Below are 144,179 nucleotides of genomic sequence, written 5' to 3'. Positions count from 1 at the left end.
GCGACCTGTCGGGAACATCCGCCAGTCTGTGGATAAATGCTATTTAGGTTTGTTTTCACCGAGTTACAAAATCAAAACTACTTTCTACTGGTAGTAAAATATTTATTTTATTGATAGCCAATAGGATTTTGCATGACATAGTATAACATAACAATTTCTCTCCTGGCAGCGAGGTGGGTGTCAATATAATACTACTTACAATATTATTGTTACTTCGACCACAACCTCACTTCCGAGGAAGAAATCGTTATGTTACAAGTTGTGTCATGGAAAATCTTTATGGTCATCAATCATATACATATTTTACTACAACTAGTAAGTAGTTTTGATTCTTTAACTTCCGTGAAGCGATCTGAACACAAGTAAGATATCGTTTCAGGCTTCCACAACGCTCGCTTCGCACTCACAAACATAACCCATTTAGCACGAACTGCGGGGTCCTGCGGAAATCTGTGCATGGTGACACCATCGCCCGACCCCTAGGAGCAATTGACGACAAAGCAACGATTCGGCATGTCGTCGTTGATGTCGAGAGATCATCAAAATGATGAGCGTGCTACACATTTTCTATACAACTAACTGAAAATCGTTCCTCATATGACGTCACTGCAGTGCTCTGGCGACAGAGTTACGTAACCTGTCTGTGGTTTCGTTGGCGGGCGAGAGGGAAGCAGGCGACTTTTTGGCCACTTTTAATCGCTCGGTATTAATTAACCACAAGTTTTTAAAGAATAAATTTGGTGTTCCGCATAAGACTAACCACAAATCTTTCATATGTAATGGTTAAAAGAGTAACAAAAAACAAAGTTTAGTGGTTCTTTAAGGACTGTGACCAGTATGGGGAGACAATAAGGACTGTGTCCAGTATGGGGAGACAATAAGGACTGTGACCAGTATGGGGAGACAATAAGTAGAAAGGCGCAATTAAGGACGAAAACTTTTGGCATTAGAGATTTAATTGTTATGATATCGTTCGTTTTTAACTGAAGTTTTACTTACTGTATCTGGAGAGGTGACACTATTGATACAGGCTCAGGTCTTGAGTTGCCCCAAGGACAATAAATGATGAGACTGGGTACATCGCTTAAGATGAAAACCAGTTTATGCCTGTGAAATAAGGATATGACAACATAAGGAACAAGTTGTGTACCTCCCACAATATATGTTATTATATGAATACATAGATATGTATAGATATAAGCCTTGTATAAAATAGTTATGTTATAGTGAGTGAGTGGGTATGGTTTTACGCCATGTGGGGATTCGAACCCGGGTCTTTGGCGTGACGAGCCAACGCTTTAACCACTAGGCTACCCCACCGCCCCTATGAGGAGACATGTAGCTTGTGTACATTATAAATCTAAGGAATTCTTTAATACGACTTTTTAAAATTTGTTTGCACGTCTGGGCACATTCTCTTTACCACAAAAATAAGGTATGTTCCTACATTAAGCTAGTCAATATACAGTAAGACCGCAATTATTGCAACAGAAACAAATACAACTGATTCATAAACGTTATACGTCTATAAACCATCCACAAAATATCGGACAGCCAAAAAATTCGAGAACCTTTTTTAGATTTGTGATTAAAAATAGAAAATTCTATCGTAGATCCAGGAGCAAATACGGCGCACCGTGGACCGGAAACATTAGAAAGGGAGATGATGCGTTTGAAGCAGACGACAAAAACACAAACTATTTCTGGTGCAATTAGTTTGAGGTTGGAGCATTTTCATGTAGATTGAAAAGCCTACATTTAGTGTTTGCTGTGTCGAATATAATCAAATATTGTCGAAATCCAGAGATCAACCGGACTCGGTAGCATATGTCGTCAACATATGATGAAATTAGCATCGCTCTGCTTAATGAGTTTGCCTTTAGCAACATTAGAGCAACATCACGACAGGGGACACACAGTGCACCTATGTAGGGAATCGAACACGAGTCTTTACCATGATGTGCGAAAACTTTAACCACAAGGCTACCTAACTGCCCCGAACAAGAACACAGTGACATAAAATAACACTTTGCCGTCATCTTTCTCGTCACTCCTCCACCGAGCGCCTTCTGCACACGACCCGCAGGTCTGCGGATACGACCTGCAATCTGCAATACAGGCACAGACATTGTCAGTTACAGTCCGTTTGATTTCATTTGAGACGATGAATTACTCACTAACACAAAATCTAATAACTACAATAAAACTAAATATTTTGCACAGTCACCTGAAATGGCAGGCCAAGTCTAATGATTTATATACAAATATACTACTCACACTTTGCTAAGGATCACAAAACTTCGCAACTTTACTTAAAAGTAGATCTGTAATTTGAAATTGTATTCATTTAAAACTGGATAAATAATGACATGGTAACAGATCTTTAGGAAAACAGCCACTTTAAGCTAACCGTATGCACATGATACGTGGTTTTCATGGCACCAACCAACCATTTTTCAAATCATGGCACGGGTCATTGACAAGTACATAACACCTGTCAATAGCAGGTATGGGATCCACAAGATGCAGTGACATTCTGAAAACTTGGATCCATGCTTACAATAGGCTTAGATATTTAAACCAAATTTGACCCACATAATTATTTCCTGTTGAATCCATGATTCGATCCTTAGCAAAGTGTGATTAGTATGTTATACACCCGAACACATGTGTTGTTCCTCAAACTATCATTATTTCTCTGTCACTTCTCATAAACTTCACCACGGGCCATAAATTCACCATGTGTATCCAGTGCTATTCGTATTATGATCCGAGCTGAGAATGACGTGTGTGTGGTTTGGAGGTCGCCTTCTGAGAATGGCGTAACAGCATGTCAATTGATACATATCAGATTTTATTGTTATCAGGTGAAGGTGTTTTATGTATTTATAAAATTATGCCAAAAAATATAAACTGCTAAACTCCAAAAATATGTTTATCCTTTATTGGTGAAGGGTTATTCAATAAACGTTATGGTTGTCTGCAATTAGATTTACAACGTTGATAAAAGGTTTTGTTGAGGTGTCATGGTAAGATTCTGTGGTTGAGGTGCATCTGAATTATGTCCCTTTATGGAACATTGTCATCACTAGGAAGTGAGATGGTTCAGTCTGGCCTCAGTTTCACATTTGTGTGTAATGTGATCAGAGATCTCGTTTCTGATTGGCTACAGGTTTTTAGGCATGTTTAATAACCCAAGTGTCCAAGCACATGCCACATAGCATCCGGCCTTTGACAGCACAGCACAGCACAGCACAGCACAGCACAGCACAGCACAGCACAGCAGCAGCAGCAGCACTGTTACTTGCCACAATAAGGTTAGTTTTAATTGGTATTCTTAGTGTTTGAAGTTGTCATTTATAATGTATGACTAAAGTTTATGAGGTGAGGTGAGGTGAGGTGAGGTGAATAACGTCGTGCTTGAAAATATTTCGCTCATATGACGACGTGCATTCGTGTGTATGTGTATGTGGAGCTGCTTGTACTAGCCCAGACTGAAGCTGGTTTTATAGTGCTAGCCCACTGAGATACCATGCCGCAGTGAAGCATGAATACCCCACTCAGACACATTATACTGACTCCGAGCCGACCAGTCCTTGATGTACCCATTAATGCCGAGCGCCAGTCAGGGACCAACAAGTACCATGTTTTAATGTATTTTGGTATGACGCGGTCGGGGATCGAACCCGCGACCCTCTGCTCTCCGGGCGGACGCTCTAACCACTACACCACGAAGGCGGTCACTAAAGCTTATGAAATATTACAAATAAATAAGTAGTAAATTAAGTATTTCTAGCATAACGTGTAACTGTAGTGTATGCACTTGTGTATGCCTTTGCAATTGTGTAAAAGTGACAAATGATTTTAGCAGGTGCAAAACAGTAGAAATATACACCTGGAACTTAATTAAGCACCCCCTGATATATTTCATGATAGTAGAGCAACTGTTAACCATCGTTAAACATGAATGATATCTCTGTATTACAACACATCTCTAGTAGTCTAAAAAGGTGTTTCAGTTCCTTTGCACTCGTCACAACGCATCCCTTGTGCACGTGAAGCATACAACCCACACTTTTCCCCAAATTCAGTTTCTCTGATATGCAATTTATGGGTGTAAAAGCAGACAAATTTGTAACTGTCTCCATTAATAAATACTGAAATGGCGAGGAGATGACTTTCTGAAGCACTCAGGTGGCAAATTGTAGGCATACATGCAACAGACATGTCCTTCAAAGCTATTGGACGACAACTGGGCTTCAGTCACTCGGTCATCAGCCGACTTGTCCGAAACATCAGATGACAGGAGATGTGAGAGATCGTTCAAGGCCTGGACAATCCAGGAAGACAACGGCCCGTGATGATCGCAGCCTGGCACGTCTGGTAAGGCGAGAACCCTTTGCCACAAATTCGGGTTTGAAGCGCCTGTGGTTACCCTACAGACAATTATCCACCAGAACCGTCAGAAATCGCCTTAGGGCACTTGGTATGAGGTTCAGAAGAGTCATCAAACGTCCTTCTCTGTCTGATCTCCTTAAGAGACGACGTCTGGAGTGGTGTATGGCCCGTCGGCAGTGGAACCTGAGGACATGTAGGAGGGTCCACTGGTCAGATGAGAGCAGGTTCCTTCTCCATGTTACAGATGGTCGAATGGGAGTGTGGGGGCATAAAAACACTGCTTACGTGCCCAGGAATATCCACCCTACTGTTCCTCATGGTGGAGGATCGGTTATGATCTGGGTTTGTCTTTCACACTACTGTAAACTTCAAATGGTGACTGTCCGAGGACATCTTAATGGTCAGCAGTACATCCGGGATATTCTCCATCCAGTTGTCATGCCTCACTTTGACAACCATCCGTTGGCTACTCACCCGATATTCATGGACGACAACGCCAGGCCGCATCGTTCACGTGCTGTGACTGCACATCTCCAGAATGAGGCTATCATGGCATTACCTTGGCCAGCAATGAGCCTCGATTTGAATCCTTTGGAGCACATCTGGGACTTTCTTGGACGCCGTGTGAGGTTGAGAGAACCCCCTCTCCAGAATCTTGCACAGCTGGAAGCTGCTTTGCATGAAGAATGGCGGCAATTGCCACTTGATCGTATCAGAAGGTTTACCAGTAGCATGAGGAGAAGGATTCAAACTGTCATCCAAGCACGTGGGGGATACACCCGATACTGATGCCAGACGCATCAGATGTTAGCATGTGACATTCCTTGTGCATCATTTCTTGTAATAGTCAGCCATTGACAATGCTACGACCATACTTGTTCAGTGACTATTTTCATCAAAAATCAATAGTGACCAAATCACATTGGTTACGCTATTAAAACAACACGAATTAGAATCATTGTCTTGTTTTTCATTTGCCAATAGATCGTATGTTTCACAATAGCTAAGGTTCCACTATCTTTGCAATAGTGAGAAAGTTACAGCAAGTTTTGTTTCTCATCATCCAGAAAATAGGGGTGTGCTTAATTAAGTTCCAGGTGTATATAAACTCCATTCCATAAATGGGTATGGTTTATCATTTTCCATTAAGTACATTTTACCTTCAGTACATTGTGTGAATGTTTAGACTGTGGTATATATTTGTGTACAATAAATATTTTAATGAATGCAACCTGGCAATGAGTATCAGTCCTATCTGTTAGTACAATGTATACAGAACCATTCTATTAGGATGGATTATTTTGTGGCTTTTGCTGTCCATTTATGATATGTCAAATGTTTCAGGGTAATCTTTGTGGATTCTATGAATCAGTATGACTGCCCTACGGAATAAAATGTCTTCATCACCCCTACCAGCACCGTTGTTGTGAAGAGCTGGTTACAAAGGCGCGAAGATGTCGACAGTCCAGGGGCAGAAGAAGATGTCGACAGTCCAGGGGCGGATGATGTCGACAGTCCAGGGACGGAAGAAGATGTCGACAGTCCAGGGGCGGATGAAGATGTCGACAGTCCAGTGGCAGATGATGTCGACAGTCCAGGGGCGGAAGAAGATGTCGACAGTCCAGGGCCGGAAGAAGATGTCAACAGTCCAGGGGCGGATGAAGATGTCGACAGTCCAGGGCGGATGATGTCGACAGTCCAGGGCGGAAGAAGATGTCGACAGTCCAGGGGCGGATGAAGATGTCGACAGTCCAGGGCGGATGAAGATGTCGACAGTCCAGGGGCAGATGATGTCGACAGTCCAGGGGCGGAAGAAGATGTCGACAGTCCAGGGGCGGAAGAAGATGTCGACAGTCCAGGGGCGGAAGAAGATGTCAACAGTCCAGGGGCGGAAGAACATGTCGACCGTCCAGGCGCCGAGGTCGATGTTGCACGCAGAGGGAAATCCTGAAGGAATACAACATTGGACATATCTTCGAGTGTAGTCGTGCAAATATACACGAGTGTGCTCATTCGTTTTACATATCTAATTATGACTGAAAGTGTAAGCGGCCCATACGGTAAAAGACTACTTATGTATAATCATGAGAATAAGACTTGATCATACTCCAGTTGGCATCGTCTGAGTGGCGACGGAGGCAGACGTCACTGCCGCAGATGCGGACGTCGCTGCAACTGACGTTGATGCTGTTGCCTTTACAGACTGGTAAAATAATGACACATAACAGATTTGGTTTGTACTCGTGTGCATACACACACGGACACGTGGCGCTTGTATGTGTGTATTGGTTGGCAGAAGTCCTGGGTGCTTCAGTTAGTGCGTACACAAATTAAAGATCAAAAGGCCAATCAGTATGAACTTCCAAGAACTGATTACAATTCATTCTGAAGGTACATTAATAGTCAAAGAGTATTCGCATGTGGCGGATGCGCGATTACCTTCTAAAGACAGAAGACTTATCACCAACGCCGTGTGTAAGACTTGGTCTAACATTTAGGCGACACGCCATCAGAAAACTTATCCTGTTTAGTGATTTGTTTGGTACGTTTGTTTTCAGGTGAAAGATTTCCAGTTTTAGTTGTCCGTGCTCCACCTGCAGTCTTTGGAGATGGTCACCTAACGGTAAGACTTCCGCCGTACACACCCCATCCACCACCCCGAATTTTAACCATGAGGATAAACTTTTATGTATATTCAGGTAATTTGATTTGAACAGAAGATTTGTGCGTGCGTGCGTGCGTGCGTGCGTGCAACGGTTACGGACGGAGGTCTTTCCCATAATATTTATATTCAATGTGGATAGACAAGGTTACTGTTTGGTTATTTGCGAACCGCCATCATACAGCTGGAATATCGAGCGCGGCTGTAAACACAACAAACTTGTCTTCGGCAGCCAAACATCTATCACATAATCCGTGCATGTTGATGACAATGATTTCAACCCACCTGTCTGCTTTACCTTTGTAAAGCTGTGTCCAACAATCAAGTGTTCGAATAATACGCTGATGGAGTTTAGGTTTCATACGTTCATATGTTTGTCTGATGGTGCTTCTCACTCTTCTACTCAGTTGTTTAGACATGTCACAGAGCAATAACACAAGTAGCCGTGTAAAGCACCAGTAGGCATGTGTAGAACTGACGTCGCAACCCCGCGTGTAACTGGCTGCGAGTGCGGTCGTCATTGGTGTTGCAAATGGTGTGGATGACGTCGATGACGATGCCCGGTTCACGGCTTGGGAAGTTGGTGTAGCCTGTTGCATCTGGGGTCCCTAAGGTCTGACCTACGGGGCCTACTGCGTCAGGCCTAATGATCTTAAAAGGGAAACATGGCTGATCATGATATTTGGCATATGGCGAATATGGTAATGCAATGCGATAAACGACATGCGCGACAGATCTGTTAAAGTATCCGTGTGGTAAAGGAAGCCAAAAGGGAAAGAGGGGGGCTTGATTGCGGTTTGATTTAGCATTTCTTACATGTTTAAAAAGCTTAATTATATTTTCTATGATAATAAACAAAATAATTGTAAAAAAGGTAAAAATACATACCTAACTATTAGAGAATTACTTCAGATTCCGACCGCCTCCGTGGTGTAGTGGTTAGAGCGTCCGCCCGGAGAGCGGAAGGTCGCGGGTTCGATCCCCGACCGCGTCATACCAAAAGACGTTAAAATAGGGTACTTGTTGGTCCCTGCCTGGCGCTCGGCATTAATGGGTACAAGGACTGGTCAGCTCGGAGTCAGTATAATGTGTCTGAGTGGGGTATTCATGCTTCACTGCGGCATGGTATCTCAGTGGGCTAGCACGATAAACACAGCTTCAGTCTGGGCTAGTACAAGCAGCCCCACATACACATACACATACACACGCATGCACGTCGTCATATGAGCGAAATATTCTCAAGCACGACGTTAAACCCAATTTCACCTCACCTCGCTTCAGATTCCGTATATATATACTGAACAAAAATTGTTAGGATATATGTAAATTTTGAATTTATGAATAATGATCTATTTATTCATTGACACTGATAAAATATCAATTATAAAATTCCAATACCCCCAACTTATTGTCCAGTAAAGATTTGCAGTTTTGCTCCTGAGTGATAACGGTAAGGCAGGGTGTGGAGACAAAGTCTAGATGGCGTAAGTTAGGAATACTGTTATAAGGTAAAAATGCATCCCCCAAACCATGAGAGAATTACATCAGATTCGTATTTAGATTTGCAGTTTTGCTCATGAGTCAAAACGGTTAGGCACGGTATGGAGACGGAAAGTTTCCATAGAATGGCGTTTAGCCGTAGGCTATGGAAAGAGAGACAAACACATTCTGTTGAAAGACATAACAGATTAATCTTATATTGAAACAAACAACAAAGGGTGGTGTGACCGAACGATTCTTACCGGTACTTTTCCAATCGTAATATTCATGAGTGCAAGGTCGGATACAGGCTTAACTAATCAAAACGATTAGTTGAAAAATGTGATCAAGATCAGGCCAGGCTCGAACCATATAAAAAGACAGGTTGGGCACTGAGCGAGTGGTGCGCGCTTTTAAGTGACGGAAGAGAGTCCACGCCACGCCACGCCACTCAGTTGCCCCGTGTGGTACGAACCTGCCCTGTCTGATGTTGAAGTTGTAGTTAGAGAGATGGACTGAGACAGAGTAAAAAACTATGTGAGTATAAACTTGGTGTTGCGTTTATCTTTGAATGTATGTGTGCCAGTACATGAATGTTATGTGGTTAATTAGGAGTCACGGTCGTCCGAACCCTCACTCCTTTGACTTAGCATCCTGCAACGGACCAAGCGAGTGGAGCGCCAGAGCTACCATCTCCCCGAACAATGTGGAACGACCATAATTAATAGGTAACTGTGGTAGGGTTTACTAACACCCAAACGCCAGTTACGACATGGTGGAGATTGCGGGTTCTTCTTGAACAAAATGTTTAAGACGATCCCTTTCGTTGTTTTTCTTATGGTCATTCCTACCCTTTTATTCCTTTGCGTTGACGTTTGACGGTAGGTTCCCTTTTCGTGGCTGGGACATGTTATCTCCAGTTTTCCCTCAGGATATTTGGAATTTTTGTAATGCCTCGTGGAAATGATTCAGATTCATCTACGTCCTATGACAGTCTGGTCCAATCTCGTCCCATCACTTCTAACATTTTTACTAATCCAGTCCGACTTGGCATAACACAACCACCGTTTCACCCTCTATCTGCTCCTCGAGACATCTCTCTATCTCTTTCTCTGGAGGATTTAGATTTGTCACTTTTCAGTAACGAACTTCAGCACCAGGCCGGTCTCCCTGATCTGTCGTCTTTAGATTTGTCATCATCTGTCAATAGTTCTTATTCTGCCCCTGACTTCAATATGGGTGACTCCACTTTAATGCCAGAACATTTCACAGGTAGGGACACGTCTCATGCTGCCGAGTGGCTTGACCGTTTCACTCATTTTAGTAACTTCAAAAGGTGGACTAATGCGCAGAAAATTGAGGTTTTTCCCCTGTTTTTAAAGGACGCGGCATATCTATGGTACAGAGATCTGATAGCATCGGCAGAGGAAGAAATTCCCCATTTTGATGAGATTGCGCAATTGTTCAAGGACAAGTATGTCCATCCGACTGACCGTTGGGCCCTTTTGGAAACTTTTGTGAGTCGAAAGCTTTCCCCTAAGGAAGCTATAGATACTTATTTGGCAGACTTGACCGAAACGGCTAGCTTGTTAGGAAAATCAGACACAGATTTAATGGACGCTTTTGTTCGGGGATTAGATGACAATACCAGGCGACATGTGTTAATGAAACAACCAACTGTGCTAAACGAGGCAGTCTCATTTGCGCGACTGGCTAGATCGGTCATTCCCCAGACTGAAGACAATACGGACGTTATGCTTGCAATAGATACGCTGAGAGGACAGATTGCAGAACTTTCAGCACAACTCGTTCCTGTATCGTCACAGATCAATACTTATGAGTCCCGACAGAATCAAAGTCCCCACTTCCCCAGACAATCCAGGTATACAGATCGACCCTGGCAGCCCACTCCTCAATGGACAGACCCCATTCAAGGACACAACATGGCCCGTGGAAGGCAGTGTTACAGATGCGGTGCTGAGTATGATTTTTCTCATTCTGATTTCTGTCCCGCACGGAATATTCAGTGCCATTTTTGTCACAAGATAGGACATTTTCAACGAGTATGCAGGGCTAGGTACCAGTCAGGTAACCCAACTAGCAGATAGCAATTACAGTCAAGACCACGCAGGAAATTTTCCCATTGTGCTGAACAAACGTTCGACCATACATATTTAAAATCACAAGTTTGTAATTCTCCTCGTTACAAACAGCCGAAATCTAAAGTTTCGCAGACTACAATTCATACAATTCATGTTGTTTTGGGAGAAAAGTTAGTTTCATCAATTGTAGATTCAGGCGCTGGTTCTAGTGTTTTAAGCCTAGAAGTTTTCAATGATTCAGGCCTATGGTGAAAAAAAAAAAAATTCAAAAGTCAGATGTGCCATCTATTCAAGGGATAAGTCAAAATATAATGCCAGTATTAGGACAATGTTTTCTAGTTGTTGCAAATTTTGAGTCTCCCATGATTTTAGGATTAGATTTCTTGATAAGTCAAAAGACTATCATGAATTTTCAATCTTATACTTTGGCTATTCAAAATGGTTCAACAGTTGTTCCAATGAGGGCGAATGGTACTTTATTACCACCTGTTGCTGGTAAACAATTAATCCCCACGAAGTCAGAACACATTCCTGCTTGCTCGCGGCAAAATGTCACAATTGCTCCCCCATCAAATAAGGTACACTGCCTAGGTTTTACAGTTCAGTATCGACCGGGCAAACACTGGCATCCCATAGAGATTCTGTCAAGCTTTCCGTATTCAGAATGTTCACCAAATTCAGACAGTGGTCTTCCCCAGTCGGATAACTACAACCAAATATCGATTCCAATCGCAACAGATTTGTCATCAGACTTGTATGATGACAGCTCACTTAGAGTAACCGCTGTCCCGACAGCAGATTACTCCACATCACACAGACAATATGACGAGTCCAATCAATAGACCGATCCAGTCTCGGCCGATAAGCCCCGCCCACTTCGTTTTTGACGTTAGGGGGGACAACCACTGGCAAATCACAATGGCGGTCACCGCCGGCGAAACGTTACGTGATTGCGAACGTTGTTGATGAATTCTGCTTGTGATACTTTGGTATCCGTCGTTTGTGAATGTTATTTAAAGAGGCAAGTTATACGTATGTGATCTTTAATATATTTTAGCTGGCAGATTACAACTGGCGAGTGAAAATGAGTTACATGCCCGCTGAAAAAGCGTCTCGACTAGCTGCTGAGACTGTAGGAAGCGTAATTTCTTTCGACTCAATTAATCTATCTGGCAATTCACCTCCGTCACAGATATTAGCAGGGAAAGGATAACTGAATTTTGTTGTTTGGGTTTATAATTTTTTAAAACTCGTGAACACAACCACATGGTCATGTTGCACATCGTTTCGGTATCTATAAATAGATTATCAACACTGCGCGTGGCGCCTTTACTTATCCGTTTGCGTTGTTCAAATTTAGTTCAATAATCTATAAACATGGGTTTCTATCTTTTAATGAATTAAGAGAATGGTAAATAAAAAAGCAGAAAATATTTCCCGTCTACTACTTCATGCACCTTATTTGTCTGTACAATTAATGTTAACAAATCAATCACAGCATAACCTATTTGATCTTATTTGGAAATCTGGAAAAGGTAATTGGGCTTGTAAACAATATGTTTCCATGGACGTATCTGGACATACCCAGAAGCAACTATTCAACAGCTGATCTGCAGCAACTCTCAGTAGAGTTTCTCTCTGTACACCATGATAAAATGACACTGAATATAAGGAAATCATTTTTTTAATCATCATTTCCATTTAATTTTTCTATATGTACTTTGTTGTGGAATTCTAATTTACATACAAACTTCCACAATACTGGACTTCATGAACTGCCAGCGTTTATGTACAGGTATGTCACAGCACCAGAACACAAAGAAGATCCAAGATACAGTCTGCACCTGTACACTAGCTGACCCATCTTCCAGAAATAGGAAACATGTGATGCAAAATTTTGGAACAGAGAATCCACAGTTATTCGAACAATTAACTAGCATTGAAATAGAATGTTACACAAAATACAAATGTAGATCTATTGTTTTTTCATCAGAGATGTTTAACTGCTAACTACTAGTGTAAATAAGGTGCAAAGAATATATCCTATGTTCAAAGCCTTCTGTCAATACAATTATTGCTTCTTAATTAAACAATGATAATCTTTGTTTTATTAGATCTGAGACCATATCCCTAGAGGACATAACACTGATTTTGATCTATTTCCTTTTCTGAGATACTTACTGGTGTCATAAAAATTATAGTAAAGTTGATTCAAAATTTGGTAAAAGTCATAACAAAGGTTTAGGAAAACAGACATGAAAATGTCCTGAAGCGTTCACCTCCTACAAACCTGTGTGCAATTTAATATGAAGCTCATTTTGCAAATAACCATCAACAAACCTTGAACAATTTGTCCAAATCCACCATCTTAATAAACACTAGCTTTGGCTCAGTCTTCAAATAGTAGTAACCTCCTAAAAAACTTATGATTAATCAGAAGAATTACATCAAATGTGGGTTTAATATATGTTTCAATCTTTATTCCATTACATGAAAAGTCACCTGAGATTTTTGAAAGTTATTCTGTTCCAGGACTAGATAATGCCTGTCCAGGGTTTGACCAAAATGTAGCCTTTGCTTTTCAAATATTCTGGATGTTGAAATAACTTTAATGAGTTATGATACTAGCAATCACTTTCAGAATTATCTTATTAGTAAATGTAGTATTTAAAAACATCTAAAAGCAGGAGCCAAGAAACTAAGTTAATACCAAGTGATTGTCCTGCCTTGATATGTATGGTGTTTGTTTGCCTAGTTCTGCCTTAAAATCTAAAAATCTGATATGTCAATCAATTAAATAATTATTTATTATTGATTAGATTATTATTAATTTTATTTCCCTTCCACGTTTACTAAAAAAAGCAAGATTCTGAAAACATGCACCTTGATATCATTTCCAGTGAATTAATCAAAATTACAGTTGTAATATTACTCCTAAAATGTACCATTATATGTGAATAATTTATGTGGTAACAAAACTTCAAATAATGTTCTCATAATTAAGGTATACACTTTATTTCACTCTGTCCAATACTCCAGAAAGTCACTATTCTTCTCACATAGTTTTCGTATTCGATCAACCTGGAGGATGGTAATTCAGGTCAAAGTCCCATGCAATTCTTTATAAAAAATCTGAAATATTTAAAGCATGGTTTTATAGGCACTCATATGAACTAATTTTGATACTTGGATATTGCATGATAGGCAACTGCTGACACTGACAATATTTCCGTTTGAATAAAAATATTACTCATCGAATATTTTGCTCTGTTAACAAGATACTGTAGGCCTTCAGATTGTGCTTATGAAACTTAAAACATCCTAAAATGTGTGACAAATTGAAGAATATCTAAGAGCGAAGGGGACAATATCCGCCACATTGTTCTTTCATGTAACATGTTTTGCTATTTCGGTTGAACCTAACCGAAATGAAAATTTGTTTACATTGTGTCACGGCTTTCTCGCCTGTCTCTTTTGAGCTTTGTGGCGTACCAACTCAATGCCTAGTAGTGACTAAAAACGTGAAGCAAAAACAATTTTGTAGTTACAAGAATTGTCCGTGTTTATAACACTTGCAAAGTCTTAAACTGCTATTTGTTGTCATCAATTGGTAATGATTTTGCACATGTGCAAAAGTGTGCAAATTCGTGCAAATTCTCATCAGCAGGCAGACGTAGGTTTCCTGAACGATGGTGCAGACATTTAACTGATCGTCAGGCCTATCGCGTTTCTTGATCCGCCTCCATTTTTGTTGTCTTGACCGTAATGGTTTTGTTAAGGTACACATCAAATCGCAGCAATATGTAATAAATATAGCGAGTGTAAATGGCATAATTTGAAGCACATCGCTTCGGATGCATCGTTTGACCCCGGAAATAAGTCTGACAAATCCACACAACGGGCCCGGCCTGCTGATTGGCCAAAATTGACGCATGCGCCAGTTTTGATTGACAGACTGGATCGGTCTATTGCCACCGTGTACGTGCAAACGACCACGTTATGACAATCGTAAACGACTGAAAGTTCCTGGTCATGGTTAACGGCTTAGGCGGTTTGTCAACCACAGACACAGGCCAACTAACCCATTTCCAGTTGTCGGTCATTACAATGAAATGAATAAAATTGCATAAATCTGGTACGGATACAGACATCATAACCCCCATTTCTCAGCCTTTAACATCGGACAGGCATAAAAAGTCACCTTGGATATACAGGAATACTTTGTATAGCAAAATGGATGCGAGCGCGTAGAATACTCAGTGGAAAGAAATACTACAGGATTTACTAGAACTGCACTTTAGATGAGGTAACTGCATTTTACATGTGGTTACAGATAATCACGAATCCAAAATCCCTGAAGGAGACCTATGATTATATGATAATGAAGTCGTTAAATGAAAAACGAAAGCGTTAGAATCTTTAACAAAATATTTGAAATATTGTTTCTGACAAATTGTTATAATTCGTTACCTTTTTTAGTTACGACACTGCAAATATCATGCTGAGGACTGATCACCCACACATTGATTTTTGCATGTGTTTTATTTCAGGATTATCACTATATGATGCTATATGCATGGAGCACAGCTCATACCGATACATGCTATAGGTCATTCTTTATGATGTTACTTGATTCAATTGTCACAAGGTTACAAGGATGTACAATCGTGCATATATGTTGAACTGTGTATTGTCATATATCTTCTTGTGCATATTCAGAATACTTTGAGTGCATACAGTCACGTGTTGGTTGATATTGAAGAATACATTCATATTCACGGGTTAGTGACCAAACACTGCGAAGGTTTGGGTCACGTTGCGTACTACTACTTGAAGAATACATTCCCGGGTTACTGACCAAAATGTTTGGGTCAGGTTATACATATTCATACTACTTCTACGGGAAGGTTACAGGTCGCGCTGTCCAAAGGGACGTTGTACATATTTCGCGGACTACTACAAAGCGTTTCGCTATGCGTGTATATACGAGAAAAAAACCCCATGAAGTACGATTTAAGAGATCTGACAATACGTCACATGGTGATACGCGATACTTACAAATACAATTGTGTTCATTGAAATACAGTGAAAGGCGATGATGTTCGATAAGATACTATGATGTGCAATGGACTACAAGTACATGACTCGAAAGGCAGTCAAGAGAATTCAGTGTTCAATGGTTATACCGTACCGATACAAATATGTTCCGTGATGAGAAATCTTCTGATGAAACAGGTTGATCAGAATTTACTACTATTGTTGAATGTTGTTTATTCGCACGAATACTAGTGTGAAACTACCATTACCTTCATGTGACAATTGTTATCATATTTAATACAGTCAGTTTCAACTTACAGAAGAAGACGCCATATGAATACAGTTTTACAGTGATGGAAACTTTTCATAAGAATATTGATGATGTATATGATTTCATTTCAAGTTTCTATTTTATGTTCATAATCGCGTTCTTTGAATTTTAGAATCCAGGAGTTTCCTTCGACCAGTTTGGGTCTTGTTCACGCTGATGGCGCTTGTCAGTATCCAGAGTCAAGTTAATTCTGTCCATACAGAATTACGACTTCCATGGGGAGTTGTATTTATCCATACGTCACGTATCGACATTTCACAAAATAAATGGATCCATGTATTCCAGTATAAATTACCAGATTTGTCTTAAATGGGTAATAAACCAGACAGATTTGTCTGAAATGGGTAATAGACCAGATTACCAACAGTTTTGTAAAACGCACGCGCTACATTGTTATTCTGTGAATGCTATAGATGGATACATAAAGAAAGCGAAACAAGAAATGCTCGTGCATTGAACGAATGTCAGAAAGGACATAATAATTAATAAAATAAAATATTAATTCCGCATATTCACACTTTTCAAAAGGATTCACGCACGAGACGGGCAATTCTTCCATTTATCGGATCCATTAGTCGTTCACTTTTTGGTACTGCTACAGTCGAAGATGTAGAACGACCGGCGCAGTATGTCAAACAATTATCAATGCATGTAACTAATACTTCTCGCGTTGTACAAGTGCAAGTTCGTCAAATGTCGTCATTTATAGCTAAAACCAGTGACCGTATTTCTTCCGCTCTTACAGCTATTGAAACGAATCATAGGGACATTTCTCAGGTCGCCGAACAGGTACAAGATGTAGAAAAAAGTATTTTCATTTCTATGAAAATTTTGCTAGATCGTCTGACATTTTTGACGACTATTCGACAGGAAATTGATGAAATGTATCTTGGAATACAGCAATTAGTTAACCAACGTTTGAGTCCATCTTTGCTCCCAGTTACGGAAGTAAAGAAGGCCCTAAATATGATTCAAAAACGTCTCAATGCAGAATATCCGTTGTTTCACGTTGCTCACAAGGATCCAGGCTATTATTATCGGGAGCGCACTGTTCATTGTTCTAGAACTGGAGATTCAATTTTAATTTCGCTCATTGTTCCTATCCAGACTCATTCAACTCTCCTCGATGTATATCGAATTAATTCATTTGGCCTACCAATTAATCAATCAAGTTCACACGTGACTCAGGTTATGAATTTACCTGATTATTTGGCAGTTTCGGAAGCGAAAGATCAGTATATTGAATTTTCTACCAGGGATTTTCAAACATGTTTTGGTGAACACGAAAAACATTGCCCAATGTTTCTTAGCCCCAAACCAAACACTGTTCTCACCTGCGCACTTGCTCTGTTTAATCAGGACGCACCAGGAATTAAATCCTTGTGTGATGTTAAATTTAGATTAAACGGGCTTCGTTCGATGGCTCTCGAAATCGAACCAGGCCTTGTTTTGCTCAGTGGCATAAAAACTATTATATTAACTTGCAAGGGTCGCATTGAGAAGCGTCAAGCTTGTCAGATTTTTATATTTAAAATTCCTTGCCACTGTACGTTGAAACTGGATGAATTCGACATAGACATGAGAATTCATAACTGTGAAAAAAAGTCAACAACTTCAAAATTGTATCCACCCAGTCTTCTACTCTTATCGGAATTTTTCAATTCATCCGCACTTAAACCTTTCGAAACTTTACAGCCTCTGTTAGAAGATTCTGCGTTCAAAATTCCACATTTATTAATCGATGATAAAGTTTTCGATGACATTCGGAAAAAGGAAAAGAAATTTCAAGTTGATTTACGCCTTATTTCCAAGCGTATGAAAAAGGCACAAGTGATTTCGGATAATTTAATTGAAGATAATTGGATGGATTCCCTTCCATCGTCTGCTTTCGATGGGTCCTTAACCAACCCTTATCATTTAACGGCTAGTCTTGCCGCAGGCTTATCACTCTTTTTATTAATAATGGTTATGTATTTATGGTTAAAAGTAAGACGCCTATTTTTGCTTTAACCTTGCTTACAGCAGGTTCCCCGACTAATGGTTTGACAGATTGGAAAGCATACCACCCCCTCGAACTATCCCCAGCCATCTTTTATGTCTTTGATTAAATCAACTATTTCAATGGATGTTTTCCTCATATCGACAGTATTTCTGGTGTTTATTTTACTTCTTCGCAGAGTAAAAAAAAGTTCAATCGACCGGTTACGTCCTTAGTTTTACATCTAACGAATTCTTTTGCTTGCCATGAGATTATTCGGTCACAATTTTATCTCTGAACCCGTGACCTCACGTTGTCAGCTGCAAAGGCTTTGACTAACTTTCGTATTCAACGAGTTTTCATTACATATTATTTACTGTTCGATAGCCCAAATTTGGTAATTCAAACCCCATCTATATATATACATGTATATGTCTGGAACAAGTGTTATCAGTTGGTGAAAAGCGTTTCAATTCAAACAATTCCTTCCAACTATAGAAAGTGTTTTTATGGTTTTACAACATTATGGCATTACAACCGGCCCCTTTAATCAGACGGCAGACCCCGGTTTTCCTATTAGCAATAGAAAGCTTTTGTTTCTCCGCCATATGCCAGAGATAACGGTCGCAGCAAAGTGTATTTGTGCAGATGACGAATTCAACCGTTGTCTTATAATGGTGGACTGTCACCGTGGAAATGCATTGTGCAGAAGACGAAATCAGCACGTAATCTTGATAATGGAGTTCAACAAACTATTAACGACCAGTCATTTTTCAGTGTTAGAACACTTGTCATTTGGGTACATTGACCATTTGAGTCTACACAATGGTTTAGAATTGGAAAAGCGATAGTTTTCGATAAATACTCCATGTTTTAAAGTTATAGTAATATTTTGTTAAATGTTTTAACAGTAGAGATCATCGTGCTCTTCCCTCCTATATAATTACCAAGTCATAAAGTGAATGTTCAGTCACATATTAATGTTCATTCTTACGACAATATTGTATAACTTTTCTATAGAGACAATACCTGTATTCGGAATTGATGTCTCATACATTACGGATAGATGGAAGTTATTTAAATTACATAATTCTACGGTGGATTCTCTTCAATGTTACTTGTTAGGAAATATTCTTATCCGTGTTTCAATGTATACTTTCAGTCCATCCCATATTTATCGGTGTTGTTCGTTCTTGTTGTTTTAAACTGCAAAGCATTTACTGAATGTTGTGAGTAACTTGCTCCTATTTAACCTATTACAGGTATTACAGATGGTTAAAATAACATTTGATTCCTATTTATTGATGCCATGTTACATAGGTATCAGAGAATATTCATGCAACATTATGGACTCAAATTGTTATTCGGCACGCAGTCGGCAGTCAAGAATGCTGTTATTGTCTACTGTGATCTGTACACAGGTTGCCATTCATTTGAGGGTGTCATGTTTTAACATGTATTGATGTCGTATCCAATGTATATTATAATACTAATTATATTCGCCGTGGTTTAACACTTGTTTCAAGTGTTGTAGATTAATGGCCGGACCCCATTCAGACGGAGAACAGATACGCTCCTCCCTCGCTGTCGTCTGGTCCACGCCACATCGATTATCTGGCTCCACACTTGCTGTTACCGGCGAACGCTATCCCAAGGGTTGCGACGCTGAACACCGCCCACGTAGGCGCAGTATTGACGATCGACACTGCAAGACCTCTACGATGTTCCCCCCCTACAAGTTGCGAAGGCAACAGGGTACATCTTCGGTGAAAATACAGAGCTCACTCTCGCAGTGTGCAGAACATTTCGTCTCCTCACCTTGATGACCAAGCCAAGGACTATGCTGTGTGATACACGGCCCTGTGTTCAGACATTAATTTTGTTGTGGCCTCGCACAGAGTGAACAGCTTTGTTTTTGATTACCGTCCGTTTGAGTCAGAAACGGACCGATGAATTGCAAATGTTATCATTGTACAAAATTGCCACATAAATATAAATAGTACACATGTTTATCATTTACTAATACCCAACAGCTTTCTTATATTTGACGGACTCCACCAAAAAAGTGAAACTATCATTAAAATATTGACACAGTTCACTATTTGTTACGAGGGAGGAGTGCAGAGAAAGGGACAGCCAGGTGTGCGCGAAAGGATGGAGACGGCACAGCACAGGCTAATGAATCAATAACTTTGTGGGCACTTGTGCACGTGCTTCTCTAACACCTGGCTGTCCCTTTCACTGCACTCCTCCCTCGTAACAAATAGTGAACTGTGTCAATATTTTAATGCTAGTTTGTTGAACAACTCTTTTAATTTTAGGACATAAATTCTGTAAACAAATTCTGTAAATATCTGTGATATTGCTGGATATTGCTAAAAATGGAGTAAAACCATCCTCACTCACTCATAAGTTAGGGTTGCGCCATGAGCGAGTCAGATTGCGACAAATTATTAAGACGACCCCTTTTGCTGGCATTCCCTATACCGTTGTGTAGCACGTGCAGCACGTGTTTGCACTATTCTTCCTATCCCTGTACGTGTCCCTCTCAGTTAAGGATGTTGGTTGGTTGGTTTACTGTTAAACGCCGCTGTATGGCGGCGATCTGTAAATAATCGAGTCTGGATCAGATATCCCAGTGATCAATAGCATGAGCATCGATCTACGCAATTGGGGTGCGATGACATGTCAACCAAGTTAGGAAACCTGATCAACCGGGTGCCGTTGCACAAAACAACCTTTGCGCTAAGACTACTTAAGTCTATGTTAAGGTATGGGAGTTACGGTCAACTTAGCGCTAAGATCGCTTTGTACAACGACAGCCAGATCCCGTTAGTCGCCTCTGCCAACAAGCATGGGTAACTGAAGATCCATTCTAACCCGGATCTTTATGGGTCGTAAAAGTTGTCATTTGTACAGATGACATGATAGTTTCTTGCTCATCGTTTGCAAGTTATGGGTTGAAAACTAACAAACAGCAAGACAGTGTTGCCTGGTACAATGTGTTTACTGCTATTGTAACGTATTGGTATCTAATATAAGGGTAACGCTATTTTTCAGGGCATTATCATTTGCAGAAGTTTTTATAAAATAAAAAGTAACAACGTTGACGGTTTTGAAGCATTTACTGCTAACATCAAACGACGGAAGTAATAAGCGGGTCCCGTCTCGCATATCGCAACATCTCGACAACGGCTAATAATATTTGACGTATTTTTTAAGTCTTGTGCCGCTGTTCAACACGCAAACTGTAGAGCGCATCATGGACAGTAACTGGTCTATGGAAAAAGTAAAACCCAAATAAAATTATCTTTCTGCACCCCCGATTTCACGTCAAGCCCAATTATCAGAATGGAACTGTTATATTTTGTGGCGATATTTAAAGATTTGAATTATCAACTTAGAAAATTAGTGAAATTATCACAGGTTCCGAAATACAAATGTGAATATAATATTTGGCTGACCTTACTACTAAATTTTCGTTTCACTTTCTTTCTTTTTTTAAATAATCGTATCGTATCTGAAAATGGCCACTGAAAAGTTACAGTAACGCTTGACTGGTTCCCAGATTTTTCTGCTCGACGTCGCTATCCAGACGGGGTCCAGCTTGAAGAATGACGACAATCTTTATGGATATACAACTTCTTTTATTCTGTGAAGGGCGACGTTTCGACATAGATTCTAATGTGGTGGTCAAGCAAGTGATACATGAGAAACAAATAGAGGGAATATATACATGACTTTTTATTACAGTAGTATATACTAATCAACATACCACTCGAGGGAATGTCGCCTTTTTCCGACGTCGAAAAATGCAGAAAACAAGCAATGACGTCAACTATGTTGTATTATTTTCAGTAATTTCATTACCTTTGAAGATATGGATCTAGCTAGTACTCTGTTAACAATGGTGCAAAAGATCTAGCTTATATATCGCATAGGGCCATCCAAATCGCTATCGCGTACTTTCTCAAGTAGGACATTGTTATCTTTTCTTATAAATTGTGAAACCACCAAAACGTATCCGCCCACATTGGTGAAAAAATCGGCATCCAGGGAGTTAAAAAAAGAGAAACCGGTAAATTTACTTCAAACTGCTCAATGGGCTGTTGACCCAACACTGCTAGTTCATGGAACAAGATTTGTGACGTCATTGTGGATCGTGACGTCACCCGCTGCACCAGCACCTGACGTCATTTGACAACAGAACTGGCCCGCGTTTCACAAAAGCCTCCTAAATTTAGGAGGTCGTAGCCCATACGACCTTGTTTACGACCCTCTTCCAACCTCCTTTACGACCGTTTCACAAAGACGTCATATCCATGTCGTACGACGCGGTCCTAAATCCATGTCGTACATTGTATAAGAGGTACTTTGTTGCATAGCAACGCATAAAGCGAGACCGAACGGGCACCTGCTTATCTTGTTATTCCCAAAGTATTTCAAAATAGAAATACAGTTTGAATAACAATACAAATGTTATGTTTTTAATTCAATGTATAGGTGATCCTATCGTAAAAAAATATCAATAAATGAATTATTTTGGATTTTCCATTGAAAATTACAAGATAATATGTATAAATCAGTTCCATTAATATTATCAGTTTTACTTATAAGGTTTGAATTAAGTCGATGTCCATTAACTTGTTCATATGAAACTGCAATATTAGTCCCAATGTATTGAATATTGCACACTACAGGAACTAAGGTACATGTTACAGTTATGGCTACGCTTGATCTACTAACACTTGTGTAAAGGTTTAAAATATGGTGTGATACTCTAAATGTGTCAATTTCTTTTGTAAATTTTATTCAAACCATCAAAAACTTTCAAAGAATATAAACGTAAACCCTATATCCATGTATGATATGATTTTGAACAAGGCTAAATGAAGGTACTGAAATTGGTTTCATGAAAAAAAATATCTGAATGATACGCAAAATATACATCATAGTACTGAAAGTGTAATCAGAAGGATAGGACGATTATGTTTACTTTTTTTTTCATCCGACCTTCACCTCAAAGATATTGCCTAATATGTAGTACTACCACAATGTTGACGTGTGACACCACAACGGATGACCGATTTCTTACCAAATGGCGGCTCCGCTGACAAGGGTACACAGGATTTTGCGAGGACGCTTATTCCCTTGATTCAGGGATCGTTTGTACATAAATATGAAATGTAAGTAATCAGAGTGACTCTGACTATCTGTGTATTGTTATAAGTTTTCTTTGTAAGTAAGAGAAGAAGCCAGAAATGCTGATAATTACCGTTGTCATTCTGCGTGATTTTGCGTCTGTTATGGCGTCACGCTGCACGGAAACTTTGACAATTTCTTATGAAGTATCAAATCATTGCATTGTATCTATTTTTAATTTCCTCTTTCTTGCTATTATCGATACTGTTTCCATACATATTCTATAGGTATTGAGCCATCGCAAGCAATGAATAGCCGGCTGCTACGCAGTATTAATCGGAATTTTTCTTTGTTTACATTTCAAACTACAGTAGCGCAGTCTTCCGAGCACAGCATTTGTTTTCACACCCAATATCCAGTTGGTATTGGTAACAAAGACCAACTGTGATTTGATTTTAAAATGTATGTGAATTCAGTGATGCATTTGTCGCAGCTGACTATGAAATATACTCAATACCGGCCTTTGCGAGACCTGATTTTGTAAACACTATCCCATACGGCGGAAAGCTCACTTCGGCGTTCGTGTAAATATATTTTCGAAAACATCCAAACCGATTCTAGGTTCATCGGCAGCGTTTCAGATTATCATTAGTGATATCATGAAAAACTGATTTCAGTTATCATTAATATGTTATTTTTGAAATTCAGTACTCCCAGTAATTATCCGATTTTCACATTTGAAAACATACTGTCTACACTGTACAGCAAATAATGCTGTGAATCGTGATTTCGTATTGTGTATAAAATGGCGACATTTTAATACGATGAAGCCTATTTTGAAAGGTTATTTAAGCACTTTAAGCTTTGTCTGAGATTTTAGTGGATGGTATCAAGAAACAGGGAATTTCCCGCAGAATACAAAACTTTGAAGTATATTTGTGTGCGTGACATATTAAAGAATTTTATTGGACTTCAAAGTGGGGGTTGAAGAGGAAGGACATATGTCCCTGTGGCACCCAGGGTTTTTTAATCAAGTCTTGATACACGGCCAGAGCACTAGCGGTGTTGCGGAGTATTCTTGACACACTAGCTCGGGATACTCCATGGAGATCCCTGATTTCACTGAGGAAAACCCCTTTTCCAAATACCTCTGTGTACACAACACTTGCAGGGAGGTCGGAATAGCATGTGAACGCCTTGTAGGTTTGTTCAGTTGGAGCTCTAGAAAACAACATGAGTGTCGAGCACGTTCGACCTGTCTCAAAATTTCTCAGGTCTTCTTTGTTAGCGCGTTCTAATCACTTGCAGTGCCATAATCGTTCACGCCATCTTTGGTGTGTTTACGACCTCCTAAAGCATTTACGACAGGTCAATCGGGGTCCTAAGTTTTGGGCTGTTTACGGCACAGTGTAAATATACGAGGTCTTTGTGAAACAGGGTAAAAAAGTAAGAGATGGTCTACGACCTGCTTTACGAGGTCGTACCGGTAAGAGGGCTTTGTGAAACGGGCCCCTGGTAATGACGGGAAGCAGCGGGCCATTATCATTTGCAGCGGCTCGTTCATTTCTGATAACTAGAGGCCGGTTTTATATGATAATTCCGTCCAATTTAGCTGTAAAATAAGGGTAACGCTATTTTTCAGGGCATTGTCTAGCTTTTTCATTGACTGTCTGACGAAGGCAATAATATTGTCGGCAAACTGATCGACACTGATTCTGAAAAACTGTATAAAGAGGACATTAATCATTTTACGACTTGGTGTGCAGAAAACCACTTAATCTTAAATGTCACAAAAACAAAGGAACTGATAATTGACTTTCGGAGTAAACCCACAGAAATGCTTCCAGTGATAATCAACAGTGAATGTGTTGAGACAGTGTCGGAGTATAAGTATCTGGGAACCTTCATTGACTCTAAGCTAAACTGGAACTCTAACACTGAAGCCCTATACAAAAAGTGTCAACAACGTCTTCATCTCATGCGTAAACTGAGATCTTTTAATGTTAACCCATCTGTGTGATGTCATCTTTTATGTAGCATTTATTCAGAGTATTTTAACATTTTCCTTCCATTGTTGGCACGGGTCTCTCTCAGTTCATCTCAAATCTAAAATAGACAAAATTGTTAACACTGCAAGTAAAATCGCTGGAGTCAGATTTGAATGTTTATCATCAATATATGAGCGGCAAATCGTGAATCAAGCTGTCAAAATCATATCTGACCGTACTCACTACTTAAATTCGGAATACAACCTCCTCCCTTCAGGCCGCCGCTACAAAGTTCCAATTGTGAAAACTAAGAGAGCCCGTACATCCTTTATTCCAAGCATCATATCTCTCTAAACAAATTTGAAGATACCTAAATCAAAGAATTTATGTAAATATGTTTGGTATCTCTCTAATGTGTCAGTAGCTCTGCTGATGTAAAACAAATTCCTGAAAGGCATAAACCCATATATGTCCCTACACAAAACGCAGTTGCTGTGCCAGAGGGACATATGTCCTTTTGTAACAACATGGTAAGGGAATTGAAATTATTAGAAATAAAGACAACCCCAAGTCCAAAACAATGCAACATTTAAAAGTATAGTAAATTTCCAACAAGTGTGCGTTATTTTTATAAGTGTACCATAAATACAAATTGTATATGGAGGTAGTCAAAATCACCTTGTCTCACTAACGATCAAACTTGACGCCATTGGAATATTTTAAGACTTGGAGCACACTGCACCATCTGATTGGAAAAAACCTTGTAATTCAGTTACAGATCTGACAGAAATTATTGCTTAAAAGTTGGAAACGGATCAAATGTCTACAGTTCTATATAAGAATAAGCTTCTGGAACCAACAAATACCTTGTATATCGATGGTGTAATGTGTGTAATCTTTCTCCTCAATGTTTTTATGCTATGCATCGTTTTGCACTTCGCGCCTCAACGTATATTTAAAATCATTCAGACAGCAATACATACCCATTGACATCTGTTAAAAACATTCCTTGGACTCATTCTCATAGATTCTTACATCTGAGCAATCCTGATGGGAACTGTTACCACCCTGCCATTCATTTTGTCTTCTCGGCAGATGCAAAGGTAAGATAGTTTTTTTTACTGTAATCAGATTGTAGTTGAAGTGTAGTTTTAGCAAATTTTCTCCATCCCTTGCTATCATCACTCAAGACTGACTGACATCACGGCGGGGGACACCAGAAATGGGCTTCACACATTGTACCCATGTGGCATCACTCAAGAGCTAGGCCCTGAGCTCCTTATAACGTCACCTCACAGCGGGCGTGATAATGACCCGGCGTCAAGCAAATTAATATATAATTAATATTTGGGGGCATTATCAAGTTAACAGTGGCCCGCTCATTTCGGATAATTTAATGATAATTCTATCCATTTTAGCTATATAATAGACTAAACTTTGAAAACCATTTTTTTCGTAATATTTTTAACAGAACTGGAGATTAACATTTGAAAGAAGTTCACGATATAGTGTATATAGAGAAATTCAAAATAACAGGGTTATTAGAACAGAAATATAGTCACCCATTCTAAATAACTGGGCGCATTTGACCATATCACTGACTGAGTTTGGTTTTACGCCGCTTTTAGCAATATTCCAGTAACATCACGGCGGGGGACACCAGAAATGGGCTACCCAACCGCCCCTATGACCATATCAAAAGCCTAAAAATAAAGTTAATATATACTCATTAACCATAAGATTTTTTCACAGTAGAGTATTAGGTACATAATATACAACAAGAGTTGTCGAGTAATCTTTGTTATAAACATACTATTTTTCGACTCAAAGTAATGCTTCGACTTTCCATTAATGTAGCTAAGTAATGTACGGTACGGTGAAAGCGATACTCAAAGACGTTGATTAGTATTAAACGGAGATATTAAAGATATATTTTCTTCTTCCTTACCGTAATGGAGAATATTCTAGTGTTAAAAAACCCAATAACTGTCATGAATATCAAAGAAGAGTTCTAGTCGAGATGTTCAAAAGTGACATACCTTTTCGGCCCAAAACTATACCAGTGTAATTTCAAACTACATCTTTTGGTTTATGTGATGTCCACAAAATACACATGTTTAGAGACAAGAACATTTCAAGTCGACAATAAAACGATAATCTACGCAATAATTTCAAAAGAAGTATTTGAATGTGTTCGTTTGTAAAAGGATTCCATTGTAGCACAGTGCTGAAATTATGAATTTTCAGATAAACACTGCAGATTTCACTTCAACAGACAGAACAAATTAAGATGAGGTGAAAACAAGATAAATCGTTTCAAGCAACCTTTATTTTCAAATCGGTAAAATCATCTCTCACATGCAAGTTTGACACTAAATCATACTGCCGTGACTCTCATTCGTAGCGCACATTTTACTATCGGACTATGGCTCTATGAATTGTAATACTCCATACAATCAGTAAGGTTTGACTGAGAAACAAGCAAACACACTTTCGATTAAAGGAAACCTCTAACAGCAAATACATCTACACTCTATGCTTCTCAACAGCATCCAATTTCAGCATTCTTCAAGATTTGCCTACAGGAACAGGTTCACCTATCTTACACAACACATCAGAAGCTGGAAACCATATCTCATTATCACATTTAGAGTACTAAAAAACTGCTCTTTCTTCTCCAAAATTAGGCGGTTGGGTAGCCGAGTTGTTAAAGCGTTCCCTCGCTACGCCGAACGCCATGGTTCGATTCCCCACGTGGGTACAATGTGTGAATCCCATTTCTGGTGTCCCTCAAAGTGATAATGCTGGAATATTACTAAAAGCGGGGTAAAACCCGACTCACTCACTAACTCATTTCTCCAAAAAGGATATTTCCGCTTCATTATCCTCTCCATCTACTTGAAGCGCATTTGAAATGTACGTTACCATCTTACGTATTCTCATGTTTTACCCCAAATACTCTCTGGGTATCGGGAGTTACATTTATATGCTACATACAAACAATTACCCCAACATGTATAATTATGCAAGTATCATTAACTACTGAAAGCGGTTTCCAAAACTTAAATAGCCTAAAATCAATAGCTTTTATCAAATTTGTTTTATATTTGAATTCAAGGTGTAAAATAATAAACGCATCGATATATCTGCTTAATCCATTCTTCATACTAGTTAAATGTCATAATAATTTAATAATATTAATGGTTATAAAATTAATTGATGTTTACTTTAAATGTCCATGAATAACTTGATACTCTGGTGAAATGTACGTTACCCAGTGTTCTGCTCTACGCACATAATTTCAGTTCAATTTTCCGCCCATTATTTAACTAATGACATCACATTTATCAACTTACGTATGGTTCCACAATGCCCAATCCCGTAGGTCGCCATGTTCAAGGCGTTCACGGCACTGTACAAATGTTGATTAACTTGTTGCCATTCGATAAATCAGGGAGACTCTATAAGGGGGAGTGGTCACTCCTCGGAAAACCCCTAAGCTAGGCCTCGGCTTGTCACGTGACCAGTGTAGCCAATATGGCGGCAGCGTAGTTTTTATAAGATTGACCCGGTTTATTTTCAATAGCTGATTACATACGCTGAGTGTTGTGACAATTGAAAACCTACATGTAGAAGATAAGTTACCTATTCTGTCACTTCATTTTAAGTCAAATAATTGTTATTAGTGTCAGTATTAGTACAGTAGATTTGTAGTAAAGTTTCAAGTGGGCATGTTGTAGCTCACTGGCTTCAATTCTCAGTACACAGCGAAGAAAGACTAAATTCGATCGCTAAAGACTTCTTTCACATATTCGTTTAATTTTTAGAAGGGAAATATACCTTTAGTTCAAAGGTGTTTGCAAGTAATAGTGATAGTTAAATAACTAAAATTTTTTGGTTAGGGTGTATTTGAGATGTGTGAAATATATGACATATGGCCGATCTGCCATTGAAATACTACAGGGCGTTGTTTGAGTGTTTCTAGTTATTGTTCTAAAACATCTTTCACATACACCGTTAATTTTTATGAGGGAAATATACCATCATGTGAAAGGTGTTTGCAAGTAAAAGTGATAGTTTTATAATTTAATTTTTTTTGTTAGGGTGTATTTGAGGTGTGTGAAAAATATGACATACGCCATTGATGCTTGTGATGCTTGAGTGTTATATTTCTAAGACTTCTTTCTTTCTTGTTGATCATAGTATAAGATACATGTATCTGAATTAGTTACTAATGTAAAGAAATGTCTCAAAGTAGATTTTTTTTTAAAAGGACAGCTGATGTTAACACATGTGTTCTACCGATAGTTTTGCGTTCTTTAACATGTTTGGGGAGGGATGGCCGTGGTGTATCATTTATTCTTTCATTCATTCACATATGTTCTTTTTATTTTGTTCTTTATTTCTTTCATTCATTCACATATAATTCTTGCTCTTAATTCATTCATTCATTGTAAAATTCCGACTGATACAATACACTGGCTGAAGTACTGTTAAACGCAGCCGAAGTTGCGCTGGGAACGAACCAAGTCACTGTGTGCGCTGGAGCATGACGAGGCACACCCTAATTAATGGTAAAGAAAGCCAGCGAGTGACCTATCCCTGTCGTAGAGGTTCATTCTCACTTATCCACCACCCTTTAGTTTTGACAAGGGATTAGATGGGATTAGTTGACACGGGTTAGTGATTACACTGCTCACTCTGAAATTTGGTCCTGGTGGGTGACACTAATTAGCTGATTTGCCCTGTTACAGTGAACAGTGTTCGTGAACTTTAATTAAATTGTGTCGATTATGCTATTTGTGGTTTTTTTAATTCAGTGAACACTTTTCACTATTACACGATTATAAAATGGTACATGAGGTTCTTTAAGGTCAGTCACGATGGCTAACCAACAGGTTAATGTCCAGTTTATTCCTAATGGTAGAGGTGGTCAGTACTTAGTGTTCCAAAATCACAAGTTTGTAGTTAAAAGAAGACGAGGAACATCTGTCCATTGGAACTGCGCCCAGAAGAACTGCCATGCCACGGTTAACACCAAAGATAATATTCTCACGTCCTACAGAGACCAGCATAACCATGCATCTGTGGAGAATAGAATCGCTGTAGATTCTTTCTTGGCCAATCTTAAGGACCTTGTCCGAAAGATTCCAAACCAATTCCATCTCTTTATCAGGAGGAGTTATCAGGTAAATATTAACATAAATGCTTGGCAACTTTTAATTACTATTAAATACTAAAATACTACAACAGTTTTCTTTGAATTTAACATTGTGTTTCTCTGTTCTAGGTCTGAGTGATGAATCCTGACATCATTGCAGAAGTGCCCATCTTTGACAGTGTACGTCCTGCTCTATACCGCTCCCGAGCCAAAGACATCCCCCATCTGCCAGCAACTAGATCAGCAATACATCTTCCCGATGCATATACTAAGACGCATGCCAATGACAACTTCCTGCTGTTTTCTCACGGCGACCATGACAAGATCCTGACCTTCGCGACTGACGAGAACCTGCGACTTCTCTCCGAAGCAGATGTGTACTACTGTGACGGAACATTTGACAAGTGCCCCGGTGTGTTCACCCAGCTTTACACCATTCATGCATTTGTGCAAAATAAGATGTGCCCTTTGGTGTATGGTCTGCTCCCAGATAAAAAGCAGTCGACATATGAACGTTTCTTTGAAAATGTGAAGAATGTAGCGGCCTCTAAGAACATTGTATTGGATCCAGTGAGTGTGTTCACTGATTTTGAGTCAGCTGCTCAAAACGCCATCAAGATGACTTTTCAAAATGCCATATTAAAGGGTTGCTACTTTCACTTTAGCCAGAGTGTTTGGAGAAAAGTTCAGAAGCTTGGAATGGTAACTGAATATAAGGACAACCCGGACATAGGTCGTCTTGTAAGACGAGCGATTGCTTTGCCCCTGGTACCAGTGGACTGTGTGAGTGATGTGTGGTGGCAGGCCCTGGAAGATGCACCTCCTGGGGTGGAACAGTTTACAGACTATATGACATCGTACTGGGTGGAGGGTGACCATGGCAGGACCATGTGGAACCACTTCACCACCGAGGGCCCCCGCACTACTAATCATGTTGAGGGCTGGCACAGGAAGCTTTCCTGTTTAGAAAACCATCCCAATATCTTCAAGATTATTGAATTCTTGAAAAAAGAACAATCTTACGTAGAGGCATCATGTATGCAATTAAGAGGAGGTGCCAAACCTCCTCGCAAGAAAGTTAAATATGTCAATTTAACAAACAGATTATGTAACATCAAACAGCAATTCTTGGCTGGCCATATGGATGTATATGCATATTGGGATGCAGTATCCCATTTAACAGGCTATTGAGGATTGTCATAGATATTGAATGTATTGTTGAAATAAAAAAAAATGTAGAAAGACTTACTTTTTTACTACTACATTCAAGGGGGGATCTTATTTCACAAAATTTCAGGGACATCTATTGTCTTGAGGATTATTCCGCTTCAGTGACTTGTCCACCTAGAACAATAGGTGGTGGATAAACGAGATTATTCCGCTTCAGTGACTTGTCCACCTAGAACAATAGGTGGTGGATAAACGAGAAGACCCCGTTGTAGAGTATCCCTGGATAAATAAGTAACGGAAAATTGAACAGAAATTATTCAATTGTAGGTAAGATGATTCTTCACAAATGTGCAAAATTTGACGTGGATCTTACGAAAATTTAATTCATGAAAATTATTGATGCTACACTAAATTAACATGTTAGTCTATGGAAATTACGTCAAGTGTCCGAATACTTTTTGCACGACTCTAAGCTTCGAAAAAAAATTCCCGGTATATTCATTTCTTTAATGTTGCCATATATCTGGAATACTGCTGAGTGCGGCGATAAATAACAACCAATCATTTCCTTAATGATGTGAACGGAATATTGTGTACAGTGGTCATTGAAGATATATTGGGGCGATTTGACACCGATCTGTTTTGTCTGGGGCCAAAGCGAACAAAGGGAGGTAAGTACAGTGGTAATGCATACACCAACATCCGGCGGGAAACAGCTGAGTCGAACAGAAGATAGAAAGTGAGCCATTCTCATTGATGCCATCAAACTGAGGGATTGACAGGTGCTTTTAGTTACTCACATAAGTGTATAGGTGTATACTGTGTAGAATGCCACTGGTTGAAACTGCACGTGGTGTGTGACATTGTCTAACTAAGGCAAGAAATGTGTAGGGTTAGCCCAGTCACCAACCCATGCTTGTCGTACGAGGCGACTAACGGGATTGCTGTGGCTGCCGAACAAGTTATCGCCAATACATCAGTATCACGCTTCCAGTTCCAGTCCAATTACACATTCCGGTATTTTTTCCCACGGTATTTGACAGCAAAAGAACATTCTTCGCGGTAGGTAACATAAGCGAAAAAATAAAGCCATTTAGAATTTCTCATGCCATTCGTGAAATAATAGATCTATATCCCAACACGAGCTGAATTCGACGTTCTGGTGTTTTCGATGATTGCGTTGCTGGCGCTATATCGAAGGAGTACGTGCGCGATCGGTGAGCACAAGCAATTTCATCGGCAGGGCGGATGCCCAGTCACTGTCGTGAGAAGTTGTATTGACAATTGAAAACCGGAAGTTAAGTTGTTTAAAAAGCAAACAAGCATCAATATTATTTACCCGAGATCGTTAATACCACTTCAGATGTAAAATCCATTGCCTTTAGAACAAAAAATAGCAAGCAAAAATTCAGTAAGATCATTCGTCTGCTGGTGACAGGCAATATTTAAGTAGAAAGCCACGTTATCACAACACTCCCTCGCAGTGCGGAGCGAAAAGTATGGCTCATCGTCGAAAACACATACAAAATCCACGGATGTGGTGAACGGCAACAGTTTCGCCGATACGATGTCATGAACCATATTTTTGTAGGAAATACTTGATATTTTTGTGTGAAATAGATGAATATATCCTTTATCACCCAAGGTTAGTAAAACTTCAAATGATATTACAGATAAAAATTACGTTTTTGTCTTACATCGTCGAAAACTCCTGATACTGGGTTATATTTATGTCATACAGTAACCTCGAATAATTGATTGTGTGACTATTTGTCTGTTTCTTTTACAGTAGATTGATAGGGAATGAAACAGTTAATGACTTGTGAACTTGAACTTGCTATTACATAGGTCGTAGGACACCCCCCCCCCCCTGACTATGTTAATTTTTTTAATAGGGTTCATAACTTTATCTGTAATTTTCCTCTAATGTTACTTACCGTATTTTCTTTTGCTGTCCTTTATTGTTGTTATATACCGTGGGGAAAAGTACCGGAATTGTAATTGACCGGAACTGGCGATAACTATTACGCGGCGATTACTGTTTGCTAGCCAGTATAATTTTTGTTAACTTAGTCAAGGAGATGTCATGCGATCTATTTCCCGGTGTCAGGGGTTTTCGACGATGTAAGACAAAAACATAATTTTTAGCTGTAATATCATTTAAAGTTTATATTTAACTAACCTTGAGTGATAAAGGATATATTCATCTATTCCACACAAAAATATCAAGTGTTTCCTACAAAAATAGTGTTGATGACATCGTATCGGCGAAATAGTGGCCTCTCGTAACATCCAGGTAGTTTGTATGGGTTTTCAACGATGAGCAATACTTTTTGCTCCGCACTGCGAGGGAGTGTTGTGATCACGTGGCTTCCTATTTATATATTGCCTGTCATTAGCAGATGACTGATCTTACTGAATTTTCGCTTGCTAATTTTTGTAATAAAGGCAACTGATTTTGTATCTGAAGTAGTATTAACGATCTCGGGTAAATAATATTGATGTTTGTTTGATTTTTATATAACTTTAGTTCCCGATTTCCATTGTCAATAAAACTTCTCACGACAGCGACTGGGCACCCGCTCTACCAGTGAAACTGTTTGTGCACTCCGATCACACACGTACTCACCCGATATAGCACGAGCAATGCAATCGTCGAAATCACCAGAACGTCGAATTCAGCTTGTGTTGGGTTATAATAGCAAGTTCAAGTTCACGAAAGTCATTAATTGTTTAATCCTCTATCAATCTACTGTAAAAATCAACTAGTCACACAATCAATTATTCGAGGTTACTTTATTATTTCACGAATGACATTTACAGTTAGTTGTGAGAAAACACCTATTTGTATTGCCATGATTCCCTTCCGATGCGTTACACAAAAACACAATTGGCGGCATCGAACGGGCTGGACACACCGGTCAATAGCTAATTGAGTATCATAATTAATTCTGTTTCATTAACTTAACGAACAGAGTAATTTTGTGAATACTGCTAAAATATGGTGGTAACCGTTTGGCATCCAGTAGTGATTCAGGCACACTGAGTTGGTCGACAAATGTCATGGTATCCCAATGCTCATGTTGCTGATCACTGGAATGTGTGGTCAAGACTCGATTATTTACACTCCAAAGCAATATTGCTAGAATATTGCCGACTGTGATGTGAAAGTACTGAAGTAACTTGTCAACAAAGAATAGCTCAACAAACTCACAACAGGCCAAGATATAATACAGTGAGTCCTGCAAAATTGTTCTTAATTTATCATTAAGCTTGCTTTATGACCCGGATTCGGGGCGGATTAGGGACCTAAATAACAGTCCCCACAATTAAGTTACTATGAGAACAATGCTTTGTAATCCGGACTTGGCTGACAAAAATAACAGTCTGTTGAATAAACATCTCCATTACTACTTCTGTTCTCAGTGGTTAATTAATTCTATAAGCACACATTATTGAATGTTGTAAGATTAACTCAGTGTCAGTTTGAAGTCCTGTAAATGACAGATTACTTGCTTGTTTTACATTCACATTATAGGTAGGGCAGACAGCGAAACGTAGGAGGTCTGATTTGTCACTTGGTGACAAAGTGAAACGTTTTGATGTACCGGACAAAAGTTGACTAATCCAGACTGCTTTATAATCCAGACAAATGAGTCGGTCCCTGTCCAGCTTTAGTCGGCCTCTTATGACAAGCATGGGTTACTGAAGATCAATTCTAACCCAGATCTTCACTGGTTTCTAATTATCAAAAGTGACAGAAACTTGTTTGTAAGTATGAAAATACCCAACATATCTGGGTTTCTTCTTAAGACATACATTCTTCAAAGCAAGAAACTTATAGGTGATAGTGGTGGCCCGATTAATTGAAATAATCGAAGATTGGTCGCAGTGGCCAACGACCAAGCAATCGATCACATTTTCTCTTAATCGAACACGAACGATTTTGGAACCGCTGTAATAGAGTTTGAAATACTTGATGATAGAACATATCTAGGACGTTGTCAGGGCCTGAAAACATGTTGATTTCTAAGAAAACTCACTTCACTTTCTGAAAAGTCATGACTGAATCTGGGAAGTTTATGTTACACTGGAACTGAATCATTTTACACTGGATGTGAAATTTGCAAATGTAATTTGTGCAGTTTCAAAAAACAACAACAGAGAACCAAATGTTTTTTCTTTATACTTATCTGCAACTACAACCTGAATAGGAAAATCTAAACAATGGCGCGAACCAATTTTTTTTCGATGATTGGTCGTTGGTATTGAACCAATCATCAATTGTGAGATTTCAACCAATTCCCAACACTAGTACTGATTAAAGTGGTTAATGTGGTAACAAGAGGATATATATTGTTTAAGGCAAAAGAGCAACTTTAGAATTCAGCTCCACAACATCTCATGCTGCCTGTTTCTCCTCTGTGTCAGGCGTCGCTAAGACTAGCAATCAGTTTTGTGAGAATCTTTTGGACATTAACCCTCGACCTTCGGATTGTTAGCCCTACAGCTAACCAACTGAGCTACGTCCATATTGATTTTGTGTAAATTTATCTAGTCAGTCCACAGGTGTATGCAAATAAACAGAGAGGGTCGAATAGGTGACGGCCAGCTCATTCCAATGCCATTTGAAACACTCGTTAGTGTTCGCGGTTGGAAGAAAAACGCATAGCCCCCAAAATCTTGCATGTGCATGCACTGCGGGTGTATGCGAAGCCAGAAAGCAGCGAAGTCTCTCTGGAGGCCGGGCACCCTGTACAATTTTGAAATTTAGACGTCATTTCGTTGCATTTCAGAGCATGTTGTCATCATTCACAAGTCAAATTAGCAAAAAAATCTATTTTAATTTCCTTAGGGAAAATACGTTTTTCGGTTACTTGTTTCCCAGAACATAAAATGCTTGGCATGCGGAACACGCAGGTAGAAAATATCGGGCGTGAAATGTAGAAACATGCAGGTTTTTGCGTTACTGTGAGCACTGATGCGTCCCATTCTGTAATCTTCAAGATGTACTGAGTGGGTGTAGAATGGGCCGATATGAACTCAAAAGGGCTGTAGATGTTGAATTCATTGTATGATTGGAGTGATTTTGTGACAGAAAAGTGTTCTAGCAGGGATTTACATGGAGTCCTGTATTTGAGGGTCCCTGGGACTCATGCTCTTAATTTTCAGGGGTCCTGGACAACAAAATGGGGGTCACAGACTCTTAAATATTATTATTAATACTGGTTGTGGAGTGTGTATTGTGATCATCACATTGTTACAGTAATTAAATTGCAAATAATACCATAACCCATCAAGTAGCAAACTTAGTGATAACCTATTGTCACTTGATGGGAATTTGTACAAAAAGTATTTGGACTTTTTCTGAGTCCCTGTGGACTAGGGCTGCAACGAATACACTATGTGGCGAATATGATACGTATCATGAATATTTGGTAACGAATACAAATAATTATTCACGAATACTTTATTGTAGTTAAGTGATTGATGTACAAAATGGAACGCCCATGTTGACAGTGTTAATTTGTCACAGCAATAACCAGTGATTTCATGACACTCAAATTTGGTATGTAATAGTTATAATCGACAGTACCATGTGCAGTCTAGGCGAACTAACATGACTTGCACTACTGCAATGCTAGTACATGTTCCATTCTTGCATATCTCACTTTGGAAAAGGACATAAGGTTTCACGTAAAACATGCTCCCTTAAAAAAATCGTAAATATTCGTTAATATTTGGTTCTGGTGACCACAAATAACGAATTGAATTCATGAAGGGCTACGGTTCGATTCACCAAATATGCGAGTGAATCGTTACAGCCTTACTGTGGACGCTCTAATAAATTTGGTTGCGTCCATTGTAAATTTTTATGAGTATAGGACGCAGGACTTCGTGTCCTGTAAATCCCTGGTTCTAGGGAACACTGTATGGATAATGTGGATCACACGTAGGGAGGGAGAGTGAATGCGGGAGACAAATGTTAATGCTTGTAACAAGTCTTGTTACTGCCCAATTAAAACACACGATGACAGCTACAAGATGTTGAAGGATTTATTGTTACCTGCACCAGGTGCAACCTGTTGCTGAAGGTAACCTGCGCCAGTCGTTTCTAACATGCAGTAGTGCATGTTGTAAATAGTGAACTGGGCTCCAGATAAGGGCCGCATCGGCATATGTACGGATTAAATATATGCACGAAACAGTAGGAAACAATTTCGAAAACGTAGCGAGACGCACCACCGCCATGGTGTACGGTCTTAGAATCATTAACAGACGTATTTATCTTAAAAATTATTGTATTTATTCTCTTTCAGTGGCATTTAAATTAGAAGTAGTACATTGATGTCCAAGGTATTTTTATGGATTAAACTTCTTTATAATTTCCCTCACGGCATTTCGAGACCATTCGAGGTCCCTTCATCAGGTGAACTGACAGTTGGGACTATGACGTTCATATGACTATGAGATGATACGTTCACAACCATAGCCTAGCCCTCCCTGCAATGTAGTCTGTCTCAACTGAACCACGATATTTTCCCTTGTGCCTAGCCCTCCCTGCAATGTAGTCTGTCTCAACTGAACCACGATATTTTCCCTTCTGCCTCGCCCTCCCTGCAATGTAGTCTGTTTCACCTGAACCACGATATTTTCCCTTCTGCCTAGCCCTCCCTGCAATGTAGTCTGTCTCACCTGAACCACGTTATTTTCCCTTCTGCCTAGCCCTCCCTGCAATGTAGTCTGTCTCACCTGAACCACGTTATTTTCCCTTCTGCCTAGCCCTCCCTGCAATGTAGTCTGTCTCACCTGAACCAGGATATTTTCCCTTCTGCCTAACCCTCCCTGCAATGTAGTCTGTCTCACCTGAACCACTTTATTTTCCCTTCTGCCTAGCCCTCCCTGCAATGTAGTCCGTCTCAACTGAACCACGATATTTTCCCTTCTTCCTCGCCCTCCCTGCAATGTAGTCTGTTTCACCTGAACCACGATATTTTCCCTTCTGCCTAGCCCTCCCTGCAATGTAGTCTGTCTCACCTGAACCACGTTATTTTCCCTTCTGCCTAGCCCTCCCTGCAATGTAGTCTGTCTCAACTGAACCACGATATTTTCCCTTCTGCCTCAGCCCTCCTGCAATGTAGTCTGTTTCACCTGAACCACGATATTTTCCCTTCTGCCTAGCCCTCCTCCCTGCAATGTAGTCTGTCTCACCTGAACCACTTTATTTTCCCTTCTGCCTAGCCCTCCCTGCAATGTAGTCTGTCTCACCTGAACCACGTTATTTTCCCTTCTGCCTAGCCCTCCCTGCAATGTAGTCTGTCTCACCTGAACCACGATATTTTCCCTTCTGCCTAGCCCTCCCTGCAATGTAGTCTGTCTCACCTGAACCACGATATTTTCCCTTCTGCCTAACCCTCCTGCAATGTAGTCTGTCTCACCTGAACCACGTTATTTTTCCCTTCTGCCTAGCCCTCCCTGCAATGTAGTCTGTCTCACCTGAACCACACGATATTTTCCCTTCTGCCTAACCCTCCCTGCAATGTAGTCTGTCTCACCTGAACCACGTTATTTTCCCTTCTGCCTAGCCCTCCCTGCAATGTAGTCTGTCTCACCTGAACCACGATATTTTTCCCTTCTGCCTAACCCTCCCCTGCAATGTAGTCTGTCTCACCTGAACCACGTTATTTTCCCTTCTGCCTAGCCCTCCCTGCAATGTAGTCTGTCTCACCTGAACCACGTTATTTTCCCTTCTGCCTAGCCCTCCCTGCAATGTAGTCTGTCTCACCTGAACCACGATATTTTCCCTTCTGCCTCGCCCTCCCTGCAATGTAGTCTGTCTCACCTGAACCACGATATTTTCCCTTCTGCCTCGCCCTCCCTGCAATGTAGTCTGTCTCACCTGAACCACGTTATTTTCCCTTCTGCCTCGCCCTCCCTGCAATGTAGTCTGTCTCACCTGAACCACGTTATTTTCCCTTCTGCCTAGCCCTCCCTGCAATGTAGTCTGTCTCACCTGAACCAGGATATTTTCCCTTCTGCCTAACCCTCCCTGCAATGTAGTCTGTCTCACCTGAACCACGTTATTTTCCCTTCTGCCTAGCCCTCCCTGCAATGTAGTCTGTCTCACCTGAACCACGTTATTTTCCCTTCTGCCTAGCCCTCCCTGCAATGTAGTCTGTCTCACCTGAACCACGTTATTTTCCCTTCTGCCTAGCCCTCCCTGCAATGTAGTCTGTCTCACCTGAACCACGTTATTTTCCCTTCTGCCTAGCCCTCCCTGCAATGTAGTCTGTCTCACCTGAACCACGTTATTTTCCCTTCTGCCTAGCCCTCCCTGCAATGTAGTCTGTCTCACCTGAACCACGTTATTTTCCCTTCTGCCTAACCCTCCCTGCAATGTAGTCTGTCTCACCTAAAGCCCTTAATGTAGTCTAGATTTCCTCAGGTTCTGAATTTTCAATCTCACTGGTGCTCCTTTTCAATTTAAATGGGTTTATTATATATGTTCAGCAATGTCAAACACGTTTATGCACAAGAAGAATATACTTCTTAAAACATGGTTCATCATGGTAATGTGTAGCTGGAAAACTCAGGTGATTTTACCACGTTAAAGCAGGTGATTTTACCACGTTAAAGCATACAGGTTTTTTTCCAGAATGGCACGAACAAAATCTGGTAAGCCAGGAGGCTGGAAGTCAAATTCATCAGAGTGGGGGATGAAAAAGAAGAAGAAAAGAACCCAGAGGAAACCGAAACGGAAGAATCGTCTCTCTGGGAGGATGAAGAAGGTTGCTCCCCAGAGGCCCTGGCTACCATACATGTCCCAGCTTGACGTGGACTTCATCGCAGGGTTTGCCTATGGGAGTCACATTCATCCCCAGATCATAGACCTGGAGGACCTGGACATGTCGCCAGATGAGATGGATTATGAAGTTATGTTTGGGACCATCAGGACAGACATTGTTGGTATACAGTACTACAAGGGCACGGTAAGTGGCATGCAATATTATAGGTGGATGGTAGGTGGCGTACAGTACTACTGAGACATGGTTGGTGGTATACAGTACTACAGGGACATGGTAGATGGTGTACAGTACTACAGGGACATGGTGGGTGGTATACAGTACTACAGGGACATGGTAGGTGGTATACAGTACTACAGGGACATGGTAGGTGGTATACAGTACTACAGGGGCATGGTAGGTGGTATACAGTACTACAGGGGCATGGTAGGTGGTATACAGTACTACAGGGACATTCTAGGTGGTATACAGTACGGACAGGGTTCGAAATACACTACTATATAAATTCTGCACCAGTGCAGGTGAAAATTGCCTTGTGCAGCCTATATCTCTTACCAGACTGCACCAGGTACAGCTTGAAAAAAATCGTATTACATTCGAAGAATAACTTAAAAAATAGATTACTAAAACGTTTGAAACGTTAGCGATACGTAAACAGTGGTTTACTTCCGCATTGACAAAAATAGACTTGACCTAAATACGGGCTTCATTTGCATATTCATCATGACAATGAACCAATCACAAACGCTTTCTCGAGTTTTTCCTACGTCATTGTTGCTAACAGCCAATGAAAAGATTCAAAGGTCGTAACTTCATTGTCCTCGGATATTTCCGTGAGGACTCGTTTGCACTCGTTTTTAACTTCGGAAAAAAACGTTATCGCTTAGTAACGAAGTCTTCCGGCCTCATGTCAGCTGTCACACGTGTGTTCAACAGCGAAAATGTCTGGACCGGCGGGGCAATCAAAAAATCTTCAATTTCTTCGCTAAAAAGACACTTTCAGACAGAAAAGAAAGTGATGTTGATCAAGCAAGTGCTAGAAGAGCGAAACCTGCTTCAGGTGGACTTGATGACATAGAAGTGAAACCGAAACCAAGCACAAGTAGCGAGATTGCCGAGAAACGTACGAGTTCCGAAAAACTTGACACAGAACCAAAGGTAAAGAAATCTAAAACTTATTCGTTTCGAAATGAATGGAAAACAGGGCGGGACTGGTTAAAACATGATGACGATGAGAATGTAATATTCTGCTCAGTGTGTCAGAAATTCGACAAAAGTGGGAAATCGAATGCGTTTCGTGCAGGAACAAAATCTTATAGATTACAAGAAATAAAAATTCACGAAAAGAGTGAAATTCACAAACGATCTGAATGCAGTGAACTTGCTGAACTTTGTGCTAAAACCTCATCTACTAGAGCGAAGTTGCCACTTGAACAATCAATTTCGAAAATGCATGAACATCAAACTGATATGTTGAAGGTTTTATTCACAACTGCATATTGGTTAGCATTAAATGAAAAAACATACAGTGACTTTCCAAAGGTATTGGAATTGTTGTCAATTGCAGGAGTTGACAGTGTGGGCATGAACTATGCATCAGATAAACAGGCCAGGGAGTTCATCAAGTTTATTAATGAATGGACAATGAGTGAAATTGTTTCTGAACTGAAAAAAGCAGAGTTTTTTTCGGTGTTGTGCGACGGCAGTACAGACTGTAGTACAACTGAGCAGGAAATAATGTTCATCAGATATGTCCATGATGGTTTGCCGAAGTCAGTATTTGTGTGTTTGTCTAAAGTTACAAAGGCTGATGCCAGTCATATCAAAGATGCAATTGTGGAAATGATGCATGACAAGTTGGAGTTTGACTGTGATGAATGGAGATACAGCTTAGTGGGTGTGTGCTTTGATGGTGCTTCGACAATGATGGGTTGCAAAAGTGGAGTCGCAACACGTATAAAAACTTTTGTACCACATCTAGTTGCAATACACTGTTGCTCTCATAGATTAGAACTTTCAGTAAAGGATTCAGCAAAGTCAATCTCCTACATGTCAGTGATAGATGAAGTTCTGTACGATGTGCACAGTTTCTACAAATATTCAGCCAATAGATGGGAGGGGCTGAAGGCTGCTGCGGAGGCTTTGAACTGTAGTCTGTTGCGTCCAGTTCGTGTTTCTGGTTGTCGATGGGTGCCACATCATGCAAGGGCTATCAAAGCTGTTCACCAATCGTATGATGCAATCGTGACACACTTGGAAAATGAGGCAAGGGTTGGCAATGCTCACAATCAGGAAAAAGCAAGAGCCATTTTGAAAGTGATACAGTCTATCAAATTCATTATGTTTTGAACTTTTACTTGGTATTCCTAAACATGCTCTCAAAACTAAGTAAAGTCTTTCAGTCAGACAAGTCAGGCCTACACACTGTCCATGAAGCCATTGAAACAACATGTGCGGAAATGGAGAAGATGTCTGGGGATCACCTGAAAGATACCATGATGCAGGGTATTCATGTGACAGAGGTACCCAGTGATACCAAGAAGCTGTACCAATTCAATGGGCACTCCCTCAGCATACCTGAAAGGGCACCAAGCCGATCGAAGGTTAAGGAAAAACCTGAAACAGAAATTGCTAACGCTGTTTCTGATGGTGAGAAAGTTGTGGCAAATATGCAAGAAAACCTTGCCAAGCGTTTTGACATTAAAGATGCTGTCTCAGCAGGATCATCTGTACTGAATCCCAGATGAATGGCCAAGTGACCCAGATGTTCTCAGGACATATGGTGACAGTGAAGTAACAGAAATATTCACACATTTTCAAGCCCCCCTGACAAGAAAGGGATATTCTTTGGAAAATGTTCTTCTACAGTGGACTGGTGCTAAAAAGAAAATTCTGAAGATGAAAAGTGTTGAGGCAACATTATCGTTCCTTGCTGTATGGCAAAAGATGGCCCAGTTGCCAGAATATGGTGATCTTATGGCACTTGTGAGGATCATCATTACCCTCCCAGTCAATAGTGCCATCTGTGAGAGGGGGGATTCTCACTTATGAAGCGTGTTAAAACAGACTGGAGATCTAAACTAACGTCAGACAGTCTGACAGACTTGATGTCACTCAAGCTAAATGGTCCAGCTCTGAAAGACTTTAATGCTGATGGACCAGTAAGTCTTTGGTTAAGTAAAAGTAAAAGGTTCCCAAGACAGCCGTATGGGAAGAGAAAACCCCTACCTACTGACAGTGACTCTGCAGCATGGTCAAGTGATGATAGTGATGATGACTTGGATGACTGAGTGAGTAAATCTACTAATGCTAGTATGTAGCAATAATGTGACTTACCATACTAAGAGTTTCAAGACTAACAATGATACCATGATGCACTTAATAGACTATGATATTAGTGCATCAAAACATTTTCTCCTTTTCATGCTAAGTTGTTCAGCTTTCTTTCACATGAATAAAAACAAAACAAGTGTATTTAATAGTTATTTTTAATTATACAAACTCATAAAATGGAACACATTAACGTGACCACTGAGGGTGCAGTCTGAGTCTCTTTGGTGCAGTCTGGTATAAACACTCAACTGCACTTGGTGCAGGTACTGAAAAAAGACGAATTCGTACCCTGTAGATGGTATACAGTACTACAGGGACATGGTACGTGGTATTCAGTACTACAGGTACATGGTGGGTGGTATACAGTACTACTGGTAGATGGTATACAGTACTACAGGGACATGGTAGATGGTATACAGTACTACAGGGACATGGTAGGTTGTGTACTGTACTACAGGGACATGGTAGGTGGCGTACAGTACTACAGGGACATGGTAGGTGGTATTCAGTACTACAGGTACATGGTGGGTGGTATACAGTACTACTGGTAGATGGTATACAGTACTACAGGGACATGGTAGATGGTATACAGTACTACAGGGACATGGTAGGTGGTATACAGCACTACAGGGACATGGTGGATGGTATACAGTACTACAGGGACATGGTAGGTGGTATACAGTACTACAGGGACATGGTAGGTGGTATACAGCACTACAGGGACATGGTGGATGGTATACAGTACTACAGGGACATGGTGGATGGTATACAGTACTACAGGGACATGGTAGGTGGTATACAGTACTACAGGGACATGGTAGGTGGTATACAGTACTACATGGACATGGTAGATGGTATACAGTACTACAGGGACATGGTGGGTGGTATACAGCACTACAGGGACATGGTAGATGGTATACAGTACTACAGGGACATGGTAGGTGGTATACAGTACTACAGGGACATGGTGGGTGGTATACAGTACTACTGGTAGATGGTATACAGCACTACAGGGACATGGTAGATGGTATACAGTACTACAGGGACATGGTAGGTGGTACAGAGTACTACAGGGGCATGGTAGGTGGTATACAGTACTACAGGGACATGGTGGGTGGTATACAGTACTACAGTGACATGGTAGGTGGTATACAGCACTACAGGGACATGGTGGGGGCGTACAGTACAGGACTACAGGGACATGGTAGGTGGTATACAGTACTACAGGTACATGGTAGATGGTATACAGTACTACAGGGACATGGTAGGTGGTATACAGTACTACAGGGACATGGTGGGTGGTATACAGTACTACTGGTAGATGGTATACAGTACTACAGGGACATGGTGGATGGTATACAGCACTACAGGGACATGGTAGGTGGTATACAGTACTACAGGGACATGGTGGGTGGTATACAGTACTACAGTGACATGGTAGGTGGTATACAGCACTACAGGGACATGGTGGGTGGTATACAGTACTACAGGGACATGGTGGATGGTATACAGCACTACAGGGACATGGTAGGTGGTGTACAGTACTACAGGGACATGGTGGGTGGTATACAGTACTACAGGGACATGGTAGGTGGTATACAGTACTACAGGGACATGGTAGGTGGTATACAGCACTACAGGGACATGGTGGGTGGTATACAGCACTACAGGGACATGGTGGATGGTATACAGTACTACAGGGACATGGTGGGTGGTACAGAGTACTACAGGGACATGGTGGGTGGTATACAGTACTACAGGGACATGGTGGGTGGTATACAGCACTACAGGGACATGGTAGGTGGCGTACTGTACTACGGGGCAGTATTACCTTATTTTTCTTAGAGGTTTCTAACAATTATTATTTTATCCTTTTTGGAAACTTTCAAGGGATGTCTGTGTCTTAGCAGGTATAGATAAATATCCGTACACAATCTATTCACAATGTTATTGTTGTTTTGTCAATTTACTACTTTGCTACTTTGGGTTTTGCTCTCATAATTTCTATCACTCCTAATTAACTGTGCAGGTAAACAATGGTGAGATGGTGAGCCTTGAGCGAGAGCCACAAAATGTGTACGACCTCAACGCAATCCGAGTAACCAACCTGGACCGTGTGCAGGTCGGCCATCTGAAGAGAGAGGTGGCCAGAGCACTCGCCTTTGTCGTGGACAATAACTTGGCCAGGCTGGAAGGGTAAGACAGCAGAAGGTGTCATCACCTGCTCAGTAGCCTGTGTCTTGTTTGTGTTTCTGTTTGCATGTTATTTGGGGCGGTGGGATAGCCTAGTGGTTAAAGCGTTCACTCATCACGCCAAGGACCCAGGTTCGATTCCCCACATGGGTACAATATGTGAAGCCTGTTTCTGGTGTCCAATATTAAACACAATGTTTGCCCTTTTAGTGATTGATACTGCACGCTTTTTTCTGCTTACTGGCATGTGCATTTTGCTTTGCATGTTTCCTTGGTGACATTTTGGGGAATATTCCTTCAAATGCTTCTAAAACAAGGGAAATTGTTAATTTTGCCGCCTTTTGGCACTGAAGCTGCATCCATTCACACAAAGATGACGTTTCGGAGAGAAATAGTATATTTGTATTGTTTTTACCTCAGCTACATGACTCCAATATTCTCAAAATCACTTATACGTTTCTTGTTTTGAAGAGTGTATGTCTAAAGGAGAAACCCAGATATGTTGGGTTTTTTCATACTTACAAACAAGTTTCTGTCACCTGTGATAATTAGAAACCAGTGAAGATCTGGGTTAGAATTGATCTTCAGTAACCCATGCTTGTCATAAGAGGCAACTGACTGACTGAGTTTAGTTTTACGCCGCTTTTAGCAATATTCCAGCAATATCACGGCGGGGGACACCAGAAATGGGCTTAACACATTGTGCCCATGTGGGGAATCGAACCCGGGTATTTGGCGTGACGAACCAACGCTTTAACCACTAGGCTACCCCACCACCCCCATAAGAGGCAACTAAAGCAAGGCTCGATTTAAGATATGTTAACCTACTTGCACCAGGTGCAACCTATGATAAAAACCTAGTTGCACCAGCCAATTCCAGTTGCACTGCTTTTATTGCAATATGTAGATGCAATTATTTAGACATTTTATTCAGAAGTATATCACTCAACAATTGACTTGAACCTGGTGCAAGTTAGGCTAATAACTAGGTTACACTTTGTAATATTGGATTGCACTAAATCGAGCCCTGTAAAGGGATCAGGTGGTCAGGCTTGCTGACTTGGTTGAAACATGTCATCGTATCCCAATTGCGTAGATTTAGTGCTCATGCTATTGATCACTGAATTGTGTGGTCTAGACTCGAATATTTACAGGCTGTCGCCATATATCTGGGATATTGCTGAGTGCCACACAAAACTGAACTCACTCGCTCATTTGATAATTAGAATGTCACCCTTTACAGTGTGGTTCCTCATGGAGCAACAAACATGTACAAGATGACCGTCGACCTGACACTGTGGGGGCAACCAGAGAAAAAACAGCGGGCAGTGGACGTCCTGCGGTCACATGGACTGTTCATGAAGGTCACTTCAGGGGGCGTGGCAGCCAGCAAGTCCGGACCCAGCATGGCCGGAAACAGGATGGCCGGACCCAACATGGCCGGACCCAACATGGCCGGACCCAGCTACGACTACAGCCATGTGGTCACGCATCGACAGTTCCTGTCACCAGCAGAGGTAAGGGACAAACCATTTGTGTCCTAAGAGAGTGAGTGAGTGTAATTTTATGGCGCTTTTTCCAATATTCAAGCAATATCACGGCTTAGGGACACCAGAAATGGGCTTCACTGATAGTAACCATGTGTGGAATCGAACCTGGGTCGTCGGCGTGACAAGCTGAACTTGGCCTTGATATTGGCTAGTTGACACTCTTGATTCGAGAAGGTGGGAGTCCAGTCTTGCTATATTTCATTACTCCATGCTGCAGGTGAAGAACGAGCTGGACAAGCTGTTTGAGTCTCTCCACGAGGATGACAAGACAACCATGACATCCCCAGTACAGGTAGGTCGACCATGCGTGAGTGACTTTAGTTCATGCCATGAGTGAGCGAGTTTAGTTTTATGCCGTACTCAGCAGTATTCCAGACAATCCAGTGATCAACAGCATGAGCATTGATCTACACAGCTGGAATATGATGACATGTGTTAACCAAGTCAGCGAGCTTGACCACTCGATCCCGTTAGTTGCCTCTTACAACCAGCATGGGTTACTGAAGACCAGTTTTAACCCGGATCTTCACGGGCATGGTCGACTATGACATCCCATCAAATTATTTATATCATCACACACATTTGTGTGACAGCTGTTTTGTGATTGTCTGATTCGGACTGGCTGGTGCGGTTATTTGTTGTCACTTGACTATAATATTTAAGAATATGTAGAATAGAATGTTTGTATATAGAACTAGTTTTTTGTTTTTCCACGTGAGATAGGCAAAACAGAATATGTTCAAGCCATGCAGTAGCATAACTTGTTATTGAAGTCTGCCCCTCACAGCATTGTTAAAAGGCGATAGCATCATTCATGAATGAATCTTCTTATTCTTTACTGTTTATTTGTAAAACATTGCATTAAAGGACTCTAAATACTGACCTTTTGGCTCAACTGTCAATGAAAAAAGAGCAATGAACCTCACTCAACCTATTCTCAAGGCCATCAAGTCAGAGCTGTATCCCCATCAGAAGCAGGGACTGAACTGGCTCATCTCTCGGGAGAACGCCAACAACCTACCGCCATTCTGGGAGAAGCGGAAGAACGGCTACTTCAATAGTCTCACCGTGTCCACCTCCGGCAACCAGCCCAAGAGCATCAGAGGAGGTGATTGACCTATCGTAGTGTTATATCAATGACTGACTGACTGACTGAGTTTGGTTTTTACGCCGCTTTTAGCAATATTCCAGCAACATCACGGCAGGGGACACCAGAAATGGGCTTCACACATTGTGCCCGTGTGGGGATTTGAACCCAGGTCATCGGCATGACTAGCCAACGCTTTAACCATTAGGCTACCCCACTGCCCCCGTTATATCAATGAATGTATATCATAGTGTTACACAGTGTCCAAAATAGGTTACAAATTTTGCTAGCCAGTCGGGCTATCTATGCCCATTCAAGACATTGGCCCTCAAAATAATTCACTAGGCCAACATTTGAATGTAGAAACTAAGCAAAAGGTAAAATACCACCAAAAACAAATGCAAGAAAGCATGTCTGAATTTCTGAAATATTTTGTTTATGCTAAAAAAACTGAAATAAGTCATGATTAAGCTGCTAATATGATGAACATTTTCATCAGGCCTTAATCTGGCAAGATTTAGATGCTTATTGTAGCCTAACAAGTCAGAGAAAGTGATATATTTACAAAATAACGCCTTGAAAATTCACTAGCCAGTTGGTCCAGTGACTGGAGATTTACAGGCCCGACTGGATTTTTACTAGCCTCAGGCTAGTGGGCCAGTGGCTATTTCGCACACTGGTGTTATATCAATGAATGTCTATCATAAACAGTGTCTTTGGTTCAGTGTCAGATCAGGGTATCCAGGAATGGTAACTCACAGCTCATTAGCTCCAGCAGTATTTGTTACTGCCAGCAGTATTTGTTACTGTTTACTTAGTTTAGGTATTGTAAGGGAATTTCTAACTTTATTGCTATACCAGCCGATAATATTCTTTGTTATTTTCTTGATTGTGAATCTTAGCAGTTTACCATACTCGTTAATGCAAAAACAGATTTGCTGGCCTGTTGCTGTTGAAATATTTCCAAGTAGGTGAATTATGTTGAGAAATAATTTGATTCATGCTCTCCCTGTGTAGGTATTCTGGCTGATGACATGGGTCTGGGTAAGACTCTAGAGATCATCTCATTGATTCTAACCAACTTCGTCGACAAGCAGCCTCTAGCTCAACCAGTCCCAGGGAGAGTGCGTGCATCCAGACATACTAAGGTAAGGGGCAGATCTCAATGATGACCAATTAGTATATGTGACATTGTTGATTGTCATATCCCGACAGTGTACATCATTATCATTGATAACATAACACAGACCCATTAAGATCCTCGGTAGAATTGGTCTTCAGCAACCCATGCTTGTTGTAAGAAGCGGATCTGGTCGTCACACTCGCTGACTTGGTTGACACATGTCGTCATATCCCAAATGTGTAGACCAATGCTCATGATGTTGATCACTGGATTGTCTGGTCCAGACTTGCTTATTTACAGACCACCGCCATATAGCTGGAATATTGCTGAGTGTGGCGTAGAACTAAACTCACTCACTCACTCATTTGGCTTCCCCTACCCTGCCTGCTTTTAAAGATGAAACACTGACAGTCTGTTTAGGTCTGCAATTCCAATGGACATAATCTGCCTAGCAGGGCATATTTGGACAAGAATGACATTCAGTAGAACACGGATATAACGAACTCCAAGGGACCAAGAAATTTAGTTCGCTATATCCGGTGTTCGTTATTCACATTTGACCGCCATCTTGGATTGTAGAGATGTAGAGACACGTATATGCTGAGGCTACAAATCTTTATTCTTGTACATGTATATTGACATAACATTAAAATTCTGAATTTATCATTCACAGACATTAGCTAGAACATGTTTAACAATCACAACAAACTCAACAATATGTTGATTCGCCGCCAACAAGGTTGATGTATACCACTAAGTGGCTGAGCTGACACTGAGTGAGTTCGCTAATCACGTCGTTAATTGGGCTTGGGGGTAGTAAATCAGTTCGCTATAGCCGTTAATTCGCTACTCACGAGTTCGTTATTCGCGTATAATTCTAATGATATCATAAAGGATTGTTGACGGGACTTTTAAATTTGTTCGCTATATCCGTTTGTACGCTATATCCGTGTTCGCTATATACGTGTTCGCTATATCCGTGTTCGCTATATCCGTTTGTACGCTATATCCGTGTTCGCTATATCCGTTTGTACGCTATATCCGTGTTCGCTATATCCGTGTTCGCTATATCCGTTTGTACGCAATATCCGTGTTCGCTATATCCGTGTTCTACTGTATCTCTGACAAGTGTACTCATCAAATAATGTTACACAGTTAAAAATGCCAATTTTGATAACTGGAAAAAGTTAAACTGTGTATTACCGTATATAAGCCGATCTCATAGATAAGCCGAAACTATCCGTCAATATGCGAAAATGCTGTTGCATAACCATATTTGTGATTATAAATATTTTACATTTATAGAGCAAAACATGCAGTTAAAATGTCACAATGCTATAATATGTTCCTCTTGGTAAATACTAGTTTCAGATATTATATTTTTCTGATCACTGCATCAGAATTCATCTTGTTATATTATTGAGTATATTTTAATTGAATCACCGGTAGATTGCGGGGAAATGTGTGCACAGCTGATTGTTATTTCCGGCTCTATATACAATACAAATACACACAGTAATCTTAATCCCTGCATATAAGACAATGTCTAGCACACAAAAAATAGAACTGAAAGGGTAAATAATCTTGTTCAGTGATGTTTAACTGGAAATTTGATGTTTTCTGTTTCTCTGTTTGTTCACACAAAGCGATATGATGTTGTTTTCTTACCACCAGAAACAAAGGTTGACTAAACTGTTACCTATAGACAAGTTGCCTCTTTTCTACAGACTATTGTTGTTGGTCCTCAAAATTTGGCTTATCCATGGTAATATACGGTAATACAAAAACTCAGGAGAAGTTATACCTGGTACTAGTAGTCTACTGAATTGACTTGTTGACTAATAGCTAATGTGGACCAACCTCCTTCACCATGACCAGTGAAGATTCGGGTTAGAATTTGTCTTCAGTAACCCATGCTTGTTGTAAGAGCCGACTAACCTGATCGAGTGGTCAGGCTTGCTGACTTGGCTGACACATGTCATCGTATCTCTATTGTGTAGATCGATGTTCATGCTGTTGATCACTGGATTGTCTAGTCCGGATTCAGTTATTTACAGACTGCTGCCATATAGCTGGAATATTGCTGAGTGCGGCTTAAAACTAAACTCACTCACTCACTTGTATTCCAATTGTGTAGATCGATGCTCATGCTGTTGATCACTGGATTGTCTTGTCCAGATTCAGTTATTTACAGACTGCTGCCATATAGCTGGAATATTGCGGAGTGCGGCGTAAAACTAAACTCACTCACTCACTTGTATTCCAGTTGTGTAGATTGATGCTCGTGTTGTTGATCACTGAATTGTCTGGTCCAGACTTAAATTATTTACAGATTGCTGAGATATAGCTGTAATATTGCTGAGTGCAGCGTTAAACAACAATAACTCTGTCACCATGACTACCTGACACTTCACATGCAATATGTTTTTCTTCAGACTCACAAAAGGAAAAGAAAACAGTCTCTAACTGATGAAAAGCATCAGGCAACAGAGGAGACTGTTTGCCCATTTGAAAAAATCCGAGCCTTGGAGGCAGAGATTGAATCTCTGGATGACCAAAAAGGAAAACTCCCAGAGTGGAGAAGATGGGCCTTGCAATGTTAAAGAAGAGAAGGCCAAGCTTCCCTTCAGACTGCAGCTAAAACAGGACTCCAGTTTTGTGGAGGTTTCAGGGGAAGGAAGGTCATTCCAGGTGAAAACTGAGGACTGTGACAGCATGTCTAGAAGTGACAGCATGTCTAGAAGTGTTGATGACCAAAATGACCTTGACCTAGGGAAAGGCAAGTTTTTCCTCATGTTAAATACCTATTCCCCACTGTCTACAGTAAATGGAACAGAAACTCCCTATTTTGGTTGTTGATTAAGTCAAAATGTATGATCTAGTTTATGTGTGTTCCATTGAGACTGAAAAAAGAGAATAGAAATGCTTCTGAAACGTTACTCTTTCCTGAAGAGGCATTTAAAAGTTTTCTTGTGTTTTTGTTTGGTACATAGCTGGTTGTATGAGATTTATTGTCTCAGATGAGAAATTGATGTTTATCTCTCTCTTCCCCGAAGTGTATCTCTCACCAAGATGCCATATGTACAGAAACATGTGAACTGGTCCTGTTCATCAGATTTTCCACATTTTCCAATGTAACTAAGGAAGTTGTGTTAGAGGAGTGTTAAGAATCTTTTTCCTTGTCATCAAAGTTGGATCATTGGGCTAGTCATAAATGCTGTGCATGTTTAGATCTAGTACTTGTTTCACTTCTAATTATCAAGCATCTTGGCTTATATTTCCAGAGATTTACGATCTTGTTTTTATTTTTGCCATGTACATGGGTCTGTCTGTTTTGGCTTTCCAAGGGTTGTTCAGTCCTACACTTTGGGTCTGAATGCCATCCTCTATATCTCCAGGGCTCACATTTAGGTAAACCTATTTAACTCCTGGATACACTGCCGAGCTTACTGTAATCACAAATTACCCACCCCGGATCTTTTAAGTGTCTTTGATAACAGAAAAGAAACGTCATCTATATGCAACATGCAATGAGATGATTTTAATATTGTTAATGATTCAAATCTATTCTATCCATCAAGATGTGCAGTTTATACAAGTTACATTTATTTACAGATTTATTTGTACAGGGCACTCTATTTTTATGTGGGAAAATCCTGTATTTCTGTAGGACTTGCGGTAGAGAACTCCGATTCACTGAAGGAAGTTGATGCCAACTATCTACCTGAGGTGGATTTGGAAGTAAAGAGAGAGTCAGAGTCAGCCCGACCTAGGAGGTAAACGGACAAATGTTGTGGATTTATGGTCACATGAACAGTGTAATGACAAACGACAGATTGGTTGTAAGGATTTTGTGGAATAAGTGGTCTTTCTTAAGCTCTTTTGACTCGTGCTTAATTTTGTTTGTTTGTTGTTTAATCCTGCACTCAGCAGTGTTCTGCTATATGGTGGCGGTCTGTAAATATTCAAGTCTTGACCAGACAATGCAGTGATCAAGAGCATGAGCATCGATCAACACAATTGGGATACGATGAAGTGTCAACCAAGTCAGCGAGCCTGACAACACGATACTGTTAGTCGAGTTTACATGGGTTACTGAAGACCAATTCTAACCGGGATCTTCACTGGCAGACTTGAGCTTGAGTGATGATAAGGTGATTAATGTCTGTTGTTAGAATTTAATGATTGGCGGTTCAATTTGTTCATTCTGGTCACTTTAGGTGCACTAAGAGGCCTGCCAGGTATACATTCAGTGACACTGAAGAGGACGTAGCATGTGAGAAGGTCAACGAAGAGATGAGAGATCAGGGAACAGGTCAAGGTCGTGGGATAGGTCGTGGAAAGGGAGCCACATGGACAGGAGGGAAAGGAAAGGGGAAGAGTAAAGGGAAGTCACGGGAAGGCAGCTGTCCACCTCTACCCCGTCTGGACATAGATGAACTTCCAGACCTCTCATTCCAAAGTTGCACCCAAGACGGAGGAGCGTATGTTCACGAGGAGTCGGACACTGACTCAAGTAGGTTCCATCTCCACTGACTCAAGTAGGTTCCATCTCCACAGACTCAAGTAGGTTCCATCTCCACTGACTCAAGTAGGTTTCATCTCCACTGACTCAAGTAGGTTCCATCTCCACTGACTCAAGTAGGTTTCATCAAGTAGGTTCCATCTCCACAGACTCAAGTAGGTTCCATCTCCACTGACTCAAGTAGGTTCCATCTCCACTGACTCAAGTAGGTTTCATCTCCACTGACTCAAGTAGGTTCCATCTCCACTGACTCAAGTAGGTTCCATCTCTACTGACTCAAGTGGGTTCCATCTCCACTGACACAAGTAGGTTCCATCTCCACGACTCAAGTAGGTTTCATCTCCACTGACTCGAGTAGGTTCCATCTCCACTGACTCCAGTAGGTTCCATCTCCACTGACTCAAGTAGGTTCCATCTCCCACTGACTCTAGTAGGTTCCATCTCCACTGACTTCCACGACTCAAGTAGGTTCCATCTCTACTGACTCAAGTAGGTTCCATCTCCACTGACTCAAGTAGGTTCCATCTCCACTGACTCCAGTAGGTTCCATCTGATGTGCTATTATTCATAGTGTGCATACATTTGATGCACAAACGTGTGCGTGGGCATTTGTTCAGTCAGTTACTCTGCAACCACTTTCTTAAACTGGTTTCAGTTCATGAATAGAAAAACTGCACAAATAGCAACTGTTATTTACTAAAAACATGGGTAATAAATGCAGTACCATACTCATTCTCATTATATACTAATTTTACGAAACTTATGACATCCTGTCGTATCTGACCTAGCTTATGCTTTATCAAATACCATAGGAAGTTCAACCACTTTGTTAAACTGGTATTAAATGTAAACTCGATGCACGTAAGAATCTACATCGAAATATCATTGATGCTGTAAACCAGAAGATGTTTCACTGTTTACTCATCAAGTTATTTATCCAACAATAAACTTGCAAATCAAATATTTGACACTTCTGTTGTAGGTGATGATGGTATTACTGGTGACAATGAACTGTGTTGTAGGTGATGATGAACTGTTATAGGTGATAATGAACTGTTATAGGTGATGATGAACTGTCCTGTAGGTGATGAGGAACTGTGTTTTTAGGTGATGATGAACTGTGTTGTAGGTGATGATGAACTGTGTGTTCGAGGTGATGAACTGTCCTGTAGGTGATGAGGAACTGTCTTGTAGGTGATGATGAACTGTGTGTTCGAGGTGATGATGAACTGTTTTAGGTGATAATGAACTGTGTTCTAGGTGATGATTAACTGCCTTATAGGTGATGATGAGCTGTGTGTTCTAGGTGATGATGAACTGTGTTCTAGGTGATGATTAACTGCCTTATAGGTGATGATGAGCTGTGTGTTCAAGGTGATGATGAACTGTGTTATAGGTGATGATTAACTGTGTTGTAGGTGACGAACTGTGTGTTATAGGTGATGATGAACTGTGTGTTATAGGTGATGATGACTGTGTTGAAGGTGATGATGACTGTGTTGTAGGTGATGATGAACTGTGTTATAGGTGATAATGAACTGTGTTATAGGTGATGATGAACTGTGTTGTAGGTGATGATGACTGTGTTGTAGGTGATGATGACTGTGTTATAGGTGATGAACTGTTATAGGTGATGATGAACTGTGTTGTAGGTGATGATGACTGTGTTGTAGGTGATGATGACTGTGTTATAGGTGATGATGAACTGTGTTGTAGGTGATGATGACTGTTGTAGGTGATGATGACTGTGTTATAGGTGATGATGACTGTGTTATAGGTGATGATAAACTGTGTTATAGATGATGATGACTGTGTTGTAGGTGATGATGAATTGTTATAGGTGATGATGAACTGTGTTATAGGTGATGATGAACTGTGTTGTAGGTGATGATGACTGTGTTGTAGGTGATGATGAACTGTGTTATAGGTGATGATGAACTGTGTTATAGGTGATGATGAACTGTGTTATAGGTGATGATGAACTGTGTTGTAGGTGATGATGACTGTGTTGTAGGTGATGATGAACTGTGTTATAGGTGATGATGAACTGTGTTGTAGGTGATGATGACTGTGTTGTAGGTGATGATGAACTGTGTTATAGGTGATGATGAACTGTGTTATAGGTGATGATGAACTGTGTTGTAGGTGATGATGAACTTTTATAGGTGATGATGAACTGTGTTATAGGTGATGATGAACTGTGTTGTAGGTGATGATGAACTGTGTTATAGGTGATGATGAACTTTTATAGGTGATGATGAACTTTTATAGGTGATGATGAACTGTGTTTTAGGAGATGATGAACTGTGTTATAGGTGATGATGAACTGTGTTATAGGTGATGATGACTGTGTTGTAGGTGATGATGAACTGTGTTATAGGTGATGATGAACTGTGTTATAGGTGATGATGAACTTTTATAGGTGATGATGAACTGTGTTCTAGGTGATGATGAACTTTTATAGGTGATGATGAACTGTGTTGTAGGTGATGATGACTGTGTTGTAGGTGATGATGAACTGTGTTATAGGTGATGATGAACTTTTATAGGTGATGATGAACTGTGTTCTAGGTGATGATGAACTGTGTTATAGGTGATGATGAACTGTGTTATAGGTGATGATGAACTTTTATAGGTGATGATGAACTGTGTTCTAGGTGATGATGAACTTTTATAGGTGATGATGAACTGTGTTGTAGGTGATGATGAACTTTTGTAGGTGATTATGAACTGTGTTATAGGTGATGATGAACTTTTATAGGTGGTGATGAACTGTGTTATAGGTGATGATGAACTTTTATAGGTGATGATGAACTTTTATAGGTGATGATGAACTGTTTTAGGAGATGATGAACTTTTATAGGTGATGATGAACTGTGTTATAGGTGATGATGAACTTTTATAGGTGATGATGAACTGTGTTATAGGTGATGATGAACTTTTATAGGTGATGAACTGTTTTTTAGGTGATGATGAACTCCCAGATGTCCACGTTCCGTTCAAGTGGAATGAAGCAGGTAAGATAGATGTTGCCCATGTTTGTCCTGAAATGACTAAATACACATGGTACACATGATAAAGCGGGGAGGTCACAATTGATCTTCATAAGCCCATGAGTGTTGGAGTAGGCCAGTTTAAGTTATTCATAGGGCTGCGCAATATAACCGGTTTACCGGTATTTACCGGTTCAGACATGAAAACGATACGTATAGCGATACGCTGGTTGAAAACCGGTATTTTGACTTGCATTTGGAAATCTTCGGATATTTCCTTGTTTCATTTGTGCCAAATATTCTTCACATTTTTATTTTACCATGATTAAAAGTTGTTATTAAAGCTTAATCAAGCCTAGTGATTTTGTTGTGTTTTTGCTCTATAAATCAAGCATTAACTCGCTCATAAGTAGTATTTTGTTTAAAAATACTTCAGGCAATATATTGCAATACATATCGCAATACATGCTTTCCCATCGCAATATATTGCAATATGAAAATTCTCTGCAATACCCACCCCTAGTTATTCAGCACAAATTCAGACTTTGTTCCACAATACATTGTTTGAGTTTTATTCTCACTTGCCAGGTCTCAGCAACTGTGATCAGACCACAGGGAGGACTCACACAGATGGAGCTCGGGCAACTCTCATCATCTGCCCCCTGTCGGTGCTCAGTAACTGGCTGGTAAGTTAACTCTGATTTTCGGGCCCCTGTCAGTGCTCAGTAACTTGCTGGTAAGTTAACTCTGATTGTCTGCCCCCTGTCGGTGCTCAGTAACTGGCTGGTAGGTCAACTCTGATTGTCGGGCCCCTGTCAGTGCTCAGTAACTTGCTGGTAAGTTAACTCTGATTGTCTGCCCCCTGTCGGTGCTCAGTAACTGGCTGGTAAGTTAACTCTGATTGTCTGTACCCTGACGGTGCTCAGTAACTGGCTGGTATGTTGGCTCTGATTCTCTGGCCCCTGACGGTGCTCAGTAACTGGCTGGTATGTTAGCTCTGATTGTCTGGCCCCTGACGGTGCTCAGTAACTGGCTGGTATGTTAGCTCTGATTGTCTGGCCCCTGACGGTGCTCAGTAACTGGCTGGTATGTTGGCTCTGATTGTCTGGCCCCTGACGGTGCTCAGTAACTGGCTGGTATGTTAGCTCTGATTGTCTGGCCCCTGACGGTGCTCAGTAACTGGCTGGTATGTTAGCTCTGATTGTCTGGCCCCTGACGGTGCTCAGTAACTGGCTGGTATGTTAGCTCTGATTGTCTGGCCCCTGTTAAGCTCTCTGATTGTGCTCAGTCAACTGGCTGGTATGTTAGCTCTGATTGTCTGGCCCTGACGGTGCTCAGTAACTGGCTGGTATGTTAGTTTCTGATTGTCTGGCCCCTGTCGCATCAGTAACTGGCTGGTAGTTAACTGATTGTCTGCTGGTATGTTTACATATCGCTACAGTGGTTATTATTACAATAAACTTATCTACGTTTACATATCGCTACAGTGGTATTACAATAAACTTATCTACGTTTACATATCGCTACAGTGGTATTACAATAAACTTATCTACGCTTACATTACAGTGGTATTACATATCGCTACATATCGTGGTATTACAATAAACTTATCTACGTTTACATATCGCTATAGTGGTATTACAATAAACTTATCTACGTTTACATATCGCTACAGTGGTATTACAATAAACTTATCTATGTTTACATATCGCTACAGTGGTATTACAATAAACTTATCTATGTTTACATATCGCTACATGTGCTGGTATTACAATAAACTTATCTACTTTTACATATCGCTACAGTGGTATTACAATAAACTTATCTATGTTTACATATCGCTATAGTTGTATTACAATAAACTTATCTACGTTTACATATCGCTACAGTGGTGTTACAATAAACTTATCTATGTTTACATATCGCTATGGTTGTATTACAATAAACTTATCTATGTTTACATATCGCTACAGTGGTATTACAATAAACTTATCTCCGTTTACATATCGCTATGGTTGTATTACAATAAACTTATCTATGTTTACATATCGCTACAGTGGTATTACAATAAACTTATCTATGTTTACATATCGCTATACAGTGGTTGTATTACAATAAACTTATCTACGTTTACATATCGCTACAGTGGTATTACAATAAACTTATCTATGTGCGCTTACATATCGCTACAGTGGTATTACAATAAACTTATCTACGTTTACATATCGCTACAGTGGTAGTACAATAAACTTATCTACGTTTACATATCGCTATCGCAGTGGTATTACAATAAACTTATCTACGTTTACATATCGCTACAGTGGTATTACAATAAACTTATCTATGTTTACATATCGCTATAGTTGTATTACAATAAACTTATCTACGTTTACATATCGCTACAGTGGTATTACAATAAACTTATCTACGTTTACATATCGCTACAGTGGTATTACAATAAACTTATCTATGTTTACATATCGCTATAGTTGTATTACAATAAACTTATCTACGTTTACATATCGCTACAGTGGTATTACAATAAACTTATCTACGTTTACATATCGCTACAGTGGTATTACAATAAACTTATCTATGTTTACATATCGCTATAGTTGTATTACAATAAACTTATCTACGTTTACATATCGCTACAGTGGTATTACAATAAACTTATCTATGTTTACATATCGCTACAGTGGTATTACAATAAACTTATCTATGTTTACATATCGCTACAGTGGTATTACAATAAACTTATCTATGTTTACATATCGCTACAGTGGTATTATTACAATATCGCTACAGTATGTATAAACTTATTCTTTACATATCGCTACAGTGGTATTACAATAAACTTATCATATATCGCTACAGTGGTATTACAATAAACTTATCTAATAAACTTATCTACATATCGCTACAGTGGTATTACAATAAACTTATCTACGTTTACATATCGCTACAGTGGTATTACAATAAACTTATCTACGTTTACATATCGCTACAGTGGTATTACAATAAACTTATCTAGTGGTATTACAATAAACTTATCTACGTTTATATCGCTACAGTGGTATTACAATAAACTTATCTACGCTTACATATCGCTACAGTGGTATTACAATAAACTTATCTACATATCGCTTACATAAACTTATCGCATATCACAGTGGTATTACAATAAACTTATCTATGTTTACATATCGCTACAGTGGTATTACAATAAACTTATCTACGTTTACATATCGCTACAGTGGTATTACAATAAACTTATCTACGTTTACATATCGCTACAGTGGTATTACAATAAACTTATCTACGTTTACATATCGCTACAGTGGTATTACAATAAACTTATCTACGTTTACATATCGCTACAGTGGTATTACAATAAACTTATCTATGTTTACATATCGCTATAGTTGTATTACAATAAACTTATCTACGTTTACATATCGCTACAGTGGTATTACAATAAACTTATCTATAACATATCGCTACAGTGGTATTACATAAACTTATCTACGGCTGTTTACATATCGCTACATATCGCTTATTACAATAAACTTATATCGCGTTTACATATCAGTGGTATTACAATAAACTTATCTACTTTTACATATCGCTACAGTGGTATTACAATAAACTTATCTATGTTTACATATCGCTATAGTTGTATTACAATAAACTTATCTACGTTTACATATCGCTACAGTGGTATTACAATAAACTTATCTACGCTACATATCGCTACAGTGGTATTACAATAAACTTATCTATGTTTACATATCGCTATAGTTGTATTACAATAAACTTATCTACGTTTACATATCGCTACAGTGGTGTTACAATAAACTTATCTATGTTTACATATCGCTATGGTTGTATTACAATAAACTTATCTATGTTTACATATCGCTACAGTGGTATTACAATAAACTTATCTCCGTTTACATATCGCTATGGTTGTATTACAATAAACTTATCTATGTTTATGTTTACATATCGCTACAGTGGTATTACAATAAACTTATCTATGTTTACATATCGCTATGGTTGTATTACAATAAACTTATCTACGTTTACATATCGCTACATGGTATTACAATAAACTTATCTACGTAGTGTGTATTACAATAAACTTATCTACGTTTACATATCGCTACAGTGGTATTACAATAAACTAAACTTATCTACGTTTAAACATATCGCTACATATCGTGGTATTACAATAAACTTATCTATGTTTACATATCGCTACAGCTAAACTTTTACATATCGCTATAGTTGTATTACAATAAACTTATCTACGTTTACATATCGCTACAGTGGTATTACAATACACATATCGCTACAGTGGTATTACAATAAACTTATCTATGTTTACTATCGCTATCAATAAACTTATCTACGTTTACATATCGCTACAGTGGTATTACAATAAACTTATCTATGCTTTACATAAACTTATCGTTTACATATCGCTATAGTTGTATTACAATAAACTTATCTACGTTTACATATCGCTACAGTGGTATTACAATAAACTTATCTATGTTTACATATCGCTATGGTTGTATTACAATAAACTTATCTATGTTTACATATCGCTACAGTGGTATTACAATAAACTTATCTCCGTTTACATATCGCTATGGTTGTATTACAATAAACTTATCTATGTTTACATATCGCTACAGTGGTATTACAATAAACTTATCTATGTTTACATATCGCTATGGTTGTATTACAATAAACTTATCTACGTTTACATATCGCTACAGTGGTATTACAATAAACTTATCTACGTTTACATATCGCTACAGTGGTATTACAATAAACTTATCTATGTTTACATATCGCTATAGTTGTATTACAATAAACTTATCTACGTTTACATATCGCTACAGTGGTATTACAATAAACTTATCTACTTTTACATATCGCTATAGTTGTATTACAATAAACTTATCTACGTTTACATATCGCTACAGTGGTATTACAATAAACTTATCTATGTTTACATATCGCTATAGTTGTATTACAATAAACTTATCTACGTTTACATATCGCTACAGTTGTATTACAATAAACTTATCTACGTTTACATATCGCTACAGTGGTATTACAATAAACTTATCTATGTTTACATATCGCTATAGTTGTATGACAATAAACTTATCTACGTTTACATATCGCTACAGTGGTATTACAATAAACTTATCTACGTTTACATATCGCTACAGTGGTATTACAATAAACTTATCTCCGTTTACATATCGCTACAGTGGTATTACAATAAACTTATCTACGTTTACATATCGCTACAGTTGTATTACAATAAACTTATCTACGTTTACATATCGCTACAGTGGTATTACAATAAACTTATCTCCGTTTACATATCGCTACAGTGGTATTACAATAAACTTATCTACGTTTACATATCGCTACAGTGGTATTACAATAAACTTATCTATGTTTACATATCGCTACAGTGGTATTACAATAAACTTATCTATGTTTACATATCGCTATAGTTGTATGACAATAAACTTATCTACGTTTACATATCGCTACAGTGGTATTACAATAAACTTATCTATGTTTACATATCGCTATAGTTGTATGACAATAAACTTATCTACGTTTACATATCGCTACAGTGGTATTACAATAAACTTATCTATGTTTACATATCGCTATAGTTGTATGACAATAAACTTATCTACGTTTACATATCGCTACTGTGGTATTACAATAAACTTATCTATGTTTACATATCGCTACAGTTGTATTACAATAAACTTATCTACATTTACATATCGCTACAGTGGTATTACAATAAACTTATCTACGTTTACATATCGCTACAGTGGTATTACAATAAACTTATCTACGTTTACATATCGCTACAGTGGTATTACAATAAACTTATCTACGTTTACATATCGCTACAGTGGTATTACAATAAACTTATCTATGTTTACATATCGCTACAGTGGTATTACAATAAACTTATCTACGTTTACATATCGCTATAGTTGTATGACAATAAACTTATCTACGTTTACATATCGCTACAGTGGTATTACAATAAACTTATCTATGTTTACATATCGCTATAGTTGTATGACAATAAACTTATCTACGTTTACATATCGCTACAGTGGTATTACAATAAACTTATCTATGTTTACATATCGCTATAGTTGTATTACAATAAACTTATCTATGTTTACATATCGCTACAGTGGTATTAGAATAAACTTATCTACGTTTACATATCGCTACAGTTGTATTACAATAAACTTATCTATGTTTACATATCGCTACAGTGGTATTACAATAAACTTATCTACGTTTACATATCGCTACAGTTGTAGTACAATAAACTTATCTACGTTTACATATCGCTACAGTGGTATTACAATAAACTTATCTTTGTTTACATATCGCTACAGTGGTATTACAATAAACTTATCTCCGTTTACATATCGCTACAGTGGTATTACAATAAACTTATCTATGTTTACATATCACTACAGTGGTATTACAATAAACTTATCTATGTTTACATATCGCTACAGTGGTATTACAATAAACTTATCTACGTTTACATATCGCTACAGTGGTATTACAATAAACTTATCTATGTTTACATATCGCTACAGTGGTAGTACAATAAACTTATCTATGTTTACATATCGCTACAGTGGTATTACAATAAACTTATCTACGTTTACATATCGCTACAGTGGTATTACAATAAACTTATCTCCGTTTACATATCGCTACAGTGGTATTACAATAAACTTATCTACGTTTACATATCGCTACAGTGGTATTACAATAAACTTATCTACGTTTACATATCGCTACAGTGGTATTACAATAAACTTATCTACGTTTACATATCGCTACAGTGGTAGTACAATAAACTTATCTACGTTTACATATCGCTACAGTGGTAGTACAATAAACTTATCTATGTTTACATATCGCTACAGTGGTAGTACAATAAACTTATCTACATTACATATCGCTACAGTGGTAGTACAATAAACTTATCTACGTTTACATATCGCTACAGTGGTATTACAATAAACTTATGTGCGTTTACATATCGCTACAGTGGTATTACAATAAACTTATCTACGTTTACATATCGCTACAGTGGTATTACAATAAACTTATCTACGTTTACATATCGCTACAGTGGTAGTACAATAAACTTATCTACGTTTACATATCGCTACAGTGGTAGTACAATAAACTTATCTACGTTTACATATCGCTACAGTGGTATTACAATAAACTTATCTACGTTTACATATCGCTACAGTGGTATTACAATAAACTTATCTACGTTTACATATCGCTACAGTGGTATACAATAAACTTATCTATCGCTATATATCGCTACAGTGGTATTACGCTACATATCGCTACAGTGGTATTACAATAAACTTATCTACGTTTACATATCGCTACAGTGGTATTACAATAAACTTATCTACGCTACATATCGCTACAGTGGTATTACAATAAACTTATCTACGTTTACATATCGCTACAGTGGTATTACAATAAACTTATCTATGTTTACATATCGCTACAGTGGTATTACAATAAACTTATCTACGTTTACATATCGCTACAGTTGTATTACAATAAACTTATCTACGTTTACATATCGCTACAGTGGTATTACAATAAACTTATCTACGTTTACATATCGCTACAGTGGTATTACAATAAACTTATCTATGTTTACATATCGCTATAGTTGTATTACAATAAACTTATCTACGTTTACATATCGCTACAGTACAGGTATTACAATAAACTTATCTACGTTTACATATCGCTACAGTGGTATTACAATAAACTTATCTACGTTTACATATCGCTACAGTGGTATTACAATAAACTTATCTACGTTTACATATCGCTACAGTGGTATTACAATAAACTTATCTATGTTTACATATCGCTATGGTTGTATTACAATAAACTTATCTACGTTTACATATCGCTACAGTGGTATTACAATAAACTTACTTATCTACGCTTTACATATCGCTACAGTGGTATTACAATAAACTTATCTAGTATCGCTACAGTGGTATTACAATAAACTTATCTACGTTTACATATCGCTACAGTGGTATTACAATAAACTTATCTACGTTTACATATCGCTACAGTGGTAGTACAATAAACTTATCTATCTATGTTTACATATCGCTACAGTGGTATTACAATAAACTTATCTACGCTTACATATCGCTACAGTGGTATTACAATAAACTTATCTACGCTTACATATCGCTACAGTGGTATTACAATAAACTTATCTACGCTTACATATCGCTACAGTGGTATTACAATAAACTTATCTACGCTTTACATATCGCTACAGTGGTATTACAATAAACTTATCTACGCTTACATATCGCTACAGTGGTATTACAATAAACTTATCTACGCTTTACATATCGCTATAGTTCTATTACAATAAACTTATCTACGTTTACAGATCGCTATAGTTGTATGACAATAAACTTATCTACGTTTACATATCGCTACAGTGGTAGGTCAATAAACTTATCTACGTTTACATATCGCTACAGTGGTATTACAATAAACTTATCTACGTTTACATATCGCTACAGTGGTATTACAATAAACTTATCTACGTTTACATATCGCTATAGTTGTATTACAATAAACTTATCTACGTTTACATATCGCTACAGTGGTATTACAATAAACTTATCTACGTTTACATATCGCTACAGTGGTATTACAATAAACTTATCTACGTTTACATATCGCTATAGTTGTATTACAATAAACTTATCTACGTTTACATATCGCTATAGTTGTATTACAATAAACTTATCTACGTTTACATATCGCTATAGTTGTATTACAATAAACTTATCTACGTTTACATATCGCTATGGTTGTATTACAATAAACTTATCTACGGTTACATATCGCTACAGTGGTATTACAATAAACTTATCTACGTTTACATATCGCTACAGTGGTATTACAATAAACTTATCTACGTTTACATATCGCTACAGTGGTATTACAATAAACTTATCTACGTTTACATATCGCTATAGTTGTATTACAATAAACTTATCTACGTTTACATATCGCTATAGTTGTATTACAATAAACTTATCTACGTTTACATATCGCTATAGTTGTATTACAATAAACTTATCTACGTTTACATATCGCTATAGTTGTATTACAATAAACTTATCTACGTTTACATATCGCTATAGTGGTATTACAATAAACTTATCTACGTTTACATATCGCTACAGTGGTATTACAATAAACTTATCTACGTTTACATATCGCTATAGTTGTATTACAATAAACTTATCTACGTTTACATATCGCTACAGTGGTATTACAATAAACTTATCTACGCTTACATATCATAGTCAATAAACTTATCTACTATTACAGTTGTATTTACAATAAACTTATCTATGCTGCATTACATATCGCTACAGTGGTATTACAATAAACTTATCTAACAATCTGACAGCTCTTACATATCGCTATATTGTTTGCTTATCAAACTGATTTTATTGAACTGAATTCTGAGGGTCACCCATACAATAGGTCTTCCTGTAATGTGGAATTACCTAGGCAAGAGTTTGCTCCACTGATGTACATGATAAAAGCTTCCAAAACAAAACAGAAAGGTGCTCCAGTTCTCTGAACACTAGTACACACTCAACACTACAAACACTCTTAACATAATATCACTTAAGAACCAGAGGTGATGCTGAAGACACATGTTTGATTTCCAACATGGGGGATATTGCTGGAATATCCCTCAAGATGGTGTAAAACTCAACTTCACACTCACTCACTCACTCTAGCTCTCCAGACTACTACAGATGACTCACTGGGATAAAACTGAGCCCAACTCATTCACTCACTCACTCACTCACTCACTCTAGCTCTCCAGACTAATACAGATGACTCACTGGGATAAAACTGAGCCCAACTCACTCACTCACTCACTCACTCTAGCTCTCCAGACTAATACAGATGACTCACTGGGATAACAGTGAGCCCAACTCGTTCACTCACTCACTCACCCACTCACTCTAGCTCTCCAGACTACTACAGATGACTCACTGGGATAAAACTGATCCCAACTCACTCACTCACTCACTCACGCACTCACTCTAGCTCTCCAGACTAATACAGATGACTCACTGGGATAAAACTGAGCCCAGCTCACTCACTCACTCACTCTAGCTCTCCAGACTACTACAGATGACTCACTGGGATAAAACTGAGCCCAACTCACTCACTCACTCACTCACGCACTCACTCTAGCTCTCCAGACTAATACAGATGACTCACTAGGATAACACTGAGCCCAACTCACTCACTCACTCACTCACTCACTCACTCACTCACTCACTCACCCACCCACTCTAGCTCACTCACTCACTCACTCACTCACTCACCCACCACCCACTCTAGCTCTCCAGACTAAAACAGATGACTCACTGGGATAACACTGAGCCCAACTCACTCACGGACTCTGTTTTGTCCAGGACCAGTTTGAGGAGCACCTACATGACTGTGTGCACCTGGAGATTTACACCTACTATGGAGGAAGTCGCACCAAGGACGTAGGCATCCTGGCACATCAGGATGTTGTGCTGACCACATATTCCACTCTTGCTGCTGATGCCAAGGTGAGGAGCCTCCCACTCAGATGGAGATTGTCACAGTGTCTACATAATTTTTTGATGTATGAATAGTTGGTGTGAATAGATAGATGTATGTGGAGGCGTCACCCATTTTGATGGGGACGGCTAATGGGTTAGAATAATTGTTCGATGTATGAAGAGTTGGTGTGAATAGGTGTAGGTGGGGCTGGCTGAAAGGATCGATAATCAGATTCCCTACTTAGTCAAACATCAGCAATAGAAAGCCTTGAACCTGACATGTATTTCAGACAAAAGATCGTCCGTTACACAAGGTGGACTGGCTGAGGGTGGTGCTGGACGAAGGGCATGTCATCCGGAACCCCAAGGCCCAACAGACCAAGGCTGTGATGGAACTCAAGACCCAGCGGAGATGGGTTCTGACAGGTAAGTGGAAGATCTGACGCACACTGAAAGACAACAGACCAAGGCCGTGATGGAACTCAAGGCCCAGCAGAGATGGGTTCTGACAGGTAAGTGGAAGATCTGACGCACACTGAAAGACAACAGACCAAGGCCGTGATGGAGCTCAAGGCCCAGCAGAGATGGGTTCTGACAGGTAAGTGGAAGATCTGACGCACACTGAAAGACAACAGACCAAGGCCGTGATGGAGCTCAAGGCCCAGCAGAGATGGGTTCTGACAGGTAAGTGGAAGATCTGACGCACACTGAAAGACAACAGACCAAGGCCGTGATGGAACTCAAGGCCCAGCAGAGATGGGTTCTGACAGGTAAGTGGAAGATCTGGCGACACTGAAAGACAACAGACCAAGGCCGTGATGGAACTCAAGGCCCAGCAGAGATGGGTTCTGACAGGTAAGTGGAAGATCTGACGCACACTGAAAGACAACAGACCAAGGCCATGATGGAACTCAAGGCCCAGCAGAGATGGGTTCTGACAGGTAAGTGGAAGATCTGACGCACACTGAAAGACAACAGACCAAGGCCGTGATGGAACTCAAGGCCCAGCAGAGATGGGTTCTGACAGGTAAGTGGAAGATCTGACGCACACTGAAAGACAACAGACCAAGGCCGTGATGGAACTCAAGGCCCAGCAGAGATGGGTTCTGACAGGTAAGTGGAAGATCTGACGCACACTGAAAGACAACAGACCAAGGCTGTGATGAAACTCAAGGCTAAGCGGAGATGGGTTCTGACAGGTAAGTGGAAGAGATGACACACACAGAAAGACAACAGACCAAGGCCGTGATGAAACTCAAGGCCCAGCAGAGATGGGTTCTGACAGGTAAGTGGAAGATCTGACACACACTGAAAGACAACAGACTAAGGCTCTCAAGAACGAACATATATGTATTTATCTTGTGAATACGACCCAGGTCACAAATCTGTTGCAGTAAAGGCAACATTGGTCACAGACAGTCCTTAGATGGGTGACCATGGATGGGTAACTCCTGAGATTGTCTAGGACTTCAGTCCTGCCCCACAACAAAACACATACGATACATGTTGTCTCACCTAAGGCAAGTGAGTTTGTTAGAAATTGCCTCTGTTCACCCAGCTGAAAATGGGTACCCGGTCGGATAAGTCATGACTATTAACCTAGCGTCTCACAGGCAGCTTGGGTTATCCGTGGTAATATGGAGTTCAGTGCTATATAAGTGACCCTATTGTATTATTATAGTACCCATTAATGCCGAGCACCAGGCAGGGACCAGCAAGTACGATAATTTTTCCTTATCCTGACTCATGCTCTTTTGCTTGTCTTCTTCTTCTTGCGAACATAGTGGAACACTTGTATCTCCTTATTTGAAGCTCCGAGTCAGTATAATGTGTCTGAGTGGGGTATTCATGCTTCACTGCGGCATGGTATCTCAGTGGACTAGTACTATAAAACCAGCTTCAGTGTGGGCTAGTACAAACAGCCCCACATACACATACACACGCATGCACGTCGTCATATGAGCTAAATATTCTCAAGCACGACGTTAAACCCAATTTCACCTCACCTATTATCATGCCACCTGAGCCAGGGATGGTAACACACAAGCCAGTGCTGCAGCTAAAGCAGCTCTTGATAAACCTTTATCGCCACTGCTTATCCCGTACAGTGATTTCAAGCCAACTATCAAAAGTTATACTCAGAATCTTATAAATGCAAAAAAGCTGGGACAGCCAGGTAGGAATAAACCATGTTTTTAAAGACCCGAGAAGGTCCGGGTTAGAATATTGATCTTCAGTAACTCATGCTTTGTCGTAAGAGGCGACTAATGGGTTCTGGTGGTCAGGTTCGCTGACACATGTCACCGGTTCCCAGTTGCGCAGATCGATGCTCATGCTGTTGATCACTGGATTGTCTTGTCCAGACTCGATTATTTACAGACCGCCACCATATAACTGGAATATTGCTGAGTGTGGCGTAAAACTAAACTCACTCACTCCCTCAGAATCACTGTTGATCTGTCGCTCATTGGTCAGGAACCAAGCCACAAAGCAAAACTTCTGCCGTTAGAGATTGCTGGACTGCTGCTGACACTGACTACTAGTGAAAGGTCAACTCTGTGATGGACATATTCTGTTGCAGGAACTCCGATTCAGAACTCAATGAAGGATCTTTGGTCACTGATCAACTTCCTACAAATCTCCCCACTCACAGAGCGACAGTGGTGGTATCGTACCATCGAGAGGCCACTAGCACGAGGGGACAAGTGTGCTCTCAAGTGAGAATTATGTCTGTGTGTAATGGGTAAAAAACGCCCAGGATGTTTTGGTCAAAGTTGCAAATTCAAATATGGGAAAATAGCCCGCAGACTGAACACCAGCTGCAGATGATGAGTGTTTACAGCCTCAAAACAAATGGAGGAGTGTTTTGTGCAACCTGTAAACTGTTCAGATGCAAGAGTGTGTGAGTGAGTTAATATTTAACGTCACATCGGCAATATCTCAGCCATATCGTGACGTCAAGTGCAAGAAAACATAACAGAATGAAAAGCTTTTATGATACTGTATAGTTAAACAAGGTAGTCATGGTATTGAGCGAAGTTTAGCAGTAACTGAGTTAAAGTCAATAATGTTAAAGATTCATCACTGTTGATAATTTTTTAAACAAGCCATTGGACAGTGTTTTGTCTGTTTTAAAAGTATCAAGAAAATGTATCAAGAATTATTTAGCACACTTTCCGTAGGAAATGGATGAATAATAATTCTTGCTGGTGTACATGCATTTGGAAAAGTGATTCTTAAAAACATTGTTTATCAGTCAGCACCTCTGTAGTCTAGTTGGTTGGCTTGAAGTATGTAGGCTGCAGGTTTGATCTCAATCATTTGTCATTTGATTTTACATTATTCTGTACATTACCTGAATGTTTGTAGTGTGTTATAACCAGAAAATAGATATTCATGATAAGGAGGCCATCTGTAGAATATCCTTGGATTGGGGAGGACTTCCTGTAGGGTATCACTGCTGACAGGTGATACTGTGTTGAAAGGAGGCCTTTTAAAGACAGTAGGATGATATGAGTAGAGGGTTTTGGCAGATGTACACTTAAAGCGAAGAGCTCGACTCATGATGGGTGTGGGTTAGCCAAGTGGTTGAAATGTTCCCTCCTCACGCCGAGCCCTTGGTTCGATTCCCAACATGGGTACATAGTATGAAGGCGGTGGGGTACCCTGGTGGTTAAAGTGTTCACTTGTCACTCCGAAGACCCGGGTTCGAGTACCCACATGGACACAATGTGTGAAGCCCATTCCTGGTGTCCCTTCTTCTTCTTCTTCCAATTCTCTCCTCCTCCTCCCCCCCCCCCCTCTCTCTCTCTCTCTCTCCTCCCTCCCTCCCTCCCCAGCGATATTGCTGGAATATTGCTAAAAGCGGCTGAAAATCAAACTCTCTCACTCATAGTGTGAAATCCATTTCTGGTTTGATTCCGACATGTATATGGGTATATGGCCCCAGATAGCAATGTCCGTTGGGCCAATGTTGGCCAATGTTGGCCGAACGAACATTGCTATCAGGGGCCCATTTCGGTGTCCCTTGCTCTGATATTGCTGCAAGCAGCGTAAGACTAAACTCAGTCATGATCGCTGATGTCAGTACTAGCTCTAAGTATAAGAAAGGGTCCCCAAACAATGCTTGACTACCTACCCTCATCAACATCTCCAGACGTGTGCAGCACCTGATGGCCAACATAGCACTACGTCGTACAAAGACCATGAAGGTGAACAACAGGCCCCTGGTGGAGCTGCCAGCTCGGAACACCTTCATTGAACGCATCCAGCTGTCGGAAGAAGAGAGAAAGGTCTACACTGCCATGCAGAATGAAGGCAAAATTATCATCAGCAAGTAAGTGAAGCTTTATATTTGTTACTGTTGAACCCTGAAAAGACATTTCTTTCATGCAGTCTGACAATATTCTGTATTTTTACTTTGCACACATCATGGTCACTTGTTACCATATGGTGGAACATAACCAGTGCCATATATATCACAGAGCTCCAGATAAGATTTAGCTCATGTGGGTACTGTACCCACTCTATTGTTTTGGAGTGGGTATTATGAATGTTGAGTGGGTATTTCTTTTTCTGTTACCCACTGCTTTCAAATATGTGCGTATTTCAGTCATTTTACTCACCTAAGTATTATGTCATTGAGTAAGTTTACTAAGCAGGTATGTTCTGCCTTATGTCATACCTAATCAAAACCAACTTAAATATAATGGAAATGTTTTATAAAAAAATCACTCATCCTATACTGACAGTACAACACTTGTCCTATACTAACAGAACAACTTGATAGCAATCGATGTCTTTTTCATTACGCAAGCGATTTTTATAAATATGTTCCGTATGCATTTGTTTAAACTTTCTGCGTATCTAACATTTTAAATGTGTAATTGATACGCAACAATTATTTTTCAATGCGTAATTCTGTGCGTATTTTACCCGGATACGGAGCTTATCTGGGCCTCAGTTATATCATATGTGCACATGTGCACATATCACTTTTGCCTAGCAACCATTGTTTCTGTATTTCGTCGTCTGTGACGTCATTAAACAATGGAACGTGACATCAATTAACAGGGCCATCACACTTGCTTACCATGTTTTACTGCACAAATGTACATGAATAAAATGGATAATAAAGAAAGTATAACACTCGAGCAAGTTTGTAATTTGACTAACATGAAAGTCGTGCAAAATTATAGTGCTCTGGCAATACATAATTTCACACTCGTTTTGTATAAGTTGTATGACACACTGGCTTGTGTAATAATCTCCATATCCGTCTGTCTGTCTGTTTCATGGTCTGTGACAGAAACTATTGCTTTTTTAACCAGACAGTGGGCTAGAATTGATCTCCAGAAACCGAGGCAACTAAAGGGAACGGATGGTCAGTCTCACTAACTTGGTTAATCCATGTCCTTGTATCGCAGATGTGCAGATCAGTGTTCCTGATGTCAATCACGTTATTGTCTGGTCCGGAAGCAATTATTTACAGATTGATGTAGCTGAAATATTGCCAAGGGCAGTTTGCAACACTGAACAAAACAAAAACGAACAAGGTCTTTGTATTATTTCACAGTGACTGAGAAAGGGAATGTTCTTATGGCATTATTGGTGTAGAGGATAGAGCGTCTGCCCAGACAGTGGAAGGTCACAGCTTGGATCTAGCTGAGATTAACAGATGTAACGCATTAACATTACTTCTGTTTATTAGTAATGAGATATAACAAGGACTGAACTACAGTGAAACCTGCCAACACCGGCACCTTCCAATCTGGAACACTGTCCAAACCGGCATAAAATTTTGGTCCCACCATTTTACTACGATATTATGATCATTAAAACATTGCCTAATCCGGCACCTGTCTATTCCATATTTCAGCAGGACTTTCCAGTCCCAACAAGCAATTTTAAGTGTAATTAACACTGTCTAAACCGGCATGGGTATGAGCAGTCCAATCAAGGACCAATAATCCAGTACACTGATTAATCCTCTTGGCACGCTGACCGCCTCCGTGGTGTAGTGGTTAGAGCGTCCGCCCGGAGTGCGGAAGGTCGCGGGTTCGATCCCTGACTACGTCATACCAAAAGACGTTAAAATATGGTACTTGTTGGTCCCTGCCTGGTACTCGGCATTAATGGGTACAACAAGGACTGGTCGGCTCGGAGTTAGTATAATGTGTCTGAGTAGGGTATTCATGCATCCCTGCGGCATGGTATCTCAGTGGGCTAGCACTATAAAACCAGCTTCAGTGTGGGCTAGTACAAGCAGCCAAACATACACATACACACGCATGTACGTCGTCATATGAGCGAAATATTCTCAAGCACGACGTTCAACCCAATTCCACCACCACCTCTTGGCACGCTACATATCAGGAAGTAGTAATTTTGTGGTGAATCAAACACTTGTAGGATTAACACGGTTATGCTTTATAAACACCGGGGGATTGCATTAACTGTTTTAAAGATAAGATTATACAGATAAAGAGATTGACAAGTGTAAATGGCAGCCATGTTGGAAAATGATCGTCACTGTCTAATCCACCACCGAGTCTAAACCGGCATTTTATTTCGGTCCCCAGGGATGCCGGTTTAGACAGGTTTCACTGTATTTCTTGTGTGGCACTTGCAAACCTTGAAAGTTCTTTCAGAGATGAGACAAAAATCCTGTCCATCCATGTACCATTCCACCCACATCATGACCGTGTCTCTGTGAATCATGTTTAAGTACTGATGACACCAGGTGTTTGTTATTAGTACGGTAACAATGCATCAAACTATTAATGGATTGCAATTATTGAGTCTCCGACAGAGATTAATCGATGGTAGAAACAAAAAACTATCGATGCATCGATAGTATGTGTGACTATCAATTCAGGAAGTACCAGATTCATTCACTTACAGCTATGTGCCCCTGTTACCTCTTAAACAAACTTGATCTGGGTTTCAAGTTTCTTGACAGATATTAAAAGAGACTGAAACTACTTCAGCTTGTTTTTATTTCATATAAGCTAAACATTTATTTGAGAAATGAATTCAAAGGAGACACTCAAGGAGAAAAAAGCTATTGCAATAGTTATGGAATAGTTGGTTGCAATAGGCTATCGCTATAGTATGTTGCAAAAGACTATTGCTATCGCAATCGTTGTTTACCCCCTTGTTATCAGTTCAGATGCAACTAACTTGAGTCACATGTCAAGGTAGCTTTGAAGGTAATTGCTCCATGAAATGAATTGAAGGCTGTTTCTTTCAAAAAGTATTGTTAGTATGTAACTTTTATATTTGTAACATGCCTTCATTTGCATTAAGTAAGGTTCTGGCATTTGACTGCATCATATTGAAGATGAAGGTCACTTGGTGAAAAGTAAATGTCCCCAAATCAGTTTGTGCACATAATGCCTTGAGCATTTATCATTGCAATTTTTTAAGATATTTCAAGACGCATGAACTGTAGTGAATTTAGATTGAGCTTGACCATGACGACCACTGAGCTGGAAGCCCCAGTACAGATAACGAAGGAATGATGGAAGCTGGGGGTATACGACGTTCTGTTTTGTGTTGGCCAGGTATTTCCGTGAGGGGACTCTGCTACACAACTACGGCCAGGTGCTGGCTATACTGATGAGGTATACGACGTTCTGTTTTGTGTTGGCCAGGTATTTCCGCGAGGGGACTCTGCTACACAACTACGGCCAGGTGCTGGCTATACTGATGAGGCTGCGGCAGATGTGCTGCCACCCTTCCCTGGTGGCCAGGGCTGCTGAAGCTGTCAAGGATACACAAGATTTCCTAGGTGCCAGTGTGGGGAATAGGCTGGGATTGTACTGGGGTTGGGAATAGGCTGGGATTGTACTAGTGTAGGGAATAGGCTGGGATTGTACTGGTGTAGGGAATAGGCTGGGATTGTACTAGTGTAGGGAATAGGCTGGGATTGTACTGGTGTTGGGAATAGGCTGGGATTGTACTAGTGTAGGGAATAGGCTGGAATTGTACTGGGGTTGGGAATAGGCTGGGATTGTACTAGTGTAGGGAATAGGCTGGAATTGTACTGGGGTTGGGAATAGGCTGGGATTGTACTAGTGTAGGGAATAGGCTGGAATTGTACTGGGGTTGGGAATAGGCTGGGATTGTACTAGTGTAGGGAATAGGCTGGAATTGTACTGGGGTTGGGAATTGTACTAGTGTAGGGAATAGGCTGGGATTGTACTAGTGTAGGGAATAGGCTGGGATTGTACTAGTGTAGGGAATAGGCTGGGATTGTACTAGTGTAGGGAATAGGCTGGGATTGTACTGGTGTAGGGAATAGGCTGGGATTGTACTGGTGTAGGGAATAGGCTTGGGTTGTACTGGTGTTGGGAATAGGCTGGGATTGTGCTGGTGTTGGGAATAGGCTGGGATTGTGCTGGTGTTGGGAATAGGCTGGGATTGTGCTGTTGTTGGGAATAGGCTGGGATTGTGCTGGTGTTGGGAATAGGCTGGGATTGTGCTGGTGTTGGGAATAGGCTGGAATTTTGCTTTGTTAGGAATAGGCTGGGATCGTACTGGTGTAGGGAATAGGCTTGGATTGTACTGTTGTTGGGAATAGGCTGGGATTGTGCTGGTGTTGGAGATATGTTGGGATTGTACTGGTGTTGGGTATATGTTGGGATTGTACTAGTGTTGGGTATAACGCGGAGTTGTACTGGGTGTTTTTATTGTAAGGTTTTAATTGTGCCCCTCCGGGAACGCGGAACGGGGGACTAAGTATTCAGCGGTGTCTGTACGTACGTATACATCCCAATTCTTGTTAACGCAATATTTCATGAACTGTTGTACCCAACGTCTTCAAATTTGGTGACAGCCTACATTGGGGCATTACCCAGAGACCAGTTGATTTGGGTGACCTCGACCTTATTTTCAAGGTCACCATGACACTTTGCCCACTTTTCAAACTCTTGTTAACGCGACATCTCATGGACTGGTGTACCCAATGTCTTCAAATTTGGCGACAGCCTACATTGGGGCATTACCCAGACCCCAGTTCATTTGGGTGACCTTGACTTTATCTTCAAGGTCACCACGACACTTAGACCACTTTTCAAAATTATTTAAACACGATATCTCATAAAACATTGCACCCAATGTTTTCAATTATGTCAACAGCCTACATTGGGTGATTCTGCAGACACCAGTCATTTCTGGCACCTGGTATGTGGCCAAAAAAGAAATAGTAGTAATACTGTAAATCATGAAATTAATGCGTGACAAATTTAATGCGAGCTCCGGAATCTGTGTTGATGATAAGATGTGACACCTAGAATCTTTGATGTTGTTCATTTTCTGTTCACACTTGTTATTTACCAAATAACCTGAATTGAGCTTGTTAAGCAATGAATGGAAATGAGCTGACGATGTTTTGATTAAGCTGTCATGTTTGATCACGTGATTGCTTGATACTACTTGTCTTATGGCAACATGTATAAATGTAATCAGACTTGAAAGATGCAAGTCGTCTACCAAGGTACAACAAACACGTGGCTGGAGACTGTCCGGTCTGGCTGATGTGCTTGAGTGACTTTAAACAATGACCAGTGATTGTAACCAGTGATAATTACATGTGGCTTGAGATACCTGTAATGAGGAAGTGACCTGTACTGGTGTAATGTGTAGTGTCAACACTTCCGCTATTGTTGCCTAAATTACCGATGAATAAGTTCAATGGATATCAATTAGTGTCATGGAAAATAGTCCTCATTTGTAGATTAATTTCATGAGAGATGTCTAAATTGTTATTATACTCTGTATTGTTATAATGAATGCTAAGCTGAAGACGACAAGGGATTTACGTTTTCTGTCTTCCATTAAGTTCTCAATAGTAGACATGGTCAGACTGAAATGCGTCATTATAATTATGCAAGTAGAGTACAGACGCATTTTTCGCAATAATAAAATGCTCGCATTAATTTCATGATTTACAGTAGATATTCCATTCTTTAGCGGCGGGGGACATTGCCGTATCAGTGGCAAACACTTGTACTGTGTTATGAATGGACTGTTATTTTATCAGTATTCTTCTGATTACTTTCTTTCGTGAAATGATGTCAAAGAACATGTTCCTCACCAGAATTTTTCTTTTTTAAATGAAAGTAATGGTTTGTATTATTCCCTGGAATTTGACTTGTCAACTAGGTGTTCTTCTTTTTATTGTATAATGGATGTACTCACAACGTCAATCGCTGGTTTGACTGGTATTATACAGAAGTGACACAGAACCAGAATGCCCCATCTGACAACAAACATTCGATGTTGCAGACAAAATGGACAAGGCTGAGAACGCTGATGAGGCAAAGGAGAAGCTGGTGGAGACGTTGCTGATGGTGCTCAAGTCGGGGTCGGATGAGGAGTGTGCTGTGTGTCTGGACAGCCTGAAGAGCCCGGTCATCACCCCCTGTGCTCACGTCTACTGCCGGAGATGCATCGTCGCTGTTATCAACAATGAGAAGGTACGTATTGCTTCTTTAATATTGATACCTTGATTTCTTACAGTTACATTGTTTCATGTGTATAACTATAGTAATTCATTTAGCTCTTACATTCTCTTTTTGATGTGATCAAATATTTTCCAGCCCAGTTTACAAGATAATTACACACATTAATGTAAATTCTTGTAACAAAGTCAGCCCAGCGGACCATGTGGTCAGTGACAACAGCGTTAGGGACAGGGCGACAAGTTGTTTGCCCACTGAGTGACCACAGTTTGACTGGGGAAGGGCTCTTGAAAGGGTTCTTGAGTCTCCTCTTAATCTGCAGAACAAGCAGAATACCCTCTTAAAACACAGTGACAACAGCGGTCAGAGACAGGGCAACAAACAAGTTGTTTACCCACAGAACGACCACAGCTTGACCGGGGAAGGGCTGTTGAAAGGGTTCTTGAGTCTCCTCTTAAACAGCAGAACAAGCAGAATACCCTCTTAAAACACAGTGACAACAGCGGTCAGAGACAGGGCGACAAAGTTGTTTAACCACCGAGTGACCACAAGATAACTGGGGAGAAACAATGACTTATGCCTGACCCCTTGTTGACCGGGTACATGAAGCATATATAAACCCAGGACTTTGAGCCTTAGACGGAGACACAGTCTCAGATGCAGTCTCAGCAGCAGTCGAGTGCACACCTCCCCTCCAGTAGAGCAGACCTGGTCCTGAAGCCACTCTGGGCCTATGAAGCGACAGACGTCCTCCTTGGAATAAAACATCCAACTCCTTGTACTTCTGGTGTTGTCTCTTCCTTTGTTACATTCTTGCATATAAAATAATAAATACCATAACAAGAAATACAGTTGGATTGTACATCATCACATGTATAGAGAATCTCACCCAAGTGTCTTCTGATATCAATTATATCAACACGAGTTGATAAAGTTACAAATATCCGAGGCTTTTACTTTTATCAACGAGTGTTGATATATTTGATATCAGAAGACACGAGGGTGAGATACTATTTATCATCCAAAATCACTCTTCATTAATTTTCAATGAAAAATGTACATCTCTGAACATGGTACTGCCATTACACTTGCAGTGCAGCGATGTCATAGCATTGTGACGTCATCAAGTACATGACGTCATAGCATTGTCAGGGCATTGTACAAAATCTACTGTCAAAACGATATCTCCTGGGAGATATCGTTTGATCTCACACAAGCGATATCTCCTGTGGAACACAGTTTTTTGATGATAAAGTGATGTCTCAACATCACGTAACGTTTTTTATTATATCTTTAGCCCAACTCCAAGTGCCCTCTCTGTAGAGGAGACATCAATGAAGCCAAGCTGATCGAAGTGCCTCCTGAGCACCAAACAGAGCAGAGTTACGAACCAAATTATCTGGCAGACTGGCAGTCCAGTGCGAAGGTAAGTTATCCATAGCAGGGATTAATATATTGAGAATTGCTGGAGAAAAACAGTATATCTTGTCTCTCTTGGTGCTTTTTGCAAACATTCCTCTGTTTCAGGTAACATAGACGGGTGGGGGGTTCCTAATTTGTTATTTAATAATTTGTACAAAATAAAGTTGGACACAGAGGGCTTATGTGGCCTGTGGTTGACCCACTAAATCACTGCTAAAATGAATGCAGTTCAAGCAATCAGTCTAATCACACAGTCAAATCAGTCACCTCACTGAACAGATAACCTTTTGACCTTTTGTGTCATGTCATGGTTTGCCAGCATCACACCAGTTCCCCTGAGGAGATACGGATTACAAATGACCTTCTACGACCCATGCTTGTCATAACAGGCGGCTGACTGGATCGTCCAGGCTCACTGACTTGGTTGACACATGTCATCGTATCCCAACTGTGTTGATCAATGCTCATGATGTTAATCACTGGATTGTCTGGTCCAGACCATTCCCATAGAGCTGGAATATTGCTGGGTGCAGTTAAGCAACAAATACTTGAAATAGTGCTTGTGCATTCTACTCCTGTGACTGATAAGCACTATCAGACACAGTTTACATGTATACACCGTTAGAGCTAAGCACCCATGCTTTCAGTTGCAGAAGTAATCTAAAGTGCATGAGATAAGTCACGATATGTTAGGCCTTTCTATTTTACACCTGTCTTGCAGTAAACATTCCTTACTTGCTGAAAGTTTATGATATATTTTCATGAAGGGCCTGCTTCTGTCATTGCAATTACTAGGTTTTTCTTTAACCTTTCATCCATACGCTCATTCTTCCACTTGCAATTCACAAACCCACCCATTCTGTCCATCAAAGCCCATTCGTCCTCTCATTAACTCAATTATTTGTTCATCCACTGACTCATGCCACGATCCATTGCTCATTCAGCCATGCCCTCACTCAATCACACTGTCAATCATTCATCCACCAATTTATTCACCCTCCCCCAGATCACGATATGGCTGAAATATTGCCAAAGTGACTATGAATTTTAACTCTTGTGCTCGCTCGCTCACTCACTCACTCACTCACTCACTCACTCACTCACTCACTCACTCACTCACTCACTCACTCCTCCACTCCTTTATTCCCCACTTGTCCATTCTCCCACCTCATCCATTCTCCCACCTCATCCATTCTCATCCTCTTTTACGTTTATCCCCGATCACTCATTCCCCCACCTCCTCACTCATTCATCCACCTCCTCACTCATTCATCCACCCAGTCACTGTGACCCACCCCTCATTCATTCACCCACTAACTGATTCCTCGACAACTGATTCCAACAGAAACTTTACAACCACTAACCTTCCAGCCACTGTTGCAGGTGGATGCCCTGATGAGCGGTCTTGTCAAGCTGAGGACAGAAGACCCTACAGTGAAGAGTCTGGTTGTGTCACAGTTCACCTCATTCCTCACACTTCTAGAGGTACCACTCAGGTACGTCAGGACTTCTGTTGTCTGTGACATTGCTGTGTTGTCTGTAACCCTGCTATGTTATCTGTAACACTACCATGTTATCTGTAACACTTCCATGTTATCTGTAACACTACCATGTTATCTGTAACACTAATATGTTGTCTGTAACCCTGCTATAATGTCTGTAACACTTCCATCATGTCTGTAACCCGGCTATGTTATCTGTAACACTGCCATCTTGTCTGTAACCCAGCTATGTTATCTGTAACACTTCCATCTTGTCTGTAACCCGGCTATGTTATCTGTAACACTTCAATCTTGTCTGTAACCCTGCTATGTTGTCTGTAACACTTCCATCTTGTCTGTAATCCGGCTATGTTATCTGTAACCCTGCTATGTTATCTGTAACACTTCCATCTTGTCTGTAACCCAGCTATGTTATCTGTAACACTTCCATCTTGTCTGTAACCCTGCTATGTTATCTGTAATACTTCCATCTTGTCTGTAACCCTGCTATGTTATCTGTAACACTTCCATCTTGTCTGTAACCCTGCTATGTTATCTGTAACACTTCCATCTTGTCTGTAACCTGGCTATGTTATCTGTAACACTACAATGTTGTCTGTAACCCTGTGATGTTATCTGTAACACTTCCATCTTGTCAGTAACCCTGCTATGTTATCTGTAACACTTCCATCTTGTCTAACCCTGCTGTTATCTGTAACACTTCCATCTTGTCTGTAACCCTGCTATATTATCTGTAACACTTCCATCTTGTCTGTAACACTTCCATCTTGTCTGTAACCCGGCTATGTTATCTGTAATACTTCCATCTTGTCTGTAACCCTGCTATGTTATCTGTAACCCTTCCATCTTGTCTGTAACCCTGTGATGTTATCTGTAACACTTCCATCTTGTCTGTAACCCTGCTATGTTATCTGTAACACTTCCATCTTGTCTGTAACCCTGCTGTTATCTCTAACACTTCCATCTTGCCTGTAACCCTGCTATGTTATCTGTAACACTTCCATCTTGTCTGTAACCCGGCTGTTATCTGTAACACTTCCATCTTGTCTGTAACCCTGCTATGTTATCTGTAACACTTCCATCTTGTCTGTAACCCTGCTATGTTATCTGTAACACTTCCATCTTGTCTGTAACCCGGCTATGTTATCTGTAACACTTCCATCTTGTCTGTAACCCTTCCATGTTTTCTGTAACCCTTCCATCTTGTCTGTAACCCTTCCATCTTGTCTGTAACCCTGCCATGTTATCTGTAACCCTTCCATCTTGTCTGTAACCCTGCTATGTTGTCTGTAACACTTCCATCTTGTCTGTAACACTTCCATGTTGTCTGTAACCCAGCTATGTTGTCTGTAACCCAGCTATGTTGTCTGTAACACTTCCATCTTGTCTGTAACACTTCCATGTTATCTGTAACCCTTCCATCTTGTCTGTAACCCTGCCATGTTATCTGTAACACTTCCATCTTGTCTGTAACCCAGCTATGTTGTCTGTAACACTTCCATCTTGTCTGTAACACTTCCATCTTGTCTGTAACCCAGCTATGTTGTCTGTAACCCAGCTATGTTGTCTGTAACACTTCCATCTTGTCTGTAACACTTCCATCTTGTCTGTAACACTTCCATCTTGTCTGTAACCCGGCTATGTTATCTGTAATACTTCCATCTTGTCTGTAACCCTGCTATGTTATCTGTAACCCTTCCATCTTGTCTGTAACCCTGCTATGTTATCTGTAACACTTCCATCTTGTCTGTAACCCTGCTGTTATCTGTAACACTTCCATCTTGTCTGTAACCCTGCTATGTTATCTGTAACACTTCCATCTTGTCTGTAACCCTGCTATGTTATCTGTAACACTTCCATCTTGTCTGTAACCCTGCTATGTTATCTGTAACACTTCCATCTTGTCTGTAACCCTGCTATGTTATCTGTAACACTTCCATCTTGTCTGTAACCCGGCTATGTTATCTGTAACACTTCCATCTTGTCTGTAACCCTTCCATGTTTTCTGTAACCCTTCCATCTTGTCTGTAACCCTTCCATCTTGTCTGTAACCTTGCCATGTTATCTGTAACCCTTCCATCTTGTCTGTAACCCTGCTATGTTGTCTGTAACACTTCCATCTTGTCTGTAACACTTCCATGTTGTCTGTAACCCAGCTATGTTGTCTGTAACCCAGCTATGTTGTCTGTAACACTTCCATCTTGTCTGTAACCCTTCCATGTTATCTGTAACCCTTCCATCTTGTCTGTAACCCTGCCATGTTATCTGTAACATTTCCATCTTGTCTGTTACCCAGCTATGTTGTCTGTAATACTTCCATCTTGTCTGTAACACTTCCATCTTGTCTGTAACCCAGCTATGTTGTCTGTAACCCAGCTATGTTGTCTGTAACACTTCCGTCTTGTCTGTAACCCAACTATGTTGTCTGTAACCCTATTATGTTGTCTGTAACACTTCCATCTTGTCTGTAACCCTGCTATGTTATCTGTAACACTTCCATCTTGTCTGTAACCCTGCTATGTTGTCCGTAACACTTCCATCCTGTCTGTAACCCTGCTCTGTTATCTGTAACACTTCCATCTTGTCTGTAACCCGGCTATGTTATCTGTAACACTTCCTTCTTGTCTGTAACCCGGCTATGTTATCTGTAACCCTGCTATGTTGTCTGTAACACTTCCATCTTGTCTGTAACAATTCCATCTTGTCTGTAACCCAACTATGTTGTCTGTAACCCAGCTATGTTGTCTGTAACACTTCCATCTTGTCTGTAACCCTGCTATGTTATCTGTAACACTTCCATCTTGTCTGTAACCCTGCTATGTTATCTGTTACACTTCCATGTTATCTGTAACACTTCCATCTTGTCTGTAACCCTGCTATGTTATCTGTAACACTTCCATCTTGTCTGTAACCCTGCTATGTTGTCTGTAACACTTCCATCTTGTCTCTAACCCGGCTATGTTATCTGTAACACTTCCATCTTGTCTGTAACACTTCTATCTTGTCTGTAACCCAGCTATGTTATCTGTAACACTTCCATCTTGTCTGTAACCCTGCTATGTTATCTGTAACCCTGCTATGTTGTCTGTAACCCTGCTATGTTATCTGTAACACTTCCATCTTGTCTGTAACCCTGCTATGTTGTCTGTAACCCGGCTCTGTTATCTGTAACACTTCCATCTTGTCTGTAACCCGGCTCTGTTATCTGTAACACTACCATGTTGTCTGTAACCCTGTGATGTTATCTGTAACACTTCCATCTTGTCTGTAACCCTGCTATGTTGTCTGTAACCCGGCTATGTTATCTGTAGCGCTTCCATCTTGTCTGTAACCCGGCTATGTTATCTGTAACACTTCCTTCTTGTCTGTAACCAGGCTATGTTATCTGTAACCCTGCTATGTTGTCTGTAACACTTCCATCTTGTCTGTAACAATTCCATCTTGTCTGTAACCCAACTATATTGTCTGTAACCCAGCTATGTTGTCTGTAACACTTCCATCTTGTCTGTAACACTTCCATCTTGTCTGTAACCCTGCTATGTTATCTGTAACACTTCCATCTTGTCTGTAACCCTGCTATGTTATCTGTTACACTTCCATGTTATCTGTAACACTTCCATCTTGTCTGTAACCCTGCTATGTTATCTGTAACACTTCCATCTTGTCTGTAACCCTGCTATGTTGTCTGTAACACTTCCATCTTGTCTCTAACCCGGCTATGTTATCTGTAACACTTCCATCTTGTCTGTAACACTTCTATCTTGTCTGTAACCCAGCTATGTTATCTGTAACACTTCCATCTTGTCTGTAACCCTGCTATGTTATCTGTAACCCTGCTATGTTGTCTGTAACCCTGCTATGTTATCTGTAACACTTCCATCTTGTCTGTAACCCTGCTATGTTGTCTGTAACCCGGCTCTGTTATCTGTAACACTTCCATCTTGTCTGTAACCCGGCTCTGTTATCTGTAACACTACCATGTTGTCTGTAACCCTGTGATGTTATCTGTAACACTTCCATCTTGTCTGTAACCCTGCTATGTTGTCTGTAACCCAGCTATGTTATCTGTAGCGCTTCCATCTTGTCTGTAACCCTGCTATGTTATCTGTAACACTTCCATCTTGTCTGTAACCCTGCTATGTTATCTGTAACACTTCCATCTTGTCTGTAACACTTCCATCTTGTCTGTAACCTTGCTATGTTGTCTGTAACCCTGCTATGTTGTCTGTAACACTTCCATCTTGTCTGTAACCCAGCTATGTTATCTGTAACACTTCTATCTTGTCTGTAACCCTGCTATGTTATCTGTAACACTTCCATCTTGTCTGTAACCCGGCTATGTTATCTGTAACACTTCCATCTTGTCTGTAACACTTCCATCTTGTCTGTAACACTTCCATCTTGTCTGTAACCCAGCTATGTTATCTGTAACACTTCTATCTTGTCTGTAACCCTGCTATGTTATCTGTAACACTTCCATCTTGTCTGTAACCCTGCTATGTTATCTGTAACACTTCCATGTTATCTGTAACACTTCCATCTTGTCTGTAACCCGGCTATGTTGTCTGTAACCCAGCTTTGTTGTCTGTAACACTTCCATCTTGTCTGTAACACTTCCATCTTGTCTGTAACCCTGCTATGTTATCTGTAACACTTCCATCTTGTCTGTAACCCTGCTATGTTATCTGTTACACTTCCATGTTATCTGTAACACTTCCATCTTGTCTGTAACCCGGCTATGTTATCTGTAACACTTCCATCTTGTCTGTAACCCTGCTATGTTATCTGTAACACTTCCATCTTGTCTGTAACCCTGCTATGTTATCTGTTACACTTCCATGTTATCTGTAACACTTCCATCTTGTCTGTAACCCTGCTATGTTATCTGTAACACTTCCATCTTGTCTGTAACCCTGCTATGTTGTCTGTAACACTTCCATCTTGTCTCTAACCCGGCTATGTTATCTGTAACACTTCCATCTTGTCTGTAACACTTCTATCTTGTCTGTAACCCAGCTATGTTATCTGTAACACTTCCATCTTGTCTGTAACCCTGCTATGTTATCTGTAACCCTGCTATGTTGTCTGTAACCCTGCTATGTTATCTGTAACACTTCCATCTTGTCTGTAACCCTGCTATGTTGTCTGTAACCCGGCTCTGTTATCTGTAACACTTCCATCTTGTCTGTAACCCGCTCTGTTATCTGTAACACTACCATGTTGTCTGTAACCCTGTGATGTTATCTGTAACACTTCCATCTTGTCTGTAACCCTGCTATGTTGTCTGTAACCCAGCTATGTTATCTGTAGCGCTTCCATCTTGTCTGTAACCCTGCTATGTTATCTGTAACACTTCCATCTTGTCTGTAACCCTGCTATGTTATCTGTAACACTTCCATCTTGTCTGTAACACTTCCATCTTGTCTGTAACCTTGCTATGTTGTCTGTAACCCTGCTATGTTGTCTGTAACACTTCCATCTTGTCTGTAACCCAGCTATGTTATCTGTAACACTTCTATCTTGTCTGTAACCCTGCTATGTTATCTGTAACACTTCCATCTTGTCTGTAACCCGGCTATGTTATCTGTAACACTTCCATGTTATCTGTAACACTTCCATCTTGTCTGTAACCCGGCTATGTTGTCTGTAACCCAGCTTTGTTGTCTGTAACACTTCCATCTTGTCTGTAACACTTCCATCTTGTCTGTAACCCTGCTATGTTATCTGTAACACTTCCATCTTGTCTGTAACCCTGCTATGTTATCTGTTACACTTCCATGTTATCTGTAACACTTCCATCTTGTCTGTAACCCGGCTATGTTATCTGTAACACTTCCATCTTGTCTGTAACCCTGCTATGTTATCTGTAACACTTCCATCTTGTCTGTAACCCGGCTCTGTTATCTGTAACACTTCCATCTTGTCTGTAACCCTGCTATGTTATCTGTAACACTTCCATCTTGTCTGTAACCCTGCTATGTTGTCTGTAACACTTCCATATTGTCTGTAACACTTCCATCTTGTCTGTAACCCTGCTATGTTATCTGTAACACTTCCATCTTGTCTGTAACCCAGCTATGTTATCTGTAACACTTCCATCTTGTCTGTATCCCGGCTCTGTTATCTGTAACACTTCCATCTTGTCTGTAACCCTGCTATGTTATCTGTAACACTTCCATCTTGTCTGTAACCCTGCTATGTTATCTGTAACCCTGCTATGTTGTCTGTAACCCGGCTCTGTTATCTGTAACACTTCCATCTTGTCTGTAACCCTGCTATGTTGCCTGTAACCCGGCTCTGTTATCTGTAACACTTCCATCTTGTCTGTAACCCGGCTCTGTTATCTGTAACACTACCATGTTGTCTGTAACCCTGCTATGTTATCTGTAACACTTCCATCTTGTCTGTAACCCGGCTATGTTATCTGTAACCCTTCCATCTTGTCTGTAACCCTGCTATGTTATCTGTAACACTTCCATCTTGTCTGTAACCCTGCTATGTTATCTGTAACACTTCCATCTTGTCTGTAACACTTCCATCTTGTCTGTAACCCTGCTATGTTACCTGTAACACTTCCATCTTGTCTGTAACCCAGCTATGTTATCTGTAACACTTCTATCTTGTCTGTAACCCTGCTATGTTATCTGTAACACTTCCATCTTGTCTGTAACCCGGCTATGTTATCTGTAACACTTCCATCTTGTCTGTAACCCTGCTATGTTATCTGTAACACTTCCATCTTGTCTGTAACCCTGCTATGTTGTCTGTAACTCTTCCATCTTGTCTGTAACCCTGCTATGTTATCTGTAACACTTTCATCTTGTCTGTAACCCTGCTATGTTATCTGTAACACTTTCATCTTGTCTGTAACCCAGCTATGTTATCTGTAACACTTCCATTTTGTCTGTAACCCTGCTATGTTATCTGTAACACTTCCATCTTGTCTGTAACCCTGCTATGTTATCTGTAACACTTCCATCTTGTCTGTAACCCTGCTTTGTTATCTGTAACACTTCCATCTTGTCTGTAACCCGGGTATGTTATCTGTAACACTTCCATCTTGTCTGTAACACTTCCATCTTGTCTGTATCCCAGCTATGTTATCTGTAACACTTCCATCTTGTCTGTAACCCTGCTGTGTTATCTGTAACACTTCCATCTTGTCTGTAACCCTGCTATGTTATCTGTAACACTTCCATCTTGTCTGTAACCCGGCTCTGTTATCTGTAACACTTCCATCTTGTCTGTAACACTTCCATCTTGTCTGTAACCCAGCTATGTTATCTGTAACACTTCTATCTTGTCTGTAACCCTGCTATGTTATCTGTAACACTTCTATCTTGTCTGTAACCCTGCTATGTTATCTGTAACACTTCCATGTTATCTGTAACACTTCCATCTTGTCTGTAACCCGGCTATGTTGTCTGTAACCCAGCTATGTTGTCTGTAACACTTCCATCTTGTGTGTAACACTTCCATCTTGTCTGTAACCCTGCTATGTTATCTGTAACACTACCATGTTGTCTGTAACCCTGTCATGTTATCTGTAACACTACCATGTTGTCTGTAACACTTCCATCTTGTCTGTAACCCTTCTATGTTATCAGTGAAATGCTGTGTCACCCGTAACTTTTGCTAGTCAGTGAGGCTGGTATTACCTGTATGTCTAGTATGTTATTGAAGCTGGTGTATATGTGAAGGTGACATTCGGGTGTAGAACCACATTCTTGTCTCTGTGTTGATTTCTTCCAGAGCTGGGCAGTGCTGTAGCCTAGTGGTTACAGCGTTTGCTCGTCACGCCAAAGGCCCAGGTCGATTCCCCACAAGGGCACCGCCATGATATTGCTGGAATATTGCTAAAAGCGGTGTAAACCGAAACTCACTCACTCACTTACTCTTCCAGAGCTAATGGCTTCAAGTTTGCTCGCTTGGATGGCACTATGTCTGCAGCAAATAGAGTAGCAGCCATACAGGAATTCTCTGAGACAGGCCCCAAGACACCAACCATCTTCCTCTTGTCACTGAAGGCTGGCGGTGTTGGTCTGAACCTCACAGCCGCGTCCCGGGTGTTTCTCATGGACCCTGTGAGTATATCATGAATTTACTAGGGGATATCTGATTGGGTATTTCTCATGGACCCTGGTAGTATATCATGAATTTACTAGTCGCTATCTGATTGGGTGTTTCTCATGGACCCTGTGAGTATATCATGAATTTACTAGGGCTATCTGATTGGGTATTTCTCATGGACCCTGTGAGTATATCATGAATTTACTCAGGGCTATCTGGTTGGGTATTTCTAATGGACCTGTGAGTATATCATGAATTTAATGGGTGCTGTCTGTTTGGGTATTTCTCATGGACCCTGTGAGTATATCATGAATTTACTCAGGGCTATCTGGTTGGGTATTTCTAATGGACCTGTGAGTATATCATGAATTTTCTACGGGCTATCTGGGTGGGTATTTCTGATGGACCCTGTGAGTATATCATGAATTTTCTACGGGCTGTCTGGGTGGGTATATCTCATGGACCCTGTGAGTATATCATGAATTTTCTACGGGCTGTCTGGGTGGGTATTTCTAATGGACCCTGTGAGTATATCATGAATTTTCTACGGGCCGTTTGGGTGGGTATTTCTCATTGTGATTTTTGCTAAGGTTGTCTGGTCGTAACCTCAGCATCTCATTTCTTATGGACCCTTGAGCATATAATAAATTTACTATGGGCAGTCTCATTGTCTAGATGACTTACCTTTGATTATAAGGATCTTGAGCTGGGATGATTTACTACTTGGCCTTCGACGACGTGACTTAACCTGGGTACCCAGTGTAAATCTAAAGTGTTGCCCTCCCTGCACTATTTGGGTCTCAAGCTGACAACATGAAGCATGCATTTCCTCATTCCAAAGAATATTACCAACAACCTATGCTTGCACATACTGAGAAACCATAAGCTTGTAAATGTCTTTCAGAGGCAAGGGGGCGGTGGGGTAGCCTCGTAGTTAAAGCGTTCACTTGTCACACCAAAGACCTGGCTTCAATTCCCCACATGGGTACAATGTGTGAAGCCCATTTCTGGTGTCCCTCACCGTGATCTTGCTGGAATATTGCTAAAACGGCGTAAAACCAAACTCATTCATTCGCTCAAAGGCAAGGACTATCAACTACCTAGATATCTGATCCTCTGAACCAGGCTACTCACTGTAGGTCCCTAGGTTGATGGCATCCTTCCCTTCATTTCCAAGAATCTTACAGATGTCCAGTTCCTGCACATACTCCGAAACCATTATAAGCCTGTAAATGTCTTCTTCTCTCAGGGGGCGGTGGGGTAGCCTAATGGTTAAAGCGTTGGCTCGTCACGCCGAAGACCCGGGTTCGAATCCCCACATGGGCACAATGTGTGAAGCCCATTTCTGGTGTCCCCCGCCGTGATGTTGCTGGAATATTGCTAAAAGCGACGTAATCCAAACTCAGTCAGTCAGTCTTCTCTCAGGCATGGAACCCGGCAGCAGAGGAGCAGTGCTTTGATCGATGTCATCGCCTGGGACAGACCAGGGATGTTGTCATTACTAAGGTAGGTTAACTTAGTGAGTTGTTTGGATTTATAGTCTGTTTGCAGTGAAAACCTACTGATGAATTTCACTTTTACACAAAAAAGTAGATCAAATAAAGTGAAATTAAGATTGCGAATGCTCATAATTTGACCTTGCCAATTGAACATTTAAATCTCGGCGTTTTACTCAACTTATGATAAAATTTGTTTAACGAACGATCATAGATTCAAATCGCTATTATTGGTTTGTATTACAAGGGGGTAAGCGCAGTACTTGGAGCAGTGAAACAAATGCACGTGCGGTACGTGACGAGCGTTAACTTAGACCAATCCTACTTGTTCTCGGTGTTTCATTTAATGTGCATACCCCCTTGTAATACAAACCAATAGTAGCGATTTGAAACTATGATCGTTTGTTAAACAACTTATATCCTAAGTTGAATAAAATTCTGAGATTTAAAAAGTACAATTGGCAAGGTAAACTTATGAGGATTCGCAATCTTGATTTCACTTTATTGTGAGTTACTTTTTTGCTTAAAGTGAAATTCGTTGGTACGTTTTCACTGCAAACAGACTATAATGGCATAACTAAGAGCATTCCAGTTATATCACTTCATATCAGCTTACTATGGCAGGAGGGGGCGTGGGGTAGCCTAGAGCCTAGTGGTTAAAGTGTTAGCTCGTCACGCCGAAGACCCGGGTTCGATTCCCCACATGTGTACAATGTGTGAGGCCGATTTCTGGTGTCCCCTGCCATGATATTGCCGGAATATTGCAAAAAGTGGCGTAAAACTAAACTCACTCACTACTATGGGAGAAGAGTCCAATGTGATCAGGCCCTCCTTTCACAATGCACTAAGGTGATTGTAAGTCACTAAGGTAACTTTAGTACAATGGTAAAGAATGGGAGAATGGTTAACCTTAGTAAAGGTTGCTTTGTGAAAGGTGCCCCAGGTGTCGGATGTTTTCAGATTAGGCGAAACCCACATGCATGGGTATGCGGCTGACAAACATAGAAACTTAACATGACTGAACCAGGATTTGGACCGAGCCTCAAAGGTTTCGTATGTACCAAAGGGTATTAACTCTACACAGCAAATTGCCTTTTGCAAATGGGCCAGGGGAGGTAGGGTAGTTGAGAGGTTAAAGCGTTCCCTCGTCATGCTGAAGACCCTGGTTCAAATCCCCACGTGGGCACAATGTGTGAAGCCCATATCTTGTATTCCCCGCTGTGATATTGCTGGAATATTGCTAAAAGCGACCTAAAACCATACTCACTCACTCACTGCAAATGGGCCAAACAGTTAACTGTTTGACCGAGACTGGATTAGTTGGTCAATAATAGTAACTACACCACAAGATGCCCAAATAGATTGACTTGTGACATTTTGATGAACAGTCAACTCCTATCTTATTCAGTTCCTAGTGGAGGAGTCGGTGGAGGAGAGGATGCTGCAGTTGCAGGAGAAGAAGCGCCAGTTGATGCAGGGAGCTTTTGGACAGAAGCAGACCGTGGAGCAGCGTCGACAGACCCGCATCTCCGAGATCAAGAAACTTATGGACCTGTAGGCCAGTTGGTCAGCAGCTTTGAGGAACAGAAGACTGGGACTTTTGGGAGTTTTCACACCTATGTGCTAGCCTCTGTGTCTTTTTTATGAACTGTGTCTGTATGTGTTATGATCTATGTTATGATCTGCATCTGGATGTGTTATGATCTATGTTATGGTCTGCATCTGGATGTGTTATGATCTGTGTCTGTATGTGTTATGATCTGCATCTGGATGTGTTATGATCTGCATCTGGATGTTACGATCGGCACCTGTATCTGTTATGATCTGCGCCTGTATGTGTTATGATCTGCGCCTGTATGTGTTATGATCTGCGCCTGTATGTGTTATGATCTGCATCTGGATGTGTTATGATCTGCATCTGGATGTGTTATGATCTGTGTCTGTATGTGTAATGACCGGTGCTTCTATGTATCTGTCTGTGTTATGTACGGTGCTTCTATGTATTATGATCTGCGTCTGTGTTATGATCTGCACCTGTATGTGTTATGATCTGCACCTGTATGAGTTATGATCTGTGTCTGTATGTGTTATGATCTGCACCTGTATGAGTTATGATCTGTGTCTGTATGAGTTATGATCTGCACCTGTATGTGTTATGATCTGCACCTGTATGAGTTATGATCTGTCTGTATGTGTTATGATCTGCACCTGTATGAGTTATGATCTGTCTGTATGTGTTATGATCTGTGTCTGTATGTGTTATGATCTGTGTCTGTATGAGTTATGATCTGTGTCTGTATTTGTTATGATCTGTGTCTGTGTGTGTTATGATCTGTGTCTGTATGTGTTATGATCTGTGTCTGTATGTGTTATGATCTGCACCTGTATGAGTTATGATCTGTCTGTATGTGTTATGATCTGTGTCTGTATGTGTTATGATCTGTGTCTGTATGAGTTATGATCTGTGTCTGTATTTGTTATGATCTGTGTCTGTGTGTGTTATGATCTGTGTCTGTATGTGTTATGATCTGTGTCTGTATGTGTTATGATCTGTGTCTGTATGTGTTAAGCTACGTGTTGGTGTCATGATCTCTCGTCAAGAACTTAACACCGATTCTGCTTGCGTTAGGCTCTGTTTTATGTTCTGTGTCTGTTACAATCTCTGTGTATGTGTCCGACTCTGTGTTTGTATGTGTCATGTGCTGTATCTGTTATACTGTGTCTGTCTGTTTTATGCTCCTTGTTTTTATGTATTATGTGCTGTGTCTATATGTGTTATGTTACATGTGAATGTGTTCTGTTTTGTCTTGACGTCTCTATATGAACAGTATGAAGTGAACATAAAGTTTACTGAAATTGGCAATGACATGTTGGTGATTTTATCTAGCAGTGGGTGAAAATACCATAATTCGTTTCCCTTTGCCTTGTGTACTGCCTAAGTTGTGGGGAGTGTTTGCCTGTCTGCAATATACCGACCTTGTCTACAGCTTTCAATCAAGAATCTCAGAACAGGCTGCACATTTAATGTCGAGCACTGCTGAATATATGCTCTCAACTATTAATCAGCACAAATGAGTATTTTGGATAATCGAACCCTTATAGTCTTTCTGTTCCCTGTTTCACAAAGCTCTCGTAAGCCTCAGATCTCGTAACTTTTCTCGTAGCATTCGTACCTTCTTACGATAGCTTTGTGAAACGGGCCCAGAAGTATATACATCAAAAAAAGAAAAAAGATTAGTTGATACATCAAGTCGCTATGTAAAAATATTCAATCAGTTCCCCCCAAACACACTTGAAAACCCCCACAAAACTCTTTGCATAGGTCCTTAAAAAACCTGTTTGGCACTGCCCTTCACAAATATGTAACAATTTAGTATTGGTGCCTAGAATTCTTGCAATCCCCCAACATTAGTATGTGGTTGGTTCCACAGGAAGGGTACAGAACAAGTATACTGGCATTTGTTATTGTTTGGTGCTTGTTTGTCATGATGTACGTGTTTCTTACATCCGCGTCAGTTGATGGTGCTTTGTGTTGCTTTATGTTACAAATAATAGTTTTTGTTTGTATTCAAGGTGCTCTTTCGGTTGTGTTTCTTTGTCATTTTGCTCTGTTAAACGTTCATTTGTAGTTTTGCTTTGTTCTTATTTTATCGTTTTGCAATATTGAGAGTAAATCTCAAAACTGTTTAATTTTTTTTCTTATCAAGTCAGGCATGATTGTCCTTAAATGTTCAACCAAATGGTTCTAGAAATAATTTTTTTAAGGCTCTGGGCTGTAGGCCCAATGACCTTGACACTCACAGTGACCTTCACCTGTATCTTAATATTTATCTCTTCTCGTACATATGTATTCATATCACAAATGCATCACCAGAAAAACTCCAACATATTAGATCCTCTTATCATTAATAATTGATAATGAACATGGTATCCGTTGAAACAGACACATACATTCTATATTTCACAAAGAGGACTGTCGGAAAATAATTCCCAAAGCAAATGGAAGCACATGATTTTTATGTTTCATTTTTGTTACATTAGCTCCATGTTGTCTTTTTTTTAAACTAGAGGATGGTGGGGTAGCCTAGTGGTTCGTCACGCCAAAGACCCAGGTGCGATTCCCCACAAGGGTACAATGTGTGAAGCCCATTTCTAGTGTCCCCCACTGTGATGTTGCTGGAATATTGCTAAAGGCAGCGTAGAACTACACTCTATTACCCTGAGTGTGTATGCTAAAAATATTTGACAGCAGCTTTTGTAAACTTGCTGCTGCATTTGTTGAAACATTAAACCGTTAAATGCATAGCCAGGTGAGCTACAAATCTGTGGTACTGATTTTACACACATTTATGTGACGCAACCCTGTTTAGATGAGCCAGACATTACTTGCAGAAGGCCATAGGGCCAGCTGTTGGTTGTGAGGGACCGAGAGATTTAAGCTGGAAGTAGGTGGAGAGAACAGATTGCAAATTATGCATGGAATGTCTAGTCATTAACTGATTTGTTATGCCATGTTTTATTGTATGAAACTGTTGAATAAAACATCTGACATGAACTAAGATTTTAGGTTTTTAATGATAAGCATTGACAATTCACTGATAAACATTGGTTTACCACTTGAATGTCACTGCTTAGATACTATTTAGTCACTGACAAGAACTAGGTAGACACTGATAACAGCAACCTAATCCTGTTATTCACCTTTTACCAAACAAAACGTGTTGTTGAAGACCAATAACAACAAACACTTCAAGGGAATTTGAATCGTTAACACAATATTATCACACTTTTGAAGAAAATGGTTCATTGAGTTCTGCTGTCGACAGTTTTGCCAAAACGTGATGCTGCATTATTGGATCATTTGAACATTCAATCACTGTACAAGAGTGCACCACCAAAATAGGATGATGGCTGATCCAGAGAACCAAAGACCTTCCGTGAATCACTCGTCACCACCCACACTGTGTCGCCTTTCTCAAGGTGACATACGCCTTGAGCAGACACCACAGCATCAGCTATATCAGTGTCTGTTTCCACGAAGCCAGCACCTATGGTAGTCTTTGACGACTTGGTCTGGGAATACCGAACGATGTACAGGTACATAGAACTGCCGGTATCAGCCATCTCCAGCTGGGTCCAGAATATGTAACTGCCAGAGACTGGTGCTGTGAATTTCCCCGAGGAGGAGCTGTAGGCATGCCCAGCATCATGGAGGACGTGGGGAAACTTGAAAGGAGCAAGAGCCACTGTGTCTGTTAGCAGTCCAGAGTTGGCAAGAACAGCTTGAAAGGAAACGTCTCCAACAGCTGGAAGAAGATTGTCATATTAATCTGCTACAGCTTCAAGGCGACGTTACTCTCCTTCAATTGCTTGGTCACGTAAGCCTCATACAGCTGCAATAAGGGCGCTTTACTGTCTAGAAGCTGCCAGGTCACGTGAAACTAAATAAACTTCAAGGTCACATAAGTCTGCCAGAGTGAGTGAGTGAGTTTAGTTTTACGCCACACTCAGCAATTTCCAGCTATATGACGGCGGTCTGCAAATAATCAAGTCTGGACCAGACAATCCAGTGACCAACAGCATGAGCAACGATCTGCGCAATTGGGTATAGTCTGCCAGAAGAAGGTCAGGTTAGAGTTCGACACATCCAGCAGCTGCCGAGATAAAATTATGCTAGTCTCCTATAGCAGTAATTAGGTCAAATTAGTCTCTTACAACTGTAAGGAGGTCATGTTAGTCTCAAAATGTTGCTAGAAGGTCACGCTAGTCTCAAGGAGGTCATGTTAGTCTCTTGCAGCTGTGTGTGTGTGTGTGTGGGGGTCATGTGTTTAGCCTAGCAGTTAAAGTTAAAGCAGTCTAGTTAAAGTTAGACCTGGGTTCGATTCCCCACATGGGTACAATGTGTGAAGCCCATTTCTGGTGTCCCCCGCCATGATATTGCTGAAATATTGCTGAGAGCAGCATAAAACTAAACTTAATCACTCTCTTACAGCTGTAAGGAGGTCATCATGTTAGTCTCCAACTGCTGCTGGAAGGTCACGCCAGTCTCTTTCAGCTGTAAGGAGGTCATGTTAGTCTCTAAATGCTGCTAGAAGGTCATGCCAGTCTCTTGCAGCTGTAAGGAGGTCATGTTAGTCACTAAATGCTGCTAGGTCACGCTAGTCTCTTGCAGCTGTAAGGAGGTCATGTTAGTCTAAAACTGCTGCTAGAAGGTCACGCTAGTCTCTTGCAGCTGTAAGGAGGTCATGTTAGTCTAAAACTGCTGCTAGAAGGTCACACTAGTCTCTTGCAGCTGTAAGGAGGTCATGTTAGTCACTAAATGCTGCTAGGTCACGCTAGTCTCTTGCAGCTGTAAGGAGGTCATGTTAGTCTAAAACTGCTACTAGAAGGTCACGCTAGTCTCTTGCAGCTGTAAGGAGGTCATGTTAGTCTAAAACTGCTGCTAGAAGGTCACGCTAGTCTCTTGCAGCTGTAAGGAGGTCATGTTAGTCTCTAAATGCTGCTAGAAGGTCACGCTAGTCTCTTGCAGCTGTAAGGAGGTCATGTTAGTCTCTAAATGCTGCTAGGTCACGCTAGTCTCTTGCAGCTGTAAGGAGGTCATGTTAGTCTCTAAATGCTGCTAGGTCACGCTAGTCTCTTGCAGCTGTAAGGAGGTCATGTTAGTCTCTTAATGCTGCTAGAAGGTCACGCTAGTCTCTTGCAGCTGTAAGGAGGTCATGTTAGTCTAGGCATGTTATTTACCTCAACTATGATCATTGCTAAACCTTTCCAATTCAAGGACTTCATATTGTAACCAATCTCACCTGTTTTGAAAGACCCGTTTCTTAAAGTATTAGTATTCTCACGGAGCTGCATGGTGATATTCGACACGTCATGCAACAAACCATTAATTTGGTCCTCTCTTCCACTGTTATCTGATAACAGTTTTGCAATATCCATGGTGACCAACCTCATGTCGTTCGTTATGCTGTTGACTTGAACCGATGTTGCATTGACGTCGTTCTTGAGCAGCCCTAACAGCTTCGATGTGTTCTGTGCAAGAACCTTGGCCAAGTGGTCTGTTAACGAATCCAGTGTCTGTTGGTTCAAAATGTTTTGCAGCAGAGCGAAGGTATTCTTGCTGCTGTCACACGACTGATTGTTCACAGTGGATTCTAGGACACTGAGTCGATTGTTTAACATGTGGACGTCGTTTAACAACAGACTTAGTTGGATCGTGTTTGCCTTAATGTCATGAGTAATAAGGTGTTTCCCAGTCAGATTATCGTGAGTTTGAAGATCCACGCTGTTTTCGCTTAGGTGTTTCAACTGTTCTTTCAACGACGCCATTTCCGCAGCTGAAGATGCCTGTTCGTCCTGAAGCTTTATTTGAGTGTCCTGAAGCTGGACCTTGGTTTCGTGAAGTTCCAACTGAAGCTGGGATGTCGTGTTCTTCAAACTGGCTACAGTTTCCTCCAGCTGATTGACATGATTGAGGACAACAGACATCGCATCCGTATCAGGTTGTTTTTCGGTAGAAAGGAGAAAACACGATATTTGGCTCAAAACTGCTGATATGTAGATAATGACTACGTTCATTGTAAGTCAATAAAGGCCTTCCAAGTGTGCATGTAGCTACAGAGATCTGCCGCCTAATCTAGGTACTCGGTGGCAGGTGATAGTCAGGTTACATTTCACATGACATAAGTGGCGATAACGACTTTATATGTCAATACATATGAGGGTAATTCTGATAATACTACAACTGGGTCATGTCCATTTCTGAAAGGATAGTGACGTTATAAGAAAGGTACATATGGATTATATTCTTGCACTGATGCTCTTTATTCGGAGTTGTGTCGAATGGATTAAAACATGTCTATTTCCTTTATTCAATAAATGGTAGTTCTGGATAATTTCAGGAATCTAGTGTTTCCAAATGTATGTAATAAAAGCAGCATGTTGCAACTGCGGACTAAGGCGACAGCTAACAACTTTATATACGGATAATGAATTCAGTTCAGTGGAATTTCACAAATGTAATTTTGCTTTCTTCTGCAGTCTTCATCATTCCACTTGTATGCCTGGTTCCTCAAAAGGTCCATGCACTTCCCATCTCCACTGGGCTCTCCGGTTCCCCACTGCATCGGCATGATGGCGGTGTTGTCATGCCAACGCCATGTCTCGGCATCAGGCATAACTCGGGCTCCTATCCAAAATGCATCTACAATAGACAATGAAAAGAAAATCACCAAATGAATTTAAAACGTAAACGAGACTTACCTGGAAGGTGAAGTTTAATTATAATTCCACCGATGAATGGAGTATTGAGGGACTACGTGAGATGTGAACATGCGCCGAGTAATCAGTCTTTAAAGTTGAAATTTGATTCCTTGTGCCAAAAGGTGTTGGGTGGAGGGCACGTAACCCTTCAATACTCCATACATCGTAGGAATGATACTAGGCGTCATCAATAAAGGGTCAAATGATATATAGCACATGCAAAGAAAAATTCACTCCATGAGAACTTGCATTCATTTGGCAAATCACTCCAGCTAAATCTCTGATAGTCAATCGGGTAGCTTTCAGCTGGTCATTGTACATCATTTTAATTGTTTCCATCTTCTCCAAACTCAGGGGGGTCGGGGTAGCCTAATGGTTAAAGCGTTGGCTCGTCACGCCCAAGACCCCGGGTTCAAGTCCCCACATGAGCACAATGTGTGAAGCCCATTTCTGGTGTCCCCTGCCGTGATGTTGCTGGAATATTGCTAAAAGCCGCGTAAAACCAAACTCAGTCAGTCCAAACTCAGATTAACTGCCATGTTGCTACTATCAATAACGAAGTCGAAATAAGTAATCACTTTGGTGGGTAGTATAACTGATTTTAATGGGTGCACTGTAAATCACAGTTCACGTTGTCTGAACACTAATTATAAGATTCCACATCCCTACTCCCTACTCCATACTGAAGTATCCCATGAGATGCGTATGCGTCAGTAGCGATTGTGCATTTGAGGGAAGTTGACGAGAAGTTGGTTAATTAGGGAAAAAGTGAATGTAACTGTGGATTTATTACTGTGATCAATTCAATGGAATACTGGATTTTGTTGTTTTCATAATATGGACTGGATATAGGGTGAGTACGAACATTGTCACGAACTAATTAGATGAATTTTCTTGGATTTTGTGTTGTGATCACGTACCCGAGTCGGGGTCAGAGTTCAAGATGGCAGAACAGCAAGATCAATGCAAAACTAGCGAAATGAGTTCGCACATGCAAAACCGCCCAGGTTTGTTTGAAAAATGTTCGGGACATTGTAGCCCAGGCAGCACCACGAGTGCAATTGAGAGATAATGATGAGAACTCTCAGGATGGGAATAAAGGTACATCGAGTGAGTTTGACTCGGTGCCGACCAGCCAAACCAATGGCGTGTCTAAACATAGAACCAGCACATCGGCAGCAGGCACGAGGGCAGTGGAGGTCAACACAGCGACTGGTCAGTCGGCCGGGCGGCAGTTATATATTCTGAATGACATTGGGGATTTCATGAAAGCCATTCTGACGAGTGCCTCAAAAAAACACTGTTGTGGCACAAACTGATGTTCGAAACCTGACGTGCCACATGCTGGAAACGGTGCTGATGAGAAAGGGTACAAAGATATCTCTTCTGACAGTGATACTGACCCAATGGATGCGGTCATGAGGGACCTCGATAAGCAAGAGGTGAATGACGGCAGTGATGGAGATGATGATGATGACTTTGCTAAAGGTCTATTAACTGATTTACAGGCCTTTGTTAGTGCAAGCGAAGAGACCAGTGAAAAAATAAGGCCTTCGTTTGCTGAGTCCCTAAACCAAAGGTTACAAAAAATGGCGAACCAAAAGAAGCTAAAGGAAGTGGCAGACAGGTATAAACGGCCTGAGAACTGTGAGTTTTTGCTTACACCAAGAGTGAACCAGGACAGTTACAGGCTGAGCCTTACAGTAAGAACAGAGACACAAAATGGCAAAGTATAGAGAATGTGGTAGTGAAGGCATTGATGCCTATGATTCAGGTCACAAATGATCTCATGGTGGCTGCCATTGACAAGGGTCGAGTCAATGTCAAAGATCTCTTAAAGAAGAGCACAGACAGCATTAAGCTGATGGCGGCATCTATCATTATAATGAATCAAAGACGCCAGGAAAACTTTCGACCTGATTTGAAAGGGGCTTACAAGAGACTATGTTCAGCCCCGCTTCCGACTTCAAATTAGCTCTTTGGAGATGATCTTTCGAAACACATCAAGGACATCTCTGAATCATCTATGATTGGACAAAACATTGGACACCCTCCGAAAACCCAAATTTTACAACCATTCCAGGCCTCATCCACGCAAGAACTGGAAGGCAAACAGAGAGGGTAGGAACCGCCCCTCAGGCAGCCAGCAGCACCATTCCAAAGCCTTTAACCATGGTGAGCCGCAATATTTTTTTAGGAAAGAAGAAGGGCGGAGTAGACAAGAGATTCTAGGAGGCAAGAAGAGTGTTGAGGTGAGAGAGTCTAAGTCTACGGATATCAATCTAAACTTAATTAATGAAGATCAAAAAGGATTCCTTGCTAATAGATATATTGGTGAATGCACAAGACTGATATATGGCAAATGGATTAGACAGAAACTATGGAAATTCCTGGAATGTTACTACTGATCGATTTTGAAAAGCATTTGACTCCGTAGACTGGAACTTTATTCAAGAGGTTTTTGCGTTTTTTTAATTTTGGGGAATCTATAAGAAAATGGATCAAGACATCATATTGTAATATAAGTTCATCAGTATTAGTAAATGGCTTTGGTTCTGACTTCTTTAAAATAACTAGAGGCTGTAGACAAGGAGATCCCCTTCTGCCTTATATCTTCATTATATGCGCTGAAATTTTATCCGCAATGATTCAAAACAATCCAAAAGTAAAAGGTATAACAATTGGAATATTTAGTCTCCCAGTTTGCAGATGAAACATCCCTTGTCTTAGATGGTACTGAGAAGTGTCTACAAAATGCCTTACAAAAATTGGACGACTATGCTTCCTTTTCCGGTCAGAGCATGAATGCAAGCAAAACAAGAATCATTTGGATAGGATCTCTCAGAGGATCAGCCAATACTTTGTGAAAATCTGTTAAGGTCCAAAGCTGATTTTGGTATTCTCGGTATTGTATTCTCTCTAAACCTAACTGAGATGGTTGAAAAGAACTATAAAGACAAACTTAAAAAAATAAAAATAAAAATGCAAATATGGACAGGTCGAAACCTTACACCCCTGGGTAGGATTACAATCCTGAAATCATTAATTCTGCCAACAATAAACCACTTATTTTCCTCCCTACCAAACCTATCAAATGACATTATTAATGACCTAGAAAAACTATGTTTCTCCTTTGTATGGTATAACAAACCTGATAAGATTATACGTGATATCATAAAACAAAAATATGAGGAGGGCGGTTTAAGAATGCCCGACATAAAACAGACTATCAATGCTAAAAAAATTGCATGGCTTGAAAGAATATTTTTAAAAGACTCTAAATTGACTGCCATCTTTTCCTACAATGTTTCACTAAACATAGAAAATATGCTGCTAAAGGGAGAAACATTTATAAAACAAAGAGTTATAAATAAAAAAAAACAACTGTTTTTGGAAAGACGCACTTTTAGCCTGGGGTTTCTATACGTCATTTAAAAATAAAAAGTTGTTCACGGCAATGATATTCTACTGCAATGTTTATGGCACAATGAACAAATCCTCTTGAATAAAAAACATTCGTGTACCAACACAACGCTAAAATAGGTTTAACATATGTAAATGACTTCATAGATACTGATGGAACAATCTATACATATCAAAAGTTTCATGACCAAAGTAGAAACCACTTAAAAACGAACTTCTTAGAATATGCAAGCGTAGTAAGAGCAGTCAAACAATATTATAAAACATACAACCTACCATTTGGAGAAAAACTTGAATTACCATTTATTCCTTATTACATACAAGACATCTTTAAAACTAAGAAGGGCCGTAGGACATATTATGATATACTTATTCCAATTTCAGACTCTGCTATGTATAGCTATAAAAAGAAATGGGAAGATGAACTTGAAACAGATATAAGTGAAAAAGAATGGAAATCCTAACAAAAGTATACATTTCGAGCTCATACGAACTCAGACTTTAGATGGTTCCAATATTCTTTAGTGTATAGAATCTTGTCAATAAACCTATTTTGTGTACGATGGGGTATGTAGAGAGTAAGTTATGATCATTTTGTAAAAATGCACCAGAAAGCGGAATTCATCTCTTTCACGACTGTCCAAAATCTAAAAACATATGGAATCAATTTTCTAATTGGATAAGACCAAAAACAGATATCACATTGAATATCGATAAGAAGAAAATCATATTTGGATTCTCTGAAAAAAGGAAGGATGTCCTTAATCTCCTGATAACAGTTGCCAAATTTACTCTTTCTAAAATACGAACATATACTTGTACACAAAGCTTCGATATGGTCAGAAATGAAATAAGTAAAGTTTTCATCAATTGTTTCATTAATACTAACATACAACCGACCCATTTTCCTGCAATGCCATTTGTTATAATAGGCTTGCCAAACTCTGTATACAGACGCATGGTTATATTTGACTGATATTTGATGTCATGGTTTTGTACCTAAAAAAAAGATGAATAAAAAAAAGGAACATACCACAGAAAAAACACACCAAAAAACAAAACAAATTTGACTAATACACCTAATTCGTTCCAAGCTGGGAATACTAGCAAGTATGTGTTTGTGTGGAGTGGCATTACTAGTGATATCTGGGTGCCGAAAAGTGTGAAAGGTGTAAATATTGATTTTCCTACCTTACCTGTGCAATATTTTGTTCCAAATCCAATTAAATTTCCATCAGCAGAAAAGGTGGTGGTCAATGAACAGATTCAGAAAATGTTATGTAATGGAACCATTGAGAGGTGTGAACACTCACAAGGGGAATTTATGTCTTATATTTTTTCACAGACCAAAAAAGGATGGATAATTGCGATTGATTCTAAATCTGAGGACATTAAATGATAAAATTGAACACCAACACTTCAAAATGGATACCTTGCAATCTGCTCTTTACCTGGTAAAGAAAGATTGTTATTTTGCATCAGTGGATCTTAAAGATGCCTACTTTACTATTCCTGTATATGATGCAGATAGAACGTAGAAGGATACAGTGTCTTTACTGGATACGCTAGGGTTTACAGTGCATCCAAAGAAGTATGTTCTCTCACCATGCAAGCAAATCACTTACTTCTGCTTTGATCTTAACAGTGAAACTATGACCGTCAACTTGACGTCGGATAAGTGTGAAAAGTTAGCTTCATACTGTGAGAAAATGTTAAGTGAAGAAAGTGTGACAATTAGGCAATTGGCTACATTAGTGGGACAAATGAATGCAGCATGTCCTGGTTTGAAATTTCATTGATGATGCAGATTGGAAACCTGATAAGGGTGTGTTTAATGCAATAGTCGAACAGTTTGGCAGGCCATGTATTAATCTATTTGCCAGTAGGATACATTGCGAGATCTCTCCTTATGTGTCTTGGTACCCTGATCCAGATTGTGTACAATATTTGTTTTGTCCATTCAGTCTACTTGGCCGAGTACTGAAAAAGATCGACAACGACTGTGCGGATGTCATTCTAATAGCAACTTTGTGGCCCACACAATTCTGGTTCACCAGAATCATGGAACTGTTGATAGACTGTCCCCGACTCCTACCAAAGAGCAAGAAACTCCTGCCTCTCACCCATCTACCCAACAAGATTCATCCGCTGTGGAACAAACAGCGGCTGACAGCTTTCAAACTGTCAGGAGATCACTCCAAAGTCAAGGCTTATCGACAGATGCTAACAACATCATATTGCAATCATGTAGAGGTTCCACTAAGATACAATACAAGTCATATCACAAAAGATGGATGCAATTTTGTGCTAAGGAACATTGCAATACCGTTTCACCAACTATCAGCCAGGTTTTGAATTTCTTAACTGAGGTATACCACAGTGGGCTTGAATACTCAGCGTTAAACACGGCCAGATCTGCTCTGTATACCTTTGTGTTGGTTGACGGAATTGCAGTTGGACAGCATCACCTAGTCAAGAGACTATTGAAAGGAATATTCAATTTGAGACCTGCTCTGCCCAGATATGGGGCGACCTGGGATGTTTCTAAAGTGCTGACATATTTTCAGACTAAGTCAGCTGATTGTGCCAGTTGGAAATGGATGACTCTGATGTCTGTAACTTTGTTAGCTCTTTTTGGTCTCAAATTGAATGTCCCTTTCAATAGCCTCTTGACTAGGTGATGTTCGACTGCTACTCCGTCAACAAACACAAAGGTAGCCAGAGCAGATCTGGCCGTGTTTAACGCTGAGTGTCCAAGTGAACTGTGATATAGCTCAGTTAAGAAAATCAAAACCTTGGCCCTGTTTCACAAAGCTCTGGAAAGCCTAAGATCTCGTAACTTTTCTCGTAGCATTCGTCCCCCCTATGTTACAGTCGACAATAAAATGAGAAGGATCGGTTGAGCGATGAGAAACAAAGAAAGTAAAAATGCAAGCCTAACTGAAATCAGTTGTAAAAAATAATAATTTGGATCAAGGCAACTGTCATGATCAAGTTTAACTGCCCCATCTGGAATGTTTGCAGTTGTTCCACTGACAAAGGCGTCATAATTATATAAAAAAAGACAACATTGTATTGAAGCAAGACTGTATACATTGTTTGATCAAAGAACTTTGTTTAAAGGTCATTCCAAATAACTTCTATCGAATTAAATGCCTGTGCATTTACTGGGAAAGAAATCCGCCATGGACCATGCATCAATGCCGTTAACTTATGTCTTGCTGACAGGACTCAAGAACTGCTAGAACATATAAAGATGTACATATATATCATCCCTGCCTAGATATTGACCATCAGCGGAACGTGAGTGTGGCGTAAAACTAAACTCACACACTCAAAACATGGATCACAATTCGAGAGCACCTCCTGTCAATTTGGATCACAACTATACATCTTTTATGCTGTCGAAACATCTGCATAAGAGACAGAAATGGGATAACAGCAGCCCTTTGAAAATAAAAATGCGGGCCTAACTGAAAACAGAATTAAAAAATAAAAATAACTATGATCAAGGCAACGGTCATTCAAGTTCAACTGCCCCATCTAAGATGTTTGCAGTTGTTCCACTGACGAAGGCGTCCAAGTAATAAAACTACATCGTATGGAAGCAAGACTGTATACATTGGTTGATCAAAGAATTTTTATCGAATTAATGGCCTGTGTATCTACCAGGAACCATGCAACAACTCATGACTTGCAGATAGAACTCAAGAACTGCTGGAACATATAAATATGTACATGCTGTGCGCGGTGTTAAACAACAAGCAAGCAAACTAAACCGATCAACGCTCTACGACAAATGGGTATAATGATTCACATTCATCTCAATTAGACATTGAAATTACCAGACTTATCCTTCCACTGACTTTTAACCAGAACTGCCACAATTTAAATAGTGGAACCAAAGAAATAATTCTGTTAAAAATCATACTTAAGGATTTGTCATTCAGAAGAGCTCTCAGTTTGTCATTTTTGCTGGCGGTGTCCAGTTTGATTAGATGTCCCTGGTTGATGGAGCAGCTTCCCTCAGCATCAGCCCAGTTCTTTGGTACGTTTGTTACAATCCTGTAGCACATGTCAGTGCCAACATCCCATGTGTAGCCAGGTGTGGATGCACATAGCCCTGACAAAGAGAACATAACATGTGCTAACCTATCAGAGATCAGTGTCATTACATGCAGTGGGGCGTGGTGGGCGAGCTGTCTAAGGAGAGCATAACATGTGCTAACCTATCAGAGATCAGTGTGTTTACATGCAGTATTTCATATATATTAGTTCTGACACGTCCTTAAGTAATGGTGTCGAACAAACTAAGGCATAAAAAACGCATATACCAATGATAAGAAAACAGCTTGGCACCTGGTTAAAGTACAAAGCCATATGGTTATCCTATACAGTTTCACCCAATAATATTCCCTAAAATTCCTCAGTCCCCACTAGTGTGACACAAGGTGAATCCACATGAAAATGGTATGATCACATTTAAACATAATATTGACCTGGAACATTGTGACTTGACATTTTATCAGAATAAAAATCCAGTCTTTTTTAGGTATTATGAACAATATAAACGTTAACGTCAGTCGACTGTACCTATGTGATTGCGACACGTGTTTCCGTCAAGGCGATGTCCAACGTCACACCAACAGGAACCCTCGTGGCAGTGGGCATGGGACAGTGACATGCAGTCCACATCCAGTTCACAGTCAGATCCAACAGTAGCCAAAGCTGAAAGAGTGGTAGTAATTTACTACTCTTCTTCTTCTAATGTTTTAAACTTGGATACTTCCTGTGCATTCTGATTCGATTAATCGCATTGTTCCAACATGAAAGCTAACAACGGAAATCTTAGTATTTCCATTTGTTATGATATTCAGATAATAAGGGGCTTATTTTTGTCGGTAATATATACAGATGAAACTTAATGAAGCACCCCTAACATATTTTAAGTTACTGCCTTACCTAATGATACATCTTGAATAGTAACGATGACTAATATTTGAACTGCATTCCCTTTCAATATTGTTTAAGGGTTTTGCTAAATCAATCGTCAAACACATCCCAATATGCACTTGAAGAACTCGACCCACTATTATCTCAAAAAGCACTATTAACTCAATGGGGCTAGCTGTGTAAAACGCCAAAAAGTTTTAATGATTTTACCAGTATCTGTTACAATGGCACGAAGGAGACTGCCAGAAGCGTGAAGAGGGCAAATTATTGGAATGCACGACAACGGGATGTCATTCAAGGCTATTGGGCGACAGCTTGACATTCACCACACGTCATAAGTCGACTTGTTCAAAAACACCGTCAAACGAACAAGGCTATGGACTGACCAAGGCCAGGTCAATCCCGAAAGACGTCTCATGTTGGTTTAGTCTCTATTCGCCTACATCTCAATTCGCCTACATCCCATTTCGCATACAAAAATTTGTATTAGAAAATGCACCCCTACTCTTATAATGAACCTTACTCACTGGTCAGTGCCATACTAATTAGGCGATGAATTTCATTATTATTTGTTTTGCTCTCACTTTATAAATGCAAGAGTTAAATATTTAAAGCCATATTTTCATTCCAAACCAAATTTTCATAAAATCTATACATTATTCAATAACAATAAGACAGGTATTCTTAGAAAACTCTGTCTATTCTGTAATATTATCATACATGTTTTTAAGAATCTTCGGTAAGAATACTCCATCTACATATTTCTATTTTCTTTATGCAATGTATTTGCAGATAGATTTGCAATCTATCTATCTATCTATCTATCTATCTATCTATCTATCTATCTATCTATCTATCTATCTATCTATCTATCTATCTATCTATCTATCTATCTATCTATCTATCTATCTATCTATCTATCTATCTATCTATCATGGATATGTAGTTGAGTAAAGAGGATTGGTGCATTGGCTAAGAAGTTCAAACAAGGTCATACAAGAATTATAAAAGTTGAGGATCGGGATTTAGCAAGCATTGTGAGACGTCAGCCTTTCACTACAAATGGCGTCCTGAAGCACATATGGCTCCCCAACTACTGTCTGAGCAATAGGACTGTAAGAAACCGCAAAAAGGCACATGGGATGAGAGCAAGAAGGGTGATCAAGCGTCCAGCCTTGACTAATCTTCACAAGAGAGCTCATTTGGAATGGTGTTTACCCCGACGTCATTGGAATTTGACGTGCATTGGTCGCATGAGAGTCACATTTTATTGCACGTCACAGACGGGCGCCAGCGAGTCTGGAGGACCAAGTGAGTGAGTGAGTTTAGTGCACTCAGCATTATTCCAGCTATATGGCGGCGGTCTGTCAATAATCGAGTCTGGACAAGACAACCCAGTGATCAACAGCATGATCATCGATCTGCGCAATTGGGAACCAAACCAGCGAGCCTGACCACCCGTTAGTCGCCTCGCACGACAAGCATGGGTTGCTGAAGGTTCATTCTAACCCGGACCTTCACGGGTCCCTCTAGGACCAAGAACAGTGCCTATGAGCCTGTTCTTGTGCCACATTTTGATCACCACCCATTTGATACTCGCCCTGTATTTATGGATGACAACGCCCGACTATATCGTGTGACAGTTTTTTTCAAAGAACGCTGTAACCAAACTTCCAAGGCCTGCTATGAGACCGGATCTGAACCCATTGGAGCCTGTCTGGGGCATTCCTGGACGCCGAGTGCAAGCACTGGATCCGCCTGTACAAGATCTTGCATGTTTGGAAACAGCTTTGCGCCGGGTGCGAATCCGGAGACAAGCATGAGGAGGAGGGTCAAAGCAGTCATCCGTGCACAAGGTCGGTATGCACGCTTTTCATTTGTTGTCTGAAGATGACAGAGAACATTTACAGACTGAGAGACACTCACCTCTGCCAATTTGGCACTCTGCAGCCCCATAGTTGTTGAGGGATCCATTTTGTTGACAAAGCATCGTTGACGTTTTCATGTCATTTTGTAAATTAACATATTGTAACTTTTCATGGTTCTGTTGTTATTGTTTAGTCCAAAATGTCAACTTTCAGGAAACAATGGCGTTTAAGCTTTCGAGTATACATATATACATACTAATGGTAATAGTTGCTCAGTTTCATGGCAAGATGAAAACATCGGAGGGGGTGGTGGGGGGTACTATGGCCTGCTCAAATGCCTGGTTAAAAACTTTGGATTGAGTTTGATGAGTGAGTAAGTTAACGTTTATAATCACAGTTTATAGATATGATTTAATAATAAATACACCAAAACCTTGTCGAAGGACAGTAAAACCGACTAGCATATCTCAGTATCAAGAATTAACACCTGCATCTATCTCTAAAATAGGATTATAAATTAGGACAATGCAATATAAAAACGGGCTGAGTATCGCCAACAACTGAAGGTAGATCACCATACTAGGGACAATGGGGACTTTCAGTGCCTTTGCTACCTGCATGGACCCAAGCTGGATTGATGTTAATTAGATTTTCCTGACTTATATTAGCTGAAATGATTCCTTTTCTTGACAGTAATCCATATATTCAGGTAATAAGTGCCTTTTTTTACGGTAATGAATATCTACTGTCTGCTCATATACCTGGTTCAAAATATAGATTGATGATTTCTTGCAGACATTAAAAACCTGAAATAATTCCTTTTCTTGACAATACACTTTATGATGACTCTGCAAATCATGAGATCCCCTTTAATGTTCACAGGAAAGTAAGATAAACGTGAATAATCAAAACGCTTTTAGTAATGATGCCAAGCACGTTTCCACTTTTTGAGCTATGGCTAACTTGAACTCAGTGAATGGAATATAATATCAACAAGCGCTTAGGCCAGATCTAGTGAATATAAATCTTATGTCAGTGATGGATACACCCATTATTATATTCTATTAATTAACGTTATGATATTGCCGTTTCTTCAGCACTGAAAAGTAAAAAACCCGCATCTTCAGGTACATCATGTCCTGCAACACATGACATTTTGCAGAGGTGGTAGGTCAAAATATATTTTACACATACATACACATACATAGTAAGATTTGTATAGCGCCGATATCCAGCTCAGCTGCTCAAAGGCGCTTTGTTTTTCCCTCGATCACTGGATGTCAACCTCAACGGCACATCGTATTATCAATCTCAACTCCCTGGGGATCATACAACTCTTGCATTTACTAGGCACACCGAATTAATGTGGCTTTCACATCCTTACAAGGTACTCATTCACAGTTGGGTGGATTGGGTGGGACGCATGGTCACAGTACTTTGTCGAAGTTTACTGCACGTTGCTGTACCCGCAACTAGGTGTTTGCACGTATTCATGTGGCCACTATCTGGTCATATACCAACGGATTCGTGGGTTCTTTTAAGTGCACAGGGTTGTGTACTGTACACTAGGGGTTGTGACAACACTGACAGAGTCTGCACACACAGTTGACTCCAAGGTTTTTATACCCGGTCACAGGTGGGCTCGATCCCGTCACCTCAAGCTCGCTGGATCACTAGCCTGGCGCCTTAGCCATTTTCCCCAGATATGGAGAATTTGGTAACAGTAAAGGAAAGAGGGAGGGAGTTAAGATTTAGAGTCACATCGGAAATATCGCAGCCATATCGTGACTAAAACAATATACACTTTAGAAATACGTGTGCTTCTGCTGTAAAAATAGAGCTGTTATCTGGCAATCTAGAAGATATTGTTCTGGATCCAGTGGCAGCTACACAAGCTACTGCGCCACCATCCTTAGACACATCTGTAACTACGGGTTTGTATGCATCATATTTACTTCTTGATTGATTAAACTCTTGTTTATTTTGTAATTCATTAGTTTCTGAGTTTCTGTGGAAATGGCGCCAAACTAATGGACATTGTTATATTATTATTATTATTATTATTAATTATCGACCAGTATCAATGACAAGCTGTGTTTGCAAAACCATGGAATGCATGCTCGATAATCGATTAGTTTGCTACTTGAAAATTGTAAAATCATTTGGTTTCGTAAAAACAGAAAAAAACATTGATCATTCAGCGAGATTAGAATCAATGCCACAATTAAAAAAATAAACAGCATGCAGTATATCTCTTTTCGATCTAGAAAAAGCATACGACAGTACATGGAAATATAGCATGTTAAAAGATTTACATGATTTTGGATTGAGTTTCCGTTTGCCTCATTCATATCCAGCACTGTGACAGGCAGTTTGAAGTCCAAGTGAGTTCAACCCTGTCTGATCATTATAGTCTGGATGAGGGTGTCCCACGAGGCAGTAGTTTGTCTGTCGCATTGTTTAGTATTAAGATCAACAGTTTATCAAAGGTTTAAATGATTCAATTTATTAATAAGATTACATTTTGTGGATGATTAATACTATTTCTTCACGCGGTAAAAATATGCATGCTATTGAACGGCACCTGCAGTTGTGTTTAGACAAAAGGAAATGGTGTCTTGAAAACAGCTTTAAATTTTCTGAATCAAAAACAAATTGCATGCATAAAGACCCAGAACTGATTTTTAAATGGCACTTCCATCAAAGTTGTCAAGAAGGCAAAGGTCCTGGGTCTAATATTCGACTCCCATTTAACTTTTCTTCCGTATATCAAATACCTAAACAATAAACGCCTGAATGCATTTGACTTATTGAAAGTCGTTTCTAATTCTAAATGGGGAGGATACCAAACTACCCTCCTATACCTATACAGATCACTACCCTCCTGTACCTACACAGATCACTACCCTCCTGTACCTACACAGATCATTACCCTCCTATACCTATACAGATCACTACCCTCCTGTACCTAAACAGATCACTACCCTCCTATACCTATACAGATCACTACCCTCCTGTACCTATACAGATCACTACCCTCCTATACCTATACAGATCACTACCCTCCTATACCTATACAGATCACTACCCTCCTGTACCTATACAGATCACTACCCTCCTATACCTATACAGATCACTACCCTCCTATACCTATACAGATCACTACCCTCCTGTACCTATACAGATCACTACCCTCCTATACTTATACAGATCACTACCCTCCTATACCTATACAGATCACTACCCTCCTATACCTATACAGATCACTACCCTCCTATACCTATACAGATCACTACCCTCCTGTACCTATACAGATCACTACCCTCCTATACCTATACAGATCACTACCCTCCTATACCTATACAGATCACTACCCTCCTATACCTATACAGATCACTAATCCGATCATAACTGGATTACGGCTCCATTGTATATGGTGGAGTCTGCAAATACAACCTAAAACTATTAGATTCTGTCCATCACCAAGGTCTAAGACTTTGACTTGGATCTTTTAGAACGACTCCTGTTGACAGTCTCTACACCGAGGCCGATGAGCCACCCCTTACCCAACGCCCTGTAACATTAGCCTTACAGTATATCACAAAAGTATACTCGAACGAATCTAACCCTGCATTTGACGGTGTCTTTAATCCTTCTTATGAGGATCTGTACAACAAGAAGTCCGCCTTTAGGAATAAGAATCCAACCATTCATTTCTGCTGCTGGCATTGAGCTGGAACATGAAAGTCCTTCCCATCTTCTTTCTTCTCCTCCTTGCCAATTGGTAAGGCCCCAAGTCGACCGTACTATGACTACATTCAAAAGTCAGAAACTAATGAATTACAAAATAAACAAGAATTCAATCAATTAAATAGTGAATATGATGCATTCAAATCCGTATTTACAGATGTGTCTAAGGATGGTGGCGCAGATAATTTGAAGGATCCCTGTGATCTTATCCAGGTTAGGCATTTCAACAACAATAGCTTTACGCCATGAAGTGGGAAATAATACCGATGTCCAAACATTTTTTAACAGTGTTTCTAAAACATGTTTCAGGTAAATGTTTCAGGAGATGATAGTGTATGCTGTCGTCACCTGTAGTTGTATCGAGGGGATGCGCAAGGGCGGAATGGAGTTCATGAACACAGAGAATATTTCATTATAATCTTCCCCGTTATCTGAACTGAAATTAATAGTTTTCTTTTCCTGGTGTTTTTGTTATGTTTGGCATTCAGTTACATAATTATAGGAGGAAGAGTGTTTAGCAAGAGCCATCTATGTTTGCCATATCCATTGTGTATAGTTATTATCCCGAAGTTGCGGGGATATAGAAACGAGTTCCGTCCGTCCGTGCGTCCGTCACTCTTTGTCCGAAGCACATCTCCTAAACTATTGGAGATAACTTAACCAAACTTGGTACACATGTCAACCATGATCCCAAGATGTGCCTTTTGGTGTGTGTGTGAGTGTGAGTGAGTGTGAGTGAGTGTGTGTGTGTGAGTGTGAGTGAGTGTGTGAGTGTGAGTGAGTGTGTGAGTGTGAGTGTGAGTGAGAGAGAGAGAGAGAGAGAGAGAGTGTGTGTGTGTGTGTGTGTGTGTGTGTGTGTGTGTGTGTGTGTGTGTGTGTGTGTGTGTGTGTGTGTGTGTGAGACCCAGATGCAAAAATTATTTTTTGCGGTCTCCATGGAAACATGACTTAGGCTGTGGCTATGAGGATGTCATCTTGTCCGGAGCAGATCTCCAAAACTACACATGCTAGTTTCATCAAACTTGGTACATATGTCAAGCATGATCCCTAGATTTGCTTTTGGGGGTTTAGACCCAAATATGAATTTTATTTTTTGTGGTTTCCATGGAAACGTGACTTAGGCTGTGACTATGAGGATGCCATCTTGTTGCATTTCCATGGCAACAAGTTAGGCTTCAACCTAGATTTGGTGGTAGTGCTCCTCTCTGGAGCAGATCTTAAAACCTTTCAATTCTCTCCTTCCATTGTGCTGTATACACTCCAAACATTTGACATAATCATAACTAGTAGACATATTTATAAAGAGTATTTTGCCGTTGCGGGGGGTATTGATGACTTTGTCTTCTTGTTATATACTGTATTAAGTGGTTTGAAGTGAAGATGGTACCTTCCAGTGCTAGAGGGACTTAAACTTTCTTCTTGATTGCCTGTTTTTCCTTGTGAAGGTCCGGGTTAGAACGAGCCTTCAGTACCCATGCTTGTCGTAAGAGGCGACTAATGGGAACAGGTGGTTATCCCAATTGCGCAGATCGATGCTCATGCTGTTGATCACTGGATTCTCTGGTCCAGACTCGATTATTTACAGACCGCCATACAGCTTGAATATTGCTGAGTGCGGCGTAAAAATAATTGTGCTTTGCCCTGAGCTGTATCAGAGGTTTCCCTAAAATCAGATGTTTTTGTGGCGATGGCTGCGAGGAAGAAAATCCGTTTGAGAGGCTGATGTTGATGACGTTTGCTCATTTTGAGGAACCCTATCAATTACATCCAGGGTAACTTGATGTTTGACACATGATGTTGTCGCTTGACATTAAACAGTTGTTGTCATCGAAACTGTATTGAGAGTTGAGAGCAAAAAGCTGGTGAAAATGTTTTAGTACAAGGAAAAGTTAGATATTACTAAGTTTTAGCGTCATGATAAGGTATATTATTTGTCCACTTGATTTTCAGAATTTGCGGTTTCACGTTCGAAAGCTGGGCATGATTTTGAACTGGCCAGATGCTTTCCGTTGCAGTTTCTTCTGTTGCTTTCAGCTGCACACTGAATTAACATGAGCTACACTGCAACGGGAGCATAGATTATTCCGATTACAGGTTTTTCTCCCATGAGTGAGTGAGTGAGTGAGTGAGTTAAGATTTAACGTGACATCGGCAATATTTCAGCCATATCGTGACGAGAACATATCTGACATTGAAATGAAACATGTGTATAGCATGTAAACCTGTCGTCCAAGGACAGTAAAACATTTAGAATATCACAATTATAATAAAAACTAACGAGGACAGTTAAAACTAATAGCACTATTTGGACATAACAATTACATCCAGGTTATAGATCGCCAAAAACTGAAGGTAGATCACCATACTAGGGACCATGGGGACTTACAGTACCTTTCCTACCTGCATGGACCCTAGTTGGATTTACACCATCCCTTCAGCTCTTGGCGATTGTAAGAAATGTTAGCCAAAATTAAAATAACAAGAATACTACGTTTAAACTCCAGGCAAGTTTAAATTGACTTTGTAGGTTTTGTGACTTGCGTACTTTTGTCCCTTGAAGTGGGGATGCTACAAATCCTCAACTCCGATGTTAACGTAACCAGTTTGACACTTGTTGGGAGTTAATAAAGTTTCACACCTGTAAAGCCTTGAGGTTTCATTTCAGCTAGAAATTAATCTTCATTCATGTTAAACAGACATCGACAGCGATTTCATACGATTCCTCTACAAGAGTTTAGTGTTCTGTGTGCCAAAACAACCTCAACATTAGCAAATTGTCTGAGATTAGTAATTAGATGTAAAACATTTTAACTATAGAGGACTCCAAAATATAAAAATGGGCTATAGATCCCTAACAACTGAAGGGAGATCATCATACTAGGAACCATCGGGACTTACATTATTTTTGCTACCTGCATGAACCCTAGTTTGATTTATACCATCCCTTCCGCTGCTGGTGATTGAAAGAACAAAAATACTACGTTTTAAAAATCTGGTACGTTTGAATTTAGCTTTGAAACTTTTGTGAGTTACGTACCCTCTATGGGGGACAATACTGTTACAATACTTCAACCCCTTTTGAGGGTACAGCCACGAACAATCTCAGTTACTAATGTAAACAACCAATAATAAAATATTTATTTATTTACAAACTATTTATCAAAATTGATCTAATAATTCCATTTCTTTTAAAAATTCAATAATTAAATGACAATCAGCAGCACTAAAAAGATCCTTTACAGTTTGTACATTGAAATACTTATCTCTTGTGATGAGAAAAATAGATAGATACAAGATAGACAGATAGCTAGATAAAAAGATATAGATACAGTTATATTATAACACCCTGTTTACTACTTGATTCATAATGCTTGACAAAGATACGAGAATCAGTATTTAACCGTCACATCACCATTTGTACAGTTATAATGTTTGTCCTTATCTCACTCTCCAACTTCTAAAAATGCCTCTTAAAGAAGTTATGGTCAATGGTAACATATTGATTTTTACCTAAATATCATATATTTCTTTGTATATTTGTGTTCGCAATTTCTTTGTTTTGTAATAAAGATGCAGCAATTCCAATAACTTCCTCTTCGGGTATGAAATGATTTCCCCCAGGCCTTTCATTCACATTTGTTGCCTCAATGATGGCGACTGTGCAGGGTACACACACCCACTACTGACAGTACAGAAATATTATTTCCTTCACAGCAGTAAAGGTTTCGCATCAGATTTTGAGCATACTTACGTTTTTTTCATTGCATGTAAGCCTGGTGTTACCGGTACGGCTGAACATAAATATCTGATGCATTTTAAACCAAATGGAAACGTTTTGTGAGGACATTTAAGGTTATTAGGGTTTTGTTTACTAACGATTTCTTTGTTCATGTTTTTGTTTCTCCTTCAGGCTTTCCTCCATCATGAAACTAAGAAGAACGAATTTCACAAATGGCGTAGTGTGCAGATGAATCAAAATGGCCATTCATGTTTGAAACAGTCCAGAAAAAAATGATACTTACGTTTATCAGTCTGGAAAAGCTGATACCCAGTGTCAGCAATTGAGGTCACCGTCAAATATTCAAAACGTTCTGGCAAGGTGACACACGTTGGCGCATCGGAATAGAAGAGGAAACTGAAGCAGAATTTTTCTCTTCCACATGCACTGCAACATTCGATCTTGGTCAGATTTGTGAAAGTATGTATTTCAGATTGTTGTAGCTTTTTATCGTCATAATCCTGCAGACGACGCGCATTCAAAAATGTGTAGGATTTGGAGTCAGTGACGTAACTCAGCAGGGAAAGATGTACAAAACAGAAGGTGAGACAAAAAAAATATGACATTTCCATGATCTTGGTTCATAGAATATCTTAAAATATCTATTCTAAATTGAGGCAACAATTGTCTCACAGCTAGGCTCCTTTGAAAGGGTGACAATTTACCAGACTGTCCAAACGATCCTTTCTGTCAATATGCTCAAAGTGCAAATGCTGCATGTAGACAGGTGCTTTTATATCCCATGACCGCATTAGTTATACATAAAATCAATAGGAGCCTCCACAAACGGCATTCAGTCTCGGTATATTATAAACCGTATATGTATGTGACGGTAAAGAGGATTCCAGGTGTTTCTGTGTTGTATGTAATGGTTGTGCAATTGGTAGTCAGTTGGGCTGTTTCCATTCTTTTACGTATTCGTTGAAGTGAACTGTATCCTTCCGTGAATTTAATTCATATTTCGCGATCACTTCAATGGAATATCCATGTTTAGTTTTGTTTTCCTTTTTCAAAAGAAGTGCTGAACTTGAATTTGGGTGTAATGTTTTCAAAGCGAGATATGAAAAATGTGAGTGAATGAAATAAATGTATAGTTACACTGGCAATAATTCAGCCATATCGTGACTTAAAAGTTTTTTTCTTCATAATAGGCACACTTAAACTGTAAAAACCTGCCCATGAAGGACAGTATAATAACTAGATTATCACAGAGAGAGAATTAAAACTAGCATGTAACTGTAAAATTCAGCAAACGTATATGGTTAATACAATATAAAACAAACCGGGCTGCAGATCACCAGCAATTGAAGGTACGTCACCATACTAGGGACCATGGGGACTTACGGTACCTTTGCTTCCTGCATGGACCCTAGCTGGATTTACACCATCCCTTCAGCCTTTGGTGATGGGAGACAAATATAGCCATAAATTAAAAGCAAACATATTCTATGATTAAGAAAGTGGTATGTTTAAATTTACTTTGAATGTTTTGGGACTTACATAATATTTGTACGTAATTATTGTCCAATTGAATATATACGCGTGTTCAGTCTTGGCTTGGATACATTAATTGCTCATAGGTTAAAGGACCGTAAAATTATTGTCATATTGATGTTTACGTACCCTCTCCGGAGGACAATGATTTTACCGTCCTTTAACCTATGAGCAATTAATGTATCCAAGCCAAGACTGAACACGCGTATATATTCAATTGGACAATAATTTGTTCATTGGTTATTGCTATGATAAATTGCTATTGACAACATAGTGAAAACATCTTAAAATGTTCTATTATTGTGTAATAGGCGCCCTCTAGTAGGCAGCCCAGTGATAGGAGTTCAATGTAGAATGTACCTCGGTGTTTCCCTGTTCATAATTTTGTTACAGACTTCGCGTTGTGTACATTTATAAAATGATGGAAAGCTTAAAAAAACAGCGGAACAATGTACAGTCTTCTTCGGTTCAGTGGCATTTGTCAACTCTTTCAGCAAAATATGACACAAGGCAGAAATGTAGATAGTAATATTTTATTCTGTTAAATAACAATAAGGAAAACAAGCAAAACAAATGATAACAAAAACTGAACAAAAGTAGCTCTCTTTCACTCGCTGAAAGAAACCTATTCCCTACACTAATTCCTAAGTTCTACACAACCTTCGTAATTCATAACGCTAGTTTCTCCCCCAACCCAAACTACCTACATGTTAAACCCGAGAAAATAAACTATGTCATAATCTATGTTTCCTTACCCCACCCGACTACAGTATAAAACTGCAGTATAAAACAACAGTACGAGTCTTAAAAAATAAACCAACCCTAACGAGCCGTAGGGAACACCCCCCGTATAGGCAGTGGACTGACTTGACGGAACACCGATACGCAAGACAACGATATCAGTCGCATCAGGCTCTTATATACCCCGTGAGCTAACCTCCGAAAGGTCACGACGAAGTGTTATGATTGGCTACGCAACAGTAAACAACTTCACTGCGGCACTGCGCACCCTCCGCTTCCGCTCCCAACATGGCGGACAGCGAAGGGAAACGACAGATACTGCCAAACGTGAGTAATAAGCAGAATAAATGACTACAAGATAACGACGTCAATACAGCACTTGCAAAGTAGGCGGAAACGTAATTATAAGCCATCCAACCTATTTGGAAAACCACGTCTATAAAAAAACGCCCACCCTGCCAATAAATAAATACAAGCAACCCATAACACTATTCTATCCCCCAACAACCCATTTCTAAAGTATAAATTATCCGATCTCCTACAATCGTTTCACTGAATAAAATGCATGATGTTGTTATGATGTGTTTTGTTAATTGGAATCTTGCATTAATTAACTTTTATTTAGTATGGGTCACACAAGTTTATAGCGCTGAGTGTGGTTTTGAATTCGCATGTTGAACTTCTAATGCTATGTAATTTCACTTGTTAATAGTAAGCTGAGGTACTACGCTCAGAGTTACCTCCTCTCCGTTGATGTTTTATTTCCGGCGGATGCTGTGAGCTCCGAGTGATTTTTACGTGCTCGTGGTTTCTGCTGGAAAATTCTGAAACTCTGTGTCAGGTATAAGCCGTGGTTGTTTAGATGTGCAGGGGACTACTACAATGGATTTACTCTCGTCTGTCTGCTGACATCGACGTGTCAAGACCGAGGCCTCGTCTACATTGATCTGACCTACCAACTTGTCAACAATCTTCAACCAGTACATCCATTCTTTATCAGAAATATGAAGATTTTGGTGAGTTAATATTTAGATTTGTGACCCAATATTTTAGATTTGTGACTCAATTGTATTGTATTGTTTTATTTAGGGTGCCTTTCAATATACTTAAGAGCCGTTAATACGATGTTTGTTTCTGCTATAAAAATAGAGCCGTTTTCTAGAAGTTCAATGAAAAAGGTTAGTCAAATGCTGCACTCGTCATTTTTACCAAAACGTGATTCAAGAGTGCACCACCAAAATAGGATGATGACTGATCCAGAGAACCAAACACCTTCCGTGAGTCACTCGTCACCACCCACACTGTGTCGCCTTGTTCAAGGTGACATACGCCTTGAGCAGACACCACAGCATCAGCTATACCTGTGTCTGTCTCCACGAAAGCCAGCACCTATTTTAGTCTTTGACGATTTGGTCTGGGAATACCGAACGATGTACAGGTACATAGAACTGCCGGTATCAGCCATCTCCAGCTTGGTCCAGAATATGTAACTGCCAGAGACTGGTGCTGTGAATTTCCAAATATAAATGTGAGTTTCAGGAATCCGGGATTTCCAACGACATATTTAATAGCAATTTGTAACAGGCAGCTACTAAACGTAGATAAAGATAATAAATTCAGTTCAAAGAAATTTCACAAACGTAATGAAGTGATTTTCCACATCGCTCGTCATTCCATTTGTATGCCCGCCTTTTCAAAAGGTCCATGCAAGCACCATCTCCACTGGGTTGACTCGGCGCCCACATCATCGACGTAATGACGTTGTTGTCAAGCCACCGCCATGTCTTAGTTTCAGGCATAAATCGGGCTCCTATCCAAAATGCATCTACAGTAGACAACGAGAACACAGTCACCAATTGATTTGGAATGTAGCTTAGCACCATAATCAGCAGCATAAATGACTTGCCATTGCATGTGTTTGTGTCCTTGCTATTAAATGGTGATTAACCAATATCATCAATATGGTTTAGTCGGAAACTGCTTTGGCAGAGAGTGTTTATGAATATGGAGAGAGTTGGTTGCTTTTACTTGATATCCTTGGAGTGTTCTGGACAATTGAACATATACAGTTGTATGTTTACATAAAGTAATCATCCTATGAATATATTGTAGGTATTGTTAAGAGAGTGAGGAAGCAGTAATATTGTATATTGAATCAACGCTCGATGCCATATGGGCAGACTGATTCATATTCATCACAGATCGACATTGAAATGACCATCCTTATCCCTCCACTGACTTTTAACGAGCAATGCCACAATAAAATAATGAAACCAATGATAACAGTACAATGATTTTGAAAAATATCATACCTAGGGATGTTCTTTTCACAAGAGCTCTCAATTTGTCATTTTTTCTGGCGGTGTCCGGTTTGATTAGATGTCCCTTGTTGAAGGAGCAGATTCTCTCAGCATCTGTCCAGTTCCTTGTTACGTTTGTTTCAATCCTGTAGCACATGTCACTGTCAACATCCCATGTGTAGCCAGGTGTTGATACACATGCCACTGAAAAGCAAAACAGTCCATCAGAAATAATTGTATGTCTTTACATGCAGTGTTTCATGCACATTAGTTTGACACTTTCGTAAGCAATGGTGCTGTATACAACAATTTCAGATATCCGAGTTTGACTGTAAAGCATCATAGACATAACACATATTTGTCCACTTAAAAACATTATTAAATTTCCCACACATTTTCATTATTCAATGCATATTAGTATATTAGTGTTACGCAATCGTGTTGTATTCCATAGTCTGAATAACACAACTGACTATAGAACCAGTAGTAATACATCTGAGCAAAACACTGCTTAACTAATTTACTCTGAAGTTGTGCAAGTTTACTTCAAATTACAATGGGTTGAATATAAGGTTAGATTTATGGGACAGACAATGTCTTGAAATAATACGTAATACTGTCACCACGGTCATTTGTAAATAATGCTTTCGAGGCTTAAAATTCTTAACAACACCTACTCAACTGAATGAAATGGAAATGAAATCAACGTTGACCAGTGACTAAACCAGTGCTGTTACATGTATCTGTTCTTTTTTATTTTAATTTTTTGCTTATTAAGTCACTTACAGATTGCTTGATGCACTAGAATCAACACAAAACATACCCAGTAGACCATCATACCTGTGTAATTGCGACATGTGTTTCCATCAGGGCGATGTCCAACGTCACACCTACAGGAACCCTCGTGGCAGTGGGAATTGAGCAGAGACTTACAGTCTACATCTAGTTCACAGTCAGACCCAACGGCTGGCAAAGCTGAAAGAGTGGTAATACCGTTATATCTCAATCGTTTGCAGGGTCACTGATGTCTCTATATGTAATTGGCTGGACACTGGCAATGGCAGCATGTGAAAATCAACTAAAGAAACCCCTATTCTTACAGTCAGTGAGTGAGTGAGTTTAATTTTACGCCACGCTCAGCGATATCCAGCTATATGGCGGCGGTCTGTACAGAGAGAGAGAGAGATAATGTTTATTTGAGTCTCACTTTCTGTACATTGTCATAAAATGCCTGCGTTTTGTACAAAAGTTAATAGTACAGAAACCACCCGTTAGGTTATGGGAGACTATATTAAATCAATAAAAACATTGTGAACCAACAAATATCAGCACACGTATAATCGTATACATTTGAAGTTAACACGTACAGGTATGCATACATACATAACATATATACAGCAAACATACATACAAACAAACATATAATCACATATACAAAACAGCATACAACCGCACATAATATACGCGTACACGCATACATACACACATACATACAGACCTAATACACGTATACACACATCCACACACACACACACACACACATACACGCATGCATGCACACACACACCCAATATACGCACGCACGCACACACATACATACACACATATATACATACATACACACACATAAATATACATAATCGAGTCTGAACCATACCAGTGATCAACATCATAAACATCGATCTAAGCTGTTGGGATACGATTACATGTGTCAACCAAGTCCTCGACCCGACCAGCCGTTAGTCGCCTCTTACGACTGGTATGGCTTTACTGAAGATCAATTCTATCTCGGATCTTCACGGGTCCATGCTTACAGAATTCTGGTAATTACATTTGTGGAATGATAAATATATACTTAGGATATCATCACCATAATGAGTTTAAGCGATAATATTCAAACTGATAAATATTGAACTTTAGTATGATTTAATCTCTGACCACAAATATCATTATCATGACCTTATTGGCAAGTACAACTCAATTTCACAGTTCATCTGTAATAAATTTGCCAGGAATGTTTCATTTTCCCGTACAGGAGATTTGCTGTTTCAGAAATGATTCCATTTGATTAGTAGCCGAAACCATTTCAAACATTCATTCATTAATTGTCTTCCCAGCAACAAACCACTTACGCTAGTGGCTTCATATTCACATCATCAAACAGGCTGCTGAATGATGTCTATGTATTTTTATATTACGATATTCCTTTGCACTTGTTAATAACGTTGATAAACAAAATATAATTTCACATGTGTGTGTAATGTGGTTAACCAGATATTTGTCATCACAACACATTGGGGTATAATATTTCTAACAAAATCGCAGAAAATGAAAAACGATTTCTCTATTGGTACCTCTTGGATAATGGTATGCCCTCAGATAATGTCATATATACTAAGCAGCAAAAGAAAGGTCAGTTTTGAAATTTCCTTTGCAGAAACGGATAACTGTAAACTCACTTCATGCTTTGATTGTATATTTTTGACAACATCTCCAACTTTACCTGAGCAAAGACATTCTTTCCCAAACTCAGAATTGAACCCTGGAAATGGTCTCAAAAACGCAACCTGATCTCGGAGATGGTACGGTGTTCTCCGTGTTTTTCATGCAACTCATGCTGCACGTGCTGTTCACAAGGACCAGCCCTATAAAATACACCCCCAAACCTGGTTGAAACATTCACATTACAACAGCAGCAGGATGCCTCGAATCACGACAGCTCAGAGGAACCAGGCGCTAGGAAGACTTGAAGCTGGATACACTGCACAAACCATTGCCAAACACTTCCAGGTCAACGTTCGGACCATCTACAGGCTACAGCAACGTTTCCGGGCCACCAACACCACAAATGATCGCCCCCCCCGTACTGGCAGACCAAGAGTGACCACAAGACGACAAGACCGCAATACTGTGCGACAGCATGTACATAATCCCTCCATGCAGGCACCCGAAACAGCACGCCAGATAGTGGGAACACACGGAAGACCAATCAGTACTGATTCAGTATGCCGACGTCTTAACAGCGGGAACTTCCATTGCCGTAGACCTTACCGTGGACCTCTACAGTTTGCCCTGCAACACCAAAACTGGCGATACAGGCAGCAGATAACTGTTCTGTTCACAGATGACCACAAATGATCGCCCCCCCGTACTGGCAGACCAAGAGTGACCACAAGACGACAAGACCGCAATACTGTGCGACAGCATGTACATAATCCCTCCATGCAGGCACCCGAAACAGCACGCCAGATAGTGGGAACACACGGAAGACCAATCAGTACTGATTCAGTATGCCGACGTCTTAACAGCGGGAACTTCCATTGCCGTAGACCTTACCGTGGACCTCTACAGTTTGCCCTGCAACACCAAAACTGGCGATACAGGCAACAGATAACTGTTCTGTTCACAGATGAGAGTCGGTACTGCGTATCAACTGCAGATGGCAGAACAAGAATATGGCGACGACGTGGCCAGCGTTACTCAGACCAATGTGTTATGGAAAGGGACTCATGGGGAGGTGCAAGCATCATGGTATGGAGTGGAATAGGCCTGAACCTGTGGTGTTCCGGAACCTTGGTCCAGGGAGAGGAGGCGGCATCACAGCGGTGGGCTATATCGACCAAGCTCTCAGTCCCCACGTCATACCAAATTTCGCACGTCACCGGAACAACATTTTTCAGCATGATAATGCCCGGGCCCATACTGCCAGGGCTACACGGGTGAGTTAGTGAGTTAATATTTAACGTCACATCGGGAATATCTCAGCCATACCGTGACGAAAACAGTTTATATAATACAACAATGAAAACATTGTGAAGAGTTAAACCTGTCGACGATGGACAGTAAACATACTAGATTATCACAGATATGAACATCAAACTAGCATGTAAAACTAAAACAGTGTAATTAAAGCAGACAATACAATATAAAACACGGGCTATAGATCGCCAGCATCTGAAGATAGATCACCATACTAGGAAAGCTACACGGGACGTCCTACAGCAGAACGGTATCAACATTATGCAGTGGCCAGCCCTTAGTCCTGATTTAAACACAATTGGATATCTTTGGGATGAAATTCAGAGGAGACTGAATAATGTCATACCAAGGCCGAACACAGCCGATTTATTGCGCCAGGCCTTTCTGGAGTGTGGTTCCATGTGCCAATTGCCTTCATCAATCGATTGGTGCAATCCATGCATAGACGCTGTGCTGCAGTTATTGCCGCTCGTGGTGGTCACACTAGAGTAAGTGAGTTAAGATTTTAAGTCACATCGGCAATATTTCAGCCATATCGTGACTGTAAACAAGTTGTGAATTCACCATAAATACATATAAATTATAAAAACCTGCCGGCGAAGGACAGTAAAATCAACTAGAATATCACAGTATCAAGGAATAAAACTAGCAATTCTCTCTAAAATTGGATTTCAAATTAGGACAACACAGTATAAAAATGGGCTATAGATCGCCAACAACTGAAGGTAGATCACCATACTAGGGACCATGGGGACTTACATTACTTTTGCTACCTGCATGGACAATACACTGCCTTGTGGGACACCCTGATCCTGATTGTAATGATCGGACAGGGTTGAACCCACGCGGACTTGAAATTGCCTGTCGGATAAAAACTTGGATATAAATTGAGGTAAACGGTCTCTCAGACCAAAATTCTGTAAATCTCTTAAAGTACCATGCTTCCATGTGGTGTCGTATGCCTTTTCTAAATCGAAAAAGATCGACACTGCATGTTGTTTCAGAATAATGGCATTTTTAACGAATGATTCTAAACGAGCTAAATGATCGATGGTACTTCTGTTTTTACGGAAGCCACATTGAATACCTGTTATAAGGTTATTGGTTTCCAAGTACCAAACAAGTCGGTTATTTATCATGCGTTCCATGGTCTTGCAAACGCAGCTAGTTAGAGGGATCGGTCGATAATTCGAAGGATCAGTATGGTCACATCCAGGTTTGGGGATAGCAACAATAACAGCATCGCGCCATGAAGAAGGAAATTTTCCAGAGATCCAAATATCATCAAAAATGTTTAAGAGGGTCTCTAAACATGATTCCGGTAAGTGCTTCAGGAGCTGATAATGTATGTTATCAGCTCCAGTAGCAGTATCATGAGCTTGTTCAAGAGCATTATGAAGTTCATGAATAGAAAATATTTCATTGTAGTCTTCCCCATTATCTGAATTGAAAATTTATAGCTTTCTTTTGTTCTTGTTGTTTATATTTTTTGAATTGAGGTACATAATTCGATGAGGAAGAGTGTTTGCCCAAAGTTTCTCCAAGTTTATTTGCAATATTAGATTTACTAGTTACTAGTTAATAAAGTCTCCGGCTTTGAGATGTTTAATGCTAGATTTAGAGCCCTTCCCTTTCATTTTCTGGATCATATTCCATACCTTTGATATCGGCGTTCGTGAATTTATTTTTGACACATAATTTCGGCACGATTGGCGCCTACTTTGCTTGAAAGTACGCCGTGCATCAGCATTTAAATTTTTTAAATTATTGAAATTATGGACCATAGGAGGGCGACGGAAATAATGATCAGCTTTCTTCCGTGCCTTCCTAGCCTGTTTCCACTCATTGTTGAACCATAATTTTCGTATGTGTTGAATTGCAGAAGAGGGATACACTCATCAGCTATATTATTGAGTTCACCAGAGAACTCATTTATGGCATCAGGAACATCTATAAAAAGTTCAGGTTTAAGTCTGTGACAACATAGAGTTCGATATAAGTTCCAGTTAGCTTTTTCAAAGTTCCATCTTGAGGATGGGGTACTATCAGATGGGTTCACAGGTGTTAATACCGTTGGAAAATTGTCACTTCCACAGAGGTCATCATGGGCTGACCATTCAAATTCACTCAATAGGTCTGGGTCTGTAATTGATAGATCTAGAGCTGAATACGTTCTCCTGCCAGGATGTAAATATGTGTTGGAACCATCATTATATATGCATAATTCATTATCTGAACAGAACTCTTCCAATAGTTTACCTTTAGCATTAGTAGTTGCACCACCCCAGAGTGGGTTGTGACCATTTAAGTCCCCCATAATAATACAGGGTTTGGGAGTTGGTCATAAAGAGTTTGAAGATCAGTGTTCTGAAGGGTTGAAGACGGTGAGATGTACAAGGAGCATAATGTGAGAGCAGCATGTAACGTGAGTCGCACGGCAACCGCCTGGAGACCAGTATTAAGTATAACAGGGCTATGGATAATATTCTGTTTGATAAGGATCGAAGATCCTCCAGTGGTTTGGGGAGTTGGTCATATAGAGTTTGAAGATCAGTGTTCTGAAGGTTTGAAGACGGCGAGATATACAAAGAACATAATGTAAATGCAACGTGTAACGTAAGTTGCACTGCCACTGCCTGGAGATTAGAAGTAAGTACAATAGGACTATGAATAACATTCTGTTTCATGAGGATTGAAGATCCTCCAGTGGCTCTGTCACCCGGGGGTGGAAGTAATGGTATGCATTGAAATAACGGAGTTCAAAAACATCAGTCTGTTTTAGATAAGTCTTCTGCAGACAGAATGCTGATGGCGTACAATCCTCGACCAATAACAGTAAATCATTATAATTATTCCTTAATTATTCCTTAATCCACTGCAATTCCATTGTATGATATTATTTGAATAAACTATCTTTTGGGGGGATTTATTGGGGATCTACCCCGCACTATTTTGGAGGGCGACAAGCTTTGTGTCCTTGATTGGACGTTTTCGGACGTTAGATAACGATTGAGACCTTGCGGTGGACTGGGATGAGGAATGATCAGAAGCTGGCTCTGATTGACTTTGGGATATGCCAGGAAGTGGCTCAGCAGTCTGAGTGGATATTGCAGGTGAGACCCAGGTCAAGTGTGTTTGGCATCCTGAGTGAGTGAGTGAGTTAGGTATTTTAGTGATTGCCTCAGATGGTTTTTGAAGCATAGGTTTCTGTTATGTTGGATCTTTGGACAAGAAGCCTTTATTGATTTAGGAGCAGTTGGGGTGGAGAATGAAAACAAATAGGTGTTGGTTTGTTGGGTCTCGTTGTTTTTCCGGGCAGTGAAACGTTTAACATACATAACACCTTGTTCCTTCATCTCAGAGGCAATATCTCTCACTTTGCCTTTGCTGGTGTTAAGTGTTCGATGAGCAGAGACTGATACAGGAATGTCGACAAATGATTTCGTTGACAGGAGGTTGGTTGCCTGTTGTCTCTTACTGCATTCAACAAGTAGAGAACCTGTACGCAAACATTTAACGTTTTTAACATCTCCTGCAATGCTTTGTATGCCTTTTGATACGACAAAATGGTTCAACTTTAAAGGAGTCTTGTCAACGGTCTCAATCACTATAAATTGTGGCCAGTAGTCAATAGATGTGGACGATCTTTGGTCATTAAAATCAGGATCTGTGTCAAGAGTACGTTTTATTTTTTTAAAGGGGGTTTCGTAAGCCATGGTTATTTGTTAAAGGTTCATCATCCGAGCTCCCCACCCACCATGGAGTATCATGAAGACAATGCTAAAAGCAAGTGGGTCTCCAACTTGCAGCACCAAGGATACTCAGATGATATACTCCAGCAGAAAAACTAAAAGATTAATTGTTCCACCAGATTGGCCAATGAGCCACCGCCTTCTGGGCATAAGACTCTAGGCAAAGTTCATAATATACATATTACAAAGTCAAATGCTGTTCTATGAACAAAGGGTGCCAAGACCAAAATGTAAACAAGTCCAAATCAAATTTTGTGCAGATACGTAAAATCCACGCACAGGGCCTGGCATGACCAGCCGATTGATAGAACCGGGCCAGTTCTACCACCCGTCTAGGTAAAGTAAAGGCCAAATTGGTGTGTTGGGCAAAAGGAACACTGTTCCTGGCTCCTTTGCCCTCAACCACCAGAATCCCTTCCTCCACAGGGGCGCAATCCACGGCAAACGGGTTGGTGGACCAAATATACCCCCGTGCCCACAACGGGGTGATTGAAGAGCGCATAGCGTTACCCAGCACCCACCACGAGGAGGTGGCTCTTCACGGGTGCCCAAATTGCTCGATCTTGACAGATAATATGTAAAAAATAAAACATAAAAATAACTGCATTTGTATCGTTTTCTTGGTGCTTCTACATACTTTTTGATCGTCTCTAGTATATCTATTGAAACATGGAGAGGTGTAACTGATAATGTACCAAGATTTTGCGACCTCGCTAAAATGCTGTCGTCTATCCAGGCCAAGGCCCAACTGCTCTGAAAGACATGATGTCTCACAGAGACACAATACATTGACACACATTTGTACATGGAGCGTTCATGGTTTACTTTCACAATTGAAATTTCAAGATTTTCAAAGACTTGGTGTATTGATTCAATTGCAGTGTTTACTGATTATAAATGTTTTATCTGTGAACCTGTGAACCTATCAACGCATGGAAAACATTTTGGTGGTATTGTTGTGTGTGTGAAAGAAACCCAGTTAATATCTTCATGCATGAGATTCTATGACCAGTGGCAAAACTGTGTGTCCCTGAAAGTTCTCAATGATACTACTGTTGATCATATTTTCCTTGGATTTCTATGTGTCCACCCTGTCAAATCACCGTTCTATAATCATGTAGAGGAAAACGGTACTGCCGTAACTAAGAAAATATAAACTTTCGAATAAGCAACAATTTTAGTGACGCTTCTCTGTTTATTCTTTGTGACGACTTCAAAGCTCTGACTTGTAGTGAGTGAGTTTAGTTTTACGCTTCACTCAACAATATTCCCAGCTATATGGCGGCGGTCTGTAAATAATCGAGTCTGGACCAGACAATCCAGTGACCAACAGCATGAGCATCCATCTGCGCATGGGGGAACCGATGACATGTGTCAACCAAGTCAGCGAGCCTGACCACCCGATCCTCTTACGACAAGCAGGAGTTACTGAAGATCAATGTTCTACCCCGGACCTTCACAGGTATCTATCAATACAAAGTGGTGCCATTTGGTCTGAAGTACACACGAGTGACGTTCCATACACTCGTCAACAATGTCACATCATGTCTTGATGGTGTAAAAGCTTACATGGATGACGTCGTTAGTTACGATATGGAGTTGGAAGACCAACTGATAAGTGAATCCATGCTTTATTTGAAAGATTGTATGAAGCAAAATTGACTGTGAATCGTGCAAAGTGTGAAGTTGGAAAGGCATAAGTTATATTTCCAGGGCATGTTGTAGGCCAGGTAGAACCAGTTCATGCTTAAGTTGAAGCTATTGTACAACATTTGCATTTTTTTTATAAATCTCATATTTACAATTTTATAAATATCATGTAAACCTCTTCATTACATAATTATAAATGTCTTGTAAATCCCATGTTTACAAGACATTTACAAGCTTGTTAATGCGGACTGTTTTTTTTGTGTAGTGATGAAGACTCAAGTAATGAATATGACGTGAAAAGCTGTATCTGCTTACCTACTCAGTGCCCGATCGCTCCATGGGACTCTAGTCAAATTTATGTCACATGATTTTCAAATAATAACATATATTTTCAATGCATTAAACACAAGAAAAAGAATGGTGATTTCCAAAAATTTCCAATTTGGAAATATCACATTTAAAAAAAAATCCAAAATTGGAACATCATGTTTCCAAACATTTCCAAAACTGGAAATACCATATTTCAAAGGCTTGGATTTTTTTTTACATTTTGGAAGGATTTTACTGCCACTTCTTTCAGTTTCTCCTCAACCCAAGGATCCCCATGAGTGTATAGACTATTTCACGTATCTTTTGTTCTGTTCGGTTTCTTACTGTTGATATACATAATGCATCTTGCATGTGACATATTTATTCATGAGAACTGCAGGATTAGGCCGTATTTGGATTTTATCCATTTGTGCTTTATATTAATGTAATTCCATCTGACGCGTGAGCGAGTGAGTGAGTTAAGATTTAAAGTCACATCGGCAATATTTCAGCCATATCGTGACTAAAGCAAGTTATAAATATATCAACAATTTAAGTGAAATTATAAAATTCTGCCAACGAAGGACAGTAAAATAACTAGATAATCACAGATATATATGTAAAACTAGTAATTGAATCTAAAACATTTTAACTATAGGGGACAACACAATATAAAAATGGGCTATAGATCGCCATCAACTGAAGGTAGATCACCATGCTAGGAGCCATGGGGACTTACATTACTTTTGCTACCTGCATGGATCCTAGCTGGATTTACACCATCCCTTCAGCCATTGGCGATTGTAGGAAAATTTAGCCAACAGTTAAAATAACAAAAATACTACGTTTAAAATGTGATATTTTATATTTTACTTTGAAAGTTTTGGGACTTAAGTACCCTCTCAGGAGGACAATAATTTTACGCTACGTCAACCCCCCTTTGAGGGTACAGCCACTAACAATCTCAGTGACTAATTTAAATTACCAATAATAAAATATTTATCTATTTACAAATCAGTTAATAAATCTAATTCTTTTAAAAATTCAACTATTAAATGATAATTAGCATTATTAAAAAGATCCTTCAATGTTTTGACATTAAAATACTTATCCCTTGTGATGGAATATTAAACACAGTCAAGCAGGACATGCTTGACTGTGATTCTTTCATCACAAGGGATACAAAACGGAGGATCCTCACCTTTTAATAGGTACTCATGAGTATATCTTGTGTGGCCAATACGACATCGTCGTATGATGACCTCTTCAAATCTGGACTGACAACCCAAGTAGGTGTAACCGATAGTTGGTTTGATTGCATGTAATTTATTTATACCTACTTGGGTGTCCCACTTCTTTTGTATCAGATCACGGATGTAGGTTCTAATGATAGCTTTGTAATCAGAGTATGGGAGCAGAAGTGGTGTCACAGATTTGTTGAGTGCAGCCTTAGCAGCAATATCAGCCATCGTGTTCCCAGAAATACCAACGTGGCCGGGTAACCAACAAAAGACGATGTCGCATTGGCCAGTAGCAAGCTCATTATACAATTCAATAATTTCTAATAAAAGTGGATGTTTGCAAGAAAGATTTTTAATAGCCTGAAGACACGAAAGAGAATCGGAAAAGATGATATATTGTTTATATTTACGGTGTTTATTAATATATTTAAGAGCTGTTAGTATTGCGTTTGCTTCAGCTGTGAAAATTGAACTGTCATTGGGTAATCTGGAAGAGATTGTTTTGGACCCAATGACAGTGGCACAAGCAACCGCGCCACCATCCTTGGACCCATCTGTGAATAAGGATTTATATGTATTATATTTACTTTTTAATTGATTATATTCTTGTTTATACTGTAGATCATTAGTTTCTGATTTTTTAAATTTAGTGAGTGTTAGGTCGACTTGTGGCCTAACCAATTGCCAAGGAGGAGAAGAAAGAAGACGGGAAGGAGCTATATTTTCCAGCTCAATGCCGGCAGCAGACAGGAATGGCTTAATTCTGTGCCCAAGAGGCGGAACAAGAGAAGGTTTTTTGTTGTATAAATCCTCATAGAGGGGATTGAAAACACAGCTAAATGCCGGGTTAGACTCGCTAGAATATAGTTTAGTAATGTATTGTAAAGACAATTTTATACGACGTTGTGTAAGAGAAGGCTCATCTGCTTCAACATATAGACTATCAACTGGAGAAGTTCTAAATGATCCAAGACAGAGTCTTAGACCTTGGTGGTGAACAGAATCTAGTAGTTTAAGGTTGTTGTTACAGGTTCCGCCATATACGATCGAACCATAATCAAGTTTAGATCGTACCAATGATCGATATAGGTGGAGGAGGGTAGTTTGATCCCCTCCCCACTTTGAGTTGGAAACAACTTTCAACAAATCAAGGGCCTTCAGGCATTTAGCTTTAAGGGATTTAATGTGCGGCAAAAAGGTTAAATGGGAGTCAAAAAATTAGACCCAAGAACTTGGCCTCCTTGACAACTTTGATGGGAGTGCCATTTAAAAGATAGTTCTGGGTCTTCATGCGGCTTATATTTTCTACAAAAGTGTAGACAATTAGTTTTGGACTTGGAAAATTTAAAGCCGTTCTCAAGACACCATTTATTTATTTTATTTAAACACAGCTGCAATTGCCGTTCAATAGTATGCATATTTTTACCACGACAAGAAATATTAAAATCATCCACAAAAAGTGATCCATCGATTGAATCGTTTAAAACCTTGGATAAACTGTTGATCTTGATACTAAATAAAGTGACAGACAAAATACTGCCTTGAGGGACACCCTGATCCTGATTATAATGATCAGACAGGGTTGAACCCACTCGGACTTGAAATTGTCTGTCTTTTAAAAACTGTGTTATAAAAAGAGGCAAACGGCCTCTTAAACCGAAATCATGTAAAATCCTTCAAAATGCCATGCTTCCAGGTCGTATCATAAGCTTTCTCAAGATCAAAGAAAATTGATACAGCATGTTGTTTATTTACTATAGCATTCTTAACAAAGGATTCCAAACGTACCAAATGATCAATGGTACTACGATTTTCCTGAAACCACATTGAATATTTGTTATCAGGTTATTGGTTTCAAGATACCATGTTAATCTATTATTCACCATACGTTCCATGGTTTTACAGACACAGCTAGTTAAAGATATTGGTCTGTAATTCGACGGATCTGTATGATCCTTACCAGGTTTTGGAATAGGGACTACAATGGCATTACGCCACGAGGGAGGAAAATTTCCGGACGTCCATATTTTGTCAAATAAGTCTAAAAGTGTGACCAGACATGGCTCAGGCAAGTGTTTAAGTAGCTGATAATGAATGTTGTCATCACCCGCTGCAGTGTCATGAGCTTGCTCAAGAGCTGTATATAGCTCATGTAATGAAAACAGTTCATTATAGTCTTCACCATTATTTGATTCAAAATTAAGTTTTGTCTTTTCCTGTTGTTTCTGATATCTCTGAAACCCAGGGACATAATTTGCCGATGAAGAATTTTTGGCAAGAGTTTCGCCAATTTTATCTGCAATTTGAGATTTGTCAGTAATTAAATTATTACCATCTTTAAGATGGTGAACAGCAGATTTTGAACCTTTGCCTTTAATTCTTTGAACCATGTTCCATACCTTGGACATTGGCATTCGTGAGTTAATTTTGGAGACATAGTTCCTCCAAGATTGCCGTTTATTTTGTTTGAAGGTGCGGCGTGCCTTTGCATTCAGTATTTTAAATTTATTCAAGTTGTGGACAGTTGGGTGATGGCGGAAATATTTCTCTGCCTTTTCCTCGCTTTTCTAGCATTTTACAGTCTGCATTAAACCATGGCTTTCGTACATGTGAGGTTGTAGAGGACTTTGGTATACACTCATCAGCTATTACATTTAAAACGCCAGAAAATACCTGAATAGGATCAGCAATATCACTGAAACATTCGGGTCTTAGTTTAGATGTGCATAAAGTTTGAAATAGGGCCAGTCTGCCTTCGAAAAATTCCATCTTGTAGAAGATGGAGAATCAGTTAGAGTAGTTTCTGATAGTATCGTTGGAAAGTGATCACTTCCACAGAGGTCGTTGTGTACTGACCAATCAAATTCATTAAGTAGATTTGAGTCTGCAAGAGACAAATCCAGAGAAGAGTAGGTGCCTGTCGCAGGATGCAGGTACGTGCTTGAATCATCATTGAATATGCACATGTCATTATTTGAGATAAAATCTTCCAGTATTTTACCTTTAGTGTTAGTATTTGTACCGCCCCAGAGTGGATTATGGCCATTAAGATCACCCATTATAATGCAGGGTTTCGGAAGTTGATCACAGAGAGCTTGAAGATCAGTCAGGCGAAATGTTGAAGAAGGCGGAATATACAGAGAGCATAATGTAAAGACAACATGAAGTGTAAGTCTCACTGCAACGGCTTGAAGATTAGTTGTAAGTGGGACAGGGCTGTGAATAATATTCTGCTTAACAAGGATTGATGATCCACCAGTTGCTCTATCACCCGGAGGTGAGAAGGAATGATATGCAACGTACTGACGTAGATTAAAAGTATCTGTCTGTTTTAGATGGGTTTCCTGCAGACAGAAAGATGATGGTGCCAGATCTTGAACTAATAGATGTAACTCATTTAAATTAGTTCGTAATCCTCTACAATTCCACTGTACTATATATTTCTGGAAGACATTATCTTTTGGTGGGTTGATTGGGGATCTACCCCGCACTTTCTTGGAGGGCGACGAGCTATGTGCCCGAGGATGGATGTTATCAGACACATCCATATCTTCTAATGACCCAAACTTATTACATAATTTGATCATGTCTGACCCCTTAGGGGGCTCTATTTGTGCTAAAGTTTCTGACCTTGGTTTGACTTTTGTTTTTCCTGTTTGTTTTTCAGTTTTCTCAGGTTGAGATCGAGTGAGTGAAATAGGAGATTGTTGCTGAGAGAGGTTCTGCTGATCAGGAAGTGAATTTGCGGTCTGTGTTGACTGTTCAGGGAAAAGAGTTCCGGGGTGTCCGTGCTGATCCATGTCAAGTCTGTTTGACAGGCATGTGACAAAGTAATTACTGTTGAAGTGTTTCCTTTGGGGCTGTTTCTGATGGTTTCCTGGCGATGGCTGCATAGGTTTCAGTAGTATCAGTTGACTGTGTCAACTTTTTAGCTTCAGCAAAACTGATATTATTGGTGAATTTAATTCTGTTGATCTCCATCTGTTTTTTCGATATGGGACAATCCTTAGAAAAGGCTGAATGATTACCGTGGCAGTTTGCACATTTTTTGGAACTACTGTCACAATCTTCTGTCACATGTGTATTCTCAGCACAGTGAGCACATGTAACAGACAATGTGCAAGTGTTCACACCATGTCCATACTTTTGGCATTTAAAACAACGCAGAGGTTTGGGGATGTACAAATCAACGTTAACATTACAGTAACCTGCCCTGATTGATTTTGGTGGATTCGGCGCAGAAAACGAAAAAAAGATATGTGTTAGTTGAAACAGTCTCATTATTTTTCCGGGTTGAAAATCTTTTACATATATCACTCCTTGATCCTTCATTTCTGATACGATGTCAAGTTCAGTCATATCTGCAAATAGACGATCTCGATCTCTTACAATACCTTTACTGGTGTTCAGAGTTCTATGTGCAGAGACCTTAACCGAACTCCAACAAACATTTCAGTGGACAACAGGTTGGTTGCTTGCTGTTTTCTATTACATTCGAGCAATAGAGATCCTGAACGCAAGCGTTTCACGCCTTTGATTTCTCCTGCTATTCCGTGGACACCCTTAGATATCGCAAACGGATTCAGCTTTAAAGGGAGTCTGATCAAGAGTCTCAAGAATCAGAAAACGTGGCCAGTAATCAATGGATTTCGAGGCTCGTTGTTCGTTGTCATCATTGTCGAGTAGACGTTTCGTTTTTGTTTGGGGTTTGGTATTCCATGGTGAGTTCATTTTGATTCGTCATCCGGGGTCCCTTAACCCCACGGAGTATCACTAGGACAATGCTAAAACAGGCGGGTTTCCAGCCTGCAGCACCAAGGATACCCGGATGATATACTCAAGCAGAATAATCAACAAGTGAGTTATTCCACCAGATTGGCCCATGAGCCACTGCCTTCTGGACATAGGACTCGAGGCAAATTACGAAATTGGAGTTGAACAACCAAGATTCAAATATATTTTCATGAAGCTAAGACAACTGACAAATTTTTTTTAAAGAATTTCAAAATTGGTGCAACAAAATGTACATGTACAGGGCTTAGCATGACCAGCCGATTGATAGAACCGGGCCAGTTCTACCACCCGTCTAGGTGAAGTAAAGGTCGAAGTGGTGTATTGGGCAAAGGAACGCTGTTCCTGGAGCCCTTGCCCTCAACCACCAGAATCCGTCCTCCACCGACACAGGGCGCAACCCACGGCAAACGGGTTGGTGGACCTAATATCCCCGGGTCCACAACGAGGGTTGACTGACTGACTGAGTTTGGTTTTACGCCGCTTTTAGCAATATTCCAGCAACATCACGGCGGGGACACCAGAAATGGGCTTCACACATTGTGCCCATGTGGGGATTCGAACCCGGGTCTTCAGCGTGACGAGCCAACGCTTTAACCATTAGGCTACCCCACCGCCCACGGGGGTTGAAGGGCGCTTAGCGTGACCCAGCTCCACCACGAGGAGGTGGCCCTTCATGGGTGCCCTGACGCGAAGAGATACATTTTTGAAAGTTGGGATCATGTTTAAGGTAAGTGTTTTCTATTCGCCGTCCTATGCGATCAACTGGGAACCAATTCCATATAATAGTATAACTTCACTCATCTACATCCTTCTTGTTTTGAGTGTCAAAAAATGATATTGACTGTCATATTTGACCCTGGTATGGCTGGCATTTTCTAAAATACTGTTTTAAGTGTATGTTTTACTGTTATTCACAGAAGCGCAAATAATGTTTCCCTTGTCACTGTTAGTATAAACACAAATTACGCATAGACCTTTTTACGTTACATCGTGGATTAAATAAACGTTTACCGGACTCACTGACTGACTGGGCATGGTTTATTACATGTTATAAAGTGAACCCTTGCAAGAGAATAATAGACATATCGTTGTAGAATACATTCTCTAATTGGTACCATCTAATTAACACCTGTCACAAGGGATTGGCCGTTTGGGTTTATGGTCAGAGATGGTGTTATGCAATTGATGTATTCACGAAATATCATGAACTTGTTAATAGATAATTGTTTATATTGTCCAACACACGGGCGGACTGAGGCAAAACGGTGGTCCTATTTTGACACCCTCTTTTGCCAGTCGGGCAAGTTGTTTATTTAAAGAGTAAGAGGATTATGAGGCATGGTCGACTGGGTTTGTTTGTTTAACTGATCCCACACGGCCGTCACTAGTAGAGGGAATGATTTTGGTTCAGTTATTACATGGCTGTTCCCCATATATCTCCATGTTCCCCATACACCTCCATGTATCTAGAACAGCAATAATTAACAATGTTGTTTTACTTACTGTAAGGTATATGAGGTGCCATGTTATGGCAAGTCTTCACTTTATCCCATGATGGCAAATGCTTTGGTGAACCTTCTTCATTTTGATCCAAATGGTCGAGGTGGTAGAAGTTTAGTGTATCAGTTTCAGTATATAAGTATATAAGTTTCGAATTATGACTTCCACAATGATGGTTCATATACAATTGACTTTCAAGTCAAACAAGATGAGAAACAGCATCTCCATATTGTATCATGGTGTTCCTTCCTGCTTGAAGATGGTATTTTCCTCTCTGTGGTCTATCGTTAAGTTCTGTGTATTTTCTTTTCTGGGTGACTTATGTATGCTGAACATAATAATACAAATGATAATCCACTTGTGTCTTTCTTGGCTTGGTCATCTCCTCAGTCATCCCCTATCATTGTCTTGCTAATTAACATGGTCTGGTGATGCTCTTAATCCCTAAATAAACAATTTGCCCGACTGGCAAAATAGGAACACCCCGCAAAAACAACACAAATGAATTCCATCTTTAATAAATTATAGTGTTACTAATTAATTTGGTCATTCATTTTAAATGGTGACTAATTGTTTACTACATTTTTCACTGTAGATCACGTTGAATAATTTCTACAGAAATCAGTACACAAGTTCATATCACAGATGATTCCAGAGACAAATAGTTTATGAGAATCTAGTTTATCAAAAGCATTAAAGGGCCACTGATTAATGTTTCTCACCAAGAGACTAATTACGAAACCTAGCTATAAACTCTTCAGCCCCCGCTCTCTCGACCGTGACGGACGCGGGGACTGGGCTACTATCCACCTTGGCAGAAATTCTTCAACCTAATCAGTGGGACATTAGGAAGGGTGGATGCCCATCAGATGCCGTTATTTGAAACTATCCCCGGTCTGATTCTTGTCTGATTGTAATAAAGTATCCCAGCAGTGTAGGCTTTTTCAGACTTTCAAATGTTTGGATGGTATAGTGACTGATCCAAACTGATCCTATTTCTGTGTTTTTACCTCAATATTTAATCATGTACAAATATGATGTCTATTACGTATGCTATGATATCAAAAACACACATTTGATATATTTGAATCCATAAACTAAACAACCCCACTTTGCCATTGCAAAATAAATCTGAAATTTTACTTAGCTAAAAACTGTATATACATACCTATATACCTAAGTACACAGCAAATGCTTATATATATTTCTTATGTAACAATGAAGTTCCGTTCGTATCATCAAAATAGTGTCGGCTGTTTTTTTTTCAGGCAATAAAAAATGCATGCAATACATGCTGTAACCCTTGTTTGTCGGTAAGCCTACACATATGTTATTTGTCATCATTCACTTGATGGTCAATTAATGAATTTATAAAAGGTGTAATTACTGATAACACCAATCAGATTACCTGTAACGGGTTCCCATTCGTTGGTTTCACATTAATTTTCGACTCGCTGTGCGCATGCGCAGAGCGTGTAAAAATATCCTCGGGCCAACTTCTGGTTTGGTCGTAAGCTTTACCGATAGTGTAAACACACTCTAAAGAAAGCAAAAATCTAAACAAATATATGGTTTTATGTCGAAATTAACTGATCTCAATTCATTTATGAATGGCATTTCTTGTGTCTGGAGTAAATACTCATCATTATAAATTGAGGTCTGATGTGGCAAATGTATTCCATCTTATGTAATGCAAGCATGGACGTGCAGTAAGAGGAATTATCAGCTGAGTTACAAAAGAAATATCGATCAAAGGATTAACCGATAACACGCTGATTAGGAGATAAACCTAGTGTGTTTGAAAATCAGAGACATCCAGAGACACCGAATTGATGGCGACTAAATTTCAATTGGAACCGAACGCTAATTAGTAGCGTGAGGTTTCAATTGAAATTTAGTCGCCATCAATTCAGTAAAGCATGTCTCTGATTTTCAAACACACTAGGGTTATCTCCATTCTACCATGAACCATTTAAAATCGAACTTCCTCGCTCTGCGGAAGACACTGCGTGATCCGGCATGGGACGAGAGGCGAATTGAACTCGTCTGTGAAGGGAGCGGTAGGTGCCGTTCGTATTTTTTTAACATTACAACATAACAATATTCTGTCCAAAGAAATCAAACTACTGTTTATTCAATGCAATTATGTAATACCCGAGATCTTGGGGTTTTTTTCATCCCAACTCCACACGACTAAAACCAGCCTATTGTTTTGTGTGCCGTGAAACTGTACCCCCCTGGCCACACTATAATGGAATCGTCTGACCTACTTATTTTCTTCGAAGTAGACAGTTACGCAACAGTTTGAAATGGCGGACGAGCCAGTGTTTACATTTTGCGAAAGGTTGAAATTTGAAGTGACAGTGGGCAATACTTGACTGACTGTCGAATCTGAACCCTGCAGAATCGAAGAATAGATCCTTTCCTGATCAACCTACGACCTGTAACTCATCAAAGACTGTTGATTTTTATGACTGGCCGATCATGATTTCACGTACTGCCTCCACCCCGGCATGCGACAAAAGGGTGACAGTGCTGCTGCTTAGTGTACATGCGACTAACTTGTGATTCCTTGGAACTTTGTTTTCATCGTTTGGGACTGGACTGTGTCCAAGCGTTTTTCAAAGTAGATGAACATAACAGTGACAACCTTGCTGGGAAGCTGGCAGAGAGCAGAATTATTTTGTGAACGATGCAACGGGATATGATGGAGTATGACTATGAGTGGCATAAATGTGGTGTTTCGCCAGACCGTTAGATCTATCTTGCAAATTTCCCATTCTAAACGGAATTAAATATAGGTAGGTAAATGTTTACTAATGTTTTGCTGCATATTTTGTATAGATAGGGATGTTTTTGTACAAGCCTTTCTGATTTATATGTTAGATATTGTTTTGTTTATGTTTGAGGCTGTGTATTGTAACTGAGTTTGAATATTTTTATAATAGAAGGTAATATGATAGTGAGGTTCCCTCATAATTGGGGGGGGGGGGGGATCATATAATTGTATTTTTCGAGTTTAAATAAATGTTTTATCAGCATTTCCATCACGTCTGTTGTGTTGATATTAGTCATGTTGGTGGTCAAGCTGAAGTAGTGCGGCAGTGTTCTATACATGCGCAGTGAAGCGCAATGAAATCAAACACATTTTTAATCCAAAAATTTCCAATTGCCTATGTGGAATATTCAAAAGTCAGCGTCAAAATCCATGGAGTTGTTGTTATGATCCGCCATCATTGTGGTCAAACGGAAGTAGTTCTCACAATAAGATTTGTCAATGCGCGGTGAAGCGGCCTTACAATCAGATGAGCGTCAATCCACAATTGATGCCGTCTGATTTTTCTGAACAACCAATCAGAATCTAGTATTTTCTTGATTTATGGTAGAATTGATTATTTGCTTTTATCCTGCACAACGGATTTGTCAAGAGGTAGTGTTTATTCACTCATCTATACTGAATACACCCTGTCGTAAACTGCATGTATAAAAACAACGTCCTTCCTTCAAAGGATTAACCGCCAATACATTGATTGATTGCTCATTATTGGCTAACTAAATTACTTTTTAAAAGAATGGCGGACATCATGGGCGGCAATTAGTTGCCAGGTGTGCTATCTTGGGTGACAAATAGGACTATACACCAATGTGAAAAACCTGAAACGATAGATCACTTTTTTCGCATATTAGACTGTTAAAAGGCAGGACATGGAACAGGATACTTTGTCAGCTGCAGATGAATGGCATCTCATTCCTTTATGTGGATATTGATATCCTTGTAATAGCCTGATATTGTTGCTATAACTTTAGTCTGTTTTACTTTTAATATTTGCATTTTGCTGTTTATTTGTTATGGCATTCAACAGAATCATTTTTGTTGCCGTGAAGTGTAATGAGACAGACAACACACACTCAGGGCGTGTATGTGAAATATGATACACCTTGGCAATCTATAAAATGTCAAGATATTACAATTATGTTATAAATTCACTAAGTATAAGCATTCTGTAAATTTCAAAATGCATACAAATATGATAGTAAAACTAATTAGGATTATAAGACAATATATAAAGACGTACATTGACTTCGTTATTTCAGTCCTAACATTTTTGACCACTGGCAGATGGTTAAACTTAACATGTTTTCATTCGTTATCAAAGTAATGCCATTTAATACAACATTCAGATTGACTAGTACTGAACCCAAGCTCACTACTCTCCCCAAGACTCCCCATGTACTTAGTTAGCCTTACTTTCAAAACAATGTTATTATATTAGGCCTCTCACCAAATTCAAGGTCAAACTATTTCTTAAATCAAATTCTACATCCATTAACGTTAATATTATTATAAAGTCAACATTACTATGAAATCAATATGTTACATCAAACTTAGCATTATTATCCTAGTCCAATTTTTTTATAAGAAACCAAATTATTCATCAAAGTCTAAATAATTTTACAACAAAATCAACAAAAGATTATCGTGTAAAAAGATTTCATCTTTGTTGATCAGTCTATACATATACTATCTATTGCTGATGAGGGTGGGCGATCTATAGCCCATTTTTATATTGTGTTGTCCCCTATAGTTAAAATGTTTTAGATTCAATTACTAGTTTTACATGTATATCTGTGATACTCTAGTTGTTTTACTGTCCTTCGTCGGCAGGTGTTTTATATTATACATATATTTTATTTCAATATCAAATGTTCTCGTCACGATATGGCTGAAATATTGCCGATGTGACGTTAAATGATAACTCACTCACACTGATGAGGGTGGCGCAGCAAAGGTAATCAGTCATGAATTCTGGGATATCATCCGGGTACAGAAAAACAATAACAAAAGCAACAACTAGTCCACGGAAATTGCTCTGGATCAGTGGCTTTTTAAATTCAAAAATAAGCAAGCCCATCTGATCTGTGATGCTCCTGATTTATTACCACTTATATGACAATAGTTTGAGAAGGTGTCTGCTCAGGAAGCCGACCTTTCGATTTTCATAAGGCTCAGGACGTTGACAAGCAGTGCGCCTTGAAGTTTGGGTGTTATTTTAGCACATGGCTAATCTCATGTGACGTGTTATTACAAGGATGGTGGTTGATGGAAGTGAACACATAGCACACGGAAGCCGAACGTGTCAAAGCATGATCAAATCAATCATAATGATGAACATATTTAACTACATGGGGATATATTATGAGAAGCACGAAAGTGTACATTCGATTTCGAAATGGCTAATGCTCAACTTGAACATAAGTTTATTCCTACATCTCGTTGGCGCAATATGCCGGAGGTCAAAGACAACCCACGAAGAAGAAATACCGATACCTGGAGCGTCGTCTTCAAGAACTGAGACACCAGTTTCAAAGTATAAAATGATCTGTTAGACAGTTTCCTGATTCAGCGTCTCTTCTTATACATCTGTAATAAATTTATAATGTACTTGTATAAATTTGTATGTACATGTATATTTAAAATTTTGTAATATGATGTAATATGCTTCAGCAACTTTGTACCAACTTGGTTTGGAATACATGACATGGCGTTATGGCGTCATATCTCTCTGCCTGTGGCACTGTGCTGGCTGACAAAGCTCCCAAGTGATTGACTTTGAAGAGATCGACTTTAAAGAATAGACTGTTTTAGATTTAGTCTTTTTAGTTTTATTCTTATCAAAAACAATGATTGACAAGGCACCCGTGAAGAGCCACCTCCACGTGGTGGGTGCTGGGTAACGCTAAGAGCTCTTCAACCCCCCGTTGTGGACCTGGGGGTATATTTGGTCCACCAACCCGTTTGCCGTGGGTTGCGCCCCTGTGTCGGTGGAGGAAGGGATTCTGGTGGTTGAGGGCACTGGTTCCA

General features: G+C 39.9%; 3 protein-coding genes across 3 annotated transcripts; 1 reads left to right on the top strand and 2 right to left on the bottom strand.

The window, feature by feature from the left end:
* The first annotated feature begins 32,141 nt into the window (after positions 1-32,141).
* Positions 32,142-92,722, top strand: LOC124259827 (helicase-like transcription factor). Its single transcript, XM_046694028.1, is given in 24 exon segments — positions 32,142-32,230; positions 40,105-40,438; positions 45,615-45,781; positions 47,022-47,295; positions 47,546-47,620; positions 48,271-48,436; positions 49,433-49,563; positions 51,974-52,140; positions 52,142-52,317; positions 53,209-53,314; positions 53,759-54,054; positions 57,030-57,080; positions 57,645-57,742; positions 67,670-67,813; positions 68,077-68,212; positions 70,368-70,503; positions 71,943-72,122; positions 75,442-75,578; positions 78,077-78,267; positions 79,550-79,678; positions 81,058-81,170; positions 89,080-89,260; positions 90,672-90,752; positions 92,151-92,722. Coding segments are annotated over 23 exon segments (3,618 nt in total). The 5' UTR covers positions 32,142-32,230; position 40,105; the 3' UTR covers positions 92,301-92,722.
* Positions 92,723-95,083: 2,361 nt separating this feature from the next.
* On the bottom strand, positions 95,084-98,458 carry LOC124259815. The gene is made up of 2 exons (XM_046694020.1): positions 97,546-98,458; positions 95,084-96,048 (listed from the first exon to the last, which is right to left on the bottom strand). Exons 1-2 carry the CDS (start codon positions 98,318-98,320, stop codon positions 95,612-95,614), a joined length of 1,212 nt encoding a protein of 403 aa, XP_046549976.1. The 5' UTR covers positions 98,321-98,458; the 3' UTR covers positions 95,084-95,611.
* Positions 98,459-98,736: 278 nt separating this feature from the next.
* Positions 98,737-109,370, bottom strand: LOC124259832 (C-type lectin lectoxin-Phi1-like). The gene is made up of 4 exons (XM_046694042.1): positions 109,307-109,370; positions 107,021-107,155; positions 106,359-106,550; positions 98,737-98,945 (listed from the first exon to the last, which is right to left on the bottom strand). Exons 1-4 carry the CDS (start codon positions 109,368-109,370, stop codon positions 98,737-98,739), a joined length of 600 nt encoding a protein of 199 aa, XP_046549998.1.
* Positions 109,371-144,179: the final 34,809 nt, after the last annotated feature.

This window comes from Haliotis rubra, unplaced genomic scaffold (genome assembly GCF_003918875.1).
Source record: "Haliotis rubra isolate DU_JTF1 unplaced genomic scaffold, ASM391887v1 Scf1183, whole genome shotgun sequence".
Classification (NCBI taxonomy): domain Eukaryota; kingdom Metazoa; phylum Mollusca; class Gastropoda; order Lepetellida; family Haliotidae; genus Haliotis; species Haliotis rubra.
This window is presented reverse-complemented; position numbering and strand designations above follow the sequence as displayed.

Bases quoted from the DNA above. Each gene is read 5' to 3' on its own strand.
- LOC124259832 (XM_046694042.1), bottom strand. From the start codon at position 109,370: ATGCTTTGTCAACAAAATGGATCCCTCAACAACTATGGGGCTGCAGAG. The intron at 107,156-109,306 runs GTGAGTGTCTCT...CCACTCTTTCAG, and splicing joins AGAGTGCCAAATTGGCAGAG to CTTTGGCTACTGTTGGATCT. The intron at 106,551-107,020 runs GTACAGTCGACT...TCTCTTTGTCAG, and splicing joins CACGTGTCGCAATCACATAG to GGCTATGTGCATCCACACCT.
- LOC124259815 (XM_046694020.1), bottom strand. From the start codon at position 98,320: ATGAACGTAGTCATTATCTACATATCAGCAGTTTTGAGCCAAATATCG. The intron at 96,049-97,545 runs GTGAGATTGGTT...ATCTTCTTCCAG, and splicing joins AAACGGGTCTTTCAAAACAG to CTGTTGGAGACGTTTCCTTT.